The 144,179-nt window shown below is 37.6% G+C and overlaps 5 protein-coding genes across 15 annotated transcripts; 4 read left to right on the plus strand and 1 right to left on the minus strand.

The window, feature by feature from the left end:
• The first annotated feature begins 11,573 nt into the window (after positions 1–11,573).
• On the plus strand, positions 11,574–44,282 carry NMNAT3 (nicotinamide nucleotide adenylyltransferase 3). Of its 10 annotated transcripts, none has more exons than XM_056358899.1 (8): positions 11,638–11,691; positions 13,793–13,853; positions 21,106–21,172; positions 22,909–23,080; positions 23,584–23,720; positions 32,988–33,171; positions 39,099–39,208; positions 43,627–44,282. In XM_056358899.1, exons 5-8 carry the CDS (start codon positions 23,612–23,614, stop codon positions 44,034–44,036), a joined length of 813 nt encoding a protein of 270 aa, XP_056214874.1. In that variant the 5' UTR covers positions 11,638–11,691; positions 13,793–13,853; positions 21,106–21,172; positions 22,909–23,080; positions 23,584–23,611; the 3' UTR covers positions 44,037–44,282. The 10 variants fall into 10 exon arrangements, with proteins under 10 accessions (XP_056214876.1, XP_056214880.1, XP_056214881.1 ...); XM_056358902.1 differs by having other exon boundaries at positions 22,972–23,080; XM_056358900.1 differs by having other exon boundaries at positions 11,653–11,691; positions 13,797–13,853.
• A 117-nt stretch (positions 44,283–44,399) lies between these two features.
• RBP1 (retinol binding protein 1) lies at positions 44,400–62,088 on the plus strand. The gene is made up of 4 exons (XM_056358910.1): positions 44,400–45,624; positions 46,231–46,409; positions 58,554–58,655; positions 61,809–62,088. Exons 1-4 carry the CDS (start codon positions 45,552–45,554, stop codon positions 61,860–61,862), a joined length of 408 nt encoding a protein of 135 aa, XP_056214885.1. The 5' UTR covers positions 44,400–45,551; the 3' UTR covers positions 61,863–62,088.
• Positions 62,089–82,494: 20,406 nt separating this feature from the next.
• Positions 82,495–93,710, plus strand: RBP2 (retinol binding protein 2). Its single transcript, XM_056358911.1, has 4 exons — positions 82,495–82,624; positions 88,423–88,601; positions 91,611–91,712; positions 93,352–93,710. Exons 1-4 carry the CDS (start codon positions 82,552–82,554, stop codon positions 93,403–93,405), a joined length of 408 nt encoding a protein of 135 aa, XP_056214886.1. The 5' UTR covers positions 82,495–82,551; the 3' UTR covers positions 93,406–93,710.
• Positions 93,711–110,237: 16,527 nt separating this feature from the next.
• Positions 110,238–126,332, plus strand: COPB2 (COPI coat complex subunit beta 2). The gene is made up of 22 exons (XM_056358508.1): positions 110,238–110,364; positions 112,034–112,171; positions 112,796–112,882; positions 114,642–114,768; positions 115,833–115,981; positions 117,122–117,268; positions 117,814–117,913; positions 118,047–118,189; positions 118,408–118,607; positions 119,176–119,286; positions 119,573–119,661; positions 119,749–119,855; positions 120,153–120,296; positions 120,980–121,110; positions 121,414–121,621; positions 121,859–121,969; positions 122,771–122,985; positions 123,261–123,353; positions 123,434–123,614; positions 123,751–123,819; positions 125,473–125,565; positions 125,984–126,332. Exons 1-22 carry the CDS (start codon positions 110,362–110,364, stop codon positions 126,077–126,079), a joined length of 2,742 nt encoding a protein of 913 aa, XP_056214483.1. The 5' UTR covers positions 110,238–110,361; the 3' UTR covers positions 126,080–126,332.
• Positions 126,333–126,820: 488 nt separating this feature from the next.
• Positions 126,821–132,721, minus strand: MRPS22 (mitochondrial ribosomal protein S22). 2 transcript variants are annotated; one of them, XM_056358509.1, is made up of 8 exons: positions 132,582–132,721; positions 132,125–132,279; positions 131,197–131,361; positions 129,849–129,992; positions 129,284–129,367; positions 128,202–128,347; positions 127,259–127,367; positions 126,821–126,995 (listed from the first exon to the last, which is right to left on the minus strand). In XM_056358509.1, exons 1-8 carry the CDS (start codon positions 132,700–132,702, stop codon positions 126,903–126,905), a joined length of 1,017 nt encoding a protein of 338 aa, XP_056214484.1. In that variant the 5' UTR covers positions 132,703–132,721; the 3' UTR covers positions 126,821–126,902. The 2 variants fall into 2 exon arrangements, with proteins under 2 accessions (XP_056214484.1, XP_056214485.1); XM_056358510.1 differs by lacking the exon at positions 132,582–132,721 and adding an exon at positions 132,502–132,522.
• Positions 132,722–144,179: the final 11,458 nt, after the last annotated feature.

Here is a 144,179-nt window from a genome sequence, read left to right on the forward strand (position 1 = left end):
AAGGATAAATGAGCTGATGATGAAAGCCTAGCTGACTGACAGCTATAGCAAATGCCTTGACTGCAGGTGCTTGAGGCTTACTACTATTAATGGCGGTTACCACTCGGATGCCTCAGTTACAGAATCCCCAGTGGAATGAACGGTTAGTGGCAAAGATACTTCTCAGAGCTTGGTTAGAACACTGAGGTGTTGAAGGTTAAGAATTAATGGAGTGTTATATGTTGAGGATTTGGACCAGTAATTTTAACTACACTCATTTGCTAAGTTTTTGTTAAAATCTATTGTTAAAGTCAACTTCTTGAAGTTCACTCAGATGGAGTAATCACAAGATACCATGCTATTTCAGATAGCTGTTTTTAACAGCTAAGTGTGACTTAAATATTTAAGATCATGAAGAGAAACATGATACACAAGCTTTTTTTAAGCAATCATGGCATGTTCTCTTCATGTGTTTTTCTGCAGTAAAACCTCCTACCTCCATTATCCACTTGGAGATGCATTTAAACACCTTACACGGAAGTGGAGAAATGTTATCCCACCTCTTTTGCAAACTTTCCTTCTGTTTTTACATACCAAGTAACTCAACTGAGAACTTTTTGCACATAACCGTATAAAATATTCTGGTCTTTAGTGTCTCACAAAACAACAATCAGTGAGGGTCAGCACGTTTACAAGAATACCTTACAAGATTGCAGAACATCTAATCTTTTGCATTCAAATTCTAGCAGAAATGTCTGGAAGAAAAGGTATCTCAGAAAGCTAGGCATGAACAGTCTCCACTTCTGAATTTCTGCCTCTGAATTCTTCTACTTTCATACAGATAAATTAACTTGCACTTGTAATCTCATTAACCAAGAAATTCTCGCAGTATCTTACATACCATTACACATTTTTTTTCTTTTTGTTGCATATAACAATTTATACATATAAAGCCCTCCATTACACATATTCCTTGTTTAATATACACAAAAAATCACTAATAACTGAATATAGTCTCACATACTGTCCAGGTCTTTTTGGAAAATAAAGTAACAGCAACCTGCTGAATCTTGCTAAGGAGAGATTTTGTGATTTTTATTGGACCATGCAAATAACTGTGATTACTTATGCTGCAAAAAATGTTAGTAAAAAGTATTTTGAAAGTCACAAATCAGGAAATATAATCTTATAAACCATGAAAATATACATAGTAATATCTCAATTTACTACACCTGTAATTACATTTAATGCAACAGAGAATAAAATTCTACTAAAACCCACTTGAAGTCACACAGCCAGACTGACACACCTCTTTGTTGATTTAAACTGTACCTTTAAACATACTGCAATAAATCTGCAGCTTGCCTAATGTTAATAAAAAATATGCACTAAACCAATTGTCATGGTATATAATTGTAGTAAAATAATAAACAGCCACAGCCTGAATAATGTTTGTAGTTTGTTTAAGTCAACCATCAGTCAATTGTCAAACACTTTTTTTCCCTGAATAAAATCTTTACTATAGATTTAGGGGAATGAACAAGAGTTAAAACCTCATGCAGGTGACATTCGTGAGATATTTTTCTCATCATCCAGCAATAACTGATTTACTTTTTTCTTCTTCATTTTATTCAACCAAATTGCTACAACAGTTATCAGGAGTTTTACATTGTAACATTTACCTTCATGTGTGGTCCTCAAAAACTTGTTTTTTCTCCACAAAACAGAACATTGACAATTGGATAGGTTATTTCTTGAGGGCAGTGAAAATAATGTTGTTTACTGCTGTTTTTCTAGATTTGTACATATAAGGCAGCCCTGAAATTAACTCCTTGGGATGGTTAAATAAAGTAAAGTAAGCCCATTCATTGTACAGCAGAACCAATAACTCATTTTAATCCCATGTTAATATACTTTTGCCTAGATTTTTTTAGAAATAGACTGATTCTGTTCCATTCTGGTGCAAATTAGGTACCCTATGCACATTCTGAGCATGCCTTGATAACCACAGATTCCATTATGTGTTTAATAATTGACTATTCAATAGAGCATTGATGCATTTTTGTCTGGAACTAATTCACCTTTGTCTGTGTATCAGCATGAATGTACAGTGAATTACAGATAGGGTCTTGAAATGTAAAGTCCATATGCTTTATTCAGCCAAGGTTTTTTAAACTACATATTCATGACAGGCACTGCTTGGAAATTAATATCCTAACTTGTATACGCTAGTATAAATACAAAATGATTTATTAGAGCAATGATTCATTGAAAAGCACCTTGGACCTTTATCAGGAAAGCAGCACCTTCTGTAACTGGTCCGACATCGAAAACTGAATTACTCATTGCTGTATTTGCAGAGATGTGTGTGACATAGCATATCAACAAATAAAAACAGTGGTTAATGTATTTAAGTCATCAAGTTAAAAAAAAGCCACAGAGACTATTGCTATTATTCATACACGTGAATATCTTTGTGGCAGAAAAGTAAGCATAAGAAAGCCCCCACTGTTTCATGCAGACCTGTTACCCCATCATTGCCAACTCGGGGAAAAAAATGTTTGTTACAGAGCACTTATCCACAAACACAGAATGCTGTATCTCAAAAAAAAAAAAAAAAAAACCCAAAACAAAAAACCCACATCTCCATCACCTCTGTTCTTGCCAAACAAATCTAAGCAAGGTCAACCAGCCTTGATAGTTCTGAGCACAAACTTACTGATTTAGGCCACACAACCCCACTGAATTCAGTCAGTATTAGCTGAAAATGAAAAATAAGACTGAAGAAAACAATCTCTAAAATTTTCAACAAATGACATTTAATCTCAAGGAGAAAGAACAGTTATTTTTCTCCATTGGGAAAAATTATCTTTTAGTTGTACAGTAACCAAACTACTTTTTCATCTTCAGAAGCTGTATATCTAAAGGTGGGGTTGGTCTATAATATGTCTATCAAGCCAGCATCTTATAGAGCAATAAATTCATATAAAAACTGCATGTCACTTTGCCATATAATGATGCCTTTGAGTTTCCTCCAACGATAGCCAACGCCTAATGCTTCAAAAGTAACCAGCAAGCCCTGAAGTAAGGTATCAGTTAATTTTATTCTGATTTGTAGAATACAAATGTTAGATGTATTAGCCTGTTACCAGTTCTTATAAAACACCCTGCTTGCCCCAAACGCAGCAATAGGTCAGTGATATCCTACGGACAATTACAGACTATAAGAAGTCTTACTCATTTCACCTACTTATTCCAGATTTGCTGTCTTCACTTTCACTTTGGGTTGCTTCTGGTCATTAAGTAGTAATTAGTAAGTCCTTCATAGTTTTAATTCTACCAGTCAAATCTGGTGAAAGCTTGCTTCTATCTCGTAATTTCATCTGTTATGCTATCTTATAACATGTATAGGCTGACATAAATCATGTTATAATATATGGTAAACAAATTATAATATTCAATTTAGCATTTCAAGATATTTCAATTACAGAACATACTACTACTTTATCACTATTAGCAAGTATTTATTCACAGATAACTGCACAGCACGCTACTATTTCAAACATCTCTTAGCAAGTTACCTTAATTCTTACTGTCCTCCCAGCCATCCATCCCAGTTCTTTGGTTTTAACCACTTAATGTGTCCACTCTAAACCATAACAGACTTTCTTCCCTTACTTTCCAGTTATTTATTTTCCCTCAGAAGTTTTAAGGCATACTTTAGAATATAAAGTACCTTTTATTTTGCAAGATAACAAAAAGGCACTGCAAACATTTTTAACCACCAATGTGCAGCTGTATGTTGAGAAGCATTTAATTAAACCGGATCATGTTTTGCAAAAGCTATGGTAGAAACCACTATGATGATTACTCTCCAAAGTTCCTATGCAAGTGCACTGTTTCAAAAGCCTCATTCAAAAGGGCACACTATCGCAGCAGTAACTCACACTTGCAAGTTCAACATATACCCAATTGGATGCATTTTTAAATTCTATTTTATAGCTGCTACATTTTGTTCAATAAATACTTTTTGTAACCCACCTGTGGTTGTTGATGACCTAGGCGATTCCTTCAGGTATATGGAAAGAATTTAAAGTCTTGTCAGCTGCAAGCTATTGGCTCAGCTGTAGCAGTGGGACCACTGCAATTACTCCATTATCTTTTAAGTCTGGATCCCATGTTATGAAAAAAAAAAGAAAAAAAAAAAAAAAAAAGCCAACAAACCACTGAAAGGACCCGACCCAGGATTTTTAGGAATCTAGATTCATTGACTTCTAACATGTTTGCAATGTCTAAATTTTATTTCCCTGGGAGCTGCTGGTTTAACTACACAGCTATCCAAGTGTTAAGCAGCTTCATTCTTGACTGGATGGTTGTCTGCGATTGTGTCTTATCTGTTACTGGTGGAGCCCTCAACAGGAAAAGTCAATTTAGCAATTTTCTGAAGCAAATGATAATTTATAAGATTCAGACTCTATTCACGGTCCAGTTAGAGAGTTGGGGAAATCTCCCCAGTGATTTTTCCAGAAGTTTGATGTGGTCATGTTATACTTAAGAATATTTGTACTCTTTCACACCTTTCTTTGTTGAGAATACCGTTGAGAAGTACCATTGATTCCCAGTGATATATTTTGCTCCACGTTTGTTTAACAAGATAGGCTCTTTACCTATTTCTATGGTATTACAGCCCTGATATGTTGCACGTTCACACCCATACTTTTGTTTTTGTTGGGACTGTGATTACAGACACATGGACAACAAAATACTGAACATTAAGATCTTAATTACATAGCCTGTTTTTCCTTGATTTTTTTCTTCAAGACAACTGATACTCATTTATAACTCAGAAAGCTGCTCTTTTTCTGTTTGCACATAACTCTGGTAAGTTGTCACTGCATTTAGCAAAATGTGTCTTGGGAAAATGATAAAAGGGAAAATGCTTTCAATTGAAGACTTTGGGAGATAATGTAGGTTCTGCATTAGCTGGAAAATTACTGACATTTTATTGCATGAGGGATGCTGTTTTCTAAGTGGATACTTCACCTTTTAAAGGGTTTATTACAAGGTTGGCTATACACTGTACCATTAAACACAGATTTTGTCTTTCATCAACAATGGCAAGCAACAACACTGTTCTAAAGCTCTAGAGATATTTCAGCTGCTGACGGCTTTTAAGTAGTGAAAATAAACCAGCAGCTTCTCATTCCCAAGTTATTTTATGCTCTTCATAGTTGGCTCTCTTGGTTCTCTGTATGCAGTCTAAACAAGTTGTCAAATGCCCCACCCAGGACTAAAATGAAAATGCACTCAAAGATATGTAGGAAAGGAAGACTGCTATTAAAATATTCCTATTTTTAATGAAAAACAGACCAAGCACTACTTATTGTTGTTTTCTGTCTCTCTTTTAATACGCATATATTGCCAGTTGTTAGCACATCACTGTCAGCTACTCTATTTTCAAATAATAATTAACAATGACAGTTATGCAAGATTTTATAGCTCTCCTGAAGCAAAAAATCTTGACACAGCAATAATGAAAAGAAAAAAACCCTTAGGTTTGCTTTTCACAGAGCTTCATATAAAATATTCTTCTCTGCAAGGGTTTATTTCACCAGTGATCTCTGCAGGAAGAACAGAGCTAAAGATAAAGTTAGGCACTGCCATCAGATTCTGAATTGCCTGTGTACGGACAAGCCAATTAGTGACTAGCAATAAGTCATCAGGTGCAATTGAAAAGAATATGCAATCTGGCTTTCCCTTTCTCAAGAGGCACTTATCTTCTCGTCTATTGCAGCTATAACTTGAAACTCCTCTGCAGTTGCCATCTGGCATGTAAGTGTGGATCTGGGCCTAAATGAGAAACAATAAAGATGGATGAAAGCCTTGATGCTTTGCGCTGCACAATACTGCTTTGTAAAAGATCCTTTATATTAAATTATACCGAAATCAAGATTTTGAGCATTATATTTATGCCTCACCATATCATTTTAAAGTTTATATAAAACAGATTAAATAATCTTCTAGCCAAGTCATTAAAAACTAGACTGGTGGGGGCTGAGAGAGAGAGAAATCCCCTTGGTGACGAAGATAACAGAAACCAAGAAAGAGAACTATATTACAAAATGGGTAAAATGTGACATTTACATCACATTTAACTTTTATGCTGTGAAGTACGATATTGCAGGCTTTAAAAACTGTATAAATATGGACAGAAATTTATATATTTTTAATTAAAACCATACTGCACATCAATAGTCCTTGAGGGGGCTGGCAGTATTAGCTACACAGGAAAGGCAGGCATCTGAGTGACATTAAGGGGTGGCAGCTGACCATCACCTGAGTAATGCTTCCCACTGCCTGGTGACGTTGTACAGATTTCTAAGAGCATGAGTACCATCACCACGTGTGCACAGAGGGGATTCTTCTGTGGGAAAAGTGACATTGCAATAATTCCTCCAAACACAAAAAACACACAACTGACCACTTTGTATACAAAAATCCTGGTGTACTAACCATAAAATTGGTTATGAGCAGGCAAAAATTCCTTAGTTTCCTCCTGACATCAGTAGAGGAGGAGCAGAAAAGGAGGTCACATGGGGAAAAAACATTGTAACTATGGTTTGCTCCCAGAAAATAGCAACAAACTTGAGCATTTCAGCAAACCTGTGTGGCTCTGGCAGCAGGAGTCAAAGCCTGGATTAAGCCATTACTTAAGAGTGGAGAAATAATGAGCCTTTACAGCAATTCCTCTTAGATAAGCAATAATGAAATCCACATATTAGACCCATTTTTCTGTTACACAACTCCATGTTACAGAGAAGCTATTCTACAAATTACAGAGCTCCCCAAAATATGACAGTTCTGTTCCACAACAGACCTTCAAGATTTTGAAATTATTCTCTGTTCTGCACTGAAAGAACACAAAATCCTCTCAGTATCTTTGTATAACGGAATTGTGTCAGATACTCAATTTTATGAAAACCCATATGCTTTCCAGTATTAGACTTGTTTTCTTTTCTCTCTGCCCTATCTGTGCAAGAGATCAGTGAGCCCTATGCAGTCAAAACCTCATCAGAACAAATATACCACCATGGTACATTTCAGTTTTGACTAGTGCTTTATTTTAACTAAAAGTAATTTAATTAAAATTATTCCGATCATTACAGGACTGTTCCCTGCACGTTAAACAGAATCAATGCCCAAAACTTTGTTATTCCTCTCAAGTATACCAGTGTAAAGTTAGAAAGGTTCTGTTCAGGCTAAGGCGGCAAAGAAGTTACTGTCATCTATCAGCATATAAGTTTCTTTTTGATTCAATTTAATTCTTGGTAAAAGATGTAAATCTTATACTGTATTCTCATGGCAACCTTCTTTACTACTGGAGTTTCTGCTCAAGAGACTCGGCTGACTTGGCTCTCCCCACACACTGCTCTGCTCATAGCTGTGCTCCTACCGCCCTTCCCTTGCGAGGCCACTGCCCAACTCAGCACAGGAACATCTGTCCAGCCACATCAATATGCAGAGATCCAGCAAGTGCCAATATGGGATCACATCACTGAAAGAAGCTTTAACTCTGCTGGTACGTACACCCATGTGCCACAGTGGGGGGCATTATAGTACTAGTATTTTTGTCTTGGTTCTTTCCAAATTTGAACAGAACTATAACAGCAAAACAGGAATGGTTTCCCTTTGGTAACAGTATTAGTCCCACTTTCAGCTCTGCAGAACTATTAAATCTCAAACTTCCAGTGATGTGGAGGCTTTAGGTATAAAATGATGCTGTGGTTTCCAGTACAATTATTAAAAATTCCTGCAGGTAAAACTGTAGATTACAGAGGAAGAATACAATAGCTTGCTAACATCCATCAAGAGATATCCCCAAGAGCTTAAAAATGAAAAGCAAGGTGCCAAATACTTTTTAAAAATCCACTTGAAAAAAACACTGCCAAGTTTCTTGTATTAAAAAATCAATTTTCAAATGATCATACAAAGATTCTCTCGGACCGCCTATATGTTGTTGTTGTTACTTCCAGATACAACCTTGCACAATTTTTTTTAAGAGTCATTAAATTACCAAACATAACCCTAATGCTGAGATTTTATCAACCAATTATACCACTCACTATGCTGGAAAGATATGGAATGTTATCTGAAACATCAATGCAAACAAAACGAGCTATTTTAACTTCACTACAATTCAAAATACAAGCAAGTAAAATCAATGACCAAAAGGAAAAGACAAAACAATTGGAAGACAATGCTTACCAAGATAGAATCGATATATATTGACAGAATTTTACAAACAGTGGAGGATTAAGCAGAGAATAAAAAACCAAAACAAAACAATAAAAAATGCATGTGTGACAGACTCTCTAATAAAAGAAAAAAAGAAAGAAATGAATCAAACATTCCATTCTGTTCACCTATGACAAAAAGCTGCTTTGATTGTCACAGAACCTAAAACAAGTGAGAAATTTTTATCTTCTAGATAAATCTTCATCTTCCTTGCAGCCAAGTTAAAAAGTTTTATTTGTTATTTGAGGCCTTTTACATTGTTGGGGCTTTTTCTTAGCTTTCAAATAAAGCTTTGTATTCTGCCCTATCTCTACCTTTACTCATTTGTCTTCTGCAGCTTCAGAGGAATATAGCACACTGGAGCCTGCTTTGCTTTGTTTCTGTACTGCTTTTTATCCTTTCTGAGTTCTACTGCTCACCTCAGTAACAATGGATTTGCTAATGTTTGCCTTTAATTCCAATAGCAATCAAGCAACTGAATGATTTTCATTTGCAGGAAGTTAACGTTTTCTTGTCCATCCGGATTTGTAATATTTGATTTAATGTTCAAACTAACCGTAACTGCAGCATTTAAGTAATGTAAAAATAAAACCTTGTGTATTTACTTCATAGATTAAGCTGAGTGAATGATCACCTCATTGTCCAAGCCAAGACTTCAAGCTAATGCTTTCCAATTATGTTATGGAGGGTAAAGGTTAATGAAGACTTCTCTCATGTTTCTCTTCTCCATCTCCTCCCAATAGAATTTTTTTCAGATCTGAACTACGCATCAGTAAAGGGCAGATGCCAAGAACTAAAAGATTATGCTGACTTGTCATGCTGCTGTTTTGGCAGATTTTACAATTACAAGGCCTAATTCTACAGCCTTGATGTGCATAGCTTATGTAAGAACCTGGGAGCTTTGTGTCTCGAGAACTCCAGTGAATGCCAAATTTCGTACAGCAATTCATAGCATCTGGAACAACTTTGGCTTGGAATTTCATACTTGTAGTTTTACACTTTGACATGGGTATTCTAACTCATGTTTTACTTAAAAGTAATAGAAGAGTACCAGATTAGTCTTGTTGCTCCCAGCTCCCACTGAAACAAGTCCAGAATTGAAACCCATGAAAAAAAGCTACTGTGATAAAGAGAGAAGCTGGTGCAGTGGTTGCCATTATCTTTAGGTAATTGTCAAAACATGACATGACTCTGTAGTGGTAACTTTGTCTTAATTGCTGGAAGACAGGTTTTAATTAGTTCATTTTCATAATTAGCTTGGAACTTTCTGTGGTTGGTTGTTCTTCCCTTGCAGTGTGGCATCTCAGCGCTTCAGCTCTTGCACGCTTTCTTGTCTGATACTGATCTCTTCCCATATCATCTCTTTTACATCGCTGCACTTCAGGCACGATTTGCAATTTCATCCACTTTCAAGAGGGCTCAATGGAGAACACAGTTTAGGATCAGACCTACTGCTCTGTTTGGTTACCATCAGCAAATTATTCCAGCTACCGCTCAGTTCAAAAAGCATTTTATTTATTAAATAGTTTCCTAAAAACTCTAATTTGAAATGGAAAGGTTATGTTTAAAGGCAACAAGGAAGAAATACCTATTGCTACAACTATGATTCAGTTTACAACAAAAATTATGAAGGACAGAACCTCGGCTACCATAGAACTGTTCCCATTGAGGTCAGTAGAGCCACATTAATTTGTGTCAGATGCTCACCCTTGGGTTTCAAGCTTGATGCACAAGATTCAATCTTTGAATTGGTTTTCTTTTTCGTAAATGAAGCACAATGTTTCCTTTTATAGGGAATCTTATTTATTCCCAAAACACATAAAAGTAATTCAAAATCTGCAAAGAGGAGGTTTTAATTCTAGCTACTCCTTTTCAGAATAGGCTTTGTATGTTTAGTAAGCCCGGTCAGCAAAAAGAAATGATCCATTATGCACTAGGATGTCAGCTTCATAAAGTTTTTCAAAATTGTTTTTTTTTCTCTCAAAGGGAGTTAGGGGAGTTATTTTTTCTGTAATCCCTATTGTTTCTTGCAGATCTGTTGATAAGAAAGATTATTTATACATAAACATTAGTTCATTTCAAAACTGCCTATCTGGCTTTTCATCATTATACAATCCCACAGCATTTTAAAGCCTGTGCACCTATAGTCTAGGCTGCTTATATGTAAGAACTTGTTTGTGTAGTCTTTTTGCCTGTATTAAATGATAAAAAACCCACTCTACCACTAACAATACTGTTCCCCTAAAAACTTGAAACTTTGTGGGAATAGGGTACAGCAAGAAAAGACCAAGGAAATATCATGGAAAAATACATAGCCACACACAAGCAAACAACAATTTCAGTACTGCCAGCACTGCTACTTTAATCATCCTGGGGTACAGCTCCAGGGATCATTTGCTTGTGTGAGAAATTTAGCATTAGGGAGAAAGACCCAAACCCATATTTATATACACTTAAAAGCAGAAGACACAATACTTTATATACTTATCTGGATCATTTTTTTTTTCTTTTAAGCTTGTGCCTCCTCTGGGGAGCCCAGTTCATGATTTCATACTTTCTAAAGTTATGCCTAAAAAGTATCTACCCTACCCCCAGTCACAAGCCAAAGACCCAGATGCTGAAACCATTCCTTGGGCAGCCTTCAGCAAGGCCAGCCAAAGGTCTGAAGCACAGCTCATGGCCTCCATGCAGGAGTCAAGTTTTATCATTTACATGTGCATTTCACACAGTAAAGCTTAACAGTACAATCCACGACCCTATTTATTTTTTACCACAGTGTCAGACAAGAGGAATTGTTGTGCTTCCCTGTAACATTACAAAAAATAGGAAGTTTTGGGTAGATTCTAAAACTAACTGGTGACATTCTGTCATCTCAAGAAACTAGATTTTACATGCCTAAGAATTAAAAAGAACAAGCAAATGACTTAAAACTCTCCAGACTTCAGGTTTTTGCTTAGAATCTATTTAACACACATTTTATGACATTTGTTTCTTTTGCAAAATATTAAATAGCTGATGGAGCAGAAGGGGACTCTTATCCATCAGAGAAACTGAGCTTCGTTATTGCAAGCCTCTGAGAAAGCCACAAGAACGTGCAAACTCTTTTCGGCTGCAAATCGATCTCACAACCCTGGGGCCGCAGAACCCATCCTTAAAAACCGAAATAACAGCAGGATGCCAAAAGTTTAGAACGTCACATTCAGGTGAATACAGGAGTTAATGCGTTGCCTTCCCCGCTCCCTACCAAGGGGAGGCCGCCCTGCAGGGCCGGCTCAAGGGCAAGCGGCGATGCCCCAGCCGCAGGGCTGGCAGGGGCCAAGGCAGCGCGGCGCCAGCCCGGGGCGAGCGGCACCGCAGGGCCGAGGAGGGGCCAGCCCCGCTTGTCCTGCACGGCGCGACACCGGCCCGGCAGCCGCGGTAAGGACGGCGGGCAGGATGCGGCGGGCCGAGGGCAGGCGGCGGCGGGAAGGAGCCGGGGTGGTGGCGGCGGGGCCGCGGCCCTCCCGTGGTGTCGCGGCGCGGAGCTGTCCCCGCGGGGCCGCGCTCCCTGCGGCGAGGCCGGGTGCGGCCCTTCGGCAGCCGCCTTGCCGCTTCTTCGCCCCCCCCCCCCCTCCCCCCGGCAGCTGGGCCCGGGGGGAGCCCGTAGCGCGGCGGGATGGCGGCGGCGGCGCTGGGCCCGGCGCTCCGCTCCTCTCGGGCCGGCGCCGGGGCCTGGCGGCTGTGGCCGCCCCGCGGACCGGGCGAGGGAGACGAGCCGCAAACGTGGTGCGCGGCCGGGCGCCGGCTGGAGGAGCGGGCGCACGGGCACCGGGGGCCGGGGCGGCGGGGAGCGGGCCGGGGCGCCGTGCCCCTGCGTCCCCCGGGCACCCTGCGGGCTGCCGTGCGCCCCGCGTCAGCTGCGCAATAAACACAGAGCCAGGGCCATATTTACAGTAGCAAGTTAAACCTTTTTATTTTTTGCCTTTTTTTTTTTTCTTTTTCCCCCCAGAACACCCACTCAGGTGCCAGTGAGAGTTACAGAAGGCAAGAGGATTTTTGGTTATTTTTCTTTTTTAATCTATCTGCCTTTCGCTGTGTAACTTACTCATATTTCTCTTCCACGTTAAGAGGTTGTTTCCCCCCTTGTGCAACAGCTGTTGTTTAGTTTTATAAATTCTCCCTGATGTTTGTTTTCTTTACGCTTTGCAGCAATACAGCATGTGTGAGTAGTGCATTTTTCAGGCGTTAATTTTTACTAAAGTCTAGTTACATTATGTGATTCTAGCAGTAAATTAGCTTCCTGCCTTTACCTTCAGAAATGCAAATTTTAGAATTTAGCATAGCTATGATAAGCTAATTAGCGTTCAGGTGATCTGAAAGACCTTTGAGAAGCCCAGAGATGTCGGGGAGGAGGGAGGGGGGCACTGAGGACACAATAGATGGCAGTCCTGTCAAAGGGGAATTTGAGCTATTTGAGGTTCTGCCTTTTAAAATCATTTAATGAGACAAACCAGATTTCATAGCAGTGATGATTTCTAAGGTCATAAAATGTTTAAGTGGCGTAGCAGGTGAAGCTGGCTGGGTGATGTTGTTGGCCCCCAGCTTGCTGGCCTGTCTGTGGCCAGGAGGGCTGCCGGAATTTCAAAAGCCAACTTCACAGCTGTGGTTTTCCCCCCATACTGTTTGTTTAGTGCAGTGCTCCACTCAAAAAAATGCTGTAGAAGCCTCTTTACTCACCAAGCATTGTGTATTTTTCTCAACAATAACAAGAAGAAACCAAGAAATTAGCTATTGTAGGCTTACAAAGTTAACAGAGATCTTCAAACACATCAGAAATGCTGTACTGTGTCAGACTCAGCCTAGCATCCCAGGAAATGGAGAGAGGAGATCCAGTTTAGGGAAACTGACCTGGCCACATGCTGCCCCTTGTACTCCTGCCACCAGCCACAGCAGCTTAGGGACACCACACATGCACCTGGCCTCCCAGTGCACACTTCAGCCTGTTGTAAAAGTTGTGTTCACTGGCTAGCCCCTACATCTAGTATTGCAGGGAGAAGGTTTGCACTCTGTTTATCTAGTGTCTTCATCATTCTGTAAAACTCAGCTGTAGCTTCCCCAAGCTTCTCTTCTCCAAACCAAACAGTCCCAGACGTTTTTTTGCCTCTGGGATAGTGGTAGCTCCATTCATTTGACCATTTTAACTACCCTTCCTGAGCTGAGACCAGAACCGGTCACGGTAGTCAGAACGGGGGCCTGTCCAGGTTTTCTGTAGTGCTAAAACCAATACCCTGTGTAATGGTCTCAGTACTTCCCTCATGATGCCCAGCATTTTGTTGGCTTTTTGATTGTCCCCCCAAAACAGGGGAGGCACTGTCACAGTGTTGAAGATGGTAAAATTGTATGGTTATTAATATTTATTTAAATTATTATAAGAACTTACAAACATTTAGGGTGATAGTTGCAGTGTGATTGTTGTTGTAATGAGGTACATAATTTCATAGTAGTTGTTTCAGAATCTTATTTCTTTTTCTTTGGATAGCCAGAAATCCCTGTACAGGTGAGATTCTTAAAGAGCAAGCAAAACAGTTCGGATCACACAGGTTTGTATCATTTCCTTGAATTCTTTGGTTGTACAAGATGAAGCAAGTAGAATTCTAAATTGATCATTTAATTAAAATATAACTATATCAAGCAATGTGAACTCTTGAGCCTAGGAGCCATTTACTTAAACTGCCTCATTGCTATGCAAAATCCTCAGTGTTAGTAGGCAAATTCACATATTAGTGTAAGCATTATGTGCATTCCTTTCACTTTGATGGCTTAAAAATTTAATTGCAAATAGCCTTCTCACTGTTAAGTGTGCTACACTGAGGATACCTGGATGCTACTGAATTGGTGCAGGAGGGCATGTTGTTTCAAACAGCAGCTTTATATAGTCATTGCTAACCTTAGCTGTTCGTTCAGTTGAGTTTGTTGACTCTGGCAGTAACTAATAGATCAAGTTCCAAAGGAAAATGAGAAGCCCTATCCTGCATTTAGCAAACTGAGCAATGCTATATATTGCAGAATTCCTTCTTGCTTCCTGGAGGTGGTCAGGTAAACCTTGAAGCATAGAAAGATAGCTGCCTTAGTCAAGTTTTTAGTTTTAATTCTTTACTTTGATGGAAGACCTCTTCCATATAACTGTAGAGCCAGTGAGATGTTGTTTTCTAACTACATAAACAGTGTCAGGAGTTATTTATATATATACTATTATTTTGCATCTGAATGCTCTGCAGGAGTACTTTTAGGGGGTTTGTTAGTTTGCTACCTTTTAAAACCAGCTTTATAAGAACAGATTTTAGTGATTGAAGATGGTTTCTTTACCACTTAGATATCTCCTATTTGTGTGCAAGCTGTATTTCTATTACAAGATTTGCCTTAGGTTCTGCTAAATGTATTTGGCTAATTATAAGAAAATTGCAGAAGACGTTGATAGAGGAAAAATCACTCTGAATGGCTTCTCAAAAGGAACTCTTGAAGTTTTAGTACGGAGTTTGTTTGGACAGACAAGTTGGTACTTTTACTAAATCAGCAGTTTGTTTGCTTAAAAATAGCCACCCTGGGTTGCAGTTCTGCATGTATCCTTTTTTCCTAGAAATCAGTATATTGTTCTTGTGGATGACTGAGTCATACATGCCAACAGAAGGATGACTATTGGTTACTTAGAATCGTTTATGCAACTGTAGAAGAAAAAGCTTATTCATTAGTGTGATAAGGGCACAAAGAATAGGAAAGGAGCTGAGTGTTTGGTGTTGAGAAATCACTAGGGATTATTGAATAAGCAATTCTAAAGATCATACTGCAGCGAATACAAGAAGATGCCAGGAGCTGATTGTATTCTTTTGACCTTGTTGAAATGCTACACAAAGGTGCGAGACTGCTGTTGTGTAATGCAGGCTGAGATCCTGCATTACCCGGCAAACACTGAACGTTTGTCGTTTGCCAAGCCGGTCTTTTTTAACCTATTTTCTGCATAGTTCTGGGTTAGTGTAGTATCATTTGCTTTGTAACCAGACGAAACTGCTACAGAGCTCTGTGTCTAAGCATTGCTGAATGTTTTATAGGCAGTTAGAATGAAATGCCTTTTTTAGAAAATGGATGTTATTCCATGTTTTTCCCAGACAACACAGAGAAAGAATGTGAGAGTGTTATGCTGCGGCTTGTCTTTAAATTTTTACTGTTCAAGGACAACAGCTAAATCTGAATGTATATATGCATGGCAACAATATGGAAGTTCACTGTTGAGTTGCATAAATAGTGGTTTTTGAACTCCGTGTGGCTGAGTTGCTGAATTCCATGTTGCTGATCAGGCAACAGGCACCCTGTACACAGGATTATTTTGCAGGACAAAGGTCCAGAATAAGAATATTAAGGAAAATACATTCTACAGAATACTGTCATGCAAGTATCTATGGGCATCTTACTGGCTTGACTCTGGGCACCAGGCACTTTTGTGTCCCACTATGTGATTCTAGTTATAAACCTGCAACTCACAGACTTAAAAAATTGTGTTGTAGTTGGCTTGAATTCACCTGCACTATTTTGTGTGTGAATTGAGAATAATTCCTTAGCACAATGTTAAAAAAAAAAAAAATCATATTCTGCTTAAATTTTTTGCACTTGAAAATTATTTAAGGAAATACTGTGTTCATTATTAACTTGAAATTCGGTTTTAGCATGTGTTTCAGACTGTATGAGTCCTGTGGTCATTTTATTATTTATATGTTTCATACTTTGGCCCTGTGCACTTTTTATAGTCAACTTTCTTGTTTAGTGCCTTTCAATCAGTTTCTTTTTGGCAATGGAGCAGAAACGATTTGGAATGGAAATTAAAACCAGAGAACTAGTTTTTATTTGGAAGAAAAAAATCATTAAAAGTACAAAACAAGTGGAAGTCATAGTTAAGTTGATTTCAGAAATGTAACTGATGAAGAGGTCTTGTTGGCCTTCTGTGAGAGGGGATTTCCCCACTGATACAGCCTGAAATAAAGAAATTGCAAGAGTGAAGTATTGTCTCTGGAGAAGAAGAGATAATTCTGCTGAGGCTGCTTTCTCTGTTAGCCGCCAAGGCACTTGGAATTTGGGCCAGAGACATGTTGCAGTTTTCTGTGAGGTAACTTGTCCATGGGTAGCTTTTTGGTCACTACCATTTACTGGGAAAATTGCTGCCTAGACAAAGCTGAATTAGAAATGTCAAGTACCACCAAATTAAGCCAATCTTAAGCAAAAGAAGCCTATGTGTTACTAAAGACAATATTTGTTGTGCTTTGGGCCATTTTCACAGGCAGACATGAAAAAGCCTGGATGGTTTTATGAGGTTGTATAAGCTGCTGCTCTAGTGGAGACTGCAACGAGCTTGGAGGTGATTAGATTTGGGAGTTTATTTGAAGCTGATTTAGAAACTGCAACGGGACTTGCATTTTCTGACTAGAAGTCTGGTGTGGGGTTTGGAAGGGGCAACTTAATACTTCTGATGTGCTGAATCTGATAGAAAGTCATATATACTATCATACATTTTGTTAATGACTTTCCAATAAAAGAAATGAGGTACACCTGACTCACTGGAATTTAACAATAATATGATCCATCATGTGGCCCTGAAAAAGCTATTTTAGAGGATTAGAGTGTCATATTAGGCTATGTGTAGTATTTATGTGCACCTTGTAAAATTCTTCTTGGCTGGGGCGAGTAACTTTTTGATGAGCAAATAAAATATCACCCTAGATTATATATTTTTCATTTTTTCTCTCACCCAGATATTTATGTTATGTTCATTATTAAAGTGGAAGGTGGGGATATGCAGGTGAATATTTGTCACTGTTGTGGTGGATTAATTTCAGTGACAGCACATGCTGGGAGCTTACTGACTGGAGTAACTTTTGTTATGGCAGTGGCTCTCCTTAGTGACAGCATGAGAAAATCTGATACCTGGTAATATTTTTAAGGGATATTTGTGTACTGTGGTTTGCTATGATTTGGGTCAGCTACTAAAATGTATTTTATATTCTGACTTTGAAAATGTGTCTTGCAACCGTAACAACCTTAATGTCACCTGGTGTAACTCAGCTGGGCTCGGTGCAGCTACATGAATTTATACAAGGTAATGATGTGGGCCAGTAAAAGAATGAATGTGGGCAGCTTTGAACTTGTTCAAATCTAAATTTCATCTAAATTAGTCTAGATTCACCCTCACGGAAGAAGATAACACTTTCATCCTGTGCTAGGATTCAATTTATTTCTGCTCTTTGCAGAAATTTTAGCTCAAGAGTGGGTCTGGCTCAGAGCATGCACATATCGGTGTCTTGTCCTCCAGTTTACTAATTTAACAGCTCATGAATCAGACTGCACTGCTCAGCACACCATTGTGCTTCTGATAATTAATCAGATATGGCTCTAATTACTGACTTTCAGCAGTACTTAACTGTGGTCATCTGTAATGTCATCTATTATTGACATATTGTAGGAATATAGACAACAGAAAAAGAACTTGCAGGAATTTTCTAATGAAAATTAAAATGAATGTTCCATCATAAAGCCTTTTTTACATAGCTTGAGCATGGCCTCCTCATTTGAAGGTGTCTGCCCTTGTCTGTAGACAGGTGATGTACCATACTGTTGAAACCTGTTCTAAACTGCAGACACTCATGTAACTGGCGTTTATTAGAAGACCCCAGCCTGGCCAAGGCTGTGGGTGCATGTGCCCAGAGCAGAGCACACTGACGCAGAAGCGCTCACCAGAAGGAGCCATATGCAGTTATTGCATGAAATGGGATCATACTGGAACTTGTCTCCTTCAAACCTTATTTTCTTGTGTCTTTTTCATCATTAAAAACACCACCTATAATATTCCAAAGCAGCAAACCTTCACAGTCTCTGGTCAGAGCTGTGCTTTCTCTTGCTTCCATTATCTATGACTTTTGAAGACAGATGGGAAAGATGACAAAAGATGTTATCTTTTACTGATTGGAAGTACAACAAATGGCAGTGTCTGTCATGTCTGGAGGGAAGTTGCACAAACAGGACATGTATTTACAGAGTTTACTGACTTTTCTTCATGCGAAATCAAGCATGGTTGTTTCCTTATAAAACCAGAATTACGCTTAAAAAATTAAGTCAGTTATTGTACTCTTAATCATACAAATCTTACTAATACTGCTTGATAATAGTGATGTTTACTGACATATTCCTAAGGTTTCTGTCAAATGCTGGTAAACTAGTTGAAAGTAGAAGGTGCAGTCTTGCTGTACAAATATTATAGGTAATTATTAAAAATATTAATCACATCTGTCAAAAAATGCTTTTATAGCTCAATCTGGCATCTGTGTCTCTTGCTTTAACAAACTTTTTTCACAAACACACCGCAAGTATTTTCTTTAGAATTCTGAAATACAGGGTTTTTTTCTAGTGGGATTTCAGGTGCTTTGAATTTATTTGATCTTTTGAGGTACACACAAAGACACCATACTGAGGCAGCAAAGACTCGAATAGTGGAACAGACTTTGCTAAAATCTTGACATTTTTAAGCAAGGCAGTAGCAAATCACTTCAATCTTATGAAGGTAGTTTAGAGGTACAGTAGTTATGGGAGTGGTGGGACAGCCTTAGTACAAATGTAACTTTTCCATGATTTTCTCACCCTTCTCTGAAGAAACTGAGGACTTGAAACTGGTTTGCCAGGTAGTGAATACCTATCGATGTAAAATGTTACCATACAATTTACTGTTTCTGCCGCTTGAATGAGAGTTTGGCAGTTGCAGTAAATGAAGAAATGTGGGGGTTTGTCTGTTTCAGTGCCGATGTCTAAAAATTGTTGATTAGTACTAATGAGAGACTGTAAAAGAGAAAGGTTGGGTTTTTCCTATAACAAATTTGATTTGTTAATACCACCACCTTACAAACTCAATAAGGGAGTGCAGAGAAAATTATGTGAAACAAGTGCCTGTTCTCGGAAGTTTTGGTTGCATTCCTTCTCTGGAGCCTTAATCAGTGTCTAAATGCACCGGGGAAGGTACACAGTGCTGTTGGGTAGGACATAAAAGATCCTAAAATTGCATGTGCATAACAATGCATTATTCCTTGTAATGCATACAGTATTTTTATTAAAATAGAGGTGATACCAGTGTTGGAATTTCTTCCAAATAAATGCTGCCTGTATTCTGTTCCTTTCAGTTCCTGAGTAGGTGGAATATTTTGATGCAAGAATAATTTTAAGTACAAAAGGGATTCCTTTATAGAACTAATCACCCTCAGAGGATTTTTGAGATGATCATTTAATGATTATGGAGCACTTGCTTGTATGTAACTTACACGTAAAAGCAGTAGTTTGTCACAGATGTAATAGGGAGAAGAAGAGAGTATCTACACGATGAAGGTATCTACAGGTGCAGTCACTTCAGTTAAGGTATGTGTGAAGCTAAGTTCAGCTTCTGAAGTAGTTGAGGATTAGTTCTGATTTCACAGTTATGGGAGCGGAAGCACCGAGGTAAGGACCTGAATTCTGTAAGTCCTGAAAAACTGCCATCGCAGCACTCCTGAAAGTTGGGTACCAAGGAAATCCCAGAGAGGGAGTCTGCTTCTTGGTTGCAGCCCTTTTTTAGGTATCATGCTGTGTCCATTCTTCCCCTCCCAATCTATGTGTGGTGTGCATTTTTAATTATTCTTTCCTGTTGGAGATCAAGATACGTGTTTGACTTACTTGGAATTTCTTTTTACAGCCTTGCAACAAGACTGCATTAACAGTTGAATTATCCATGTGCACCTTCTTCAAAAGTACTTCGTATTTTAGCTAGACTTGGGAACAGCAACAGGAGGAAACAATTCTGTGTTTTATGGGGCGCCGTTAATGGAATATGCATTGTGTAGGAACAATTGCTAGGGAGCAAATTAATCACAGATTATTTATTTAACAAAGTACATTATTGATGTTACACTTGGTTGACTTTTTGCAAACATACAGCACCTAGTAGGTGCAAATTGGTATTAGCATATTTAAATTGATGCAAAAACTACTGCTTGCTTGGTCTGTAGACCATTTGGCAAGAGAGATGACTTACTGCAGTATTCAGGACTGGCTTAATGGCTTATTTTTATGGAACAGATGAAACAGAAATGTATTGCCCTGGCACAATGTGCACACTCAGTAAGTGCCTGATAACAGCACACTCACCTACTTGTTTGTAGTTTATATTCAGTTGGTAAAACTAGTTAGGTAGCCTGCTTCCTGTGTGTAGGTAAAATGCATACAACTTTGGACTGAATGTAGAAGTCTGTAATTGTAGGAACACTGGGATGCTGCAGCACTTTAAAAGAAGTGTGACTGCCACTGCCTCACATAAGATGAACAGGTCAAGAGGCTATCTCCTCTGTTTAAAGATCTGTGTTTAATGTTTTCTATTCTGTTTGATTTCTCAAGAGATCTTAGCTGAAAAATCAGTTAACTTTCCTTTTTTCTGTTATTTTAGGTGGTGTTATAATGATTTTAAACCTTCAGTTAATTGATACCAGCTGAGATAGTGGCTGAATCAGAAAGTTTTGTTTGAAATCTTAAAAGTTGTACTATACCTGTTGAATAAGTTTAGGATACACTATTTTGAGGATAGAAAGGATAAAAATGCTGCTGTCTTGATTTTTATTTACATACATAGATATTTTATATATAAGGTGTTTGGGAGTGAGTTTTCACCATGTATATATTTGAATAAAAATATTCAAAAAATATTTTGAAATGCTTCTACTACATGTTTACTTTTAGTACATTCTTGGTTTCCATTTTTTTTCTTTCTGTTTGTTGCTGTTGTTGTTTGCATTGAAGTTTTTCCCTAGAGACTGCGAGGTATAAATGAGTAAGAGCTGCAGTCAAACCATCCAGCATGCTTCAGGTGAGAAATAGAGAAGTCTATAGAATTAAAAGCTTCTTTAAAAAAAACAAAAACAAAACCAAAAAAAAACCCCATGCAGTTTATAACTTTCAAGATGTCAATGGAAAGATCAGCAAAGGAAATGTAAACCGCATTTCATCAGTATAGAAGAGACCGTATCAGAGCCGTCAGCTAGCAGATGTAAGAGCTAGAGCTGCTATTGATACATGGAATAGGGAAGAATGGGGGTGTGATTTTCCACCTGAACATGTATTTGTGTGAGTGAGGTGCTGACTGATCCTGCTTGGCTGTTGGGTAAAGTTATTTGACTGTGTCATTGGTTTTAGGTTGTAATATAAGATTGTGTAAGCCTGTTTGCAGGGCTGGATGCTGGTAACATCGTTGTAGTTATGCTGTAAACAGTTTCTGCTTCTAGAAAATTTGTAGTCTAGAATTAATTGATTTATCATTGAGAGTGCAGCATTGTCTAATCTGTGGCAACAGAATTTATCTAGCAAAAAGTTTGGACTATAGCAGAACACTTAGATATTCTTGATGACTTTTCACTTAATCACAGATACTAATGTTTTGCTGCCTGTTTCAAGACGAAAAGACCTTTCCCCATACAATGATGATACATTTACAGAATTGCTGACATTGAACAAAAGAACACGGAGTTTGATCTTTCTGAGTGAAGCACCTATAAAGTTTGCATACAGTTTTCATGTATGAGTTTGTTAGGTTCTACACAGGGATAGTATATCAGAGGAGAGAGAGGGTGCTGTGAAATGTGCTTCCTACAGCTGCGACAATTGTAGGCCGTAAGATTGTTGCTAACCTTTAATGGCTCTACAGCCTGCGAGTCTTTTCTCCCCCAGTATATCTCCCTTAGTATGATGGGAGATTCAAGAAATCAGTAAAATGAAAACATCTAAAAGAATTTTAGTATATATGTTCAGTACTAGATAGTCAAGCTACAGTAAGAACTTCGCAAACTCCCAACATGTCACAAGTGAAAATATTAAAACTTATTGCTAGGTGCATTGAATGCTGTTAAATGGTACAGTCCTACTCCTCAGAGTTTTAAATCCTCTGTAAATGAACTGATAGAATTGGCAGCTATAAAACACCAACTTGATATTGATTTAACCATTCTTGTTAATTTTTTTCTAAGTAAGAAAAGGGAACAAAGAATAAGGGAATATAAGGACTGGGAACAGTGCGGGTAGGCTCTGAGCTACAGTGCTTTGGTACACTGCAGATGGACAGCAGGATCTGGCTAAACAGAGCACAGAATCCATACCGGCTCCAGTCTGTTAACCCAGGACTGACTTCTGAAGTTTGGGATTCAATTGTCTTCTGCAGAAAGACTTAGACTTGATGGAGAGGGCTGGAGGCCAGGAGAAGGGACAAGAATGGTGCATGTATGATATATGGGTGTGAGCATTGTAGAGATTTCAGATCCTAGGAAAAGAGACCCCCATTTCACAGGTATATACATGGGACACAACTGTTTTTAATCATGCCAGATATATTCTGGATTCAGGGGTAAAAAGAGCTATGCAAATAAGTAGCTCCAAGCACAGTGACTAACTTAAACTGATTTCCTCTGCGTTTTATTGAGATGACTGACATTCTAACTAAATTATATAAGGGTTGTTTGTAAATGCACCTGCAATACTCCTAACAGCATTGTTCTCCCCCCATTCACCCTGTTCATTGCTTTTTAATGTCCCTGGTGTTTTTTTCTGTAACAGCTATAGTTTCTCCTCCCTGCTGTTCCCTGTTGTTGATCCACCATCATTTGTTGTGCTATCCAGCAAAGAAACTACGCAGGACATTGCTGATAACCTGGCTAGAAGTATTTGCCACCTGGCTGGCTGGCTGGCCACCAGCTGCTGCTTGCCCACCTCTAAGGAAGCCAAACGTGTAGGTTTGGGTGTTGCATGTGGGGTTTGTCATCTGTTGTAAAGGTACATTGTAAGAACTTATTTGAAAAAAACAAACAATAATCTGCTTTTGTAGCAGGCATACAGGCTCTGAAGTTATTAATAGGGGGTTGACAGAAAGACAGAACAAACCCTTGTTTTCTGACAAAAGCAGGTTAAAAATAAAAAACATGTATAAAACCTGACAGTTTTTAATAATAATCATAATACGAATTTCTAGAAATACTTTCTAGCCATCCCTGTACGTCCTGCACGTGGGGAAACAGAAGTGCTTGATGCTTTCCAAATACCAAAGAACATGTGTTTGTGAGGTAGTACCTCCTGCGTGCTGTGATGGTACAGGGGACTGATCTTCTGATACTTCTATTAGTGTTCCAGGAATGCACAGTTCTGAAAACAGTGCTCCTTTTACTTTGAGGAACAATGGACAGACTGCTCATTGTCAAGTTTGTTTTTTATTTTAATAATATTTTTTTTCTTTAGGATGGAGTTTTAATGTTTTGATGTCAGAATGAAGAGCAGGATACCTGTCATTCTTCTAGCTTGTGGCTCCTTTAACCCCATCACAAACATGCATATGCGTTTGTTTGAGCTGGCTAGAGATCACCTGCACCGAACAGGTCAGTAAGGTGGTGTTAGGATCACACGCATGTGGTGGTTTACTGTGAAAAGGAAGGATTTTTAACACTCGCTATAGATGTTGTCACTTTACAGCTGGCTTAATTTTAATATTCTTTATTGATCATTCAGTATGAGGCTTTCATGGCATATTCAATATAGAAAGTGTAGCATTACGTCTTCCTTTGGCTCAGTACATAAACAAGTATCATAATGACTGTTCATGAAAATAAAATGAAAGTTTCATCAGCAGTTTTAGGATCATATTCATGGAACAGGCTGACTCTTGTGAAAGAGTATGGTTAACAATTTTGAAACTGAGAAGAAACATTTATGTTCAGATTTCATGCTTTTATGATACATTGTGTTTTAATATGAGGAAGTGTTACAGTTAGCAGTTTTGACAGCAGTGTGAAACAGGAGTATAGAGGAAACGTTAATTATTCATTATCCATCTTCTCTAAGAGGTAGAAGTTATCTCCCCTAGCTAAATAATTTCCTCATAAAGGAGATGAGAAAAGTGAGATGTCAGCAGGCTGGAAAGTTTTGGCAACAAAAGAGAAAGGTGGGTAACATAAGGAACTTAAGCAAAAATCAGAATAGCTACTGAGAAGCGTTGAACTCTTAAGTTTAATCAACTACTTAGTTGCAGAGGCTTTTAATTTTTTTTTTCCATCTGGCAGCTAAAATATACACATATGTTTCTGGAAGAGGTTGGGAGGGAATCACAGTTTATTGGAACTATGACAATGAAGTTCCTAGGGAGGTGATTCAGTAGGAACCTGAACAGAAAATAATAGTAAAAGGAATTTTGCTGTCAAATTGTAGGATGGCGGGGAGAGAATTTGGTAACCCACTGATACCGTAGTGCAGTAAAAGCAGCAACTACACACTCACCACATACTGTAAGACTACTTTGACTTTTCTGAGGAAGAATTACAGAACTGGCTCTGAGGGCTGCCTCTACAAGTCTCTGTTGTCCTGTAACTACAATGATTTTGTTGCTCCCACAGAACAAAAAGGGTTACAAAGGAATTTGAATTGGTTTTTCTTACTGTAATTTTATAACTGCTTCTGCTGCCCAGGTGTGCAAGGAGTAGAAAGGTAATGTGAGACCAACTTGTAATTCTGTTTAAGCCGTATGTTAAAGTCCAGTAACTTATTTCTTTACTTTGAAAGATGGATTGAACTGGGAAATGAATTATGATTCTGTCTGAATCACAATTTATTGTCTGATCTGCTCCAGGGACTATGTAAGAAGGCTCCACCCCTTACTCAGAGCAGTTTACTTGAACAAGTCTAGTGAAATTCATATTAAAAATGAAATTTTGAAAGGCTGAAATGGAAGTTGTGTGTTACATTGCACTTGTCTAACATCAGTGCTTAGTTCTGGATAGGATGTGACTTGCCTTTTGACATCTTAGTTTAATGTATGGAGTATGAGTACATCATGCATTAGAGAAGGGGATTTCTTGTGTCTGGGCTGCTTACAGTGAAATCATTGCACTTTCTGAATGCTTAACCCAGGATGTCTACAAAGCAAGAATCCTCAGTTAGCTTGTGGAAGCTTTACCCATGCCAGGTAGAGGTAGCTTTAATTGAAGTAACTGTAAATGCAGATGTATGTGTTTATATGTATGGATACAGAAACCTGGTATATGGTCTTTCTTGGTATGGTGAAAAGAGTTTCTCAAACAAAAGGGGTTGGCAACATGCTATGAAAATGATCAATTCTGGATGCCTGTTTCATGTCAGAACCATTCCCACCAAGGAAATTAATTGATCATTCTCTCATGTTCTAGTCTTTTCCAGTTCTGCAGTTACCTAGGGAAGGAGGGAAGAAATCAGAGCTTACTTGCCGAGAAGAAGCACTAGTTGCAGACTGGGAGCTGATAGTGAGGCTGGAAGACAACAGTTATACATGCCTAAAGCTTGTTTGAAGTAGCGGTCTGCTACATTCACGTTAATTCCCTTCTCAGTGAGAGCAATGCACTTCTGAGATAACATACACACTGAATGCCTGAAAATCTAACTAGAATGAGTGAAGAGTTAACTAGCATGAGGGGTGATGTTTCCTAGGCTGTAAGAATTACTTACTTCTGGTGCTATTTTGGTATTTCTGCTTAATCACAAATCAGGCAGAAATGGTAAGTTGTGAAGTAGCTTGGCTGGAGTTGACTTCACAGTCAGGTTTTACTGTTATGAATGACATGACTATCCCTGATGTGCATCCTGACTGACATCTCCAGTAATTCTGTCTGCCAGCTTTTTGCACAGCACTTCAGTTTCAGATGCTGTCTAATCTTATTTTTCATACACCCTTATCTTAAATAGGGAATTATATTGAGTTTCTGATACTTTAAGCAGTTTCATTGCCACACATCAAGTAATTCATCCTTTTCCTGTTAATATCAGTCTACATGTGACTGAATAACTCTAATGATTCTCTTTATCTGGATTTTGTCTCTACTCATGTGAATTTGACTCTTTACACATCCTCATGTATAGCTAGGATTTTCTCAGATTCGATCCCTTTTTTTAAAATTGTTTCTTGAAACTTGTACTAGCTGTGGCAAATGCCTTTCCAGTCTGTTAAAACCTAATGTCAGATGCTTTTATTTCTCTTTGACTGTATTTCTCATTTGACCACAAAGGCAAAAGAAATAGTACTAGAATCAATCTATGTAAGATGTTTAAAATCTTGTTTCCCAGATATTGCCAGTAGAGGATACTTAGATCACCAAGTTTCCAGATAGGACCAAAAGGGATAGAGGACAAAGGAGGGGGTTATGAAAGATAAGCTGTTTCTGTCTGTGACAAGACGAATGCGAGGAGGAGGTGAAGGACAATGAGTAACTATCTTATGAAAACTTAGGAAAAATGTCGACACAATCAGTGGGTTGTGTCAGATGCAGCACTGGACAGAAGAGCTAAGAAGTCCAAGAAGAAATAACTAGTCACTAACCAGCCTTGGAAATTTGGAAGTTTATGTTGTTCAGGAGCTGCATCTGATTAAAATAGACTGATAATTTCAATAAAGGGAAAAGAACAGATTGGAACAGCAGCAAATCAGCATAAATGCAGACTTCAGTTTGATTTCGTGAAACAATTCTGATAAGTGGAATTTGAAAGAAAAGAAAAAAAAAACACAAAGAAAACCCAGTTTAATCCTACTGTTTTGATAGTGTGTATAGTAATACAGATACATGATTGGAATAGGATCAGATCAGCAGTAGTTACTGTATATACAGTAAATTTTGACAGACATTAGCTAAAATTAACTGAACTTAAAAAATGAAAAAGAAACAAATCTTTGATTTTTTTGTTTTTTTCACTACAAGATTTACAGCAGTGCTTGCTTAAATAGAGCAGCACTTGGTTAATTGTGTTAGGCTTTACCCTTGAAAGATGCAGGAAGAGGGATGCGTGTGTGGCTTAGCATCCAGAAAGAATTAAATCTATAGAGTGCATTTTGCAAAGGTGAAAATCAAAGCAGCAAAAGCATAAATGTTAAGACATTTCAAGACATACCATATCCCTAAAGGAAACACTTCTGTTCCATAAAACTCAATTTTCTGAATACTGTTATCAATACAAATAGTTTAGGTCCTAACCATTTTCTAAATTTAAGGTCTTCTTTTCTAAGTCAAGAAGTATAGGCATCTTTCTGTTCCACAAGTTTTATTGTCTTACACTAAAACCCAGCAGAATAAAGGGTGGGTGTCCCCTGCTTGCAGTGGTATTTTCGATTATGCTTTGTGTTTGACTTTGGAATCCTAGTCATCTGTTTTGCAGCATCTCTGAAGAGAATCATTGCTTCCCAGTCATGTTACATGGCAAAAGTCATCTTGGATGAGAGCATTTCAGAATAAGGTGTCCTGTGAGTAGAACTACAATACTTTATTATTCACATTGTTACTCTCAAGGTGGTGGTTTTACCCTTCCTTTCTGGAGGAAAGGCTCATTGTCAGAGCTGTCAGGATACTGCCTTTCCTTTTTTTTTTTGTCTAAAGCTGGTAGAAGTGAAGTTGTATTTTGGGGTCCTGATACAAAATGTTTATTATAGATGTGATGTGTGGAGATCATTCAGCAATTTTTGAGGACTGATTGTTGTGCAGGCTCAGCAACTCAGCTGTTGGAGGAATTCCTGAAGTCACAATGTATTTGAGTGGCTGTCTGACTACAGAGGTAAATCGCCATCTTCAGGCCCTGTAGTTCACTCAACCAGGTGGATATGATTTATGTTTGTCTGGGTACTCATATGTCACCTGGTGGCATCTGTCACCACGATTTTTGCACACCTCATCTAGTTCAGTGTATGCATCTTTCAAGCACTCTGAAGTGGTGAACGTAAAGTCATCCATCGTATGGAGAGCTATCCTAAAAGGTTGTCCATTACTGCTCTGATGTATTTGTTGTTTATGTTGACTTTCAATCCAATGATTGCTGAATTGTTTACCCCTTTGATTTTCCTTCTGTTGAATTCCCTTCATGGAAGGTGACTGAAGATGAAGTAAAAAAGTCTTGCCTATTTTATTTTCCTTTTTCATGCTTGGCAGTCTCTACATGCATGTCATGGGAGGGTAAGCATGGGCTGGTATTTTGATATTTAATCTAAACAAAGATTTAGATACTGCTCCCTCCACCCCAGTGTATTACAACCTATAAATCAAATTAACATTTTTGTTTAAATGGAACAATGAAAAATTGTTCTATTAGTTACCCTAGTATTAATAGGCTGAGGTTTCTGGGAGGATAACTGTTGATTTCTTGTGGGTTCAATGGAAACCATTACTATTACCATGTGATTTTAATGTGTGTATTCTCACACACAGAAGGCTGATAAAAGAAATTAAATAATCCAGTTAACTAACCATATTCATAAAAGCAAGTGTGCCAGTGGTTGTTTCAGTGAATAAATGAAAAATGAATTAGTGTAAGCTCTTATTGCATCTTAGATGATTGAACATGAGGTTGTATTGTAACTATTTTCCAACATTGTTCACTTCTGATAGCAAGTTTTAAATTGTTTTACATTTTGAAATAGCTGACACTACTCATGAAGGAGGACTTGACTCCTCAACAACCAAAGTGATTTTTGTTATTTATGTATGTCATGTATGTACTATGCAGTAAAATTTAAACTGTTCATCAGACTCACTTTGTTATATTTTAGAAGTGTAGGAAACTTTATGCTCTTAGACCAGGCTTAATAAAGCAGAGAAAATGCTTATTCCTGGACAAACCCTCCAAAATCCAAACCAAAAATTTGCAATCCTGTGTCTGGCAATTGTTCACATGAATGCACTAATTTATAGAAGTTAATCCCTTGTCCAGTGCTGATAAGGAAATTGAGGCAGTCTCCAAAAGAAAACCCAAACATGAAGCCCAGGGAATTTTCTTTGGCTTATGCTAATAAACTTTGGATTCATGGGACAGAAACCTTACACAGGCCATGAGTTAAAAACTGTCATCTTGATTAAAGTTTATTGGGTTGTGGAGAGGTTTTTTGGTGGTTGGTTTTCAGTGGGGTTTGTTTCTTTTTCATGTTTCATTTTCAGTGGGGGTGTTGCAGTGTTTGAGGTTGGTTTTTTCTTTGGTGTTTGGGCTTCAGGGTGGTTTGGGGTTTGGTTGTTTGGGTTTTTTTATGTTTAGTGTTTTTTGGTTTGGTGATTTTTCAGTTTTTTTGCTGTTTAGGTGTGGGTTTGAGAGGGGGTATTGGCTTTTCAGGGTTTTTCTGGTTAGGGTTTTTTTTTTTCCCCTGTGCATGAGCATTATATGGTCTGTAAACTAATGTCCATATCTGCAGAAAGGGAAAAATTGCATATTTGAGTTGGTGTCACAATTGATATCATAGAAGCTACCAGCAAGTCTTAACTCTGGGGTTTTTTTCTGTCATAAATGTAAGTTAGCAGAGCTGAATACTGAATGGCAAGGAGTTTCATTCTAACCTTGAGATGAGATTGGCATTTGTCTGTAATATTTTTATGTAAGCCTGTATCAGTGAAACTTTTAAAGCGTTGGAGTTTTAACAGGAAGGTACCAAACTACCTTAAAGTAAGTGTGTTGGCTTATCTGCTGTTTTCAGTTATATGTAACCATAAAAGCATGAAACACGCAACTTTTGCTACTGTCATTACTTATGGCTAATGTACATTGGTACTGGCTGTTTATAGTGATGTGCTGTAAATCTAAACTCTTACCTAGAAGAGATACTACTTGGGGTAGTTACTTTGTTATAAAGAACCAGGCTGCATAAACAGATGTGCCTAATTCTCAGTTGTCATAGAAATGCAAAAGAGGCTTACATTTTGTAGGCACTGTTCAGCAGGGAATAAAGTTTCTAAAAACTTTGTTTATGCTAAAAGAGTACTATTTCATAGTACTTACTTAACAGTATCATGGAAAAGGAGGGAAATAAAGCAGCAAAGTCCTATTGCAGCCTGCTCTGGAGGTGGCAGAACAGCAATGGGGTCATTCCTGCCCGCTGGGCAGGTTAACACCATAAAGCTGCAGAGCTTCCCAGTCTGTTGTGGATTTTCCTATGACACTGAGAGGAAGATGTGTAGTGGGCAAGAGTTAAATGTATGGAAGTATTTCTTTCGTTTGGTTTTTTTATAGTGATTATTTCCTTTTATTATTTACTTTTTGTATAGTTTCTAGTAGTAAATCCCAGACATTATTACTAGGAGAAATTAATCTTTAAAAGCCCCACCAAACTACACATAGAATTTTATATGAAACTAGCATTTGATAAATTTGCTGTAGTATTAATAACCTAATTCAGCATTACAGTTTGTGTTAGTGTTTGTGACAATTTACAGTGACCTTTATTACAGAAGAATAAATATCTGTTTTCCTTTATAATACTGTTTCAACATGTTTGAGGAAAATTTTTTGTTTCATTATTTTTTTATTCTTAGTTTTCTAAACATTTATCCTAAGCAGTTCTTAGAGAATATAAATTCATAGCAAGAGGAAATTTTTTGCTGTTTTTGATAGGATTGTTTTGAAAAGCAATGCCACTTAAGAGCCTGGAGGATTTTATACATACTTGGGACAAGCAATAATAAATACTTCATGATGAAAACAAATAGCATTCCAAAGAAATAGAATTTGAAGTTAATTCTGGACCAGGGAGGGTTTGAAACTACCTGTAATAATTTATGGGACAGAGAAGAGAATTGCGGTGGAAATTTAAAAAAAAAAACAAGGTGGCAGAATTTAATTATTTCCTGTTTGCATGCCTGCCAGAGTTAAGAAGCATATTTGAATAGGTGAACTTTTAAGTTACTGTAGAGGACAGAAGTTATTTAGAGCCAGTAATAAACTGTTCTATATTTTGAGTACTAAAGCTTGCATTTTTAGGTGGAAAGCTCTCATGTACATCATGTTTGCATAGTGCTGGGTTACTCAGTTGTTGTGAGTCATCTTGGTTATTGTATGTGATTTTAGGTACCTTAAGTGTTAGCAACCTTGATTTTTCTCTTCCAGTTGGTTTTATTTCTGCTTTGGAACAAGCTGATATGGCCTCAGAAGCTCTTATCGATATAATCCAATTTATGTGGTTCTAGGCCAGACTCTAGACTGAAATCTTTACAAATCGCAAGAATACGGCAGAGTTGCAGTCATTCTTGGCTAGCGTGATTTCATACGATTTTAATTTTTACATTTAATGTTTTCATTTAAAATATAAGGGAACAATTTATATCTAGAAACTGAAAAGAAAGGAACTGAAATTTGGAAAATAAAATTATTGTGTGAGGACAAACCTTGTAATAAGGGTAACATTAATGAGTTCAGACTGTAATGTCTTTCCCTTTAAATGAGAATGTGTTATAGCATTGTATTTTATCAAAGTACCAGAAAATAATTGTTGTTTGTAAGTCAAGTGAAATTATTTCCAATTTCAGATCAAGAGACGGGCTTAATAATATACACATATTTGCATGCTTCTGGAAAATTTTATCTTGGTCTGTTCATCATTTTGCTTATAATGAGGATGTTTTAAAACAGAGGATAGTTTGGACTGACCTTTCAACAGGAGACAGGCCTGTAAATCTCGCTGAATCTTAATGCTATTTTGTAAGTCAAACTCACTTAAGTTCTTTTGAAAATTTTACCCTATTATATCAAAACAAATATGAAGTTACTAAATTGTCATTTTAGAATATTAAATTGTCATGTGCCAGTATCAGAAATTATGAGTCCAGGTGTATCATTTCCATTACAAAGCAACAGAAGGAACTTGCTGCATTTAAGTTTCTTTGTTGAAACAACTGAATTAGGAAAAAAGAAAGAGGATTTTTCCCCCTTCAGTATCATATTTGGTGTAGTTATTTAAAATGCTTGTTACATTAGAAATCATTTTTGTTTCATTTCTGTTTATTTGAAACACCCTTTCTCCCCTTTCTGTTACTGGAGGTGTGTGGCCCATATCAGTGCTCTATTTCCCTGTTGATTTCTTAAAATGAGAGCTACAGTTCTGTTCCCTGAATTTAGGCCACAACTGCAAAGTCTAACATAAAAAAGCTTGTGTTAATGATTACATTATGTTACAGGAGTAGAAAAATATGGGCATTTTTTCAAATTTAATCAACATCATCAGCCAGATAGAAAGGGTCTTTAATAGCTTTTAAGCTGGTGTTTGGACCATAGTGCTATAAGTCTAACTTGAGATTTCATTAGCCCCATCTTTGTTCTTGAATCTTCTGATTTGTCTGAATCATATTAATCACAGCTGCTGTAATTTATATGCTGTAATTAATATGCTGTAATTTTGGCTTTAACACAATGAAAAGGCACAATGATTTTGATAAATAACAAGCATCAGATGCTTAAGAACAAAGCAGTGGTCAGTTAAGTCATGCATTGCTCTGGCTATATAACAGCTGCACTTACTGGAATATAAAACTTAGTTATATCTAGCAATTTTGATGGTTTGCATCATAAATTGTAAACTTCTCTACTTGCTTGAAAATGGTATGTTCATCCAGCTGTCCTTTTTCAATCATCTAAAACAATAAACATTGATAGTAATTGTGAGCAGTTCACAGAGGAGCAAGGCTGCTTTTTAATTTTTGTAATTGCTGTTTCTGTATTAAAAATAATACCTAAATGAAGTTGTTCATAGCCTGTTATAACTTTGATGTTAACTGTGTTTTGAAGAGGTTGGACTAGATGAACTCACAAGGTCCCATCCACCCTAAAATTTCAAGATTCTGTGAAAATGACGTATTTTTCCTTTTTTCTTTTCTTTTTTTCAAAAGGAAGGTATCAGGTGATTGAAGGTATTATGTCTCCTGTTAATGACAGCTACGGAAAGAAAGGCTTGGTTTCGGCAAGGCACCGGATAGCAATGGCTAAACTAGCACTGGAGACGTCTGATTGGATTCGAGTTGATCCATGGGAGAGTGAGCAGGAGACATGGACAGAGACAGTAAAAGTATTAAGGTAATTACTTTTTTCTCCCCTTTTCTTTATGAAGCTACTGATTGCCAGAAATCTGTCTACCAGATCAATGCACAGAAGTTGCTCCTGTTAAAACCCCCGAGCAAAGCAGAACATGTCTGTTTATGGCATCATCTGCTATGAGATAAAGTATTATATCTGTGAGCAATGAAAATTCACATCACTTTCCTTCAGAAAGGTTGTGTAGTCAGTATTCCCCATCTGGAGTCTTTCCTTTCCGAGTGCAAAGCAGATATGTTTTCCTCATGCCTATGCAATACTGTACAGTACTGCACTTTCGCCATTTAGGTAGTTAGATGCGTGTTGGAAAGCCTCTGCCAAGAAAGGGTCTTGCAAAATTATAGTTGCTGAAAGAGTTCTGCAGAAAAGTTCTTGGCTGTCATGTTATTTCTCTTGGGTATAAGCCTCTAAGCCTGTAATATAGGTATCTTAGTCAGAAAGTAAGAGAGTTTACAAACAAACCTATTCTTCAGGAGCATTCCTATTTCAGATTAGCTATGTTGGCATTATTATGCCTGCAGGTTTATCTAGTCACACATCCTTGAAAAGTTTTCATATTAACTATAATGGCAAGTTAAATGCAAGCCCATAACTGCTGATGTTTTCTTCAAAATTACTGAGTTGGCTGTGGTTTTGTGCTGGAAGATAAAATTAAAGAGTTTGTCCCAAACCTGTTAACTTGATGTAAGGACTTTGAAACGTACCTTTTTCCCATATGATTGGTCTTGGTAATAAATGCAGGCGAGGTATGAAAACACAAACTTCTTGTGCTAGCCACTCTTTTGGAAACATAGATGCTACAGCATTCAACAGATACTGTTGAAGTGAAAGAGTTCATTTATGTCTTTCAAGAAAGCAAGTGTGCTATAAGAACTATCAATGATTCTTCATTTCTATCCACATTTTCTAGGTTACTCTCTCACTCAGAACAGTTGTACATGTAGCTTAAGGCTCTAAAATGTGCCTTCCAACAACTGCCCAGAAAGCTCTTGTGGTCTTTATGAAAGCAGTTAAAAACCAGACCGGTTATTTTACAAAAACATACATCAAAATACCCTACATACTTACCAGACAATTAGTGGAGCCTTTTCAGTTCTGCTTCTGTTTGCTTCACTGACTGAACACAGATATCCAGTTGCTTATTCTGTGCCTTCCAGCCAGCCAGTAGAATAGGATCAGAGCAGAAGGAAGACTAGGCAACGCTACCCTGTCTTTGCAGAAAACCTTTCTGTTCCTTTCTCTAATCACAATTGTATATTCCAGTGTGAGAAATCACCAAAAGGTCTGTCCTGCAGTATTCGTTGGGTATGGAATTTTTCTCCTAAACTTCAGTTTTGTAAAACTATTTTCCTCCAGAGAAGCAGCTACAAACTTAAGGATCAGGTGATCCTATTTACAAAGGCACAGCCTCAACTGAAGTACTATTTTTTGGTTTGTAAACTGTAAATCCACCTCAGAGTCCTTTAGGATAAGAGGTATAGTAAATAAAACCTGTATGTATAATTTTCTGCTCAGAGAAAGTAGTATCAATGTCGTACAGACAGCCAAACTTCCTGTCTGCCTAGAAAGTTTACACAAATACATTAGAAACAAAAGGAGGGCTAAGGATAATCTTCATCCTTTATTAGATGTGACAGGGAACATTGCCAGAAAGGATGAGGAAAAGGCTGAGGTACTTAATGTTTTCTTTGCCTCAGTCTTTAATAGCAAGACCAGCTTCCCTCTGGGTACTCAGCCTCCTGAGCTGGAAGACAGGGATGAGGAGCAGAATGTAGTCCCCACAGTCCAGGAGGAAACAGTCAGTGACCTGCTGCTCCACTTGGACATGCACAAGTCTATGGGGCCAGATGGGATCCATGTGAGGGTACTGAGGGAGCTAGCGGAGGAGCTCACCAAGCCACTTTCCATCATTTATCAACAGTCCCAGCTAACTGGGGATGTCCCAGAAGACTGGAGGTCAGCCAGTGTGACATACATCTACAAGAAGGGCCAGAAGGAGGATCCGCGACACTACGGGCCTGCCAGCCTGCCCTGGGTGCCGGGGAAGGTGCCGGAGCAGACGGTGCTGAGCACCATCACCCAGCACGTGCAGGACAGCCGGGGGGTCAGGCCCGGCCAGCGCGGGGTTATGGCAGGCAGGGCCTGCCTGGCTGCCCTGATCTCCTTGTGGGACAAGGTGACCCCCCTGACGGGTGAGGGACAGGCTGCGGGTGGTGGCTGCCCGGGCTGGAGCGAAGCCTTAGGCACCGTCCCCACAGCATCTCCTGCAGCCACCGGCTGCTCCCGGCCGGACCGGGGGGGCTCTGCGCGGGGTCAGGAGCTGGGGGGCGGCCGGGCCAGGGAGCGGTGGGGAATGGAGTCACATCCCACCGGCACCGGGCACATGGGGGGGTTCCCCAGGCTCAGCACTGGGGCCTGTCCTGTTTAATACCTTTATTGATGATCTGGACAAAGGGATTGAGTGCACCGTCAGGAAGTTTGCAGATGACACCAAGTTGGGGGGAGTGTTGATATGCTTGAGGGTAGGAAGGCTCTGCAGAGGGATCTGGACGGGCTGGACCAAGGAAGGCCAATTGTACAGATTAACGAGGCTCAGTGCCAGGTCCTGCACCTGGGTCACAGCAACCCCAGGCAATGCTACAGGCTGGGGAAAGAGCAACTGGAAAGCCACCTGACGGAAAAGGGCCTGGGGGTGCTGTCTGATGGCCAGCTGAACACAAGCAGGCAGTGTGCTCATGTGACCAAGGCAGCCAACAGTGTCCTGGCTTGATCCAAAACAGTGTGGCCGGCAGGACCAGGGCAGTGATGTTCCCCCCATACTTGGCACGGGTGAGGTCACATCTCAAATCCTGGGTTCAATTTTGGGCCACTCACTTCAAGAGGGACATGGAGGTGCTGGAGCATGTTGAGAATGGCAAAGGAGCTGGTGAAGGGTCTAGAGAACAAGTCTTATGAGGAGCAGCTGAGGGAACTGGGGCTGTTCAGCCTGGAGAAAAGGAGACTCAGGGGACACCTTATCGCTCCCTACAGCTGCCTGACAGGGGCTGCAGGCAGATGGGGATCAGTCTCTTCTCCCAGGTAACAAGTGGCAGGACAAGAGGAAACAGCCTCAAGTTGTGCCAGTGGAGGTTTAGATCAGATATTAGGAAAAAATTTTCCCTGAAAGGGTGGTGAAGAATTGGAACAGGCTGCCCAGGGAAGTGGTGGAATCACCATCTCTGGAGGCATTTAAAAAACACATAGATGTGGTGCTTAGTGACATGGCTTATTGGTAGATTTGGCAGTCCTGGATTAATGGTTGGACTTGATGATCTCAGAAATCTTTTCCAGCCTAATTGATTGTATGATTCTATGAAAGTGAACCTCTAGTTTCATAAATAAATTCACAAAATGTTAAAATGTATGCCTGTTAAGGAGAGAAATGAGCTTAAATAATTTTTTTCCTAAATGATAACCTGTATTAATGAGCTGGACCAGTGCCATAATCTGATGTTGAACCCTGTCCCTTGGATGTGGGAAGTAGCATCCTGATGAAACAGTACACGTAGGTGTTTTGGCTTTGTATTTTATTTTAACTGTCATACATTGATATTAAAAAAAAAGAGGCAGCTTTAAGGCTAGAACCTTACCAAGTATAAACAGGCAATGGTTTATAGTGAAGTTGTGCTTCTTCATAGGTGTTGAAGGTTAATCTAGAGATTCTTCCCTGGTCAAGGAACCGAGAACCAATTGCTGCCTTCACTATAATCTCCCTCAGGTGGGAACTTTAGCACCAATAGAAAGAGATTTTGCTATTGCAAGGCAAAGGCAAAAAACATTATTGTACCTAAATGTCTCTTCTTATCAGTATTTTGAATTGTATGCTTAGCTGCAGTAGAACATTGTGTCCTGAGACATGAGTGGCCTTTTCCTACAGGACTTGTTTTACCTAAGCGCGGTGAAAATGTCATATTTCATCAGAATCAGTGGATTTTGCAGAGGGTCCCAAATAGTTATGACATAAAAGAATTTTAAGGAGCAAAGGTCATACCTCACTTGTGACAATGCTATTAGTTGCCTGTTACGTTTAGTGAGAATGGAAATTTTGGAGACTATCTCAAGGCTTTTTTTAGAGAGGAGGAGGGAGCATGATAGAGCTATTTCCCATGTTGTTTGTGAAAATTCTTCCTAGACAAGAAAACAGTACTGTCAGAAACCAAAGAACTATATTAATTTGTCCTGTAATGTAGATTTGATTGTGGTGTGGATATGCTATGAATTAATTTAGAGTTGGCAAAGATGTATCTTACCCAACTTTCATTAGATTGTACTTGTGATTTAATTATATAGTTATTCAAAGCTTCATGCACTGTTCGGAAAACGCTTGCTAAACTGACAGTTGGTATACCTTTAAAATAATTTAAGCCTCCCTGCCCCAGCACTTGAAACACATGCTGAACAGACCTTTTGGCAGTTAAGATTTTGCAGAGCTTGTAACATTAGTCCTGCAGCGAGCTCTTTGCCAAGAGTTCTTATTTTTGAGTCACGGCCTAAGAATTTCAGCCTATCGTACAAAGATAGTGTGCTTGACTATGCATAGCATCAGCCTGTTTACAACAAGGCAGGATTAAAAATAGAAATGTAGGAAAGTACAGGCCAAGTTACTGCTACTTACACTCTACTACTGTATGTTCCTCACCTCTTGTCTCTGCAGTTTCTTTAGCCAGTGGCTGAGCATCAAAAATTACTGGAGATTGTTATGCAGCCTGTCTAGGTGTGGATTCCTGACACTGATGCACCTTATTGCTGTGACTAGAAGTATTTGCATGATTTGGAGTGTACATTTAAATCACTAAACTGTAAATTCATTCCTTAGGCCAGACATACAAAGGGTTACCTATGGCTTTGTACATGCACTGAATTCAGACTGTACCTTGTAACTCATAATCTTTGCTTTGATACAGTTATATAAGACCTGATGCTCACTTTGGCTATATATGTACTAGACAGAGATGGGACACTGGCTTGAGCCTGTGTCTGCCTGTCCTGTTCAACCGCAAGCTTGTTTCCTGAAATGGTTTTGGCTCCTGCTCGTATGAGCAGTGCCTAAGCACAGCCCAGGATGGTGCAAGTTCAGTACTATTCCAAACAGGCAAGGCCATGCTGATTTGAAAGGAAAGGAGTTCAGGTGTTTGGATCCAAGATTAGCACTTGCTCTCATGATCAAGGAAAGGGTCACTACCATGACATAATAGTACCAGTACTGCAGTGAGGCACCAGTGACGAGGAACAGCAAAAGAATAAAAGTAATAGAAACGTGGAAAAACTGTCGAAAGGGTCCTTGCCTGCCTTCATGGATCTGAACTCGCTGAAATTAGAAGCATAGCAGATGTCAGAAGTTTTACAAGAATTGTATATTCTGGGTTTCTCAGGATTATGATTCTTTTAATTAAAATGAAAGGGAAAACCACATGGTGTGAACTCAGGGAATGTTTTTATGGAGGAGAGGATGAGAGAGAACAAGAATGTCTCCTGAAAATAGCACACATTATAGAAACATCATCATGAGGGGTTGTATTTAATCAAGGAATTCAATCTAGTGATTAAAGTGTGATTTAATCCTGTTTAAAGCAAAAACCTCCACAATGTTTTAAATGTAATGTTGCTACCAAAATTGCTGTAACGGTAGAATTTCAAAAAGGAATTAAAAACCAGAATGCCATTATGGAGATTGTTTGTGAATTCTGCGTAATGTTAACTGCATTGATACTAATCTCATGGTAGAATGAATATGCTAAATTCTTAACAAATTTTATTCAAATCCAAAGTGCATAAAGCAGACTGTGTTCTTGAATCTGAAAGTGCCAGGTAATCGCTTTGTGCATCTCTGAGAGGATTACCTCACACAGAAGCCTTTATTTTAAATGCAGGCACCATTACAATGAATCACTCAGATTGCTCCAGTCCAAGAAGGAATTCATGAAAAACAAACAGCCCATAGAAAGATCTACGGAGGATTCCCTTTCTTACCAGCACTCAGGTTGGTTCATAACTGTAAACCTGACTCTTTTGTTTAGCATTAAAACCAATACAGCTTTACCAGACTAGACTAATTGAGTAAGTTGAACACAGTAGCTGGTAAATTTTGAGAGTTGGAGCTGCCTACCAAAAACAAGCCATGCCAAATGCCAGCATGACTTCTGGTGCAGTTATTTTGCAGTAACTCCAACAGATAGGAAACTTGTTTTGGTTTTTTTATCTTGGTTTTATAAGCATCTCTTTAGCTGCGTCAGAGATGTATGTTGTGGCCCTGCTGGTTTTGCAAAGCATAGAATATATGAATAAAAACCAAAAAGTATAGGGATTATTTAGAACTGTAATTGTTAGAGTATGGGCGAAGTATATGGATACCACACCAGTGATGCTGATGCATTGATGTTTACTGCATTTCTGGACAGAAAAGCTTCTGTTGACATTAGAAGTATGGCAGGTTCTGCAAATGCTGTTCAGTTTCGGGTTTCCTATTTTATTATATTCCCTAGCCCTACAACTTGCTGGGATGCTGCTAAATTTTTGATACATTAGATTTTTCCTGAAGTATTGCAGCACTTGTTGGACATGAATAATGCATTTAAATTGTTCATGGTTATACAAAAGTTTAAAAAAGATGAGGAGTTGTATCTTTGTAGGTGGTAGTGAAAAAGAAGTCTCAAGGCATTTGGACTGCAGTGGAATCTTGTGTCTGATGGGGTTAATGATTGTTAGCAAGTGGCAAGTCAGATTATTCCACATTGCCACACTATAGTGTGAAAGTAGTAAAGAATATTTTAATTTTCCATTACAAAAAATTATTTTGGCTATTATTTCCTGTAGTTATTTCAGTATGTAAAAATGGTCAAGAAAAAAATGTTAAAACTAGTTTTTCTTTCCCAATAAAGTTTCTCAGTTTAGAATTCATCAGTCATCATCACAGGATTCCTCTATGGTCAGAAACAAAGTGCATGGCAAAAACTAGGTGAGAAGGAGGATGGGCAAGAAATGGGTTTCTCTGTCTTGTACACAGTGGCTGGATTATTTTTTAATTTATTTCTATCTGGCATCAATCCACAAAGAACAATCCTTTAGTCAGAACGGAGAAAGGCTAGTATCCTGTTGTTACGTACCTTTTCTGCCTTCAGTGCTTTGACTGACTGGGCAGTGATACACATTTGGCTATATTAAACATGCAGCCCACCCAAGAGGGAGTGGAATGACTTCTTTCCAATTCCTTTGATCACTAGCATGGTATGGCATGGGAAATGGAGAATGATCAAGAGCTACGGAGAACTCCAGAGCAAAGTAGATTTCTTTCCCTTTCTCATAAATAAATGCTGGTTAGCACAAACTTTCTGATATGCAACTGACCCAATTCCTCCTCCATGCCCCATTCCCACCCCCAAAAAAAATCCCATCCCAACAATGAACTCTGTTGACTTGGGGTTTTCTGTGAAGTTTTTAGAACAGCTCAGTCACCTAATGGAAGCTTTCACATCAGCTTGATGGCTGAATTTAGCAGTGGCAAAATTCAATAATATACTTTCTTCCTACTAAATGTGTGCCTACTAAACTGTAAGATGTCTTTGCATGGTCCTGAACCTCATGATTTTGTTCCACATGAAACAATCAGGTCACTTTAATGTATATTGCAAATAAAAAGGTTTACTGAGGACAGGTGTAAACAAATGATTGTAGTTTTAATAAACTTAGCATTGTTTACTAGTGCTAGTCATTCAGGAAGAAGATGAAAACAAGAATACAGAGTTAGTCTTCTCTGTTTTTCAGTGTCCAGGGATTTGCCATCCCTCCTTGATTCACTAAATATAGATTCATACGCAGTATTTCTTCTCCTGCTTACAAGAGATGGTTGATTGTCTTCATTTCATTTTTAATTGAATCCCCTGCACTTCTGGTCTCTCAGTTGCCTTACATGAATGACTTTGTTGTCACCTGTTGAATGCTTTTCCCTGGCATACTTTATCAGCAGTCTCCCTTAATTAGATCTTAAATCCCGCTACTTCCTTTGTGTTGATAGTTATTTCTCCTTTAGCTTACCCTCTTCCTTTTCCCTGAACACTTCAAAGAATGGAAATTCATTTTTGTCCACCATCATCAACTGAGCTACGCCAATCAAAACCAAGCAAAAATTTCCCTGATCCAGCCATACCATGGCCTGAAGTAAAGGCTATTGTACTTACTTAAAAAAGGAGCGCTGCAGCAGCCATTTGGGTTTTATGCCATTATCTATAGTGGAAGCTGAACATCATTTAGCAAAGTGCCCTTGAAAGGCCAAAGACACATTTTTCTCATTGGCACAGATGATGTGGGGATATGCAGAGATATATTTCTAAAATTGACAATATTTTTTTAAAGCCTACAATCTATTAATTTAGCTTCTGTTAACCTAGAACTGCAATGCATGTGCATGCAGAGAAAACCCATCAACACTATAAAAGCTCTGGTGTAATACTAGCTCTGATACAGCTTGGGACAGAGCACTGGTTTACTGTGGAGGTTGCTGATAAGTAAAAAGCTGTGACATGAAACCCAGGTATGACTCTGGAAAGCAGGAGACTGGAAACAGTCCTAAACATGGAATTGAGGACAGAGAACTGGACAGGAGGAGTAGAATCTGTGAGTGGGAAGACAAGGAAGATTGGAAATGGCTTGAGGAAATAGATGGGCGTAAGACAGCTTGGAAGGCATGAAGCAGAACTGATCAGCTTTGTCATGACAAAGTTTCCAGATTTCCAGAGTTGTGTGAATCTTCAGGTTCTCGATGTCTCATTGTTCATCAGCTGTCAGAAGTATCTGGGACATTCTTTCAGAGCTTCGTACTCTTGTAGCCCTGGTCACAGACAACTTTTGCAGGTACTTCTGCACTAGCTCAGGTGTCAGAGATGAGAGCATTGAATCTAAAGGTTGCAACCTTGCAGATGCAGGTATCAAAATAAAATTTACTGGGTCGTTTGTGGGGAAGGGGCTGTTACAAAAATTTCACATGCCTACCAAATGCACTAATTATAAACTCTAAAAAAAAACAGAATTACATTTTTAAATATCTGGACAGTCTATGGTGAATTGTCAGACATGAATACCATACAGTCCTCCTTCTATAGTAATGCCACATTGAGAGCACAGGAAAGTGTAGTACAGTACCCTGTCTTTGTTGTAGGGGTTGCAAGGTATGTAGTGAGGGGTGTAAGAGGAGAAGAAATGCTTGCTGTAGTTAACTCAACAGTACATACTAAATCTCTGCAAAACTGAGTGTATCTTAAGGCACTGAAGGTATGCTTTTCATGCATCACCACTGGTATGTTTCTTATTTTTCGAATTGCTGATTTAAGGTGTTTGTATAAGACTTGTAGATGTGCTGTTTACAGCCACAGATAAACGTAAAATGGAGACAATACACCCATCCTCCTTCTTCATTTCACATGAATGCAAGGCTGTGAAAATACCTAGTCAATGTTTGTAAAATACTCAGATGGTATAATGATGAGTGCTGTAGAATAGACTTTGAGGAAAGACTTCTGTACGGAGGCTTAAGCAATTCTTGGTCATTATTCAGATAGCAAATTTGGCTGTAGATCTCTTTGTACTAGAACAAATATGCCATGGCCACATGACACATTATCTGTATAATACTCTTCTGGTTCCAGTTTCTCTAAAATTAAATAAAACTTAGTAGGTCAACTAACTAGCTTATTTTACCAGTAAGCGTAGTTAGATTAAATAGTCCGTCATGTTTTAGATTATATAGGTGAACAAACCCAGGTGAAATTCTGTTGTTCTCTGGCTAATGTGACAGCATGCAAACATTGTGCCTGTGTGCCAGAGTGCCGTAGGGCAGCTGCTTCCTAAGGGATGGGGAGCCATCAGCCATCACAGTGGCAGGCAAGGGACACACTAGCTGGGGCTGGTCCCACAGTACCTGAGCAAAACAAGCAGAGCAGACTGGAGTGCAGTAGCCTGGTTCAACCAAGTCTAGTCCTTGTGCTAAAATAATTATCTTCTTTATTTGCTTCTTCCCCTTTTTGGCTTGCTTGAGTGGAGGAGTAATTTTCCTTTAACATTGTACAGATAATATTTGATACACTGAGTGATGATGAACTAGGTGATAAAGTAATTGTGACCAAACATATAAAATCCAAACTAAATTTTGCTTGCAACTTCTTGAAAGAAAACCGGAGTAAAGGTAAATGATTAAAAAAAAACAAACCACCAAAGCCAAACCAACCAACCAAACAAACAAAAAAACCCCAACCAACAAAAAAAAAAAAACCACAGAAAACAAACCAGACCAAAAAAAAAGCCAAAACAAAACCAAAAAACTTAAGAATTAAAAGCCCAGTTTTAAGTGTAAACTTCCTAGAAAACCAAACAAGTGTAGAAGTCTCTCATTTCCTTTTGTCTTTCCAGGTCTACCAGAATTAAAGCTACTCTGTGGGGCTGATTTTCTACAGACATTTAAGACCCCTAATCTCTGGAAGGAAGAACACATCAAAGAAATTGTGGAAAAGTTTGGTTTAGTCTGTATTAGCCGTGCTGGCTCTGATCCTGCTCAGCATATTAATGAATCAGACCTTCTAACTAAATTTCAGCACAATATCTTTCTGGTGAAAGAGTGGATTCAGAATGAAATCAGCGCAACACAAATACGCTATGCCTTGTGCAGAGGGTTAAGTGTAAAATATCTTATACCAGATTCTGTTATATCCTACATTGCACAGCATAATATCTACACGGAAGAGAGTGAGCGGAAGAATGAAGGTGACTTGCTTCAGCCTCTTAAGTTGTGTAACTCAACAGTAAACCCACTAAATGACTGATGTCTGTAGTGTGTGAAGTGGACAGACCTGGCATTTTTTCATATAAAGTTCTTTCAAAATTTATTTCTTGTTCATGTACATCAGTCCAAAATTTCATTAATTCCTGTGGTGTTTTAACTTCATGTTTTTGTATTTGGAAATTGGGATGTTTAGCTGTGTAGCTTAAAATATATAAAGAACAGCTTCCTTGTGAAAATAAAAGAAATAAGATCTTAACAATAAATATGACTCTCTGGTAACACTTAAGGGTCAAGCATAGTACTTTCCTGAATTGTAATTTTGTAATCCTACAGACAGCTTTAGCATGAAGATGCCTTACTGTTATGAAGCAGCAAGATAAAATTAACCATAACTTTTCTTTTTATATATATTTATTTAAATATATGACACTGCTAAACTTTGACTTTTTAGGACCCTGAATAACTTCCTGTGTTTTGGCAGTTTGGACAAGAGGTGGAAATAAATCTTTCTTTCATGCAAGCACTTAAAAATGCATGTACCATTCATGTAATTTTAAGCCTCCAGATTCACAAATGACAGACAGTCCTCATCCCCAGATTTAAAGTGGGTTTCTTTGCTTCTCTGATCCAGAGTCTTCTGTAAAAGTAAGTAATTGCTGAAGCTCTGGAGTAGATAACATATCTAAGAGGAACTTCAGCTGTACCATTTGAATATACATAGTAGAAAATAAATGAAAATAGCTAAGAGGCTGTCTCAGTATTTGAGCCCCAATGTTAGCTAGAAAAATCATTCTGTGTTGGTTGCCTAGTCTCCTGATTCAGTCTATGTTATTTTTGACAGAAGACACCTTCAAAAACTACAGAATCCATAAAGTGCTACTTCTGTGTTTCAATGTTGCTTAAATTAACTGAAAGCATACATTCAGTAGCCATATACAGGATTAACCACTGCTTCTTGACACAAGTTCCCATCTAACTGGCTCTTTTTGAGTGCTCAGGTGGCCACTGGTTCTCTAGAATTAAGGAGCTTGTGGAACAAGTGAAAGTAATGCCAGAGACAAATCGCTTTCACTGAGTCTGTATGATCGTTTTCTGAAGAGTAGGTGGCATAAAGTAGTAAGAACATATTCAAGGAAGAAAGATTTGCCATAAAAAAACACACAAGCACTTATATAGCTTTGGCTAATATCCTAATGTAAAGCTATTTAAAAGGGTTGGTTTTTTTCTGAGTGGCATGAAAAATGAAGAGTAATATGTCTAAATGTATCTCAAGATAATCGGAACCCTTATGGAAGTTATGTGGAAGGTGAATATTTCTATTTAAATCAAGTCATCCTGCTGTCATTAGAAATTGCAGAGGTTCAGCCTTGTGGAAGGGTTTAAAGGCAACACTTCAACAATAATCGGATTAGAAGGACTTGCATAGCTACATGGTCTAAAAAAGAGATAAAAGAAACCAGATTTCAAACTTGCCGCAAAGTAAGGCAGTGAACTGTGTGGTGCAGAATCAACACACTGTTCTGAGACTTTGATTTGACAATTACCTGAAGCAGGGATGCCTGCAGATTTCAATGGCTACTGGAAAATGGTCAGCAATGACAATTTTGAGGAGTATCTGAAAGCACTGGGTAAGGTTTCCTTTGTAATTCTTTAATAAATAATCAATACATGCAACCTGTCTTAGTCTTTACATTAATCTGTTTTTTCTTGTACAGCCATAAATCATTTTTGTGAGAAATATTTTTTTGGGGAATGCACTTTAAGAATTGCCTTATGCAAAATTGGTTTGTCTTAAGCAGCCTCTACTTTTTACCATCTTGAAGCTTTCATTAACAGAGATTAAACTACATAGCTTGAAGAAGTGGCAGATTTCAAACTTAAAAAAACAACCGTAATTTGAAAAAGAGTAAAATTTTAATGTGTAACAAAGACAATGGTGTACTTAATGCAATATCGTGTGTTTGCATTTGATGTAAAGTGCTAGTATTCCTATAAAAATATTGAAGGCCTTATTAACTGTCAAATATAAGTGATATTTTTTAGGATTTTGCATAATCAGAAAATCAAAACATTAACTTGCTGAAGTTAAAAGAATTAGGTTATGTACTTTTTCCTGATGACAAAGCTGGCCTGAAAGATCTGGACATTTATCTTTGTTTTAGTTCTCCGAAGAGCTACAAACTTCTTTTTGTGGTAGACTTTACTGGATTAAAATAATTCTTTTTCTTTTTCAGATGTAAATGTTGCTGTAAGAAAAATAGCAAACTTGCTAAAACCTGACAAAGAAATCCTTCAGAATGGGGATCATATGATCATTAAAACTCTAAGCACTTTTAGAAACTACATCATGGAATTTGATGTAGGAAAGGAGTTTGAGGAGGATTTAGCTGGGGTGGATGATCGCAAATGCATGGTAAGAATTAGAACTGTAACAACGGACAAAAAAAAAAAAAAGAGTATTAATAATCTGAGGCCTTTCACAGACCACATCTGTTAACCATTTTGTGTGGCTATTTCTGTACTTCTCAGTTTGCCAATATCTGCACACAATTTTTAGCGTGCCTTTACATTAAAGGAAAGCTAATTTTAATCAGGAGCACGAAACAATGAATGAATGAATAATAACTTCAGTGAAATGTTACTGAATTATACTTGGATATTTGTTAGTCAAAAAGACAATTGTGTTCAGACTTTCAGAATCTCTTCACTGAATAATGTTTTACAGTAAAGGAAATCCACAAGAATGGCCAACTGCTCAGAAATTTACTTTTCTTTCTTGTTCTTGTTCCTATGCGTGCTCCTTCCTGGCTGTATTTATTAGAGTAGATGCATTAATTGGGCTACTGGAACAAATCTTATTGCAATCAATAAGCAAACACTGAGGATTCTGCCTTATGAGCTTGCCAGAGAGACAATATTTTCTGACTTATGACTGATAAATACCAATTAACAGGGAAAAACTTGAGAATACCAAGTTCTTTCCTGTTAGTTTGAAGGCATGACACCTGTAATATCCCACAACAAAGAAGTTGATGAGCAAAAGAAAATTATCTCACGAGGGCCTGTAGAGGAGAAATCACATAAAAGAGAATTAATAGGTTTCCATTCTTAGATAGTGCCATTTAAAACCAGTACTATTCACTACCACTAGGATATGAAAATTTGCTTTTGCTCTGGTGATGGCAGGAAAGGGAAAGATCATGAAGATCAGAAAAAAAAAGAATGGCTAGCTAGCAAGTGCCTCAACTAATCTTTCTGTACTCCTTGTTACAGAGGATAGAAGCATGACAGAATGCAGAATACAATATTCACAGAAGGGAGAAGCAGTGTGTATTTGTATAGGAAGGTACGCCAATGTCATCATGCGTTTTTGACAGCTGGAGGGCTCTTAATCAGGGTAATGAAGTCTAGATCCACTGAACAGTTATGAGCCCAAAGGAGGACTTAGACTTAGGTAGCCAAATTACTGTCAGAGATAGCAATGTTCGAAACATCTGCTTAGGCACTAAAAATGTCTGAAGTCCTGAGTGTTTGCATCTGTGAATTACTGGTTTGTGTGTGTACAGAAATGTCTCCATCTAAGCATTATCTGTACTTAAATACCATTAAACTCCATATAAAGGAGGACTAAAACATCCTCTATATGGTGGAATGAAGTAATTATGCTCTGAGGCTGTCTAGCATGTACCTACAATGAGTTCTTATGAAATGTGTCAGCCAGCCACTGTGCTGAAAAATCAGCTTCAGAAGACAGGAAAATGTGGTCCTTGCCTAGTTGTGCTTTTGAAACAGTGAACAGAAGTAAGACACAACTCTTGATTTCCTGACAAACACCCTAATTATTTCATTATTTGTACAAGGCCACAATTCTCTACCCTATTTTTTTAATTTGAGTGATAAGGAAGAATTCAAAATGTTGAACCAGGGAGGTGAAATTAGAAAATTATTATTATAGTCGCTACAACAGCTATTTGTTTTGGAGTGGAACCTAGTTCATCCTACTTCCAAGGGTTGCTTAAATATTTTACCTATTGGCTGTTTAGTGCAAAATGCTTACTCAGCCTTGGAAGCAGAAGATACCAGGATCTTCTTGCCTTCTCAAAAAAAATTCCCAAAGGGTAGTCACTAACACTGACTTAGGCACATAACACCACAAAAACTTTCAGAAATCCTCCATGTCCCTTGGTGGCGTCCAACAACAGATACCAATGGCAGCTGTACAGTTAAGGTCACTGATTACTGATTCTCTATTTGCCTTGTAGCAATGTATCATACCTTATTAAAGATTTCTACCAGACCTCTGTTTTCTTAAAGACAAAACAGTACAAGAAGCTGTCTTTCTGAAGGCACTTCAGCTCAAATCTGATAACCATGATGTCAGGCAAAACTTGCAGTTATTAAGCAACAAAATAACTCCAATGTTCCAGGAGGAGTCTTGTGAGAGAAGGGTCATGGGGGTGATATAAGAGATACTGGACCACTCCCTGAGTGGTGTTATGAAGGAAACCACCATAAAAGCAAAGGTTGAATATCGTCCTTTTCTCATCTATGGCTTGAAACTGCATGCCATAAATAGCTTAATTGTTAATAATCAACCTGTGTAATGGGAGAGATTGTGAATCAATTATTGTTATTTATATTGTGGACTGAGCAGACCACTGGGCAAGTTTTATCCAAGTAGCTCAATGTATGAGAAGTACAAAGTAACATCAGTAAGACAAGTTACACATTAAACATTAATCTATATAGCAGAGCAATCATCAGGAGACTAGCAAAAATAACCTTAGAAGTAATTCATCCAATAGGTATAGATAATTTTTTCTTTTAATGAAGAATATATCAACTAACTAGACTTAACGTATCAGTAAAAATAGTATTAGCACAGGTTAAATCTTGTGTATAATTCACTGAAATTATATTCACCTTTCAGTTGTAGAACACATCTTTGATTCAGTCAGTGTAGAGTGTAGCTACAATAATTCCAAATCAATACTGTGATGAGTAAAGGCTAAAACGTTTTGCTGATACTTACTTTGGAAGTGAGTCGAAGGTTTGACAGTAGGAATTGATACTCCTGTGATAGTATAACCCCCCTCCTTCATTTCAGTTAGGATTTTTTCATCTGTGTATAGTTGGTCACTCCTGGAAGCTTGTCTGAACTTTCTGGAACAGTGACTTAATTGAGCTGGATAAACCTTAGCAGTTTCAGTTTGTCCTTTTTTTGACCTTTAACTGTTGCTTTGGTGTATGCACATGATTTTAGGTGGTTCTGTTTTCTTAAGGGGTATAGGTAACAGTAGTTGGTGATTTTAGTTCCTTTAAAGACTTTGTTTCTGTTTTAAAGTTAAAATTTGCTACTTTGGAATCTCGAGAAACTCAAAAGCCCTACTAGTTAAGTTAAAGGTGCCATTTCTCTGTTTTGTAAAACAGAAGGTTAGGCTAGTTGACCACACAGATGTGCGGACACAGGGGAGATCACTGATCACAGTGCAAGGTACTTCCAAGAAGACAGCAGATATTCAGTGTGTTCTAAGCATTGCTAAAAGCGTGTATGGAGCAAGCTGCAGCACAACCTGGTCTCTTAAGAAATGCAAACAAGACATCTGCATTCATTTAGCTCCATAATGCTATTGTGCTTCTCCTGAAGTTTTTCCCCAGGGATTTTCTCTCCTAGATAAAAATTAAAGAAGAATTTCTCTGTTTGTTTGGCAATTTCGTGAAAGATGTTTCTGCAAGCTTAATCATACTTAATATTTAGAGTTGTTAAAAATCTGGCAGTTTGGACTACAAAGGTAAAATGAATGTTTATGTATTCAGGAGCATCTTTTATTCTTCTTTGCAAATGTTACAAGGTGCATGTTAGATGGTGTATTAAGAAGTTTAGAACATTAATACTGTATTACATTATTTCTTGCATGGTGCGTAGTTTGATTCAGACCATGTGATAAAGTTCCCATTACTTTGAAGTTTGGTTTTAATTGGTAACATGCATTAGATGTATAGTGTACAAAGACAGAAATTCAAAGTTAAATGGATGACTATGGCTTTGGTATTTCCTGAACTATTTGATCCTGCTGTCTTCGTTCTCAGTAAAGCTCCAGTGTCATAAAAAAAATTCCTCAATTTTAAGGTAAATTCTATAATCTCTAGTTGCTATTAATTTGATGAGCATCTCAGGTATTGCACTAAATATAAAATCTTGTTTCATGCACATAAACTTTACTGTGGAAAAAATTTACTGTGCACAAAAGAGGCAAGACATTATTGAAACAACAATTAATTGAAAACCATCTACAAATGTGTCTCATTTATCACCAGATAATTTTGCCTTCTTTTTTCACCATCAGTAATAAACAGTGAAGCTGAGGAAGCATCTGCAATGTGAAATATGTACCAGTAAACATAAGAATGGGGCTAAAGCAGAAAAGTTAACCTTATGTGCCTTCACAGTGTATTTGCTCAGTACATCAATCAAAAGTCTTAAAAAGCTGAAAAAACTTAAAGGCTGAAACAAAGGCTGAAGTTTCATGTTCCAAGTCTTTGCAACCAGTGACTCAAAGCAGATTGAGAATGGGATAGCTCAACTGCAAAACTTACTTCCCTAAAATTTTACTTTTCTAATCATTTTGCTGCTAAAGTCAGGGAAGGTTTTTGCATTATAATTTTTATGTGCTGTTCAAGCATTTGAATGAGACTGAATTGCTTTAGCTCACGCTATCCAGAATGAATCTATCTTTTGACAGAGACTAAGAGCAAGTGATCTGATTAAAAAATCAAGGAAGATTCTATGTTCTAAATATAGAACAGGAGAATTTCTTGGATAACTGAAAATGGCATTAGTTACATTAGAATTGAGTATTTAGTTAAGCAAATGAAGGATGCTTCAGTAATTCAGAGCCTTGTGTTCTTTGGCATAGTAATTTTCTTCTTACATGGAAGCAGGAAAGGAAATGACAATGACTGGGGACTGGTAAACAGAATCTGAAACTGAAGTTGGAAAAATGTTCATGTTAATCATTTAGTTAACCAAAACAGAATAAAAGCAGAGTAGAACTAGATAAGTTATCATTTGGGTGTTCAGAGTTCTATTGTTGAAACTGATATAATTTTTAGTCATAGTTAAGAGTTGTTAGGGTGGTAGGGTAAGGAGGATTTGGGAGTTGTAGAATTCAGTCATCAGATCTGTCATAAATCTTACCATCTTCCTGAAAATATACAGTCATTTAACATTTAAGACAGCCGCATAAGGATTGTTCATAGGCACCTAACCAGTCTGTCTGTCACACAAACCAGTGCTAGTTACATGTGCTATATCCTAGTGAAAGGAGGTAAGTTCTTCGAAACTGATCATGGCTCTGTTTTAACTAATAATCATACCTAATGTGAAACTGATTCCTCTCTAGTTTGTGTTCAGGAAAAAGGCAACTGAATTTAGTTGTTCTAGTCATCATTTGATTTATACTGCTGCAAGTTCAGAATAAAGCCCTGTTGCAAAATAACATGGCTCATGAAGCTTATTTACATATTTAGGCAGTTTTAAGCAGTGTTTGTCAGTTCCACAAATGGAATTCACAGCTGTTAATCTAGTTAAGAGTAGGTGTTGGAATGAAGACTTTGCTGCCAGAAAAACAACAACCAACAAACAACATTCCAATACTTGGAATTCCAGTAGGGATCCCCCACAGGCTGAGAAAGCTCAAAATAAATTGCGCTTGTCTAGTGAGATGCAAGATCAGCAATATGTCTTTACTTGATCCCTCTGATTCAACTATTTTCTTTCTTTACCTCTTCAAATGCCATCCTTTTCTTTTTGGCTTGTAAGTGTTTTCTCATGTACTTTGTTGGAACAAGCATTGTTCTAGATTGGCTGCTGCTGGGAGGTGGTTTTCTGTCATTGCCTGTGTGTATATACTAGTCTTCTCTCAAATCCTATGCCCTCTGTCTCTGCAGTACTGTAAATTCCCCAGCTCCTTACTGGAATAATTTCCTATTGATACTTCTGACCTTTTACAAACTGCTGTCCACAAGTGAAGAACGGTCTTCCAGTCAACCCTTCTGAGGCTCCAGAGAACAGGTCCACTCTTGGATCTGCCTCAGGCTGTCTAAAACTCTAATTCATTCAGTCTCTGTGCCTTAGTAAAGAGGAGCTGTTTCCTTTTTTCTGCCTCGTTTCACACTGCATGCTCTTTTGCCATTACTGTTTATTACCTGTCAGTGATATGCTCAGCACATTTGCATGGTGATATCAAATGAGATCTCTAGAATCTTTGGCCATATAATTTAAGATGTCATTAACTTCAAATTTTGCAGTGCTGGATTCATGTGTAAAACCTGAGACTCATCAGAAGCTTTGAGCTAGTTATTCACAAAACCGCTGTGAACATATGAAGCTTTGTAGGAGAGATGGTTTTGGATGGGCTTAGCATGTCAGCTTTTTGTGAATCCTAAAAAGCTCAGAGAATTAAGAATGCAGAGTGTGCAATCAGAATCCGCTGAAAGCCTGAGAACCAGACTTAACAAATCCAATTTTTAATGACAAACCATTAATGTTATGTACAATTTCATCTTGCTAAAATTACGCAAAGGTTAAGTCAATTATACACATTAATTTAAACAGTGTCTTAGAATTGATTCTGTTTCTTGCACAAAGTGAATTGAATGTGCTGGGTTTTACTTTTTTTTTTTTTCCTGGCGTAGGATATACAAAAGTTTTCCTATTTTTGTATTTGTATACAATTTTATTTCAGTAAGAAAAAAATAAATCCACCATTCCTAAGAAATAAAAGATTATGCACTGTCCAAAATACTGCTTCTACTCTTCTTCCCACCTACATAGCCTGGAGCTTTGGCACTTACTTTCCTACTCCCTGGAACATGTCTCTAGTCATTGCTTTCCTTCCTTACTCTTACAAGCAAGCATTCAAAATAAGGAATTTGAACATTTAAGATCTGATCCTATCTGACAGCAGCTTACCCTTTGATCTAAAATTTGTCAATCCAGTTCTAAGACCCTTTGCTAGCAATGGAGATACTGACAATCATAGAAGCAAAATACTGCTTCTAGAAGTGTCTCACTTTTTGACTAAACTTCAGTACACTTATCAGTCGGGTACAGACAATAGCAGTCTGAGCGAGTTTGTAATGGTATGAACACATTTCAGAGTCACGTAGCTATAGATACCTATTATGAGACGTGGTAACTGCCAGCCCTTCAAGCAGCTGAGAGATGAGTTGTATTGTACTACCAGCTACTTCCTATGCATTAACTTTAGGAGTTCTGTTGCTGCATGGCTACAAACAGGAATGATGAGGTGGGAGATTAGATTTGTAAGTGCTCCTACAGGGTTGAACTGAAGTTAGTAAGGTAAGGAAAGGTTGGTATAGACTTTATCATTCGACCTAGCTACTGGATGGCTAAATATGTATGGCCTTTGTCCAGCAACAGTTATCTTGAGATGCAGTCCAGGAATCCTACCACTACTTTTTCTGTTGGGTTTGTTGTTGTTTTCTCAGTAGTTTATCTGTCACCAGCCTGCCAGATGCAGATTTGATGAGATAAAAGGAGTTACAGGATAGGTGACAGACCCCAGACATAGTTGTAGCCCTTGTTAACAGTGTGCAGCACGCCTTCTACAGGTCATGGGTAGTGGCTACAACATTACAGAATGCGTCTTCACAGACAAAATACAGTGTAACTGTGATACCAATATTAGTTTATTCCATCAGCACTTAACTTGATGAAAATTTCCCCTGCAGACTGCTTACCAGAAGTTTTTATATCACTTTGATACTTAGTACAGGTGAAAATGCTTGATCTTGAGAAGCTGTTCATAGAATCATAGAATGGTTTGGGTTGGAAGGGACCTTAAAGATCAGAGTTCCAACCCCCTTGCCATGGGCAGGGACACCTTCCGCTAGACCAGGTTGCTCAAAGCCCCATCCAGCCTGGCCCTGAACGCTTCCAGGGATGGGCCATCCACAGCTTCTCTGGGCAACCTGTTCCTGAATCTCACCATCCTCACAGTTAAGAATTTCTTCCTAATACCTAATCTAAATATACCCTCTTTCAGTTTAAAGCCATTCCCCTTCGTCCTATCATGACATGCCCTTGTAAAAAGTCCCTCCCCAGCTTTCTTGTAGCTTTAACTACTGGAAGGCTGCTCTAAGATCTCCCTGGAGCCTTCTTTTCTCCAGCCCCAACGCTCCCAGCCTGTCTTGACAGGAGAGGTGCTGCAGCCCTCTGATTATCCTCATTAGAATTAAAACTATTAAATATCTTGTTGGGATATATTACCATGTTTGACTAAAAATTCTGGGATATTTTCACAATACAGGGCACAGCTCAAATTGGATTTTCCTATGTCATCTGACCTAAACAATTACTTTCCATTGCTTATTCCTTCTTAAATCATAATTACAGTTGTTAAATGACTGGTCATTCTCATAAGCAGAGAATTACTCAATTGAGATGGAGCACACACACTAGGAATAGCCAACATGGGAATGAGAAACATCGTGTACAGCCAGCATCGAATGTTTTTGCACATAGACCTCACTGGGAAATGCAAAGTTCTCTGATGAAATAGTTTGATGACTCTTTCAGTAAATTACAGGTCAGCATCTCTGGCTGTGGGTCAATATGACTTGCCAATAGAAGCTGGAAGTAGTATCTGTTGTAATTCTGCAAGATTTCAGTACTGTTGCTGCTACTAGAGAAAATGCAAATGCATAGTCAACAGATTTGCTTTTACTAAATATTTCATTTAATAATTCTACCTTGACTCATAACTGAAAACAGTGACTATAATACTTTAATTATCATTTCTTCTAGCTTTAATTTTCAGGAAGATGGTGTTGCTGTGCACATGTATTTAAATCTTTGTAATACAGAGAGATAAAATCACTAACAAATGTGAATGGCCAAGTAATAAAAAGATCTCTAAGTAGTGTAAGACTACAGAAATCATATCATAAAACTAAAGAAAATGTAAACATTTTTTGTCGTCTGAAGCTTCAAAGGCTTCTTCATCTCCCAGAGAAACTCTGTCTGTTATTACACCTCAAGAGCAAAGAGTATATAATCCAAAAGATATGCAATATTGGTCGTTAGAATTTTTGAGAAAAGTGAAATTGAGGCAAGGCTCACTCTTATTTATCTCTTTGTTAACTCTTGTGCTCCTTCAGTATTTTTAATCACACTATTGACTAATCACATTAATCACTATATTCTAATGAAGTTCCCTACGGAATTATATGCATTTGAATTGAGAAGTATTCATAAATTTTAGTATGATCAGGCAGTAAGCAAGCAAAACTTAAGCTTCCTTATGACAAACTAGATTATGTACTACCTAGTTTAAAGGAATAAATGAAGTCTTCCATTTATCCTACAAGTAGTATGAGATACTCAAAAAGGCAGAAGCCTTCAGTTTTAGAGAAATACTATATTTTCATCTAGTTGGTTCTGTTGCCATCAGGAAACTGCAGCTTTCCAGTGTCCTCAGAGTTTGTCTGCTCCTTTTGCTTGTGGAGGAAGATGAAGAATAGGAACTGTCTGCCTGGGGATGCTCTGCTCACCAAACCCTGGTAAAGATTTTCAGTCATTCCAGATAGGAGACAATAGCTCAGTCTCTGTAATCAGACAAACCTTAGGTAATGCTATTACCAAAATGGTGGCAAACAAGATTAATTATAAAAGCCTACTTTTCTAAGAAGAAGTTGCATTATACAGAAGGTGAAGCATTCCTTTATCTTGATAGTAAGTGTGTGCTGGGAGAGGAAAACAGCAACTAAATGTTCATATAGAACTAGCTTACTTGTTTATTCAGCTGTTTGACTCCTAGTTATACAATGGTGATATCCTGATCCAAGTTTAAAAAATAAATCTTTGCTCTTACATAGAGATTATATTTACCAACATTTGTCCTACAGTGGTATTTTTGGAATATTATTATTATGTTCTGACTCAACTATTTGGAAATGTTCTAAGGCAAGCATTGCTATATCTCGGCTGTTGGCAAAGGGTGGAATATTAGCAGCCATAGCAACTCCAACCTCAACTAATACTCAATGTGTGTCTCAACAGACATATTTGGAATGGAAGAACTTACTTCAAACTGAGTTAGAAGAGAAGTTTCTATCTTCTGTATTAGTTATGTGTTTTATTATAAGAGACATTACAGTTTGACCTAAAGGAAAAAAAAAGTAAAAATGCTACTGGTTAATCTTGCTGTCATAAAGTGGTTGTTCCTGCTAACAAAGAGGAGGACATTATGTTCTCCTGCAATATATTCTGTCCTTTACAACATTCATAGCAAAATAGCCACACACAAAAATCTGGAACTATATGGTTTACTCCTGTCCCTTCAGTATATATATTTCTGAAAGGGAAGCAGAGGATGATAACCGAGAATATTGGCTGATAAAGCAGATAGGTTAACAGTCTGTGGTACTATAATCTGTGGTTATCACCAAATTGCCAAAAGCAATATCTAATCTTGACTGGAGAAAAAAGAAAGTCAGAGAAAAAAAGTGTGTTGTTTTCTGAGATGAAACAATTTCAGTCACCCTTGGAGGCTGAAAAAGTTAACATTTCCTTGCACTGCTACAAACATTTCTCAGTTGCCTCCAAGTGTACTAAGCTAGTGAATATTATCAAGACTAATCACTTCCAGAACTGACTTCAAACTTTAGTAGTACTAATAAAGTTGGATCTTACTTTATTTATGCCTTTGGATTCACCTATAAACCCACAAAATTTAACTATTAAGCTAGTCTAATTAAACTATGCTGAGCTAATACTCCATGGATAAAAATGAGTGTGGTTACTAAGTAAAGTTGCATATAGAGATGCTTCATTCCACAGTATCCCTCACATCTATAAGTCATTGGTAGAAATAATGTTCATTTTCTGATACATTAATTTTTAGAATCATGAGAAATTCTTAGTTATGCTAACTTAAAAATTAAACATTTTTCACTTTGACTAGTATAATTTGTTACCTTCTGTCTCCTATGGAAGAGGATTTAGGTGATGACCACATTAACTACAGCTTTACCCAAACGTGTTGGTTTTTTCCTGCATTAGCATTTTATATATTAAAAGGATATGGTTTTTTTTAAATGTTATCTACTACTCGATTTAAATACATCCTTTTATGAGAGTAAACAGAAGAACCTGTGAATGCATTTTCCAAAATGGAGAGATTTTTAGCAAGGACACATGAGCGTGTCTTTCAGAGACCCCATATGGTGCAAATAGACTATGTGGGATCAATAACAATGCCTTGCATATGATTATCTATGCTGGCACTCTTTCTAGTGATTCATTTTCCATGCTTGTTTAGTCTAAAGCATCCCAGGGGAGGAGACTGCTGGGCTGTACTCATTTAAAGATAGTGGCTACCATGGTTATCAATTAAGAATTAATTGTTTGTGACATACACAAATTAAATAAATAGGGCTGTATAGTTCTTGAATGTTGAACAGGTTTTAGTTCCCAGAATGACAAATGCAGGCTGACTTCTTTTCTTAGAAACTACACAGGATGTATCCAGTAGGTTTTCCTTTAATGATAAGTCAGAATTCATCTTCTCTCTGTATTTGACTACTTATACATGCAGTGGCTGAAGACTTTTACAAGGTAGACATTAATTCCATATTTGGTCCTCAGATTCACTTCAAGCAAGCTGGTTTAAAAGCCAGGTGCTAATATTGATGTTAAACTATCCTCATGGAGCACAAATTGTCAGTGCTCTTCCCCTTCCCTCTTTAAATATTTTAGAGTATTGCTTCTCTTTATCTTAGGGACACGTGAAAGGCAAATTGTCAGTAAAGACTAACCAGAGTAACAAGCTACATTGAAGTTTTTTTATGAATCAAGTTCTACTGAACTACTCAAGACAGCACTAATACTCACAAAAGTGCGTAGTTGAATCCTGCAACACCTTACTCACTATTTCTTAGTCTGCCAGTCCTGGTTCAAGTAGTTCTCCAGCTACAGTTACACAAAGCAGGATGCTGGCAAAGTTACCAATTTGCTGATATTTCCAAACCATTCTGCTTGATAATGGAAGGCAGATTTAAGACATGGGGAAAACCGCTCAGGATTTGAAAGCCTTGTTCATCCATAGTTGCCAGTATGTGGGTACTGTTTTCAGGTTTAGCAGCTGGGGAATCTTTCTTATGGTGGAAAAAAAACCCCGAATCTCAAGTTTTTCAGCTTCTTTTGCAAATACAGTGTTAGGCTGCACACACCTTCTGCCATTGTATTTGTCAGCAGGGAGAGAGGAGTGCACTCTTACACAATGATTTTTTTAAACATTTTTTTTTCTTTTAACAGCTTTATCTCATCCTTCCAGGTTTTGACAGGCAGCTGGCCAGCAACCTTCTGTTTAAGCTAATTAATTTTGTAATTATCCTAAGTGTTACAACACTCTACAGTTATTCTTCTTATGAGATACATTAACTATTTATTATGTTAGAAGTTTTGTTTTAAGGAAACTAATCATAATATCAGACAATACTACAGTAACACTGAACATGTCTGTTTTGTTAGACCACTGTATCTTGGGATGGAGATAAGCTTCTTTGTGTACAGAATGGAGAAAAAGAAGGTCGTGGTTGGACCCAGTGGATTGAAGGAGATGAAATGCACCTGGTAAGATCATGTAACAGTTTTTAAATGCCAATCTATTAAAATGGTTAGGTGTAATGCAGCAGGCTGTGGGCTGTTATCTTGGCTTACTTTGACATAATTATGTATTGGTGCAGCATTTAACTTGTTTCTAAAGCAACTATTTCATTTGGAGCCATTAAGCTTTTATGTCCTTTACAAAGACTGTTTGATTTCAGAGCAGTACTCTTACTGTATTAACTGTCTGTCCAGACACACCAGTTTGAAATGTTTACAATGAGGAAGACATTTAACAGAATGTCCTTCATACGGTCCGTGAAATACACAGTATGGGAGCTGGTGAAATTATGCATCCAACAATAAGCCATAAGGGGAAAATACACCATTGTTCTTTTAAAATAATTACAGGCAGACTGCATTATAGCCTAGAGAACTAAAACAGCAATTAAGTTTTTGAAATGTCATGTTCTTTCAGATCATAATTTTTATCTTTTTAAGTTAACAGGATCTGAAAGAAGATGCCTATTCTTTTCTCACATAGCTCTTCATAGCATCCTCACTGTCTCATCAGTGTGGGCAAAAGGCAGTCTTCCTGCTGAAATAATAAAATCCAACCTCCATTTCTGTTCACTGTTCAGTACTATTGTCATTCAGTAGTCTAAATGGATGTTCTCTAAATATTCAAATCAGTAGCAGTTATGAATTTTTTACAAAAGTACCCCAAACCCCTTATTACTCAACACAATTTCCATAGAATGCAGGTAGGGAGAAAGTTACTGTGTAAGTGATCACTTTATAGCTGAGGCCATCGGCTCACTGAAAATAGTGGGGGGAAGCAATAAAAATGTGACTCCAGAATTCCCTGTGTATACATATTCCTTCTATCTATACACAAACACACGACAGTACTTCCATGCTACCTCCCAGCTTGACAACAGCTGATGCCATGGAACCACGCATCAGCCCTTTCAGATTCTTTGCTGGCAAACAGGTTGCAATTAGCTGTAGAAGTCTGGCCTAGGAATTCAACTGCACTTATGTGCAAATATATGAAGCAACAGCGCTAGTTGCTTTTGGATTTCTCTGTATTGGCATCCTGGTTTCTGTCCCTTGCCAGCTCCGCTGTCATTATATCTTCCCATTTCCTGTCACCAATTTCTTTGGCCCTGATTTCTGCTATCCTTCCTCTGATTTATGCTCTAGCCATGCAACCTAGCCATGGACCTCCAGGCCAGACCACTTTCTATACCTGTCAAGAGTTTGATTTTAGAAGTATAAGTTCAGATTCAGTTGCTCAAGTGTATCTGTCTAGTGCCACTTTACATACCCCAAGGTAACCTGACTGATCTGAGCCTGCTTTTTCAGAAGGCTGTGAGGAGTCCTGTATCATACCTGCCAGCTGATGCAGTCATCCATGCTCTCATTGGCACTCACACCATTTATCACAATCTGTCTCACATGTACACAAAAGTCAGTACAAAGTTACTTCATGCAAAAGAAGTAACCAAGTTAGAGGCCAGTCCCCAATATTTCAATTTCATCACTTTTTATATTTCATGAACTTCAAAAGATGTCCTCTTTATTTCTCTGAACCCTGGTTAATGTAACTCTCCCCATTAAACATACACTAAAAGAGTCACATTTAGTATCTTGTTTTTGACCAGCTAAGATTACTAGGTTCTGTACTCTTGAGAGTCCTTTGATACAATGGGCAGTTACCTCTACAAAACTGATACTTCAATAGCTTTATGATCCTATTGAACTTTACACAATGAGCCAAGTGTTAATTTAATTTTCCACAGTTCTGTAGAAAGTAGTACTACATGCTTTAGTAGTTTATTGCCTCCTATTTTCCCCATTTCATTCTATGGTCTGTACTTTGTAGTTCTTTTTCCTCCTTAGATTCTATTTTATGTGAGTGACTTATTTGACCATTCTCCATTTCCTTTTGAGTTTTATTGCCTTTTTCTACTGTATTGATTGCTTCTGCTCTGTAGGTTTTTGTCACTGTCAGCAGATGTCTTAACCCTTATTGCACACTCCTTCTTCTGGGTTACCTATATAGAAGTGAACAAAACAGGTCCTAACGAAAGTTATTGTATCAGTCTGCTTGTTTCATCAATTCATCATGAAGCACTTTCTTTTACTAGGGATTAGCAACACATGCCAATAAGGTTATTGACTTAGTGTAAGGTTTTTTTAATATGCCATTTTATCAAAGTCTCCCATGAGAAAATGTGCATAACTTCCCAAGAAATTCTGCCTCCTGTTCGCTCAGAATATTCTGACAGCTTTATTAAAAGTCTTATCTTGAAATAGAAAGTACATCCCTTCTGATAGGCCATACATAACCTTTGTCTTTATGTCCCTTAAGAAATTCCACCCCTTTTTCTTCTTCCACCAAATCCAGGTAACACCTCCACACATACTCTGTGCGTTTCTCAGGTCTAACTTAAATAGTTTCAGGCATGGAGCAGATTAAACTGCATCTTCAGTGAGATCAGGTAAACAGCAATAGGCCTCATAAATCAGTGCCCAAGATGCTTATGCACAGTTCATGATGATCCAAGGACTAGCAAGTAGGGTTTTTTGAAAAGCTCTTATGAAACACAAAAGAACAGTAGGCAGCATCAGGCATCCAGTATGGTCAAGTTCAGTCAAAACTCCCTGCTGTGCTGTGATTTATAGATCTAGATGAAATCTTCTGTACACAATTACCTGTCCTTTTCTAGCCATGTTCGTTGTGTTGCTAGAGTGGGCTTTCAGCTGATTTCTGGTTTTGTAGGTTTGAACTACGAGTCATCAATATACAGATCCAGAACTGGTTATTCAGAGCCATCCCCAGATACCTTCTTCATGTGTCCAAAATAGAGAATGCTCATTTCAAAGACCTAAGCAGTTGAACATACTGCAAATAGAGAATAATGCACCAGGAACATGTTTGACCCTTTAAGATCCGAGATCCCAAAATAACTTCTCCTTCTCTGCCTTTCACCAGAAAACAAACCCAAACCAGCTGGTTTCTTTTAGGATTAAAAATAGGCTAAAATATGTACAAGCTATCCAATCTAATTTGATAGAAAATTGTGGATTTAAATTAAGATGGACATGCACATGAATGTATAATGCATTAATTCTATGTAAAAGTTGTATTTTTAAATTATTTTCTCTTCCTAGGAAATAAGAGTGTGTGGAGTCAAGTGTAAGCAGGTTTTTAAGAAGGTACAGTGAGCCTACTACTGATACAGAAGTGAAGAACAGTAGAATTTACAGACTTGCCACCAAATCTCCAAATGCTAGTAATGAACATCATCAGTGATGAGAGCAAATACAGAAACGAAGATCACATTAGAACTGTATAGTTAGAATAAATTATTTTTAACAGATCATTTTAAAGAAATAACCGCAAATAAAACTATTTTTAGAACTGCCAATTAAAGATACTGATTACTATAAATGTGTGTGTACTGTAATTATTAACTACACCAAAATAGGGCTGTTTGGTATAGAGCGAGATACTAGAGTTGAAGACTTTGTAAGCTAATTTTTTACTTAAAATGGAAATCACCCTTCCATAGCCTTAGCAAGGGGCTTTCAGGTAGTCTTTTCAATATTCAGTTGTAGTTGTAGGGAAATGAATGAAACCTGTAGTATCTGGCTTACACTTCAATCATGAATTCACTGAAGCCAGTGGGAGTTTTACCATCAGCTCCAATGGAGCAGTACTTCACTGAAAAGTATCCTACCAAAAATAAAAATCTGATTGCTCAAATCAAAACAAGTAAAGGTATGGATCGATAGTCTGGAAAAACAGTACTTACAGATGCATGGCCAAGGGGCAGTTCTTTTCCAACTGCTTTAGCCCGTTCTTTTTTTTTTTTTTTCTTATTCTGGAGAAAGTACTGGTAAGATCACTGCTAGAAACTGTATATAATTCTACACAGTCCACACAAAAGATTTGACTAGCATTGCTTTGTACAATATAATATGCAGATTTTTTTACAATCCATTGTAGTCCTCATGTTCTCATGCAGACTATGTGTGTAACAAAGCATTGGCCTAGCAGTTTCCAGTGCTTATTTAGTCACTGATTATAGTAACAGTAATTTGCAAACCAAATTGCCATATTTTCAGTCTATTGACACACCAGATATACAATTAACAGCACCACTTTGCATCAAGTTCAAAAAGACGCAAGGACACAGGGGCCTGGTTGGATCAAACCTTTAGCACATGACACAGTATTACAATTGTGTCCTGTAATGACCATTATTAACCATTTTCAGGGGCTTAATCAGTGGGGAAGTCACTATGGCAGAGTTTGAGGTTGCCTAAAGTAGGAACACACCTTTCCCTACTCTGCTGCCAGCTCTTGTGCATAGCATTGCTTTTGCCTTCTTTGGGAACCCAGCGCTGAGACAGAACAATTTTAGACATGTAAATGGGAACAAATGCCACCATTCTTAATGAAACAGAGGCAGTTTTAATACACGCACTATTATTAAGCCTGGTTAGAAAAACTAGCAGCCTGATCTAACATGAAGAAATGGAGGCTCAGAAACAGTCATTGTAAACTATAAAGTTTGTACAGCAGGGATGCTAAACTTCTTAACTATGGTATTTCAGCCATACTATACGTATTGTGAGTGTAGCATCAGATGTGCTGCAATGGATACCTAATTCAGTTTTGTAAAGTTTTGGGGTTTACTTTACAACAGAAAATACACAGAAAATATTATCCATGAAGACTTAAGCATCCATATGTGATAAACAAGTGAAAATAAGCCCTCTCTGTAACTTCTTATGTTACTATTGCAGCAGCTGTGGCTCATAGAATTACAGACATATGTAATGCAGTTGTTTAGGTTCCCTTGTAATTTTTTTCTTGGCAATATGCAATACACCTAAGGAAGACTCTGGAAATTATACTTTAGTCAAGCATACACATGCAGGAGCTGTTTTTCTCTCATGGAAGAGTGTGTTAGCCATTTAGGGATGTTTCCACAGCTATATGCGTATTCCTCCTGACCAATATACAGACCAGCAGTTAAAGGTGATTAAGTTTTCTCATACTTGGAGTGGGACAGGTCAAAACTGGTTGCAGTTAAATACGCTAGAAGGTTGTGAGGGAGGGAAAAGGATCAGAAATCTGTGTATCTCAGGTTAAAAATACTGCTATACTCCAAGTAAAATTGCAAATAGCTGTCTACTTAAAATGTTATTTATTGCCTTACACAAGGCTGGGGATATCCCAGTTGCCAAATCTCAGTGCATCAGTTATTTGTTTTTCTTGAAAGATTATTGGACACAGAAACTTCTTTCCTTCAAGTTTCTAAATTACTGATTTCAAAACCATGCACACCTTTCCACTCTTCAGCCCCAAGGAAAGCAAGATAACAATGGAAAATAAAGAATGAACTCCAACTTCTCATTTATAACAGATACTAGTTTTTTCAGATCACCTATATTTTCCTTCTCATGTGAAAATTGAAACTACACAATAGAGATGGTTCACACAACTATCCACAATTAAAGTTTGCATAATTACTTTTAACATTCAGCATTGACTGAGACCTTTTTTGAAATGTAGTTTTCCTTCAATAGAACTTGGCAGTTCATAACCTTTAATTCACCACGTCTTCTAATTTTTGCCTGAAGCTCCCTGCAGTCTTGTGTAACATTCACAAACTCTTTTTGCAGAAGGTTGTAAGTGGATCAATTAACATCTAGCTAAGTAAATCCAATTGTTAAAAGCTATTATTATTGTAATCAAACAGACAGCTTTTCCCCTTTGGGTCATTTGGTACAAGGGCAAATTTAGCACCGAACTAATAACTAATGGCTTATCAACCAGGAGCAATGTAACCTGCTTCTAATTATGAAGAAAAGGCAAGCTCAGGAAGTACTACCACAGTTCACATACGTAAAGTACAGAAACTTCAGAAATATTTAACTTTGAATACTTTCTCTTCAAATCATCTCAATTGCTTGTCATTATAATTGTAACCTGTTATCTCTACTGCAGCAACAATTTCACTTGGAAAAGGAAATTATGTTCGTTCATTGCTTCCATGATGATGCTCTCCAAATAGTGCATATAAAATTAGCAATGCTGTTTCCATAAACCTTTAACAACTTGTTATCATAAAATGTAATTTAAAACTTCCTCCATAAAATAGCTACTTACTGAATGTATAGCATTCAACAATTACTTGACAAACATGAGCCCCTCTGGCTACTTCCAAAGCTACTTAGTAGCCAAGACCTCCACAGTGAATTCACATCCAGATTTTCTTACTAGTCAGGAATCAAATGCATGTTACTTTTATTGATCTTCCACAGAATTTCAGCCATGGTTTTCCAATACCAACCCTGTATTTCTGCACAACTGCATTGCTTCCAGATAATGGACATTTTTAATTTTGTAAGGAAAGATCAATGCTTACTGATCTTAAAGCAGTGTGAATGGGAAGGCAAAAAGTACATGTCATCATTTCTAAAAGTTAATCCAGACCTGATATTATGCTCAGTCCAGAAAACTCTAGGTGACAAAAGATGAAGAGTAAATGAAGGCCGATGTGTTCCATAGACACAATTGTTCTCCTTCTTCAGTTCCCACAGTTTGGGCTTTCATGTTCATTTTCTAGGTGGGTATGATCTTCTGAAGGTGACTGGGAGACTCACTGCTACATTTTATATTCTGTGGCTTCTCAGTAAAGGGCACACAGAGAAAGAACACATACTTGCTGCCTTTATAGCACATGAAGGCATGTTGTGCATATGAAGTTTCGGCTTTATGGAAGAAGTAGGGAGAGAACCATGTTTTTACCAAGTGTGGTGCAACAGAGCAAAATTGAGAGCCTGAAAGTTCAGGAGGGCCAAACGTACTGTGAAAACAGAAGTAGCAATGTGTAATACAGCTGTGAGCAACCTGCTTAGCTTTCCTAAAGATACAGATAATTAAACAAACATTAGGGATAAATCAATCTAACTGAGGTATATAACAATACTATAGTGATAAGCTGATCTAAGATTTCTCAGATATTCACCTTATTTTTCCAGCGGAAAAATTAATTTTGCTTTGGTAATGTCAACTTCAACCTTCTGCAACACTGTTGAAATATTTTGTGCAGATCTTTTCATTATAAGCCCCTTATACTGAAGTTATGTCTACTTTTGAAATGCATCCATGTTTGAATTTTCATATCTCTCTTATACTTTGCATTATTGCTTCCCCATAAATTCAGTCCTTTCTTTGCAGATGGGAGTGACTACAGCTTAGAAGTAGAAATTTTTTCCAATCCTGGGTATTCAACCTGCTATTAACCTCCTGCTCCCCTAACTTTCTCCTGTTCCTCTTCCCTCTTTCCCTTCCACTCAGTATCCAACAATGTTGCATATTCTGAACAAGAAGGTTTGGAATACAACTAGGTTTCTACTGGCTCTCTTGTAATTCATTCCTTCCCCCCTTCCCCCCACCTAAATTTCACCATTGTTCCATACGTTTTTATAATTGTTTTCTCTGGCAAGTGCCTTACTGTACACAAGGTTTCCTTTTCCCCAGGGAATACTGCCAGTAATTAGATTACACTCTTTGCTGCTCTGCCCTGTCCAGCAGAGGACAGTCTGCTTGTTTGGACAATACACAAATTTGGGGCTTATCCCACCATGGACTCCCACACAGCTTCCAAAAGGAGCAGAGCGTGCCGCATTGGTGACACTCTCCATAGCACCAAGTTTCAGTGCCAGAACTGGGCAAGTAGCCTGACAGCTCTTCCTAAAGCCTACAGCTCTGGGCTAGAGGCCACTCAGACCTCAGAAAGCCCCCAAACAGGGTGCTCCATGGAGGTACTTGCTTAGAAGCACTAACCTCATTCTTTTTACAGAAGTCTTTCCTATAAAGTCAAAGCAAGGTGCATGGAGGTGTTAAAAAACAAAACCAGGATTTTGGTATAAATTTGCAAAAAGGGACTTGCTGACTTAATGACCAGCACAGTAGCTATTAAGCACAAGTTTTGAACATTCAGTTGTAGTTTAAGACAACATCAGTGCAGAAGTCTTCTTGCTTGATCTCCATTGACCATTGGTTATACACTTTCAAAATTGGACTCTGGGCAGCACAGGGGAACAGAAAACAGTCATTAAATCTTTTTATAGCAGTTGAAAATTAAAATGAAGTATCTCAAGCACTGATTTCTCAAGAATTATATTTGCTGAAGTCTCACTTTTGTGAGTGTAGTTGCAGTATTAAATTAGTATTATATTAGTATACAAAGTATTACATTACGTATTTCCACCTCTTGCCGCAAGACCTTGTTTGTTTAGCTAAAACTTCATTTTCAGTGTTCAGACCACAGAAGACAGAGAAGTTGTTTGACAGTTTTCTACTGTCCAATTCTTAGGACACTGATACAATAGTAGGAGTCCTTGAGCCACATGCCTCTTAGCAAGTACTTGAAGTATACTGTGAATTCAGAGAGGCACAGACATACACAGACACACATTTCATCAAAGCAGAAACCAAGTTTGGAAAAAGAGTCTAGTGGTACAATCATTAATGAATTTGTGGCTTAGTTTAATCTGCTATTCATTAGAAACTTTCTCAAAGCATGAGGCATAGGAGACCGCTAGTTTCCACTCTGAACATAACACTTCATGTAAAATATGTTAGGCACCAAACCTAATTACTGATTAACTAGTAATTATTATTTTACAGTTCTCCATGTTACTTAAAATTACAGTTCTAAGATCCCAGCCAATTTAGAAGTTAACGTGTTACTGCTCTAGAATACTGATGCAAAAGTGCAGTGCTTCACTGTGCATATGTTACTATGTCTGTGCAAATCAGATATAAAATGTAAGATTAGAGGAACTGCCTAACCTTGAAGTCAACAAACTTAATGCATGGCAACATACAACCCACTGTTCTAGTACTTCAGGTAGCAAATGGTAAACAACACCATCCAACATGGTATTTAAAGCCTAATGAAGAGTCCAAAGAGGATACTTGTTGAGAAACCAGCAGAAACAACTGGAATATACTGGAGGACCTAAGGAATGAACGGATTTTATGAAAATCTTTGCTAGCATTGTAGGGGGCACAAGATAATGCTGAGATGAGTCTCTTGAGATCCTCATCACATTTTCAGATTACACGTCTGTCTCTCCTACTTCACAGATACAAGTTGAAAGCTATTTCATTCACATATCGCAAAGACAATTCTTACTTTTTCAGAGATAAGAAAACTTCTAAGACCATTTTATAAAATGAAAGTTAGGAAATACCAAAATCCCTACTTTCCAGAATTATACAAACATTTATTTTAAACTTCATTGTGCTAATCCAAGTTTCCAATCACTTTAGTAATTTCTAAATACGCTTTATTAGTAGTACTAAACATTCTTACAGGTTTAAGTAGTAAAATGTCCACTGTCTCACAGTGGATGACAGATTAGGCAGATGAATAACAGTTTAAGAGGCTCCTCACAGAAAGGACACTTCTGAGTCCTGTACTTCCTTTTCACTTCATCTGTTTCTCAACCTATTTCAGCAATAAAGATTAAACATTTAGTGTGACCCTCCACTGCCTTTTTCATGGTATTTTTTATTGTTCATCTTCTGATCTACCTGTCGTTACATAAAAAAACAAGGAAAACGATTAATTCAGGTTGTGTGCTTGGAACATGCAATGATTAAGAAATAAGGCTTTCACAGAGTAGAACATGAAAGAAGTTTCAGTAGATTTGAAAAGCATAAAGTATCTGCAAATGCAAAGGGGCAGGTACAGAACTGAAACACTTTGTAGTGGTATGGCCTGTAACAAAAACAGAATGGTCTTTTAAGAGTAGAGAAGAGGGAAGAGTGAGAAAGCAAGAATTAGAATTAGCAGCACTAATGCTCTTTAACAAGTTGACTATGATCTAATAGCACAATCTGTACAGATGATATTTTCATTTGGAAAATGATTTGTTTTCTGGTTTATATGAATAATTCAAAACAAAGACATTAATTTTAGTGGGGCAAATAAGGGTATAAAACATTTTTCTCTACTTGAAGACAGGATATTTGATAGGAGTGCAAATCTAATCTAATCTATACAAAATACATGTATGTCTAAGGACTGATAATTTTTTGTTTCTGTATTCTAGAAATCCAGATTTTTTTAACAGACACTGAAATATTTTCCTGGCACAAAAGGATACAAATTAAACCAGATTCCATTACCTAAAGAGGTATTTTAATATTAATTAATATCATTAAATACATGGGTTTAATTAATCTTGTGACATGCTTTTAATGTTGCTTTAATTTTATCTTCAGATATATTCTGTAGTGCCATTTATGCAGACTGCCACCCTCAGTGATCTCCACATAACATGACTAATATTATACCACAATGCTCGCCCAGCCTTTACAGATCTGTAGCTCAAGGTAGAAGATGTTATCTCTGTATTTAATAGCCATCACCATATTTGTCTTTCATAAAACTCTCCAGTCACTTTTTGGATCAATGGAAACTTTTAACAAACACAACAGCCTTTGTCAGTTGTTTATAAAACACTTCTTGTTTCCATGAACCTGCTGCCTACTATTATAATGCAGTTCTTCCTAATTCCTGTACTGCAAAAGATACCGACCGAACAGCCATTCCTTATTCTGTCCATGCCACTCAGATTTTCTTTAACCCTAGTATCTCAGTAAGATAAGTGTTCTGACAGAATCAGAGTCACTAGGCTGATTAAAGAGTATAAACTTGACTGTTTTCATTCCTAGAGGCTTTTGTTTAAAACACCAGAAGATCATAATGTTCCCATTTCAGTCCAAAGCACTGAAATACTCCATGGAAACACATGGACTAAGTGCAGCTCTTACAATCTAATCCATGGAAAACAGAACTGAAATAAGAGTTAGGGTGGCACTCTATATTTATGCAACAGTCTAACTGTGAAAGATGGGGAAATAACTGTTTAGTGTCATCTATGTAACAGTTTTATTGCAAAATAAGCATGAGTGGACTGAATGGCAAATACCTTAAAACAAGAAGGTGCAATAGGTTCCTAAAGAGTCTCTTATGGAACTAGCAGTAGAAGGTAACAGTCTACTGGCATGGAATGAACAATGTTCTCCTTAGATACATCTACTTTCATCAGTGTCCATCATTTGGTTGACTCTACTATATTAAATTTAAGTGGACAGTAAAAAGCAAGAGTTCTTCAGTACAACATTAATAAAACTTCCCAGTATGTATCATATTGTTTTGCAGGGTTTTTTGACAGTCTCGTCTGTAATTGCATAACAGATTCATGGTTATTCATCCTTTCATCCTCTTAGTAACACATTTGTCTTGGAATACTACCGATGTGGTACTGCTATTTCTAGTTTAAAGAGGTTTTTTTAACCTCCGAGCAGATGTTTATTTAAGTAATTTACTTCTGTCTAGCAGAAGGGGGCATAAAAGTAGAGTCCCTTCACTACCCTGTGTTTTATTACCAGGGCAAGCACTTTCTCTATATTAATAGCTATACTAAGTATCCACACTGAACACTTAAGCAGAACAGCATTTCAGTTCTTCACCAGTCCCTTCAATCGAACTTCCTGAAGATTAAGTTTCTATACCATGGAGGCAAAAAAAATTTCTCTTTTTCAAGGGTCACATTCTTATTAAAGGAAGGGAGGAAAGAAGGATAAGAAATGGTCTGTGGCTATAGACTCTACAGTTATTTATGTAACAAGACACCATTTATCTCATGGTACAACAGTGTTCTAATGCTGAGCAAATTAAAAAGTCAATATTGTGACAAGAACATTTCAAATTTTAAATATTTTATTTAGATGTTCAGCTATTTGACAGTTCAGGATTAGAGCAGAAGCATGAGCGTTTAGTTATGGGTGCATAAGCTTTACAGAGCAGCTAACATTTAGAACTTGTTTGTGCATGTGCAGAAATATACAGAGCATGATTATCAGCAGTAAACTATAAAGATGTGCAGTTCTTAAAAATGCTTTTATCAACATTGAGGAATCACTTTAAGAGCTTTCCTATAACTGTTTGGCTGGCCTTTCTTTCCACTCCCGTCTTAGCTACACAGAGCAACAGTACAAAAGTGCAGAGTTGAAATACAAGAAAAGGTGAAGAAAGAGCTAATGCAAAATTGTACTGGAATTTGAAGTTACACTTAAACTGAAAGGTCTCTCTCTGTCCTGATATTTCCACTGAATTTTTCACAAGTGATAGTCAGTGCATTTACTACAAAAAGGATATATTTATAATGCAATGCAATCACCATTATAATTTGTTAGGGCTCAGAACCATAGCATATGGGGTGAGCTCACTGAAATTTAACATTCAATCAAGTGCAACAAAACTCACAGGAGTTCATTGATCCCCTTCTCTAATTCTAAATCAGCATGATTCAGTTTATTTTTTCTTACCAAGACACTGACGCTTATTATCCATAACCATTACAATTTCCAACACTTCTCTCCAGCTGGGCATGTTAAGGGCATGCAGAAGTTAACACATTTCACTAGTACTTCTCTGAAATGACTGTGTGATCTTTCCCTCATCCTGTCAAAAAACATGCTGCCATTCTTGATGCTGACATTTTCAAGTTTATTTTTGGAGAGGAAAAGTAGAGAAAAGTGCCATTTTATACATGTTACAACAACACAGCAAAGAACTTGCTTAAACACACTACCAAGCAGCTCCTCCAAACACTCATTTTTAGGTACAACAATGTAGTTCACTATAATGCAGTCAGTCCTCCCCTCTTTATCACTGATACCACTGTTCATCAGAGACTGTAACTCAGGACAATCCTTAAGGGCAATATGTGGTCTAAATGCCACTGGCTGGAAAACTAGTCATCACTACTGCTTTATTCCAACACACATGTTCCATTATTTCAAATATAAATACAGATGCTTTCTCAGTTCCTAAGAGCTGCTCACAGATTACTCTGAAATAATTCTGAAAGAATTACTTGTGAGTTTTAGACCTATTACAGCTAACAAACAGCAGAAAGCACGTAACAGACTTTCACAATGCTCTGCAGCAGTAAAACATCATACCAACTTCATATGAGATCATCTTCGACGAATCTCAGACACGGGGGCTGACTTAGGAGCTAGACAAACAAGTACTGCAAACTAGGTTTCACACTGTCCTAAATGATGCAGAAACAGATGACTCATTCCCTATCAAGCAAAACATAAAATAAGTCAAACATCAGAGTTCCATAGCAAAACAGTCTCCAAACAGTCTGGTGCCAGCTCCTTAAGGACCAAAAACCTCCAAATTTCCATTAGAAACTTTCCTTGTCATCTTTTGTGGAAGGGAACACAAGGCAAATGTTTCCCAAAAACATATGAAGGATTATTTCAGAGAATTTTTTTGCAACATATGTGCAATCCTTTATGATGTATTTTTCTTACACAACAAGTCTGCCTTATAGACATTTGAAGTACCACATTATACAAAATTCAGTTTCTGCTTCCAGCATGATAGCATATATTTTTTACTTATTTCCAAATGTATTTTGCTGACCAAAGAAACAGATAGGCACTTAAACTGCTGAAGGTCACTCAAAAACCTTACAAGGTGCTGAACTGTTTGTTAAAATTAACAGGTAACAAGTACTTAACATGCTTGAGCATCATGTGGATTTTTTTAGAAGAGCCTTTTTCCCTCTTCAGCCACACAAATGCTTTGAAAAGCTGGCCTAGTGTCATGCAGCACTTCCCACTCCAGCTTTTGTAACTTCAGGAACATCATGTTGCCTTCTCAGTCACGTATTCCCCTAAAGTGAATGGTTTTCAGTACAAAAAAACCAAATCAGTGTGGATTAATCAGATTCTTTCATCAGACTAAAGATGAAGCAGGAATGCCTAAATCTTAGTGAAGTGGAGGCAAATGTAGAGTACACCTCTAATTAAAACAAATAACATTATTCTTCTTTTAAGTCCCCCCTACACAATGAAAATAAAAAAAGCCCCACCATAACAAAATCACCAACAGCAAAATAAATACAGCTTTCAATAACAGAGCACACAAAAGGTTTACTACAGTTCATTTCTGAAGCATAAAACCTCTAGACACTGGATCATGTGCCTGAATACAGGATGGCAGACTTCATATCTTGCCTTGCAATTCCTCCCCCTAAAAGTCTGCGTAAGTCAAGAGAAAAAATAAAGGTAACAGGTATGCACAGAAAAGGGCATTTTTTTAGTATTTCTTTGTGAAGTAAAGTTCTTCCTGCTACAACTTTTCTGGAGCACACTATGCAACATGTGCATTCCAGAGGACAAAAAAAAGTGTTCATGAAACAGTCTGAGCAAAGCAAGATTTCCCTTTACTCATATCCCTTTCCTTTCTGGTACAAGTCCTCCTTATTTTTAGAAGATTCAGCCTTGTAAAGCTATACCATGCGTCATTTCGGTGCTTATTTGCTGATAATTTGATCTCTTTGCAATGAAAGTATTTGCTGAAATAAAACTTTTTTCATTATTTGTTTTCCTTGAAAGAATAGCAAAACTACCTGGACTTGCACCAAAGATTTCAAAAGTAGGTTTTTCCATGTTTAAGATGAATGCAAATATTTTTACTTGTTGTAATCAGATATCTAAATTCAATCTACTGTCTGCATTGCAAAATGGGATTCTGCAAGGCACTGAGATCTCTACCTTGATACGAAAACTTTAAACACAATGCTATGCACTGACAGAAAGCAAACAGTTATGTAGATGTGCTGGCTAGATAAAAGGCAGGTTACTCAGCAGCCTGCGTGGTCAGATGCTAGTGAAAGATGTGTTAATGGGGCTAAGGGGAACAGTTTTGGGCTGCTTTTGACAAACCTGAACTTTCAAAGCATCCCATTAGAGACTCAGTCTAAAGAGTGCTCATTTAATAGGCATATATAAAAGGTTATAACAAAGATATGATGTCTTCTTTGAAACTTTAGATATCTCTGATTGCCACGCTGTAATATAACCTTTACTCACAAGTGAAGGATATGGTGTTGAACAGAGATAGCAAATCAGCCTTCAAAGAGAACAAGCATCCTCCAGTGAATGGCAGGAATAAAGCAGTTTTACAACTGTCCATTAGTAGGGCTCATAGACCTTCCACATCATGTTGTACTTTGCCACCATCACTGTTACACCATGGTGTTATTTGAATACTTAGGACTGCTGGCTGAAGATGTAGGTATGTTAGTTACAAGGAGGAAAAGGGATTATTTTCTCCTGTCTCATGCTGAATATTGTTCTAACAGACCTTTTTTCTACCTTTAAGTGCCCGTTAGTTGTAATTTCTTAATAACAAAGCTAATTTAGGCAGCAGTCTTCTCCCCAGCAAGTTTGTCTTTGAACTGGGAAGCAATGGAGCACAATATCCTGATCACCAATACACTTTCTTTTCCCTGACAGGGTTGTCTTTTACTAGCCACAAAGGCAATGATAAACATCATTCCAGCAGATATATAGTTTACTACAAAGACTTCTGTTTATTTTTGCAAGTTAGAAGAAACTACCGAGGTATCTGGGACTTTGTTTTCCCACTGTCAGTCAGGAAGGGAGACTCCTTATAAGGAGCCTAATGGTACTGAAGAAATACTTCCCAGCTCAAGCTCTTTTTTCACTGTTGCTATCACAGGGGGCAAAGCTGATGCTTCACTTCCACTGCTTTCACACACCTGACAGTCTGTGTCTATGTTCATAAAAAGGAAATACTTGTTTCCATATTGGTTTTTTTCTCTGCTCAAACCTCAGATGATCTGGAAATTCCCATACACTCAAAATTAAGCCAAATAACTAATAACTATCACTTCAAATACAGTCTGAAAGGGGCAAGTGGGGAAAAAAAAATCTCTAGAGACCAGAGGGGTTACTTTTATTTTGCACTTACACTACATGGTTTTAGCAAGACAGACATAACATGGTTCTTCTGCCTTATTTATTCAGCTTCCTTAAGTTCTTTTTGGCAACATTCTAGGCAAGCTGTTTTACTAATTATATAGTGCATTACAGATAAAAATATACTTTTATATCCATCAATAAGGACTCTTTCTTTCTTTTTCCTTCTTTATTTCCTTTTTCCTTCCTTCCTTCCTTCCGTCCTTCTCTCCTTCGTTCCAGATTAAACCCAGTTAGTATATGAAAAAACTCACTGGCATGGTTTTTGCCATTTGTAGGAAGCTTTTAATTGCAATTTGGAAAAGTAACTTTCAAATTCTCTCTTAAAAGTAACTCTTCTATCAATTTGTTTTGACTTGCTTTTCACATATGTCTCATCATGCTCATGAGACTGAACTTCTGGGGAATCTTTTCCTAACCTGAGATTCTATTTAGTCCTGTTTTTCAATTTGGATATCTTTTCGTTCAATTCTTTTTCTCTTTTCTCTCATGCTTCTAGTGAAAGACAGTCTTCCATTCTGTTGTATATTTTATATATTTATTTATTTATTTATTTATCTATATCTACATCTATAACTTTTCTTCTAAACTACACATTTTAAGACATTTTATTTTCATTTGTATCTTCTATATAAATGTACTTATCAAAAACTGAAATTATTATATTTATCAATTCCCTATTTCAATTCAGACATCCAGTGGCAACATCAATAAATCAAATACAAATGATCCTTCTCCCTGCTTTGCATGTATGTGCATCCAGTTCCTGAAACCATAGGTATCACTGCTATGAAGAACCTATCCTGTCAGATGTCTGGGAGAATTCTTAACTTCAGCATTGTGTCCTGAATTATATTGCTTGGCTCGCCACTAATGATTCTTAGATTAACTTATTATAAACATGCTTAAAGACCATCTTACAGTGTCAAGTATGTTGCATTTGCATTTTAGTAACACAGAGTCTACCAACTAATTTACCTGCATTAGACAATATTTGCATTTTTCAAATTCCATTTTTTTAAGATGATTATATATTTCCATCTTAAATGATATTTCTATCAAATGCCAACTTAAAATGAGAAATTCACCACAAGGACAGACAGACTTCCAAACACCACTGTTACTACAACAGATTATTTTCTAATAAGTTCCAGGATGCATTAGAGAATTAAACCTTTGCTTCATTTCTCAAATAGGATATGGTAGAATGAAGTCAGAGCCTTTCCCACAGCAGGAGTGCTGTTGTGGACTTGGAGATGCAAGCAAAAAAGAATAACCATACAGCACTGTGAGAGGAATAAATTTATGAGATTTACAACACAGAGCATCCTTTAATCTACAGGAAATAGAGACTTATGCCTGTGTTTTAAGAAATATGCAACAACACAGGATGATAGCATTCAGTTACCTAGAAGATCTTGCTTCTGGGCTACAGAGCTAGTAATTTTTTCTAGCTGAAGTGGTAAAACTGATTTATGGCAAAAAGAAAGCATTCAGGAAATAGATACATATCTAGGAATTTTCATAGGACTAGGATAACTGTTCTGTAACTGCTCTGCACTGGTAGCAACATAGTGAAAGAAAACAGGCAGAATATTATTGTGGGGTTTTATCAATATATCTGGACCTAATTTACAGTCCTTCTGGGACCGTGGCCTTAGGTCCTTAAAATTATCACAAGAATGGTTTTAATCTTTTTCTAAATGACTATAGTGAATTCAAAATTGTGCACTAATTGCAACAGTTCATATCACTTTTTCTGTTCATCTGGATTCTAGAACTTTAAGCAAATCTTTCCATCACCAAACTATACCATGTATGAGGCTTGTGAAAACAAGGTCTAAGATATTTGGAAGTATCCCTATAAAGTATTGTCCAGATGAGGTAAAAGGACTATCTCTGTTTGACAAAATTGATTCTTTAAAATGTTATTCTAATGGATGAGACCCTCCATTAAAATGATATTTCAGCTTTTATGGTCAGACCTGAACAAGCTGAAGGAGATACACATTTTCTTAATTGAATTGTGCTTCTCATAGAAGCATCAAAGAAAAAAAACTCACACTGCTTTCTACAGATACTTTTAATTCAAAAAACATCAATCAGTATTCCAGTTCAATGTCTGAGTAATGCAGCCTTTATCTGATGAAGATAAGAAGTGGCAGTTGGAATTACAAAACTTTATCACAGAATAAATACAATTAAGTTATAGATTACAGTTACAGATATTAATGCATAGCTCATGTGGGAATTCAGATCCTGAAAAAAATCTTTGAAGGGAAAACTTAGGCAGCCTTAATGGCAGTGTTAAGGCAATGACAAAGCACTTAAACAGGGTTCAGGTTTCCAATCTGCATTAAAGTTAGCCCAGGAAGAAGCATGCTTTACTGGATAACATAAAGGGTTATACTGGCCAACTTGCTCTGACTAGTGGCTTATTTCATGACCTTGACCAAACCATATCACTCACAAAGTTTTTCTGATTTTACAAAGGCTAATGATTTTTACCTGCTTCCTTGAAGCCTGTAGATAAAGATCATTGAATAAGTGCTCAGGAGAATTAAGGAATTAATAAATCCAGTATACCAAATTTCTTTTGGAATTCATCATCAGCTTTGTCCATTGGCTATTATTTCTCAACAGCATTATTTTTCAGAATGCAAACCACTTTAATAAAAGCGTGTTCTTAAACAAATAGGGTCCACTGGATGATTTTTTTATTATTATCAGATTCAGTAACATGATCACTAGTGACATTATGAAGTCTGTAAGACAGGGGTCCTCCAACTTTTTAAACAGGGGGCTTTTAAACAGGATTAAGTGGCAGGAAGTCATCTGCGGCTGCTTGGTTTCCCCCCCCAACCCCCGGCGGGGGGAGTGGGGCGGGGGGGGGGGGGGGGGGCAGGGGGTGTCTGTAAATACCGGGGGCCAGATTGAGGACCCTGGGGGGCCGTGTCCGGCCCACAGGCTGTAGTTTGAGGACTCCTGCTCTAAAAGCTAAGCCAAAGTCCTTAGTTGTCCTTAGTTAAAGAGGAGAAGGGTTTCTAATTAATAAAGTGTTTGTAACACCTGCATTCAACTCCATCAGCAAAAGCAGACAAAGATAAGAACGACTGAAGATGAGACAGTCATTAATCAATAAAAAGAAAAAATATCCAATGGCAGAAAGCCAATTATTTTATTTCTAAAAGAGTAATTACGAACATATTTTTGTGCATTTTTGTTAAATTAAAGGTAAACACAAAATGTGCCAAACTGGCATAACTGCAAGATATGTGTATGTCCTGACCCTACCACAGCATTTGCAACCTGTCCCTGCTCTTCGGTCAACAAGATGTCAGACATGTTCCTCTACTGAGCTGTGAATGAAGGAATTCACATTCACAATTCCCTTCTTTTAGGTGTCAATAAAAAGTTTGTTCCTGCAGACTTCTGTTTTGGCATGATCAGCTAAGAACTGACATTAAAAACCCAGTGTTTAGCCAGCAACTATATGTGCAACCAGTCAGATTTCCATTCCTTCTCTGTAGGGTCCAGACCTGAACAAGCAAGCAAGTTTTAAGAGTCTGAAGCCAAAACCCTAACTCCAAGACACCGAGCTAGGCTTGGTTATACTTAGTTGTATCTGGCCTGGCAAGAAAATTAAAGCTAGGGATATTCAAGGTAGTTTAGTGCCATTTGATATTGGGGGAGGGCAACCATTACCATCTGGGCAATAAAACAGTTTGCTGAGCTCATTTCACAAATACCACCTTCCTGCTGTACGTCTCACCTACTGCTCCTGCCACTTCTTAGTAAATTCTCTGCCCAGTAGCTGATGACCCAGCTGAATCCCCAAGGCCTGCAAGCCATCTTACATACTGACAAGAAGCGGATTGCCTCCCTCCAACTTACTTTTAGTTGTCACAACATGACTACTAATGTTTGTGCTGAACAGAGCCCCAAGCCTGGTGAGATAGCACCTCAGACAGTTTTTGCAGTAGCAGCCATCACTGAATATATTTCAAATGATTAATTTTCTTAAAAATAAAAATGTACCTAGTGAGTATGCATGTGCTAAAAAGTTAAAAATAATAACAGGTGTCTGTGACCATGCTGCTTCTGTCTGAATCCTTCAGGGGAATTCAGTTGCTAAGAACAACTTACGCAGCTTGCCATATTTCTATGTGTTAAACAACAACCAAACAACTATAGGCAAAAGTCCCAGCTGTCAAGCAGGAGGAGTGTAGGGGCTGATTGGAGGAGTACAAGGCATTTTTTCCTGTGTCATATATGCATACTTGATAAATTTGAAATTAAAATGAAATGAGGCAAAAATAGAGTAGGAAGCATGCTACTGTCTCTTCAAAATACCATGCCCAAAGGTTTACAGAAAAAAAATGTTTGACCAGTAGCTCTGTTCTTTATACAGTGCTCCTACCAGTGCTTTACAGCATAATCTTTCCCAAGTAGAGTGCACTACCAGCTCTTCCAAATAGCAAGAAGGATGAACTTTGTTCAGCTACCCATACAGGATTTCTCTTCTGGGCAGGTCTCAGATACAGTGAGAGGAACTGGAGGCAAGGGTTAGAAGTAGCTTCCACGGATACATTAAGGCCTCGCTTTTCAATCTTGTCAGTCTCATCTCTTTTTATGAGATATTTTGTTTCAAACTGCCACTAATCAATATTGATTTGTAGGACAGTGGCAAGAAAAGCCATCTTTGTTTCTTCACACACAAATGAAGACTGACAAAGTTACTTAGGGTCTTACAAAAATCTTTTGATTTTTCATGACTTGACTTTATTTCCAAGGTCTTACTACTCAGCCATAAAACTTATGTCTGGGTTGAAACCTGACACACAAGCTATGAGCTCAGAGCTTTGGTTTTTAACATAGATATTGGAAAACCTGAAGAAGATGCTTCCCTCCCCCAGTTCCCAGGGTTCAATATGCGCTATACATGGCATCCCTAGTGATTTTACTGGTGGTCTTGCAAGGAAAGGATGCTGAGAATGAAACAGCCATGACAATTAGGAAAGGGCACCTTTTCTTCATTTTCCCAGACTCTCATGGCAGAGGAAGGAAATACTGTTTTGCCATTTTGAGAGTTTTTCTCTATGTAAGTAGTATATACACAATAAACACAGAGCAAATAGAATAATTTCTAAGATTTGAAGCGGATAAGTCATCAATATTTTAAAGCTGAAATGTGACAAGAAGCAGGTCAGTGTAACTAGAAGCACAGATGCCAGAGAATGCTGAGGCTACAGTGTATCAGTGATCTCCAGAGTTACAGTTATCCACATAGGGCTTTTTGAAAAATTGTGTTAACAGCATCTGTACTGTCTCTTGGCTCTGTATGATTTAGGCAGGCATTTGAGTGTGGTAGAAGTTTTACTGCCTATCAAGATATTGATTCATAAACTGAAAATTCTCTTTGTGGACCTGAACAGAATGTTCTTTAAAAGCTCATGAAGCATCACAGAACTCTGACAAGTCAGTATTTCATGTTTTATTAATTCCCTACTTAGGCAGTTATTTGATTAGTTAAATCTAGTGTCTGTAAACCTCCTAGTTGCATGTTTACCTGAAAAGTATCACAAGAGCTATTTCAGGCTGGTGGATAAGCATATACTTAGAGAATTTCTAATATGGAGTTTACATAATACACACACTGAAAAAAAAAGTTATTTCATCAAATAATAAGGGATGGGCATAAACAAAACAACATTGTGAAAACCTGTATAATTATATGTGTATGTTGTTAAATAATAAGGGCCTCATATGTAGAGGATTTTCTCATCTCAAAATTAATTTTCTCAGGATGTGCCTAAGCTTTGCATATACACAGCAATGGAACCATTTATTTCTTTATTAGTTCTTAATGGGCATTAATTGTTGATCATCACATGATATTCTTCAGTCACTTCCACATTTTACCAAAATTACTGTTATATAGGAAGCAAACTACCTCAGAACTAAAATCAATGAGCATATAAACTTCCTCACCATGAGCTTCTAGCATATGCTTTGATTTTAGCAGATGATTGTAGACATTCAGACTGATTCATCTCTCATAAATCCATCACTAGGCATTTGGAGAGGTAAAACACTGAGTACCCTTTAGTACATTGAATAACTTCCAGTTGGAAAAACAGTGAGGTAATGCACTTAAAGCATGTGAACAAGGAAACTGATGTTGCTTACACAGCTGATTTTGAGTGGTTCTGAGTGGTTGGCTTGGGAACAATAACCTTTCCTTTTTCTTGTTTTTATAGGATCTTTTAGTACATACATAAAACATATAGATATTAATAATTTATTTATTAGTGTTCATGTAATGGGAGGCTAAGAAAGTCACTATGCAAAGATAAGTAAAATCAGACCTATTACATACTATCACCATGGAACAAAGTTTTAAGCACAAATTTCACTTTCAACATGACATCATTCATAGTGTTTCATCTAGAAATTCTAATAGTGGAAGCAAAGACATAAGTAGATGTGTTCAGCCCAATAAATTGTGCTTGAAATGAAGCATTTTGAGAAAGACACCCTCTGCCTATTAAAAGATTTCAAACAGTGACTATTGATTTCCCTGGGTAAACTGGTCTACAGACAAACAAGATATCCTACCTTTAACAATGCAGATATCTTCCTATGTGCATTCAACATAGGAATTCGCCTAACTTCAAATTTCAGTCACTGCAGTTCCTTAAGCCTTTGTCTGATGTCTCATTGAAAACCCTCTTCATATCTCTTGTAAGTATAGATTAAGATACTTCTTTTCCTTCTTTTAAATTAACTCCTTAAGTAACATGCAAAGGCACTTTAAAAACTCAGCTCCCAGAAACTCTCAACTTCTTTTGCTGTTTTCTTTATTAATCCCTCTATAATTTTTCAGTAGTTGTGGAATTTTACATTAAACTTCAACACAGAAAAAGCATACAGAAGACATTATAAGATCAGTAACTCTTCAATTTACTTATTTCTGAGTTGGAGTTCTAGACCTTAACAATTTTCCAGTAGTATTTTTAATATTCCCATTAAAAGAAAAAAAAGTAGAAAAGAGAAACAAAAGCAAGGTGTTTTGGACTCCTGATCACTTAAATTATTCTATCTGTAGAGCCATCTGTAAGTTAACTTGACTCATTAAAGCCAGAGAATTTAAAACCTTAACTTATATTAATTTGCTTTTAGTGCTTACTTTAAATTCCAACAAAGTTCTGCAAATACTCCATTCAGATGCATTCTGAAAGTGTTTATTTGCACAACTGAAATCTGTGCTTTTCTCCACAGCAATGTAATGCTGCTAGATGAAAATTACCTAACACAAACTGCTATGTTTCCGAGTACTTAAAAAATCATTTTTAGGGTAGGATTGATACTAATTATGATTGATTTTGATCTACTTTACATTTGCTAAACTTGCTGTTAAATTAAAACAAAAATATGGAAGTGCAGTTGGTATAAGTGCAGCTATTGGTATACAGGTATTTTTAAAATCAAAGGAAAACAAATTTTTTTTCAACAGAAATATTCCCTTTTCTGCCCTGCCTTGCATTTATTGCACATTGAAAACTTCCACCAATTTTAAATGCGAGTTCTGGGTGTGTCAGCTCTGTAAGACTGGGCCTTCATTGGAAAATGTGACACATAGAAAGGAACTGAAAAAGAGAATTCACCTTGGAAACTTTAACTGGACTGTACAAGTTAACGCTGTGTTCAATGTATTTCAAAATTATCCTGTAATAGCTAGTAGTTCATTACAAAGGTCACTGTAAAATCATATCCTGTATCGCTACATATTTCAGAAAGTCTTCCTTGTCTGCCAGCAGTTCAACTGAACTTTGTTAATGAAGGAGAAGTTTTCTAGGGTTATCACTCTGAACCTTAAACTATATTATCTAGAAAACCATAAACCTTATTAAAAAAGATATGAAAAGGTTTATAAAACATTTTCTTAGCAGATCCTGTTTCCAGCTTCACCTTTTGATCTGAAGTTGGTTTTAAGCTCCTGCCACCATGCCTGCTGATTACAATGGGACGTGGGAAATGGAAGCCAATGAAAACTTTGAAAACTACATGGTCGCTTTAGGTAAATTAAAAAATATTAACTATATAGAGATAAAGATCAAGTGTTTCAGTTTAAAATCCTTCTAAAAAGTAATGACATTATTTGTATAATGTGCATTGTGGCATAAGGGTTTCTGCCAGTCACATTAAAAATCAAGTAATTGCAATGTAGTTCTAATTACAATGATCTAAGTATATAAGCAAGAGACTACTTGTAGCCAAAGATATTACTTTTTATTCAGATAAATGAAAAAACATATACAGACTGAAAGGAAAGAAAAAAAAAGCTTTCAGACACAGAAGTTCTATTTTATTCCTGGTATATACTTACTGTAACAGTCAAGGCATAATCTGGTTGGCTCTGTTAAAGAGGAGTAAGATATTATATATCACTAAAGCAACAATAGTGTTTAGTACGTAATTAGTGCTCTGAACTAGTACAAATTATACGTACCAGAGTTGCATGGTAAAGGCAATAAAAGCCTTTAAATGCATATAAAAATAAATAGGCAGGTATTTCTGACAATTTTTGTGGGATGCATCCTTATATAGCAAGTAGGTCACAGGATTTCTTAAACATATGTTTACATGGTTAACTGAGCTTAATTTCATTTGTCTACAACCATCACTCATGACAACAAAATAAGTGTACATGCAAAAAGAGATGTTCTGCTCTTTAGGCAACTTTCATTTACTAGTTTGTTAGCCTCTCTATATCTTTAGAAGCCCGATAGCTACAGTTGGTGCATCCATTGTATAGGATATTAAGCATACTCTTTGTAGATGCTAGAATACTACAACACTGTTAACAACTGTAAACTGATAATGCAAGCAATATCCTTGTCTGTTCATATCAAGATCAAGTTTATGTTTTTTGTAGATTTACTTTTTCCCCCACTGACATACTCAATTTTTGTAATGACTGGAGATAATTTTGTGAGAGAAATGTCTTCTTTTGCTGCAGATATTATTTTCAATATAAATTGTCTTTCAAGCATTTTTGTTCTTATAAAAGGCATAAATTTTTTGCTCCAGGTCATTATGATTATGCAAATAGTGTGCAGGAAATCTTTCCTCTACTTAGGTTAGCAGAGATGTAGATCTTTAATTTGCTGAAAAGAAGAAATAATAGAAGACATCAACATTTCTCAATAACGTCTTCAGAACACTCTGGATTGGCATTGAAAGAATAGTTATCACCTTTCCACCACTGCGGTAATGTAGCTGCATTCCAAAAACCACAAAAAAAAAAAAAGGAGTGGAGTTCAATTTATACATGCATGAGAAGTGTAATCTTTAGAATCGAGAATCTTCTCCTAGCTGTACTATATCACAGAAGAAGGGCATAAAGGACAGTTATTTCCTTACCATACGTGATGTCTATAAAACTTAGAGAAGAAAAGCAGTCATTAGAGTTGGTTAATTTAACTTAGATTGGAGGAGTCTGTCTGGCTCTGAATCATAAATTAGCATGTGGCAAACATCAAACGTGTATTTTATTTTTATGCTTACAATTGATAGCCCTCAGGGGCCCGACTGGGTCTATGCACTTCTCATCCCCAGATGCTTCATTGCTTTCTATCTGGTGGTCATTGATTTCTATCTTCTGTTCCGCATTTGTTCTTCTTACTTCTCTGCCTTTATACAGTAGCTGACACCACTGTAAGAGCGATGCTAATAAACAAGACTTTTTTCAGGTCAAAGTACCTTGCACTTTTCATCAGAAGACAAGATCAGACTTGTGGCTTCTTGTGCTTTCTTCAAAAGGTGTTAAGACAAGTTAATGGACATCTAAAGAACTTGATTGCTCAGATTCCAAAACATTTACTTGTAAGGATGTAGTTATAAAAATTATGCAGTGGTTCAAAATCAATGCATACACTGTATATCCATCTTTCACAAGCTAAGAAAATGTGTTTGTTAGGAAGAAAAGTCTAACACAAGGAAGGTAATCAAGTAATGAAATCTAACAATTTTCAGGTAATTCTCAATGTCTACACTAGTGACTGGTTTAAGGATAACTAACACAAAATCCTTAATTGAGATGAAAAATTTGATGCTCTTAATGATTTTCTACTAGTTTTACTCTCATCAAGGAATCTTAATGCTAATTTATTTATCTGTTCAGATCAAAAGAGAAGAAATACCCATAAACACATAAAAATAAACTCTTATCATTATTCAACAACAATGGAAAACAGTTATAATTTCCTCAAAGCTGCAACTCTTTTAAGAGAGAAAGGCAAGTTTCACTATTTGTAGTTTTTAGCCTTTGCATTTAAAGAGAAAAGCTCAGTAACTTTAGGGAAGTCTGTAAATACTATACACATACACCTGCAAGGTACAAAAAAATATTTAAAAAAATAATAATGGTTAAGACAATATAATGAATTTTAGGAGAAAGATACACACTAACTGAAGTGATTTGAGTGCTGTGGTTTGGCAATTATGCCAATAATTAATAGTTTATATGCAACTGAAATGTGATTTCAGCATTAAATATGCCAAATGCAAGGGAGCCATGGGGTCTGATGGTCTGGATGATACTTAAGTCAAATCCTGGTTGTCACAAATTGACTAGTCCAGACTGTCTTCATCTACCTTAGGCTTCTTTCACTGCCTGCCTCAGCTTCTGGTCTTACCTAAACTCTTGCCTCTTGCCTAGTTTTCTCTGCTTTGGCTCTGCATCAGTCCTGTCTCAGCTCCTTGCTCCAAGACCTGACCTTCTTTTGCAGGGTGTTATTCTAACACCAGTCATGATGGTCAGCCTACTCTAGTTCTACCTTGCTTTATAATGATAGATTTAATCATATTCGATAATTCTATTTTTAATAATTATCTTGGGAAAAATCTCTTTACTTTTCAGGTTTATTCCTTCCTTATTTTTTAGGATGCAAATTAAACACTTGTGGTGTACATATTTCCTTTCCAAAAGGATTTGTAATTACGGTGATATTTTTTCATTTGGTTGTAGTGGCCATGTCATTGTTGGTTTTTTCTTCCCTTCTAGGGTATCATTGGATGAGATTCTTATATTGTTTATTTCAGTTGAGCTGTAACATTTCACTTGCATTTGCCATAAAATTCAGGAAAAATGTCATAGAAAAGGATGTCTGCTGCTAATAACATGTATTTATTTCAGTTTTAATTTACCCACTGTAGTATTTAAACTGTGATGTTCACTCAAATTCAAAAAGAATTTAATATCTAACTGTCATAATACAAATATTATATCAGCTTTAAACTAAACTTTAATTATTATCATTCTTGTATCCTGATCCTTTTACAATCAGTAATTCATTTTCCAATTTTATATTTCTTTTTGTACCAGCTTATGCTACCATGAAATGGTCTATAGCACTTCCCCATTGCATCTTAGTGGCAATCTTTAGAACCGTTTCAGTCAGTGGATTAATTATGACTTTGTTATTATTAAATCAAGTGCATTTTTGATGCCTTTCTGATCTTATATATCCCAGTGGAAACTGGGAGAAAAATGGATGGATTCAGCCTACAATGGGGTCTGGACTATAGTCATCCAATACTGGGAAGCTTGCTTAGAAAAAGAGAGTAACAGTTCATGAGAACAAAGGAACTTGACCCACTCAATACCCTGAAACAAAGCAAGAGGAAGAATGTGTTAGAATAAGGAATGCAATACAGATGTATTTTTCCTGGGAAATACTTTGACTCATTGCCTACCCTGGGCAGACTGTATTAGAGAGGTGTTCACTGAATTTTGTGACAAAATTTTCAATCTACTTTCCCAATAAGAATGCCAGCAACAGGTTGGGATGAAGGAGCTGTTTGCACCAGCTGTCTGGATCTGGCCTTTCATGAGTACATAATGATTTTTTATGTATACATGCACATATATACTATAAGTTATATTAATTAAAAATTGCCAATGAATTAGAAAAAGAAAAAACACACCAAAAACAATGCAAAGATGCATATAGCTATAGGTGATTCTCAGAATGGAAAGAAACTACATGGAAAGGGTGAAAAGGTACTCTTCTGTTTCTCACAATTTTATATGTGATTTAAGAATTAAAGGTTCAAAGCACACTGAGGTTTTGGATTTTAAAATTCATCTATCCTTTTAACTAATGCATACACATTTCTATACTTTAATTAAAGAATAGTTTTGCCCTTTAAGCCAGAAACTTTGATTTTATCATAAACATGTTACAAAGTATTTTAATCTACTATAATAGAGCAATACATCATTTTTAGTGCTTGTATTGTTCAAAATGCAGTTATGAAAACCATGCTTTAATAAAATGTCCCCCAATTTTTCTCCAGGAGCTACAAGACTAATATATTAGTCAGAAATAGCATTTCTTTAGAAGTCTAGACATTTTTTTTTCCTCAGAGGGAACTAAATTTTATATTACCTGGCTATAAATCAGACCCAGAGTTACTTTTAATCCACCATAGCAGATAAAATATACCCAAGAAGTCTTGAATATAAATACTGACCAAGAATATTATTCCTCATGTTAAAAAGTCACAATTTTTTTCAAGCCAATCCTCTTACTCAATTCGATTAGTACTTCACGAGTAGTATAATGAAACTACCAAAAGAAAAAGGGCTCCATTAGTGTGTGGCATCGCTGAGCTGACAATGATTAACTCACATGCAAAACCACTAAAGGATGGCTAACAAACCAAACCCATTTTTCACTCTCTTGCAGAAGCATGTGAGATTATTTCATTTGCATATAGCACCATAATAAGATTCACTGCCAGCTGGTCAGAAATATTTATTGCAGATGGTAATGCAGCTGGCATTAGGTGGATTGTCTGGGGCAAACTGTCATCATAGTAATATATATTCTGCTTTTGGTAACTTTCAATGCATTCAGTTGCAAGCGGTTGTTTACATTACAATGTTAGTCTTCATCATGAACAAAATAAGGATGTTAAGGAGATCAGTACTCCATAAAATGTTGACAGAATATTAAACAGGAACTGTCAAGTGCTGTACTTTTGATACTTTTTTTGACTTTTGACTTTGAATTTGTCTCCTTTACCATTTAAAGTACTTTTTTCTTCTGTTTCTTCTGTCTAACAGTAATGGATGTCAGGCTTTTATTTGTTTCTTTTTTATTCATTAGTATAATTTTTTTTAATTAATTAATTAACCCCTAGTATACTTCCACAGATTATAGGTTCATTATAAAAGTAAGATGCCAAAATCCCCTTAGTACATACTCATCCTAATGTGCTTATTTTCTGAAGAGAAGTATTATTCTGAGATCCTGCTTTTGGGGTGGCCAGCATTTGTAATCTTGCAGGACATATACCAGTACCCTCACGCCTAAGAGCTACATGATTTACACTGCATGCTCAGCAAAGGGAATGGCTTCCAGGCATAAGATAATAACACTGCTGGCATCCCACAGCTTCCTGTGTGAGTGAGGCCAAAAAGTCAATGTCAGTATTAATAACCCCTGTTATTTCACATTCTCTACAAAGAATGAAAATTTGGGTGATTTAACACACCAGCGTCTATTCACAACTGGTTGTAAGTTGTAACTCTGCTCACAACATTCCCACAGATATCCTGTTAACAAATATATTTATAATTAGTGGAAGATCCCCAAACTGAAAGTCTACTTGCAAACACAACATTATTTTTATTTGAAATTATCTTTTTCTTTGCAAAATGTTACAGGTAAAAGCATCATTTGTGGAGCTACATTGCACACAGAATGTATTTTTTTGTTATATGTAAATATAAGTGCTGTGGGTTTTTTATTTTTGGTAAAAAATATTGGAATTTTCATTATGATGCTCTTTTTGGTTTTTTGGCAGGTATTGATTTTGCGACTCGTAAGATTGCAAAACACTTGAAACAAACAAAGGAGATTATTCAAGATGGAGATAATTTTAAAACAAAAACACTCAGTACTTTCAGAAACTATGAACTGAATTTCACTGTAGGAGTCGAGTTTGAAGAACATACCACAGGACTGGATAACCGAGTGGTAAAGGTAAAAAACTGATACCTGGTATCTGTTTATACTACAGTCAGCACAGGACTGAGCAGTTCCAAAAATTAGCTGAATACATGAAAAAAACAACCCAATATTTTGCAGATACCAGAGGATTTTTATAAAGTAGAAATAATTTGCATCTCAAGACAGTTTTCTTTCCTGCTACAAGCATTTATTATAAAAGCAAATCAGGATGGTTACTCAGATATGTGAGGACATTCATTAATTACATGGTTTTCTACTAGGGGATTTTCCCGGCTTTTCTATGATACACCTTTATGTATTTAGAAAGTGGCAAAACCATATTTTTACTTGTGTATCTTCCTTAATGAAACTGCAAAATCATCCCTTTGAATTTAGGACTTTCCCTGTGTCAACATAAATTCTCTAGTTCTGAATGGCTAGGTTCACTAGGTGTCCACTGAACCTGCCTCAGCCTCGGTTGGACATTTTAACAGCTGGACACTTAAAAATAAACCTTCACTCAGCTATTAACCTTAAGGGAGGTTTGGGAAGGGACAAGAAAAAAATGTACCACTGATCTGGGTGGCAGCCTACTGGCAGTGGTAGACAGGCAAGGAGGCCCAGAAGTACATGCTTTAATAACTTAAGGATTATAGAAGTAACCCAAGTTCAAAATTCCCCCAGAAAACTGGACATATGTTCAGACACCTTTCAGTGAGATACATGGACAAATAATGTTTGAATGAAAGACCATATTGTGTGTTAGCCCATGCCCTGCCTCCTACAACAGAGTCAACAAAGTCTTCCTGTGAGGCACTCAAACAAGGCTGTATCAGAGAAGTCAGTGAGGAAAACAATACGTACTAGCGCTAATTGAATTTACTTACTGAATTCAGCTTCAAGCTTCTGTATCAATACTGCTTCTGTTTCACTGTTCTCACCCCTAACATGCTTAAGCAAGATTTTCAAAGGTAGAAAGGCTAGTAGATCTTAAATTTCCATTGACTGTCCCCTTCAGAGTCTTGCTTATCTTGTATCACCTGCCTTTGTCATCATTCACGGAATCTACCCATATCAACTGTCAGCTCTCAGCTCTCTTGCTCTTCTCCAGACACATGCTGTCTTTCCCATCAGTATCTTCTCAATAAACAAGGTTTCAGAACTTGTTGCCAAACTCTGAGAAGCTGAGATCAAAGCTCACTGTCAACAAAACCCGTTTTGTTTTGGCAATTGACACAGGAAATTGGCAGCATAAAGGACATGTTTACATTTGAACTTACATCATCCTTCACTGGAGTGGCACAAATTTAACAGAAGACATTGTTTATTCACTATGGATCACTTTTCATTCACAAACTAACTTTGCGCAGTGTAATTCCTGTGACTTCTTCCAAATTATTTATCATTCATAGCACTGCATGCCATCAAATAACAAGACTCATTTTTTTCCCAGCATTCTGAATATCCCCGTCCCTAAATTTTCTTCCTATCACTTTCTCCAGTGAGCACTGAGTGGGACATATTCCTACGATAGATTTTATTCCTTTAAAACATTGCTCCCACATCACTTTAGATCAGTTGAAGGCATTACTAAGGATCTAAGGACTCATTAGTTGCATCACTCCTTAAATCCATGGACTAATGCTCCTCTAGCGCTCTTTACAACTATCAAAGCCATTGCCTTTCTGTGCATTTGCAGACTCTCCTCTTCATTACCAATTATTTGGAAGGAAGGAAGGAAGGAAACATAGCTTGTACAATTATAACCCTACCCGATTTAATCATTTTTGCCTAATATTATTAACAAATAATATTGTTTCTAACGAGGAGAAGGAAAAAGGAACCATGTTGTGCCATTATCCTCTGGACTGCTCTAAAAGAATTTTCCAGTCATTTTATTAACAAAACAGTGCCTCAAATACATTGAAGTTAGATGAAGGCAATAAAACTATTAGGCAACATTTAAATGTAAAGAGGGCATGGATAATTTAAAGAGCATGTAGCTTAAAAATTCTGTAAATAAGGAAGAGGTTAACTGAAATGGAATGAGTTTTGTCTCATTATTAATAGAAAGCTCCCTCATAAGAGAAATAAATCATCCAGTGCTGAACTAGAAAATGAATTAAGCTCCCAATAGTCTTGGAGCTTTTTAATAACTGAACTTCCACTGACTGTAACTGGTCTCTGATGAGGATTTGCCTATGATACATGGTTAAATGTCTCCCTAAAGTACAATGGTTCAAATCCAGAACAATTAAAACAAAGTTGCTTTGAATGTACTCAAGCATATCTGAGTAAAGAATTTAGCCTGTAAAGAGAACATTTGCTTACAGATATGGTCATGCTGCTCCTGGACAAGAATCAGCATACCCAACACCCTGTTTATTAGTGATAGACTGAATCACATCAAATCATGAAATGGTTGAGGATGGAAGGGGCCTCTTGAGATCATCTAGTCCAGCCCTCTGCTCAAGCACAATCAGCTACAGCACGTTGTCCAGCTTATGATCATATCTCTTTAAAGGTCTTTTGTGAAAGTGCATGAAAATAGTTAAATAACTTTATTGTATGATATGATATTAACATACACTTCCTCTTGTTATTTTATGCAGAGCTAGAGAAGGTGTTGGCACTGCAATAGTTGGTAAAAGCCCCCAGGTCTTCACTCATGAAACTTTACAATCTTTTTATTAGTGGCTTAAAACATCAAGAAGAGAAAAATACAGTTTGCATACATTGGCCAAGTGTCTTTTAATTCACTCAGCAATTCACTAGTTGGTATGAACACTTTATATTCATGTATGTGAAGAAATACATGGAAATTACAATAAACGACCATAAAAGCTTCACATCAAAATGCTGTTGTCATCCTGAATGCATTCGGGTTTGGGTTGAATGGATGATTTGGGGGGTTTTAGGAGGAAGATGAGGAATGATAGGAAGCAACTGTAATTGTGTCTTTTCATTGTTTGATTGAGATTATTTTCATGTATTCATAAAATTCTTATTAACATATCTGAGTTAATTATCTGATTCATGCAGACTCTAGTGACCTGGGATGGTGACAAACTGGTATGTGTTCAGAATGGTGAAAAGAAAAACAGGGGCTGGAAGCACTGGATTGAAGGAGACATACTGCATCTGGTAAGGGCTGCTAGACAAAGATAGAACACAGAGCGGAGGCCGTAACAGAGTACGATCTTCCATTTCAAAGGGTTTGTTACTTGCTCTAGTTAGAATGGTCTTTATTTAGACAGCTCTGATCTCTGAACTCTAAGGAAATCCCCCCCTCTGCTACAATTCAGGAATGCTCAATTTCTTTCCACCTGTTCCCAATTAAGTCATAACCCTGCAGTGTTTTTTTTTGCTGTGGTCCACTGCCCTCCAGCTATTAACCCTTCTTGTTACATTCCACTTCTAACATTATCTCATTCTTATATAATCACTGGTAGAAAAAAGAAGGTAGCATGGGACAGATTGCAAGAAAAATACTATTTATTGTTCTGAAAGAAGCACTGTAAAATTTTAGCATCCTATGCTGCAATACAGATCAGAAATCTCTGGATACTCAAGAGGATCCTGCAAACAACCTACACTGCAATTACTTTGTGCTAGTACAATAAAATAGTCAAAACATTCATACATCTGAGCCCAAAGCTGGAGCCCAAAGATAAACTAGGTGAGTCCAAGAAAGGCCAGCAGAGCCTGTACAGGAAACAAGCAATCAGTGAAGTCCAGAAAGATTTCAAAATAATAGATACATAATGATAATAATTCCAGAGTTCCTTGGGAGAGTGATCAAGAAATGGGTGTGATCATGTTGGATGGTGCAATAGGTGGCTACAGAAAGATTATGGAGGAGAGCTCATTGTTCTATCTCATGGTTTGCATCTAGATAACTACTCCTTCACAAGTTTACCCTGCAGATAGTTAGTATAGCCAACCACATTACATTGCCTCAAGTCTGTATGCTTGAAAGGTCAGTGATGAATTAAAAAACACTATCTGCCACTTAACTAAAAGCGAATTGCCTAGTAAATTACAAATCTATTTTAACACATATTCAAAAACTGACCTAACAAAGTTTCTGCGTGCTCACACCAGGATTGAGGCTAAGACTGGTAGAAACAAAGAGAACAGGCAGTTTCTTAGAACAGTCTCCAGAAACTCTATTGTGGGTTTGGCCAATTGCTGGCCAAAAAGGCAGCTTCAGCTCACTTCAATTTCTTATTTGGCACAGGAACACCAGTTAATCAGAAGACTTAACCAAACTGACTGTATTGCAATGTGCAGGTATCCTGACCTTTAAGAGGTTAGCTGCAACACTGGGTGAAAATGGTGTATTGTTCTGGCCTCTGAAAAATGGCTGGGTGTATCTCTGAAGCAAATGTCATCTTTTTAAAGCATCCTCCTTTTTTATTATTATTATTTCCTTGTTTCATTGCTTCTCATTAATTATGAGGTAACATGAATTATAAACTATTAGAGTATATTGTTTTAAAAACAGAGCATGAAAAAACCTTGCATTAAAGAGCAACTTTTTTGCATTTTTCATGTTTATTCTTCTTAGAGCTCAATTCAAATGCCAAAATCTAATTACTGCAACATGTGGTGTGTGCCTGCTGTTTGGTTACATATAATACACTATTCTTTTTGTTCCCTTTCTCATAAACATCCCTTTTTAATGCAGTGGCTCAGTTGTAGTAATTTCTGGTGGGATCTTCTGTGTATGCAAAATACAACTTGTACCACTGTGTACTTACTAGTTATTTTAATACTGTAGGAACTGACATGTGAAGACCAGGTGTGTCATCAGACGTTTAAGAAGAAAAAATAAATGTGACCAGAAAGCCACCCAGATCTTCATCACACTACTATGCTGTTATGTTTTGTCTAAAAAGAAGAATGAAGCTAAATTTGTAATAATTCTTTGACACTGCTATGTGAAAGTATTTTGTGCCTGTTTATGGAAATAAACACATTTTATAGAAATAACACCAGTTACAAACATCATAAATTCCTCTGCTTTTCAGCCTAGAATTAAATAAAAGTAATTGTCTTTCAAATAATGCTTTCCTACATCTTTGTAATAATTTCCAGAGGAATGTCCTTTAGCCACAAGGCTGAAAATTAACAGTCACAATTATCTCAACCACAGTATATCTCTCCATAGTGCTATAATATCATAATATATTTGGATGACTGAGTAAAATTGGACATTCATTGGACTGCTTCTATTTAATTTAGTCCTGGATCACTAAGTCCATGGTTTCAGGCAACAGAATGGCTCACTGAACACAATACATGGCATTTCACATCTAGGTTATTCATTTGAATTTGGCCCAGGTCTGCAACTGCTAGTAGTTATCACCTGATAAATGACTCATGGCCAATGTGAAATGCTGTAGCTACTTAATACAGTCCTAACATGGATCACTGACAATGCTGCTAACCTCCAGTTGGAACTGCCATCCTACTGATAATCCCAGTGGAGAAATCCACTGTTTGAAGCAAACTCTCCATTCAAGAGTTGCTCTATGATGTGAAAACTAAGGCATACTTATGGCTATAAGAGGAAAACTGGAGTATACACAGACTGCATGTACCCTGTGCAAAAAGAGAACCCAGCATGCTGCAGTCTTCACCTTATACCTGCCTTTCAGAGACTTTGAAAAGAAAAGTAATTTCCATACAACTCTTCTTAGTTTTATTTATGGTTTTTCAAAAGAATTCATGTTCTTTGCTAAAGGCAAGTTTAAGTTAACCATGGATGGTGAGCACTACTTCAGCTGAAATTATTCAACAAAATGTGTGCACACATTCCACAGAACTGAAGAAGGGCTTTTATACCAAAAGTTCATCTGTTCTTTCCCAACTATATGAATTATTCTAATAAAATATACTGTCTTTCCTACAACCTTGCCTTGCAGATATATAAACTGTCACATAAACTTTATCATTATTCAATTCCCTCTTCTCCATAGGCCCCCATCTTCTGTTCAGTATTGGAGGAGTAGAAATTCACTAAATAGATCAGTGGTAGAGAGTTAGAGAAGAGATGTGAAAAAAAACTGCAGAAATGAAGGAACATATGCTTTCTCCTCACCCCCACCTGCTGCTTAGCCTACTCACTGTCAATAGCTCAGAATAGGAAAGGAGTGAGACAGTCTCCCAGCTAAAAACAGGGTTACATCTGCAAAAACCCAAGTCTGATTAATGTGTCACTAACACTTACATGACCATGGCCATTTAAGTGCATATGTAGGAATGTTTTTATGAATTTGACTTTGTTTCTCCTGATATAAGTTGACCTGGTACCAAACTTCCTATGTACGTCAGCTAAGCAATGTTCTAATGTTAATTCGCATAGGAGAAACTGTACTTGGAGTTGGTTAACTTCTTTTTTTTTTTTCTTACTCAGCCTTGATCTGGACTTTCCAGTAGAAATATATTTAATTCGTATTTCTAATCTCTGCTAGTTACTAGGATAAGAAGTACCACAGTTCATTAAGCTTTCAAAATGTTATCAGAACAAAGTGATCACAAGGAAACAAAATATGCATGTTTTAATAAGTGACATTTCTCATAGCTGGCTCTTGCCAGGAGTAAACCTGCACAGTCCAGGGTTTCATAACTTCACATCAAATCATAAAACAAAGGAAAAGCTTTCATATATCACAAAGAATTATTGCTAATTCAAAAATTATGAGTTTGAAGATAGAAAGCAAGCATTCTTCAACTGATTTCTCATTATTCTTACTAGTTTTATCTAATGGATATGTTTGAGAAGTAAATGAAGTAGGCAATTTGGTACCTGAGTAGACTTTGATCAGGAGAAAACTAGATCTGATGCTATTTTTTTGCCAATTTTGGAAATGAAAATTTATGACATTTTAACAGGGAGTGAGAAGATGTGCAAGGTTTTTTATGCTCCAAAACAACATCTTCTTCCTGTACACACTGAAATGCAAGGATTTGCAGCATCCTTTACTACTGTATGCATGGAACTGGAGACAAAGGAGATATTCAATATTTTGCATTATAATTACTTCCAAAGGTATACTTGTTTGTATAATATGTATGATGTTAGGTTGGTCTCTGAGCTGTACAAAGTCCCTTATCTCCTGTCAGCAGATTAAATACTTGCACTGGAGGAACAGACCTCACTGGTAAATCAGAGAGTGTTCATTCACATTTTTTCAGCCCTCTGGTATGCAGTGCTGTCTCAGCTGTTTTGAAGGATTACCTTTGCATTGATTCTTTTCCTCATGGAGAATATTACTCAAATACAGCTAACAGGAAGGGAATTTACCAGCAACCCTCCAATGCAGAAAACAGAAAAGCCTGTACTATAACAAAAGCACTTCCTAGTGAGTACAGTACTGGACAAAGAGTCAGTGCCATTACCTGTGACTGGACTTTTCAAATAACAATGACAAAGGTATGTGTAAGAAATGTTTATGGTGGAATTTCTAAAAATCCTCTGCATTGAGCCAATTTTCTCCCTAAAAGTCAACTAGCATTTTCTTATCAACTGTTACAAGAAGAAGTACCACTGCAGACAAATGCTGTAGAATAATGTTGCAAATGTTCCTACCAATTATGTTCTTTGGCTAGTTCCTAAGATGCTATCTTTCTATTAAGCTCTGAAGGGTCACCTAGGTACTGTAGGCACAGAATGGCTTTCAGATTTTCCAAGAATATCCTATGCGCTTTGCTGATTTGCTGCTTGTAAAAGATGTCTACTCCACTGCCATCTGGCAAAAAGTCTGAGGTTTCTAAATCAGCATGTACTTCAAGATCTGATGAAGACAAATAAAATTTCACAAAAAAAGTTGTTTAATTACATTTATTTGTATTCTTTTTAAGCAGGGGTACATATTTTGCCTTAGTAGGGAGAGATTAACAGAAGGGATTTCTGCAGAAGATTTTTTTGCCACTAGAACACATTCTTTTCGGGTTTAATTTGTGATAGATTTGAAGGGCAAAGGTTGTAGATATTTTAATTTCAGCTTGCTGATTACACTTGTTACGCAGATGGTGAAGATTAGAAGAAATCATTTTGTGAAAATGAGATTTAAAATAAAATTAACCAGACAAGCTTTTCAATAGCTGCAAAAATTTTGTCAGTTATTCTCTAAATATCACACTTGCTTTAATTATAACTCACACTGCAGTGCTTCAGTCATCATTAAATACAAATGGAAATGCAAAGATGACAGTACATATTCCAGAGTTCCTAGAGGTGGATGAATCCATGAAAAGATTAGGATCTTTGCCTTATGTGACAGCAAACAGAGAATCCATTTGGTGTAAGAACACAAATATGAAAGGTCTCTGCTAAAGGAATGAGGGCACACTATCATCCATACCCAAAGACGGGAAAAGAAAGACAGGACAAGAAGTAACAGATTTAAATTGCAGCATGGAAACTTCAGGTGGACATTAGGCGACCCCTCTGCACTCAGAAGATAATAAAGGACTGGAAGAGGCTGGCAGATGAGGTTGTGGAGTCTCTATGGTCCAACCATAGTATCCACTTTCTTCCATCAGCAAATCAAGCTGAGTCTTTCATTGTACCTGCAGTAATAGCTGACAAAAATACTGTCTGGAAGATCTCAAAGATACTATATTCTTACTGCTTTTATGGGGTGAAAGATGGTTAGTGCAATAAGAGAAAGGCTACAGCATAAACTCATGTTTACTAAGACCCAGAAACAAGCCTTAAGAGCCACTAGGAATTCTCTTCACTTGTTTCCATGTTGCTATACTTTGGACTCCTGCTGGTTTTAGTTTAGGTAATGGTCTGTCATAGAAAGGCTTTCTGAAAATCAGATAAGCTCTTCACAAAGGCTTTTCTGGAAAGCTTAGTTACAACTTCAGAATTAAACCATGGCATGCAAGTCAGATAGAGTATTTCCCTGTGAAAGCTGGAAAAGGCATTCCTTTGAACTGTTTTTAATATGCAGTGCATTTTGCTGCCTTTCATCACTGCACCCAAAGTCAAGTATTTTCCTATAGTTTCTTGATTGTTTTTTTTTCTGTTACCTCTATTTCATTCACTTTGGGATTTATACATACGCATCTTTACACAAACATGCATTTACATGTGGGGGAGAGGAGTTCAGTAGCCTCATTTGTTAAGAAAATGAAGCATAGGTGTCCATAATATTTGTTTGGCCACACCCCTACATTTTTTGAACCAGTTGCCCAGTGTAGATTGGCCAACCAAATCTAACAAAGGATAAAGACTCCCTAAGATATAATGGTACTACAATTTTACATGAAAATTAATGACCAGATAGAATGCCTTCAGTAAAAGACAGGCTACAGGGTGAACTCATGTTTACCAAGTCCCAGAAAAATGACTCAGGATAAAAACATGATAAATGCCTGTAACCATGGAAAACCTTCAGCTGGAGTTCATATCTTGATGCCAATGAATTCAACCATGAGACAAAATCCATAGGAAACCAAGCTTCAGTAGTTCTGCTGGCCACAGTAGTACTTTTTCTATTGACTAGCTTTTAATATTAATATTTTTGCTACTTATTCAATTCTGTGGTTTTTCTTTTTCTGGCTATCTATCTCCAGTATCTGATCACTCGTTTTTTCAAAATTTGCTCATTTCTTCATACATGCATGTAGGGAAAAAGAACTTTAATAACTAAAGAATAAGTATATGTTTTTCCTGGAGGTGTCCTAAAGCCAAAGATTGCTTAAATATTCTGGTGGCCAGACTAAAGCAATGCTCTTCAAACATGCCATCCAATGCAGTAGTCCTAACACCCAGCTGAATACTTTAGTATGTCTTTTCAACACGTTCATTCATTGATTGAAAGATACCATACTCCATGTTCATACATACTGTCTTGTTCAGAGAAAGGCTATTGAGTGAATGAAGTATTAATAAAATTCAGTTGGCATGACAAGTGAGCCATTAGTATATTCTCAAAATATATAATTTTATCTTTTCTTTATATCTTTTTAATTAAATATCAACTTTTGAAATAATTATAAGGGCCTCTAACTGTAGATTGGATCTAGTTTTGCAAGTAGTTCTACTTAAGTCAGAGCCCTTCTGTGGAGTCATTTATTCTGTTCAGCCAGATCAGATTCTGAGTCAGTTCATACACATCTACTGATAACACAGACTATAGACTCTGCAGCTGCAGAATTTAATGCATTCAAAGTATCAGTGTCAGAAAAAAGGGTATTACTATTCATTGTTATTGATATCTGCTTCAAAGATTCAGCAGCAAAAGAATGCAATCAACTTCCTGAATGTTTAAAAACAGTTCAAGTTAAGCATTTTTCTTTTCACTTAGCAGTTCAAAACATGCATGTAAAAATAAAAGCATGTGACATATGGCGATTTTTTCTGTTATCTCAAAAAAATACTTGAGAATTTACATTTATCTACATAAATATATATCACATTATATTTTTTTAAATAAATCACCAACAACTTAATCTAAATTAGACTCTCATTTTCTAAACATTTTTGAGAAGCCGATATCAGTAAAACAGTCAGGAATAACACCTGGAAGATGAGCATTACTGGTTAGAGGATTAAGGCAGAGTTGAATGGCTTCCTTTGTGAAATAACAGCCTTGGTTCTCTAAAAACACAGATTGCTGTTTGCTGCTAATGGGTGCCTTGAGTAGCATTACAGCAAATTGTTTTCCTTGATGGTATAAACTGAATACACAGAAAACACGAACACTTAGTTAAAATGTTAGCACATCAAAAGTCACTAAAGGAAAATAACTGTTTTCCAGAAAAGGGCTTTGTATGATCATAATTGAACTATTTCTGTTTTAGTGAACTTGTGCCATTTAAAAAGGGAAGCAGAACCAGATTTTCTACTGACATGCTGATTGCATAGTCATTCTGCAGCAGAACAAAATGAACGTTGACTGTGACTAAATCACAGTGGCAGGAATTAATCAACTGTTGGCCGTTGGGCTGCAGGATCCAGTGTGGTCCCCAATGGAAGTCTAGAGAGCTTCAGGCCTTGCCCTGATTTGGACTTCCAGATACATCTGCTTACAGCAATAGGGTTATCAGACTGTTTTGGCTACCTCTTCCTACCTGACTCACCTCACTTCGCTTGTGTTGTACCTGCGCACTATGAGATTCTAGCAGGGCAATGCAGTACTACAAGAAGGTAATACTTATCATGAGTTAATCTCCTACCATCTGGCTGAACTCTTTCCATGGAACACATTAACTCAAAGGAATTACAGAACATATTTTAGTAGAGTAGTTTAAACCTCTGTAATGTTCCATTGACACAGCATGAAGTGCAAGGTGATAAGGATTATGGTCCTTGGGCTCAGACTTGGGTTTACTGATTTTCATAACCTGTTTTTTCACAAGGATAAATCTCTATATTCTGTTGATACAGTTTATGTTTGTCTTTTGTTTCAAAGAAGAAAGTCAATCCTTCCCAAAGTCATAAATAAAGAAAAAATCTGTTTGACTTACTGTAGATCAGATCTCAATATAAACAAACTATAAGCAAGGCTGTGCATAAAAACATATAAAGACCTCTCAGATATATGTTTTTATTTATAAAGTATATGAAAGAACTCTATGGCTATCCTAGTGAAAGTGATTTAAATAAAATGAGACCAAGAACATATTAGGAATCTTCCAAAGAAAAGTAGAAAATACTTTGGCACCTTGGAATAAGGTTAAAAAAGGGTGAATTAAAATTAAAAAATTCACCTCTCACTGCAAATTTGTTTCCTAATGGAAGTAGACACAGATCAAAATCCTTTCATCAGAATAAATCTATTGGATATAACAACTATGTAACAACATAAAAATAGGGACCTGCAAAATATTTAAAATGTATGTATTCCTTTGCCTAGATTATGAACTATAGTAATAATCAAGACTTCTAAATATATACAGTCTGGATATAATTCTGCAGTCACATATGTATATCAACTCACACAAAACAGTCAGTTTCACCTTAAGAAATTTACAGTCCAAATCATTTTCTCAAATATTAGATCAATGCTGGAGCATTTGGGGTGCATGTTTTAATTGTTTTCTGGATTCCACTTGAGCTAGAGAACAAAATATGGAAACATTTCAATCAATTGGTCTCAGATTGTTGAAAGATTACAACTTCTTTTTTCCTGACCACTCCATTAAGTTTTGGTAATGAAAACCATTACTACTCCTATCCTTTCCTGTCACCTGCATCAGCAGTAATTAATCTCCACCGACTGAAGAGCATAAAGGTAGCCTGGTGCTTTTATAACCTTTTTTTCCCCCTGTGTTATAACGATTATGTATTTAAAAAGATGCCAGAGAACATCTTTAGGAGGGAGAGGATTCAATATGAGAACTTCTGAATCTAGTTCAATGCCAGGTCTTATCTGGCAGTACTAGAGAGGGGGTAAAAAATAAATCTTGATTTATATAGCTCTCCTTAATGTGTAAGATTGTAACCACATCACTGCATGGTGAAATGAGCTGCCAAGTACAGCATGCCTGTCCTATCTAATGTATGATATAGATAAGCTTCCTTAAATACTTAATGCTAATATGCTCCATGGCCCTTTATGAAGTTACTTGAAGCCACAGAAGAATTTGCAGCATCTTCTCTGAAGACAGACGTTTTAATTTAGTGATTATTTTTAATAATTTATATAACAAAATTTTTAATAAAATAAATAATCAATAAGCATGTATTTTTTCTTATACTATCATCTTCAGCATAGAAAAATTGCCTTAAAAGTCTGGTCTACACTGCAAAGGCTTATTGCCAGAAACTTTATTTTGTCACTAAAAGTATAAATACAAATCTGGTGTAAGCAAGTAAAGCCCAGTTTTTGTCTTTTCCAAATCAAATCTAGCTTCCCAAACAACAGAATTCTTTCAGCCAACATACAATCACCAAAAATACTGTTGAAAAATAACACTGGCTCCCAGTGTTACTTTATATAAACTCCCAGCTTCTGTTTGTAGTCAGAGCCAGTCTTCTGAGTCCCATCTCTGAGAAACCCCTCAAATCCATCACTAATTTCTTTGATAACAATATTCATCAGTTGTCCTGAAACAGCTGACATAAAAAATCAGATAGCATTTTTGTTAAAGTCTATTTTTAAATAATTTGAAACTTTCAAACAGTAGATAGCATCTTCTCCAGTTACAAATCCATCTAATGAGGCTGGATTTTGTCAGCAAAACAGCCAAGTATGCACAGGAACATGGCAATGACCTATCATACAAGTTCTGTTATAGTGTTTTGTACAGGATGGCCTAGTGCAGCCTTTTGGCACACAAAAAAAAAAAGATGATCACAAAGGAAATAGTTCCTGTTGGTCATCCTGATGCCAGGAACTGCTCACGTACAACTGTCAAACCGCATATATCTACACTGAAGTACTGCTTAACCAAAAACGAGGAAATTCTCCATCTTTCATTGAAAGGGAGGCTGTTGTGATTCTCCTAAGATAAATGGCAAGAAACTACCAGGTAGAAACATGCACACAGTTTACTGTGGAGCAGCTGACCCATGTTCATTTGTTATACTGTGGTGACCTGCTGGTATATCACAGGCTACATACATGAGGAATGGGAACTACAATGCTAGCCTTGATCTCTGGTTAAATATAAGATTTAGTCTCTCTCTAGTCTGGTCCACACAGGAATTATTTATGGATATAAAGATGTCAGTACTAGGATCAGTGATAATTTTTAGAAATGTATGAGTACATATCATAAAATGGATACAGCTATGCCAGTATTAAAATGCTTTACAAAAGCACAGTGTATTCCCCCACACCCTCCTGGTAAGGAAAAATGTGTACCAAATGAATACATTTATACAAGCATTTATCCACACATGCTGAATATCTGTTAGTAAGCAGTGTAAAGGACACTATCCTGAGCTGCTTCTACTTTTAAGTTACAGTTGTGAAGCAGAGGGACATGAACACAAAAAAATTAACAAAAACTCTTTTTGAAAGGGGGCTTGTCGAAGACAAATAAATTATCAATACAATAGAAGAAAATTGCTGGGGGTGGGGGGGAGGAACCCAAAAAACAAAAACCATCCCAAAACCAGCTGGAATTAAAAGAAGCAGTGAAAATAGAAATAATTTTATTTATTTCAGTAAAAGTCCTTCAAAATTATTGTTTAAAAATATGTGAAGAGCATTCTTTCCCAGTCAGATTTTCTAAAGAAAGAATTTCAGGACTTCAGGTTCAGACATCAGCATGGAAAAAAAAAGCGATGAACAGAATCAAGGCGTCATCTAGCGGCTACTCTTTTAAACACACAGTTAAGGCGGCATCCTGTGGTTTTATTTTTCCTGTCCTCTCCACAGACTCAAAGCAAAAAAATACTGTAATTATTGTAATTTTGTATCTCCATAGTAAATTGAATAACATTCTTATACCTTTTTAAGAACAGAACTATTAAGACAATGTGTGTAGTCTAAACCACATGGCAACTTTCTAAGTGCTTTTACTTTGAGGAGATTAAATTCCAATTTCCATAGTGGCTACATATTATTAAAATTCATCAGTTTTAATTTGGATAGCCGTATAAAAATAGTACATATCCATTTTTAATAGGAGAATTCAATGTGCCTCTTCATAAAGGATATAAAGCCATGGTGACAATTGTTATTACTAATCAGTGATTGTTATTACTAATTGGAATGAGGGGGGGAGTCAACTATGTGTCAGAGAAAGGTAGCATTTTCAAGAAGAGTGATGTAAGAGGAGTTTAACCAGAAACCTCTAGGAATAAAAGCCCAAACTTTTTTAGCTTGATCCTCACTCATCCACAGATTATATACTTCATCTTTGAGAGTTAATTTGTCCAGAAGATCTGAATGCTGCAAATCCTATGTGAGGTTCCATTTATATAATACATCGACAAAGGACTGAAAAGCTAAAAGCATTAATTTCAGCAGTCTGAATTTAAAAATTTAAATGTTGGACAGGGATGGTTGTGATAACTTGCAGTCTTTAGACTAGATGAAGAGGGTACACAGCACATGCTGTTACTATCGAATTACATATATGACAGTATCTGAAAAAAATAGCAATTCAGATTCTACTAAAAACAGGAAAACAAAAGAAGCAAAGCTTATATAGGGCTTGTATATATAAATACATTGTTACATTTGCCTCTGGCAATACATTATTTATGTGTGATTATTATAAAAGAGCAAGCTTTTATCACTGTCTGCTCTCTTACACAAATAACTTGTTACTGTGTCACTGAAGAACACTGATATACATTCAGTGCTACAGAAATGCCATATAAAGTCCTGTGACTGCTAATTGTTTGAACTATAGTGCAAACTGAGAAACTATGTAACCATGCAGCTCATCACGAAGATAAAGAGGTCTTAAACTTTCCTAAAAAAAATACCCAAATATTAAAACTATTAAAAACAAATAAAAAATAAAATGAAATTTTTAAAAAGCTTCAAACCTGGTGACAGAGCCACCATTTGACTGGTATCTCTTGAGACAATTGTTCTGGGTTACGGTCACATTGTGGGTTTCTCAAAGCTTCTTCTGACACCCTGCATAAATTAGCTTGAGCTGAAAACAAAACTCAGTAGCAGGGTTTTGGTTTTTGTGTGCCTAGCACACCACAAGCCTGACCTGCATTTGAGTCCGTGGTGAAACAACTGCTACCAAACTATTAAAAAAACGGACTGCCCATAGCAAAGCATTAGGTCATGTGGCATGAGTGCCTAAGCAATAAGATCTTAGTAACAAGCACAAGTGCTACTCTAACCTCAATTTCCTTCTTTTTGTTTGTTGAGAAAATACACAACTGAAAGATAGCGTCTTATATCATCACAATCCCATAAAAGTAGTTTTAACATCATTACTGTTCCTTTGAAACAGATTCTAATGTAGCATATTTAAACATCAATACTGTTTTGTTCATTTTAGCCAAATAAAAGACATTTTGGTTCTGTATTGTTATGTACATTGTATATGCAGAGATTATATCAGAGGCTGAAACCTCATCTCTGCATCTGGAAAACACAAAACTGCCTGATCAAGAGAAAACAACTTTGTTCATTCACAACTAAAGGTCAATTATTAAAGTCTGACCACTAACCTTTCACATTGACTAAGTGTCCAGAGTACTGTTCTTGAACTCCCCTTTTTTACCACTTTGTATCTGGATAAAAAATAACTCTACATCAATCATGCCTAACATCAATAGAAAACAAACACAGTATTTTCAATCCAGAGTGCTGACAACAGATCATTCTGATGACTGGTAATACTATGCAATAAACATTTTTTGCAAGTTTATGGAAAACCCTATGCTGAATCATCTTCCATGCACACTCCAACACTGTGGTCAACAGTGATAAGGTAGTAGTATATAATGGCAATTCAAAGTGAAAAGGAATCAATAGTTTTGTCCTAAAATCATGAATATTGCTATAGAAAATTTTAAGTAGCTATTGGTCTGACATTCCTTAGATAAGAAGAAATCATTTTATAGGTTTTCTAATTCACGTTATCTCAAAACTATATTCAGGGCAAACTAAACTGCTTGCTGCATCAGATCTTAGAAACAGTTTGACAGATAGGTTTAAAGAAGAGCACAGAAAATTGAATAAGTTTATCTGGAGCCTCAAAACTCAATAAAAGAATATTAATACCAACATTCAACTATAGTGGAAGGCATTGTAAATCTGATAAAAAAAGAAATTTTATGCTCTGAACTTGGAATACCTGGGAGGATATGTACTGCTGCATTCCAAACCACTTCTGTGGTTTCAAGGCCTGCCCTTTTGCCACCAATCTTAATGGAAGTGGAACCATGTCAGAATTGTGCCTATGGCCTCCAGAAAATAAAATGCATAGAAGCAAGAATTAATAAATCAGAAATATTAGCAGGTCAATCATTCCTGCTAAATGATTACATAAGTGACATAAAGATAGCACTTACCTAATGAATCAAATGTACTCAAAAAATCTGTAGCATAAAAGGGTAGGAACTGGAATCTTTATGTCACGTACAACACTTTGTTCACTCTCAATTATAAGAATTTTTTGTCAGAGTTCCCTGGTTTTGGACATCTCTCTCCTCATTATTAGCGTGTGGGCAACTTACTGTGCTATCATGGTTAATATTTTATGTTGTATTTTCTGCTTAAATGAAGTCCATATCAGATGCTGCTAAAAATATTGATGATTATCCTGTTGATGATTTTAAGGAAGTTGGTATTTTGTGCTCCCTTAATACCTTTTTAAAGATGACTAAAACTGTCTAGTGAAACTTGAAAATACAAGCTGACATAGGTCCCTTGTCCAGATAAAAACTTCTAATACAAAAAAAAATCTAAACCCACACAGCTGAAGTTTGGCAGAATTATAAGTTGAAAAGGCAGGCCTGTAATGAAAGTGTCAGGTGATATTATTTTAGATGACTTCAAATATAAAACTTCCAATCCCTTCTTTACATACTGCAGTATCTATTTTCTCTGAATGTATCACATATGATTGTATTTGAGACAACAACCATTTTTTGAAACTATCAGTTTATGCACCATCAGGCTGCTACTGGCAGGTTGCAGGTTTTGAAGAGAATGGGATTGTTTCTTTCTAATATGAACTCTATGGTTTTGACAGTTCTGCTAAAAGTTCTAATTTCTTTACTGACATTTAATTCATCATTATCTTAGTGAGTTCAATACTTTGATCTCTGTATGCATCAGGACTGTATCCAAGGCTAGTGTGTTTCCAAGAGAGTGAGAAGAGACAAAGGCTGGGCATCTCGGACAGAGAGACAAACTGCATTCCCCAACAGCGCTGTATCCCTGATCAGCAACAAAGTGAAATACTATAGTTTCAAGGGAGCTTTTAATTCAGATTTACAGTGGGGTTTGTCTCACAGCTCTGCCACCTACATGTTAATAACACTCTTTCTTTAAACCCACTGTGTTCCATCAGTCTTTACTATCTTCCAAGTTAAGGGTGCAATGAGTTTTACTTCAGTTCACTGCACTGCAAGTATTAACTCCTGGCAATGAACAGCACTTCACATTAATTTTGCATATGAAATAAACACTTTATAATACTATAGAGGTGACCTAAATACATAAAAGCCTCTGTATATTCTAAAAGAAAGGATCTAATGAGAACAATACAGCAATTCAGGATAGAGAGAACACACAATACTTAGGGAATTAGTAAGCCATCCATAATACTACCTCAAGATAATAAAGTTAGTCAAGCTCAGAAATGCTGGCAAACTGAGCCCCAAAGTGAAATGCAGTGATCCTGGGAGGTGCCATATATCCCCATAAAGAAAATAAGCCATGGCTGAAGCCTGGAGAAACAATTTACATAACAGGGATGGCGTCCTGGGTAGAAAAATCAAGGCAAAGAAATACTGGACCCTCAGGACTGAGCTGCCTACTGCAACAAGAGCAGCACACACTATATTTATTACACCAGGTATAGATCTAAGAGCATCTGTTAGATTTTTGCCTGAACATGAATTTCCAAGCATGTAGAATGAGCCATATGGATATGGCTCTGAATTTCAGACCTCTAGTCTTTACCTCAGACAAAAAGTAAGTGGACTGATGTTTTATTGTTACCTTCCCCTTCTCTGTTGAAGTTAATTTGGTACAGTGAGGATAAATTATAGGTGCTTGTGATCGGTATCCTAGACTACTTTAACCTTTTCTTTGGAAGAACAATATTGTACTATTTTTTAAATTAAAATGCTCTATCCTGTTTCCAGGAAACTTTATATTGCATACAAATTCAAAACCTGCCAATAATTTCATAGCCAGAAGGATCTAAGCTGAAATCTCAGAAAAATAAGGTCAAATGGATTGGCTATCCAAAAAGCAAAAGCCTTGCAAAGAAGAAATTACCAGTAGGCTGAAACAGTACCATAGTTGCTTCCTCCTTACAACTGTCATATCTCTTGCTGCAGTCCCATTATAGCTGCTGTGTTTCTAACTAAATCACCAACAATAAAAATGTGTAGAATTCCTCTACTACAGACTCCAGTTCATTTTTTAGCTTTCAAAATTTAATGTGTTAGAATGCAATTTCTCCAACTACCAGCGCTTAGCTGGCCAGTTGTTTAGAACAGCCTTTTCTTGTAATAAAAAAGCTACTTTTTAATGCTTTGTGTTGAGATGTTTCAGGAGATTTAAAAGTAGCTTTGCTACTTTGCTACAGGAAATGTGTCCTGCAACACCATATTACCAGTTCCTTTATTATACACTTCATACATGTGCATAACCACACCTCACAGAAATGCTGGGTTTTTTAAGAAGGCAGTTGTAGAACAGTACTAGATACTGCATTGTAAATATTCTGTACAGCTTTATTCCGGTCTCTTAAGGAAGCAATACCTGTGATTGCACTCTACTGATCTTTAGCCATCTCATCATTTGCCCTACATCATTCTCTTCTCCCCCCTTTCCTTTAGTTTTAAACATAACAAGTAACTACAAAAGTAACAGGAGATAGACAAACCCAAATTTGTGCCCTTCATCCAAGATAAAGAAAATGCTAGATTTTTTTCAGGCCCAGGAGGAAGTAGCTAAATGCCCAGCATGCATGTATGTTGCTCCAGGTAAACTGCAGCAAGTGCTACTGCATAGTCAAGCAGGCAGCAGCATGAAAGGGGCAATGAGGAACTTAGAGAAGGGCAATACCCCCCAAGAAGCAAAGTTTCCTCTGTTCCACTACTCTGGAAGAAAACTTTGTGTTGGGTTTTTTACTTGAAAAGTATATTTCAGTAAATAGGCATAAGAATAGCTGTTGGGTCACATAAAAGAAACCAAAGTAGAGATTTTGGTCTTATTTAATGTCTGTATTGAAATTCTTCTCAGAGATTCCCCATGGTTCTACCTACTTCGTATATAACCCCCAGTGAAACAGTGGCTAGTACAGAATGTATAGCAAAGAATATGAAAGGAAAAACAAATACATAATAATATTTCCTCTGTATGCCCATTTAATTTCCAGTAATTTGTGGATCATTGTTTTCTCAACTCAGAACTGGTATCCTTGCATCTAACAACTGTGAGGGATATTTCTTAATGTCATTGCTTTATTTCATTGCTTTTCTCCTACTCTAAGGTCAGCCTTGGCTTACACCCTGTGCCTCTTTCCTACACTTTAGTTTTTCTATTATTACATTTTCCTGAGAGAGGCTAATAGCAAAGTAATTTCTTGACTAAAAAGCTCTATTCCTTCATCCTTCACTTACCTTCCTTGCTGTCTTTGATTGCCTTGTAATACCCTCATGTATGTCTGAACAGGCCCTCATTGAGTGTTTTAAGCAAAAACATATGTGTGCTGTTCATCCCCACTACCTACACTCTCTAATATGGATATCCTCCCCCTACATCTCTTCTTTCAGTGTTCTACTCTGTTTCACTTTCAGTGTTCCGCCTTAGCTGTCTAAAAACCATGAATTAGACTCAAAAGTCATAAATTTTACTCAATTACTTTTAAGCTTATCCAATTTCTACATCCTGAAAATCTGTACTCAAAATATTTTGTTATTCTACCATCATTAATATAATGAATTCAATGTGAAAAAAAAAGCCTTAAAGAAAGCTGAAAGTCAAAACTCACCGATAGTGGCTGACAACATTGTGCCCCTTTTCTTGCTTCAGGCATTTCTCTTCTCCCTTATTTTCATCAGGCTTGTCTTTTTTGGAATTTTAAGTATCTATCTGTTCTGTCCTTGCTGTCTTGGAGTGAAAATAACAAGAGTCACCCTTTTGTTTGTTTATGTCCTTCAAACTGTAAACACTACAGGAGGATGTAATCCTTCTTACTGTGTTGTAGGATAGAGCACATGGGGCTCCTAATCCCCAGGTGAACACTTGTATCAAAAGGAGTATTTTCTTTAAATAAATCCCTATGAATACAAATATTTTCTATGTTATTCCTTTCCTTTACACAATGAAATGTGGGGGTTGCAATTTTTAATTAAAGATGGGACTTCAATCTGGCCGCAGTGCTAGGAGAAATTTTCTCAACAGTGGTTCCTTGTTCTTTGGTGCTTCCCAAAGTCTCACATTCCCTGTAACTTTTCTACTGGGTGCTGTTTGGGGTTGCAGTATCTGTAGCTTTAGTTGACAAAAGGATGAAGAGAAATGTGTCACATAGCCTTTCACATCCACAAGGTCTGCAGGGCTGACCAGGCTCCTGTCTTTCTTATTGAGCCAGAGAGGCAAGCTGGGCTCCTTCCAGAGGTGTGCCTCAGGGCTGTCACCTGGCCAATGCCACCATTACACACACTGAGCAGGCAAAGGGGATGGGAGGATCCGACCCTTCTCTGGGTCACTCACAACTGGGCAAAGCCCGGTAGCTCTCCACCTCCACCATCATCACCAGCATCATTATCTGCATTATCTGCATTATCAGCATCACCATCTAACTGAGAGGCCGAAGGTCGCGCAAGGCGCTGTGGCTGAGGGCGGGAAGCGCCTCACCTCAGCTCACCTCAGCTCACCTCAGCTCAGCTCCCGCCCGCCCCGCGCGCCCCAGCGGCCACTCCCCCTCCCTGAGGCGCGCGGCAACTACAACTCGGAGCCTGCCCCGCGCCGCACCGCCCAGGCGCAGCCGACTACATATCCCGGCACGCCGCGGCGCCCCCTGCTCCCGCGAGACCCGGGAGCTCCGGTGTGGCTCTCGCGAGAGCGGCGGGCCCGGAAGTTCCACGTCGGAGGGTCGGAGGCCGTCCGGGCGCAGCGATACCTCAGCCGTCGGTGCTGCCGCGGGGCGACGCGGGGCCATGGTGAGTCCGGGGGCACCTCCACGAGCGGAGCCCGGCTGCCCGGGGAGTGCGGCGGAGCGGAGGTCTTGCCCCGGGAGCCCGGCCTGGCCCGCAGCGGGCGGCGGCCCGTTGTAAGGGGGATTGGGGGCTGCCCTGGTGGGCGCCGCGGCCGTCGGTGACCGGCAAGGCCGTGCAAGGCGGCAGTGCGAGGGGCCGGGAAGCGCCGTCCTGAGGTGTTTTCGTGCGGGCTCCCTCCGGCAGCCCAGCCCAGCCTTGCGGAGCTGCCCCCGCGGTGGCTCCCCCCGCGCCATCGGAGGGACGGCGCAGGCGTGGGGAGCGGGGGAGCGATCGGCCCGGCGGGGTGGGGGCCCGAGCAGCCCCCGGCAGCGAGACAGCGCTGGGCCTGGCCCGGGGCGCGGCGCCGGGCGGGGCCGGCCGGCGGTGGCTGGGCAGGCTCCGGGGCCGCTGTGTGCCCCGGCCTGCCCCGGCCCCCTGCTACCTGAGCACGTCGTAGTGCTGTTTTGTGCTTTCAGTTAAGTAACTTAGTAAGAAGAAAGCAGTTGTAAATCCCCTGGCATCACTGTGCCTGAAGTAACGGAGCAGATCCCTTGGGCGGTGTTACCGCTATGGTGCTCATCAAACAGACCCAGCGGTTGTCACAGCATTTTCAGTCGGGGTCACAGTTAACCTTTTCGATCAGCTGTAGTCTGGGCCTTCGTACCAGTAGGTAAGAGCAGTTCCAAGGATAAGCAGAGAAGCCCATGGAATTGTCCTGCCAACTTTTCCGGTATTTATGGCAGGAGAAATAAATCGCAAGTTCATTCTACTGTCAGATGTCACGTCTATAAATTACAGGTACTACACAATAGCTAGGTATCTCTTTCTTCTGGCAGTGTCCAACATATGTAACTGCAGCAGTTAATATTGTTCTGCTACAAAACACATGCAGCATTCTTTGATAGGATAATATTCATTAAGTTCTCGACAATTAAAACGTCAGCAGCATTAAGTGAGCTCAGTGGTCTCTGAGTATCTAAACAGATCTATAATGGCTCTGTTACTTTAAAAAATAACTCTGCTGTACTTCATGCCTTTTAAATACTCTGGCTTTACATTGCCTGTGATGAAAGCGGAAGTTCAAAGCCTTCTTCATAAGAGAAAGACTGAAAATTTTCCCTCTTCCCAGTTTTTACAATGTAGTGTTCTCGTCTAAAACTTATTATTAGAATTGTGAATGGAAATAAATTTGTAACTGTCAAATGTTGCTTGTTCCATTATAACTGGCTTTTACACTTGTTTCTTTTGAGGTGAAGTAGCGGGAAAATTCATTTTCTATGGTTGTATCAGAAGCAAATTCTTGTTGCTTTGCTTCAGTAGTTAGGGACACCAGGAATATGTGCAGCATGTTTTGGTTTTATTTTTTTACTGTGCTGGAGATACTTTTTACAGTATGAAAAAATGCTGACTTTCACAGAAGTAAATTAAATAGACCCATTGCCATTGGTGGCATTGCAATGTTTCCAGAAACCCCAAAAAAACAGATAAGCAGATGGATAGATAATAGTAGTAGTCTTCTGTTTGCCTGAAAAGCAGGATTGACTCCTTTTGTTTTAAGGTTTTAACTTCCATCATATTTCTGTGCCAGTTTCATGTTGAATAACTTGTTATTCTCAATTCTTTCCCAATCTAGCCTCTCCGACTTGATATAAAACGGAAACTAACAGCTCGGTCTGACCGAGTGAAGAGTGTAGACTTGCATCCCACAGAACCATGGATGTTGGCTAGCCTTTACAATGGTAGTGTCTGTGTTTGGAACCATGAAACACAGGTGATGCTTTTGGTTTTCCTTTATTATGAAATCTTCATAACTGATATTGTGTAGATGTATAAATTGTATTTTCAGTACTTGATGTACAAGAAGAATCTTAAATCGCTGCCACTAATTGTACTCTGTCTCGTTAAAAAGTCACTATAGTAATAGACAAGGAATATCTTTAGCTGTGACTTTAATGATGTTTCATTTCCTAGAGGTTTATTTTTCAAGAACTGTCTCCTTTGTGGATTCCTTGCAGACTAATGCCTTTCCTTCTGAAGGATTAGATGCCTCTGTCTTGCACCAACCTTCTGTATTTGTGAAGGTTGTAGGATCTTTTAGACCTCTACTTGTCTGTCAAGTATGATTGAAACTGGGCAGCAGATCCAAAAAATACTTGGAGGTGGGGCTGGGTTAAGAATGAAGGGAGAAAATAAAGGTGATATTAAAACAGCAGAACAAGCAAGTATCTCCCTCCTTGGACAGGTGTAATCTTTTTAAGAAGTGGACACGTAGTGTTGTAGGATTCTTGGGGAATTGCCAAAGGCAACATACTGGACACTTTTAAGGAAAGACAAAGACCTGATTTCAAAACTTGTATTTTCACCGCTGCTATAAACTTACTATTTTTGTCTTTAGACTCTGGTGAAGACTTTTGAAGTGTGTGACCTGCCAGTGAGAGCTGCTAAATTCGTGGCAAGAAAGAACTGGGTTGTTACAGGAGCTGTAAGCTATTGTTGTCTTGTGATTTCCATATGCAGTAGTACTTTAATTCATTTTCATGCCATTCCTTTGTGCATCGCATAATAATATGATTTTATATGAATTTGTAGAAGAGAAAGGAATACTTCTCTACAGTTTCCCAGAAATTTTCTCCTTTAAATAAAATTAAAATTTAAACTTTCTTTCAAAGGAAAGCTACCTAATGTGGTGACTAGTCCTGCATGTAGTGCAAGGTAGATCTAGATTCAACTTTTACTGTCAACTGGAGAACACTCAGCACCCAATTTCGACTATATATTCGTAGTGCTACTTTAAGATGAAACTTTTGACTATCCTAGGCAAGATGACTTACAAGTTACTTTCTACTTGTGTTCTTGGTTATATCAAAGAAGTTTTTTGGAGTTTTACTTGTCTCTAGAAAAATACTCTGCTTTTATTTAGTGAGTCTACTTTGAGAGAAATAGTTTTATTCTAATCTTAATAACATGCTTTTCTTGATGGAATGAATAGGTTTTGTTGAAATTGAGGTAATGCCTAAAATTTTTTGTCTCAAATTTTTTTTCTAGTCTGCTGCCCTATACATGGAATAAAACATTTATTATCACTTCATTGTCTTATGCTGCTGTGACCCAGTTACTTCCAAGTGTGCATAAGTTAGCTGTGTTTCCCAAGAAGTACAACACTGCCTCTTTGGCAGCACAAGAGTTCAGACAGCTGTATGGGAACTGGTGGAAATTGGTCTCAGTTTTTATTTTTATGTGCTTAATTTCACCTGGATTAGTTTCTTGATCTGATTCAGTATGCAGCTGTTTCTGTCCTAGCTTTCCCATGAGAGGCTGCAATGCAGTGGCCAGAAATGGTAAGGAAAGGGCCAGAAACAGCAAGGAAAGGGCAAGCCAACTGTTTTCTGCAACAGGGCCAAGTCTAAGTGACTATGAAAATGTAATGTTAGTCATTGCTTATTTGTGTTTCATGTTCATCATGCTGATAGACTGGTCTCAAAAGAACATAAACTTGTCTTTTTCCACCATTCTAAACAAGTGTTTTCTGTAGGTGTTGCTACTTACAGGCACGTGTTTGAAAGAGGAAAAGGCAAGAGTAGAAAAGTAAATGCTTTGGATAAAACAAGCAGTGCAGAGTTTATCACTGTTTAATTTACTCTGATGGCCTTGTAAGTTGTCACTTCTGAAAGCTTTACCTCATGTTTTATTCCTTGTCAGATAGTTCTTCAAATAACTTTTTTTTTAAGGGTTTGGAATAATGCTTTTATTAATACTTTATCTGAAATAACTGTATCACACACACACCCCCAAAAAAATAATCTCAATTCTAAAAAATAGTTGAAATCACCTATCCATTTGACTTGGAGCTACAGCTCCTTTCCTTTTGGCCCCACAGCATTAACGTCATTGTAAATTTTATGTTGGAGAGCCTTGCTTTTCATTTCATATAAAGCATTAATAATTTTAAAAGCATTTTTTCACTTAATTTTAAATCAAAAAACTATTTTTAAAATGAAATTTTAGTTGAAGCTTTTTCCATTTCATAAATGCCTTGGAATAGGGTTGGGTAATTTATAGACTTCTGAATCAAAGCAGAATCTGTATCAGTAGCAATGTACAGAAAATACATTTTCTCCTAACAACACTTTGTTGTTAGAGGCTCTTAAATGATCAAATGTTTTTTCTAGCTACCCTGCACTGAATATAAGGTGTATTATACAAAGTCCAATTTTAATTTTGCCTTTTCTTCCCTTTCATAGGATGACATGCAAATTAGAGTTTTTAATTATAATACCTTGGAAAGAGTTCACATGTTTGAAGCACATTCAGATTACATTCGTTGTATTGCTGTGCATCCCACACAGCCTTTCATACTGACAAGCAGTGGTAAGAGTTCTTTGGTATATTTTTATATTTATTAACCAGCTATTTTTAGGCTTCAATTTTCTATCTAGTGAGGGATTGCATGTTCTTTTCCTTTTTCTGCTGAAACAGGAGTCCTTGAGGTTATTTCTTTGCTGCATGCATTCATGTTTTGTAATTGAATAGCAACTGTACTTAAAATTAAAATACAGTATCTTACGTTCTTGTCAGAGAAGAGCAAAGTACGTTGTTGTTTAATATCTGCCAGAGGAAAGATTCAAATATGTGTGAATCGGCTGGTTTTTGAGTTTGACACACTGAAATTCTGTTTGTGTTTTAAAAGAAAAATGCATAATGGAGTGTTTTCAGCTGGCAATCTGACTTGAAACAGCAGATAACTTTCATGTTTTTCCAAAAATACTTCTGAGTTCTCTGTTATTTGAGGCAATCTACATTACTCAGGGTTGGAAGATCACAGTATCCCAAAGATCTTGCCCAAGGACACCTACAATGTGCCACTCAGTACCTTTCATTCCTGGAAACCTCACTAATGCAATCAGAGCTCTGCAAGAATGCAGAGAGCCTTGTGAGTCAGAAGCACCATGTCTTCTGTGTTTTGCAGTTGAAGCTAGTACACTTACACTCAAAGTAAAGGTATTAGGAAGCCAGCTTGGGTGTCTTGTTCCTATTCCATAGTGCTCATCAGAGTAGGTGCTGCAGAAGAAAACGTGGGTCCAATTCCTTAATATCTGCCCGGTATTTTAAGATTAATAATTCGATACCTTAAATCTTAATCTCCATTTTTAAGACTGATTTATTTCTTCCTTAGTTTTATCGCTTTGTCATTTTACTGGACAATCTTTTTGCGAAACTTGTACTCCTTGTGGTCCTTCTGCAGGGAAGGACTGGTGATCTTACAGATGAAAAATATCTTGAGTATTAGCAGTGCCCCCCTTCAAAGGGGGATGGATGAGTGAGCCTTTAATGTGAAGTTGTTAAGGATTATTTAGTGTCAGAAGGTAGGTATCAGAATATACTCAACTAATGGAAGCTGGCTTTTTTTGTTTCTTGGTTGTTGTTTTTTTTAGATGACATGCTCATTAAACTCTGGGACTGGGATAAAAAGTGGTCTTGTTCTCAGGTGTTTGAAGGACACACCCATTATGTCATGCAGATTGTTATAAACCCAAAAGACAATAATCAGTTTGCCAGTGCCTCTCTGGACAGGACAATCAAGGTAAAGAAACTGTATTTTGGGGTGGTTTTTGTCAGTTACGAAGTAATTACCAGAGTACAAAACCCAGTAATACTCAATGGACAATGGGTCAGAACTTTTAAAAGTAGGTGCAATAATAGAATTCTTATTGAATGAAGACCTGAATGTTAGTCGAGTTACTATGCACCTACTAAGTAAATCAGTAAATTTACAAGATTACCTGTCACCTCTAATCATTGAAGTGTGGTTGTCTAAGTGCTGCATTTCCATTTGGATTCCATTCAGAAATATTGAGGAGGAGTAATGGTTACACTATCAATGAGTAGTTTGGGAGAATTGAAACTGTATGTATATAGTGTGTAAATCTTTTAACTGTGCATTTAAAAAAGTAAAAGGATTTTTCCCATTATTTTCCTGTCCTTGGCTTTCTATCTAAAGGTATCTTCAACCTTCTCATGGTAGACCCTGATGAGTCTTATTTGCTGTGATCTACTACTAAATATCTGGGACTATTGATTTACAGTTATTTCAGCAGTGAGACTTCCTCGCATTCCCTATAAATTATAAGCATATTGGCTGTAAAAAGTCAGTTTTGATTTCCTATGTCCTCAGATGTTGAGATTAGGTGCATATGAATGTTGATTTGATGTGGTAATCATGGGAAAGTAGCAGTCCGTCTGTAACTTGATTTGATTCATTTTGAGTCCTCATTTAGCATGAGATTTGTTGTTCATTTAATGTATCTGGAAAAAGTAAAATTCAGGACACAACTGGGGCAACCCATGTATGCACAAATAGTTGACTGCTTTTCCTAGATCTAATAGTTAATTTTATAAACAGATACTACTTCATATAGTGTCTTACATGGTTTTTTTGTCCTTAAGAAAAAAAAAAGAGCTCTGTAGTTTTGAGCTGTAGAGCACAGTGTGTACAACTCTGTTATTTCTGCTTATTTGGCAGGGAGGTGAGGATTAGTAGTTTGGTAAGCAGTTCTTTACCTAAGAGAACAGCAGTGTCTCTGGAATTCCATATTGTATATCTCTGGAATTGTAAAGTAAACCTGAATGCCTACTCTGTTTGGCAAGGTTGACCTGGATGCCAAAGATGGATAACTGCATGTGGCTGGGTTTGATTGGGTTTGGGTTTTTTTTTTTCTGGCAGGTGTGGCAGCTTGGCTCTTCTTCACCCAACTTTACTTTGGAAGGGCATGAGAAAGGAGTGAACTGCATTGACTATTACAGTGGAGGAGACAAGCCATACCTCATCTCAGGTGCAGATGACCGGTTGGTTAAGATCTGGGACTACCAGGTATGTGTTCAACTCTTCATAAACGTTTGTGCAGAGTTTGTCCATAGCAAAACAGTTAGTTGTGTACATCAGTTATGTAGTCTAATCTCGGTTGTCTCAAGCGGAGTAGACTTTGTTCGTTCGCAAAGTTGTGGAAGAGTTCTTAACAAAGACAGTATTAGGTCTGTCTTCGCCTGTAACTAGATTCAGTTGTTCTGACTTTTTGCAGTGAACTCTGCTTTCTATCTTGCTTTAATCTGTTTCTGCTATATAACTCTGAGAGAGTGTATCTTCTAGGCAGAAACCCATCTGAAAATAGAGGAAAACAGCTATGTCAAGGGAAACAAATGTTTTCTTCTGTGGAGGAGAAATCAACTCTACAATTATAGTTTCTAGTATATCTAATGCTGTTGTTGCAGCATCTTGGAAATAAATGTTACTGGAAGAAATCTAGAGAAAGATGTTTTCAGGTCCATTTTGGATATGGGAAGAAATTTTATAAGAGATGAAGGTGTAAATTTAACAACCTTTTTATTATCTGTACCTGTACTTCTGACTCTTTGCAGAATAAAACTTGTGTACAGACACTGGAAGGACATGCTCAAAATGTGTCGTGTGTCAGCTTCCATCCTGAGTTGCCTATCATTATCACAGGCTCAGAAGATGGTAATTTTGTATTTTCTGATATATAAAGGACAGGGGAAAACCTTACGGGAGAACTCTTCTTGTGGTGTGGCTACACACCTCCTGCCCTTGCACGGAGAGAAGAGATGAAAGGCATGTGTTTCTTTTCCTCTAGGAACCGTGCGCATTTGGCACTCAAGCACTTACCGCCTGGAAAGTACCCTCAACTACGGTATGGAGAGAGTGTGGTGTGTGGCCAGTTTAAGAGGATCCAATAACGTGGCTTTGGGATATGATGAAGGCAGCATTATTGTTAAGGTACAATTAATAATTTGAAATGAGAAATGGTGATTCATCACTGTCCCATGTGCAGAGCAACTGATTTCTGATTCTGTGATACATAAAATACTGGAATATTTGGCATTTAACTGATGTTTTCAGACAGAGCCAGGGTATTTTACTAGGTATGTTCAACTGAAAAGAAAATCAAGAATGTATTTTCTCCATCTACTGAATTTCTATGCTACACTTTCTAGCTTGGTCGTGAAGAGCCTGCCATGTCCATGGATGCAAATGGAAAAATTATTTGGGCTAAACATTCAGAAGTCCAACAGGCTAACTTGAAAGCTATGGGAGATGCTGAAATCAAAGATGGAGAAAGATTGCCGCTGGCTGTAAAGGATATGGGGAGCTGTGAAATCTATCCTCAGACAATTCAGCACAACCCTAATGGACGGTAATAGATTTTAGAATAAGATACTTAAGCATTTCTGATTTCTTTTTTTTTTTTTTAATATTTGAAAAGTTTTTGATCAAAAAAAATTAGTAGCGTGTGTGCTGGTAGAGAACAGGTATATCAGAGCGAGGCACTGTAGTAGAGTAATAGATGGGCTGCACCTGTAAGAGCTCACAGCTTAAAGAGAAGTTGGACACTGTAAGTAGGCAAAAAAGTACACAAACAAAATGTATAAGGTAATAGCAGCAAACAGCATTCTTTGATCGCTTCTCTTGAGTTGGGTTTTGTTAACAAATAAGCTAAATTAAGAGAAAAGTTAAAGGCAGACAAGGTATAAGAGCTGCTCAGTGGAGACCAGAAGGAATAGGAAGTAGCTAACAACATGACACAGAGAAAAATTGAGTTCTGTGACATTTTTGGAATATATATGAAGCTTCTAAATTCTGTTGGATTTGCAGTCGCTATATTGGTCTAGGGGCCGTTTAACTGTTCAGATAACTTGTATCCTTGATCATGCCTATTGAACTGAACACAGGTATCTGACAGATGCATCTTTCTTATGCTCTAGGTTTGTAGTAGTGTGTGGTGATGGTGAATATATCATCTACACAGCTATGGCTTTGAGAAACAAGAGCTTTGGTTCTGCACAGGAGTTTGTATGGGCACATGATTCTTCAGAGTAAGTTTTGCAGATTTTTTTTTTTTTCTTTATGTTAACTTAAATTTGCTGATGATGATTTTCAAGCTGTACAAATAGTAAACTGGCCTGAAGATATCCACATATACTGTGTGGATAATGAACTTTGAATAACTGTCCTGCTTCAAAATTTTCCATTTATAGCACTGCTAATTTTCAAAGACAAATCATATGCAGATGTTTTGTAGTAGCTTACAATTTTAATAATCTGATACTTTGGAAGCTGAGTAATTTTATTTTTTTCTTTTACAATGCAATCTCCATTTAGATATGCAATCAGGGAAAGCAACAGTGTTGTAAAGATCTTCAAAAATTTCAAAGAGAAGAAGTCTTTCAAACCTGATTTTGGAGCAGAAGGTGAGTATTTACTTACAAAATAGATGTGTTGGCACATATTTTGTACAATGTTGAAGAAATTTTATTTCCACCTTTATTTTCTTGCAGGTATCTATGGTGGCTTCCTGTTGGGGGTCAGATCTGTTAATGGCTTGGCATTCTATGATTGGGAAAACACAGAACTGATTCGCAGAATTGAAATTCAGCCCAAACATGTAAGTGAGACTGAAGGTGTTTACCTGTCTGTGTGTACTGGTTTGTTTTTGGGTTTTTTTTTTTTTTTTGCAAGGCTGCTGATTTTCTTAAATGAAGCAAACCTGTCAATCATAAACTTAAGTTATTATTTTATCTGCCATGTAGCAGAAGGGGGGGGGGGGGGAAATCCCTGTATGTGTTGGCTTCTCAAGTCCTAAAGCTTTTTTTATATTTAGTATGTTTTAACCTTAATGTATATGTCCTCATTTCTTAACCTGGTGTCTCTAAAACTGTTGTTATTAATTCTGATGATGCAGATTTTCTGGTCTGACTCGGGTGAGCTTGTCTGCATTGCTACAGAAGAGTCATTCTTCATTCTGAAATACTTATCAGAAAAAGTTGCAGCAGCCCAAGAAACACATGAAGGTGTCACTGAAGATGGAATTGAAGATGCTTTTGAGGTACCTTCTATTTTAAAAACGGATTAGGGTTAGTGGTCATGTAAGCAAGTCTTCCCAGAGTATAGCAAACCTAATCCTTTACATAGTCCTATTAAATTTTAGTTTCCAGAACATTGAGTACCACACAGTATATGTCTGCCTGAGGAGCGCTTAATCATTCTATTTAGGTTCCCTGGGGAGAGTATCCCTGTTGAATACCAGCATGACAGACCTTGATGCCTGCATTTCTCTTCAGACGTATTTACTATTCTTAGAGTTATAGAGGTTATCTTTAAAACACACTTGTTTGTAGTATGTTTACATAGCTTCATTTCTTCTGTAAGTCAAATTTTGAAATTATTGAAGTTTGAGAAGTGAAAAAAAACCCTCATGCTGTGAAATGTCAGAAAGAAAAATTTCAGAAGGAAAGTTGTCTTTGATTATTTTGCTTAATGCTTAGATTGGTGCTTGTTTCCTAGATTTATGATTGGTTTAGTTAAGAATTAAGGCAGAGATTTCCTGTGTTACAGGATTTTTCTAATACTAAAAGCATTATTTATGTATTTCAGTCTGTATCTAAACTTATAGTTGGGCAAGTTGCAAAAATTTACTTACGTATGGAATATTGCATTTTCAAATTAAATTTAATAGTCTTACTGCTATCTAAAAGTACCTTGATATATCTACTTAAACTTAATTTGCAGGTTCTTGGTGAGATTCAGGAGATTGTGAAAACAGGCTTGTGGGTAGGAGACTGCTTTATTTACACCAGTTCTGTGAACAGACTCAACTATTATGTTGGAGGAGAAATTGTCACTATTGCCCATTTAGACAGGTAAGTTGCTGCATCAGGTTATAAGCACATGTTAAAGGTTTTTTCAGTGATGTTAGGACAAGGTGAACCTCATCACCTGCTTGCTGTGCATCACTGCTTTTTCTTAAATATCATGCTAATGTATTCTGAGGCAGTAATACAATCTTGGAGGGAATAAACAGTGTTATGTGAAAGTGTACATAGTAAAAGTAGAATTTTCTACCTGAGTATTGTTGCTACCATAAGAACTACTGTTTGGGTAGTTTTGTGTAGACTCTTTGGCAATTAATATATTCAACATGAATATTCTTTGTTTTGTTTCAGAACAATGTATCTTTTGGGGTATATCCCTAAGGACAACCGACTTTATTTGGGTGATAAAGAGCTAAACATTGTTAGCTACTCTTTGCTGGTCTCAGTGCTTGAATATCAAACTGCTGTGATGAGAAGAGATTTTGGTATGGCTGATAAAGTTCTTCCCACAATTCCGAAAGAGCAGAGAACCAGAGTTGCACATTTTCTTGAAAAACAGGCAAGAAAACTGCTTATTGGTAGTAGTATTAGTATCAAAAACTTAATTAGTTTATTCACTTCTCTAATTGAGTTGCTAAGCAAAACACAATCATCATCTGTAAGCATAAACTCTTGTTAATCATCTGTATTTATTTGAGAATACTGTGACTTCCTGTTCCAGGGGGGTTTTGTTAGAACATCTAGGATGCTGGTTGACCTGACGGATCACAGCCTTACTTTCAGATTTTTATTTTAGGGCTTCAAGCAACAAGCTCTTGCAGTATCTACAGATCCAGAGCATCGTTTTGAACTTGCCCTTCAACTTGGAGAATTAAAAATAGCATATCAGCTTGCAGTGGAAGCAGAGGTAAACACACAACTTCTGGTGATTCTTAGTATTAGCATGAATCTTAAGAGGCCCTGTAAGAAAAGACAATGGTATGTGGGGACAGCTCCCTGAACACCGTATAAATGCCTCCAGCTTCCTCGATGAGGCTCTTCTGCCCGTAAATCAAAGAAATCTAAGGTGTGGGATGGGGACAGAAGAATGTTGTCCCCTCAGAAAGCTACGGGAACTCCTGGAGAATACAAAACTTGACCCAAGAACCAAGCCTTAATCTCCAGTATTTAACAGTGAGAGGAGGAATGATAGGACTTGAAGCCTGTAAGCCTTTGTTCCAGCTTTGGCAGACTTAGACTGGTGCACTAGGAAGACTGACGGGTAGTGATGTGTCCCGTAGCTATTATGCAGACAATTGATGTCGCAGTTCCTGTTGTAAAATAATGAAGCTAGTGATGAGGAATGTTAACTTGGTTACACAGATGCCTTTCTTATATTTTGAAGGTTAATTTGGGATCTTAAGAGATGATTACTGTTTAAATTTCCAAAGTTATTTCTACCTCCTCCCTCCATGTTTAATGGAAAACTATCTATTTTATGTAATGGCATAGCTGTGTAATGATCTGCGTATAACACTGTCATGCTGTGAAGTAGCAGTAATAGTACCTCAAAGGGAAGACAAGTGTAATGATACGGTACAGTATGTTCACAAGTAAACATGTTTTCATATTGAATGCTCTGAATATCTTTAAGTGTTGTTAGAAATGTGAGGGTTATTTTTTGTGGGTGTTTTTTTCCTCTCTCCCTCTCCCCTTTTCATATGATCAGTCAGAACAGAAATGGAAGCAACTTGCCGAGCTTGCCATCAGTAAGTGCCAATTCGGCTTAGCCCAAGAGTGTCTCCACCATGCCCAAGACTACGGAGGACTACTGCTTCTGGCCACAGCCTCTGGAAATGCCAGCATGGTGAATAAGTTAGCTGAAGGAGCAGAAAAAGATGGCAAGAACAACGTTGCATTTATGAGCTACTTCCTGCAGGGAAAGTAAGTAGCAAGAGAGAGATTCAGTTGTGTTCTTTTCTGCTTTCCCAAGTGCAGAGAACCTCAGGTTCTTTAAATGGTTAACTACAGCTAACAGAACTACGGGGAGAAAGATTGTGGCAGGTACCTTTTCAGAAAAGCTGATTCTATTTTACAGTGGCTGCTACTTTTAAAACCTGAAATGAAAGCACTTTAATGGAATAAACAGGTGATCTGATATGAAATTTTGTCTTTATTTTTAAATTTACTGGCTAAAATCACACTTTAAAATCTTTTAGGCTTGATTCGTGTTTGGAGCTCCTGATTAAAACTGGGCGTCTCCCAGAAGCTGCTTTTCTTGCACGGACGTACTTGCCAAGCCAAGTTTCAAGGTAACCTCAAAGCATTTGCAGAGCATGAATAGTGTTGTCAAAATTTAGCTGTACGTAACAAATATGGTTTGCATCTCCAGGGTTGTTAAACTGTGGCGGGAGAGTCTCTCTAAAGTCAATCAAAAAGCTGCAGAGTCCCTTGCTGATCCAACAGAATATGAGAATCTTTTCCCTGGATTAAAGGAGGCTTTTGTTGCTGAAGAGTATGTTAAACAAAGTCTTGCTGACTTGCGGCCAGCCAGGGAATACCCCCTTGTCACTGTAAGTCAGAAGTGGGAGTTCTTACTGTCTCTAGAAAAAAAAAAAAAACCTATGTTGCTGTGTAAAATCAGCTTTAAGCAGATCAGTGCAACCACTTAAACATTCCGTGAACATGTTTTGGTCTTTTTACTGTTAGCCAAATGAAGAAAGAAACTTACTTGAAGAAGCAAAAGGATTTGAGCCTTCTGGAGTAATGGCATCTCAGGTGAGTGTTACTACTAAATGATAAATTCTAAGGAAGAGGCAACTCCTGCCACTGTATGGCAACATCTGCCCTGGAGAATACTGCAACAATGGACAGATCATTGCTTTTATTGGCTCGACTGTAAGCACTGCAGTGCGGAGTTCCATGTTCTTTTGCCTCGGACTCTTCTTAATCTACTTCTGTAACTAATAATGACTTACTGACTGTGAAGTTGTTTCTTTGGCGTGGTTATTGGTTAGTTTGGGTCATCTTTTGTTACTGTGAGTAGCCATAGAGTCTTACCATTTAATTCATCCTGCAGAAACCAGTTTCAGTTGCACAGACAAATAAACACTGCCTCAACTGCTGCTAGTTTTCTAAAAGCTCAGTAGTTAGAACCTGGAAACTCTTGCATATTACAATTAAAAATGCTTTCTATTCTTTGCTAGTGTGCATGGTTATGGAATAAGTATTTCATAAGTAACGGACTAGGAATCCTGCTCAGTTACTTGCTGATGTTCCAATCAGTATCTGAAGTAGCTGAAACTGAATTATTTTTTTTTTTGACCACCTCAGTTGTCCAAGTATTATGCAGAAAACACATGACTTGGTATAAGGTATGCGCATAGAGAATGAAACAAACACTTAAAATGCCTTTCGGGGCTTAAACAGAAGATGACAACTTCAGATTATTGCTTATGTCAAATACACTTTATGTTTGAACATGAAAATCAGAATGAGAGTTCCTTAAAGACAGTCACGTTGGTGCAGCTCTTAGAGGCTGTAAGCTTCTAAAAGAACTGCACTGGAAGAAACAGTGACAACTCTCCATTCTGTCCCTGTACTGTTTCCTCATAGGAGATGTACTGCAAAACTTCACTGGTAGCTTACTTTCAAGTAGCTTTAGTGACTGCTGTGTGTGTATCAAAGCAAGTATCATTAAAGCAAAATCAAACTTGTGTGCACATTTGTTGAAGATACAGAAATGACATTGCAAAAGTTACCTAACCAAGTTTGAACTCGCTTGTATTAGAAGTTGAAAACAAGACCATAAATGTTAGAAGCATATATTTGCATTCAGCTAATGATTGCATGGAAGCCCTTAAAACAATAGCTGTCTTACAGCTGAGGCTGAATAGGGCAAGTTTTGCAGGAGATAATTGTATAATTAATTTAAATATGGTTAATTGAATGGTACCATTGCTTTGGTACCAACTGATGAATTAACTGTTGCACAAGTTTTATATTTAGATAAGGGAAGGATGTTAAACCATTATAGGGTATGGAACACAAAGCCCAGCAACAGCATTTACTGACTTTGTCACAGCAGTTTCAGCAATCTCAAGTAACTTCTTTCCTGCTGGGGCCTTTGAAAATCACATACTTTCTAACAACACTTCAGTATCTCAATTGAACAAATACAATGAAAACAATCTTCAGGAAGTATCAGTTGCATCATCAACTGCTTCAAAGAAAGCAGGCAGGGAAACTGTAGTCTCCAGTGGAGGAAGGACTAGAGTGCTTACTGCCTGTGAAGGTGTGGCTCAAGAATTACTGAGGGCAACATTGAAACGGAACCACGGGGAGAGGGGGATTAGAAGTCTGCTGCTGTTGCTTACTTTTGTTGGAAATACTTAATTTCATAAGAACTTAAGGAGTTTTCTTTTTGATTAGAAAAAGACTGAAGAACCAGTTCCATCTCCTAAACAAGAAGTGATGAAAACAGTTTTGCAGAACTCTGATCTTCTTCCAATAAGAGATCAAAAGGTACTTTAATACATTCTTATGAAGGGAAATACAAGCACTAAATTTTGAATTAGACTTCAGCTAATAATGTGATTGCTGGAAAGTATCACCTTCTGTACTAATGGACCCAGACAGCTTAGGACCAGTAGTGTATGGATCCCTTCCACACTGCACAGTAATATAGACCAGTTCCTGCAGCCTTGTGGATTTACAAGGAAGGAAAGGTGAAATCCAAACACAGCTGCTCAGGCCATGGTAAAAAGTTGCAGCTCCAGGGTGCTTTCTTACCAAGAAGGTAGCTTTGCTCTACAGCTTATTTTAATATTTATGACCCACCTGACTACCTCCGCTTGGTGTTATGCAGAATATACAAATATATCACATGGAATCATGTCATAACTGTATCATGTCCCCTTGATGTAATCATGTCTTTGTCTAGACACTGCTGGACTTGGAAGATGACTTAGACAACTTGGATCTGGAGGATATTGATACCACAGATATCAATCTGGATGAAGAGATCTTAGATGAGTGAATGTACTTTTTAGATGACCACATCAATTACTCCAAACAGGAATGAAGTTCTATGGACTAGTTGTTTCAAGTTATTTTGATTTTTATACTTTGTGGACCATGTACATTTAGAAAGAGGGGTTAACCCAGCAACTGTACAAAAAAAAAAATCACCTTCCACGAGGTTGAAATTAAAGATGTAGGCCTGTTCCAGTACATACTAAAAAATGTTTTCATTTATCAAGCAGTTCAATAAACCCTCTTAAACCATTGTATTGTTCTGTTCTCCATTTACTAGCAATTCTACTGTTCTTAATTCAGTAGTGTATATTGCAAGAATTTGAAAGAAGAGCATAGTAGCTTAGGACACTGGGAAATACACAACTACATACCAAGCCCATATGCTGAGACTAATGCTGTTGGGCTTGGATCTGTTAAGCAGTAGCTGAGCTACTCTTCCAGACACCACTTTAGCTAAAAGAGCTATTAAAACAGTAATGTGTCTCAAACAATAGATGTGGTGTTATATGCTCTCCTCAGTGAAGCCGAGAAGACCCTGCTGACCCTGCCTTTATTTCAGTAAGTGAATTGTGAGTAGCTCCTTACAATCAACAGTAAAGGAATTCAACTAAGGGTATATTAGAACCTGAAAAGCTAGAAGTTGTAGTAAGTGCTGTAAGTTTCACTCACAGAACTTCTGAAAATAACAAGCAACTGTACTGATCCTGATCTGTTTTAGTAAAAAACTTTATAGAACAGTCAGTTGTTTTAAGCATTTATTGTGGAATCCTACAGAGAGAATGTTTATAAACAGACTTGAACCTTAGTTCATAATAAGCTTTATTTCATGAGCCTGTAGAAGTAGCCATTGCTTCTTCATGAGCCTGGAGGGCCAGTTGTACATAGCCTTCTTTCTGTGATTCAGTTTTCACAAATACCTACAAACATGGCAAGAGAGAGTGACGTACAGTTAAGAGCACAGTTGCATAATAAGATTTCATCATCCCAATGGTAGATGAGCCAGCTACAACTGAAATCCCAGTACAGCAAATTTATGAAAAAAAACCCCACAACTCAGCACACACAAATTCTAGGTAAATACTTGTTAAGGTAAGGAAAAATTTGATCTATTAAATAGGCTTCTGCTGGTTAAAAGCTTTCTCTTCTGTAGTTAAAGTAGCTCTAAAGTAGAAAAGCATACCTTGATCAGATCAACTCCTTGAAGTTTCTGTACTTTAGCTTCTTTTGCTGATTGACATTCAGGATGAAGCATATGATACAGTGTAATTAAACTTGTAGCATCATCCAGCCTAAATAAATCAAGCAGATGATACAGTGTAAACTTGTAGCATTACCCAGCCTAAACAAATAAAGGCCCATTTATAGCAATTACTTTCTCTTTAATACTTGGACTATTTGGAGAAAGTGTACTTTGCACACCACACTTTCATAAACATCTGCTTTCACTGAGTGTACAGTCAGAATATACAGCTAAACAGGCATCCCATCAGCTATTGCAATGGCAACCCATTCATAAGAAAAAAAGACAAGAAGCACACAAGCATCAAGGTGCACTAGGTAAAGGTATGTAAACTTATGCATACTACAGTTTAAGCCTGATGTTCAGCAGTAATAAATAATAAATGTTATATATAATATATAAACATATGTATATATAAAAAGTAATTAAAAAATTGAAGCTCTGTAAAGTAAGTGTTCAGCAGAAATCCATCCATTTAAAGTGACAGCATACCTATCTGCTCCTAAGCTACACTAGGAATTGCTCTTAAACCCAGTGTGTCAATCTTAAAAGGCAGAACTGAGCTCAGTAGTATAAAATTATTGGGCTTTAAGATTAGCACTGCCCAGAGCTGGAATTGTATTGAGAATTACATGGGGAAACAAAAATACCCAGCAACCACAAGAGGCTCATTTCTGCAGAAGCCTAATTTAATACCCTACAAGTTCACAGACTGTAGCTGATGCTTCCATTCAGCATCTATATAGCTAAAAGTTACAGCTAGCCTAAAATTTGATGAAAATGACACTTTTATACATCTTACAGAAATACTGTTTTTAATTTCAAACAGTGGTACTTGTTTTCTGATTAGACAAGCAGAATTAATGTGACAAACACCACTTACAAGTCTCTGTGGATCATATCTATTAGTAAGCCATCCGTTTTCTTTCTGTTTACTAGATACCATACCATTCCTCCGAAGTGTCTTGTTGAACGGAGCAGATCATATTTGGCATGTTTCTCAATATCATCATATGTCCGATGATGAACCTATAAACAGAAAGGGTTTCTGTTTTAGTAAATACAGCTTGGTAACAGTTTCTCCCTTCTACCTCTCACTTGAGTTTTTAACCTATTTCCAGACCTCCCTGATGTGCAGGAGTGAGCCAAAGGCTGAACCATGCTGCCTGAAAACTTTATACATGATTAATTGAGGGATAACCCAATTCTTTGTACTTACGCATATACATTTTTATGTTAACAGAAAGCTAAATACTAGTATGTACTGAAAATCTGGGGAGGAAGGGACATAATCTCTGAACCTTCATTTCACTCACTGCTGTTCAGTTGTAATCTATTCTTTAAAGAGAAAAATGCTAGAGCAAAGAGATGAAATTGTGCTTTGAACAAGAGGTACTTGAAAAATCGCATAACAGAAGTTACATTCTCAGTGACTAGAGAAATCATCACAGTTTAAAGAGAAGTAAATGTTTCAAAGGCAAGTGTAGACTACCATGTTCACCAGTAACTACAGTTACTAAATTTAAATTTCAGCTATAAGTGTATCTTTGTACCTGGGTCTTTGTCAAAAATAATACTTTATATACAGTGCTCTCAGGTGCACTTAATCAGTTATCTACCTGGTCCTTTCAAATTCTAACATAGTAGTTAGCATGACTGTAGTAGCACAACTCTGGTTGGAGCCACTTATGGGCATTATCATCAATACCTTTATAAACACTATTTTTATGTATCTGTAGTTATTTCTGTACTGTTGGAAATTTCTTAAAACAATCCTGTTTTACTTCTTGGCAAGAAAAAAGCCTATAAAACTAATCACAATGGTAACAGGTGATCTATATGGGAGGGAAAAAACACATATAAACGCCACCTTTGATCCCCATATAATACTTACATTTACAGAACAAACCCTAAAGTTCTTCACAAATTCTATTTTTTTGCTAGAAAACTGAAAAGTAAACTCACTCTGATATAGTCAGGTGAATCTGGCTCAAACTGAGCAATGCACATGTTAAGGAGATCCTCATGACGGTCTTGCCGAAATACATTCTAAAACAACAGTTCAAATTCAGGAATAGATTCTATATCACACCATTCCAACACCAAAATAAAAACAGCAGCCACATTTCTGTTCCGGGCACCACTTAACCGTGAGTATCCCCTTAATCACAAGACAAAACAAAAGTACAGTAAGTGCTGTGATAACATTAATACGGTGTTTCTTTTGTTTCTGAAAGGCCAGCTCACGTTTTCAGATCAAGCAAACATTTTCATCAATGCATAACAATTAAATGTTGATTTCTAGTATGACAGAATATTTACACCAACCCAGGACTGACCCGGCCCTAACCTGGAACTTTACTGTAAGTATTTTAACTAAGTCATAATGATAAGCAATTGTTCAAAACAGATTTCAAGCAGCTTAAAACATGCGAGCAGACTGTCTTATTTAGACCCACTCTGTCCAAATCGCATTATCAGAGCCCAATTCAGTAAAAATGATCGGTTTTCAAAACCAGGAAAACCTTACCGGAAGGTGTTCATCCTTGAATATCACTGGGGGAATAACTCTGCGCCCTTCTTTCGGGAAGAATATTTGTATCATCCTGTCTCGTTCATCCCAGGTTGCTTTGCGTAATACACCATTTGGTTCTCTAACTACAATGAAACGTTCCTGGAAAGAAGGTAAAAAAAGAGTATTATGTCCCAAAGGGTTCTCTCTTCATAGCCAGAACCACCATATAAGAGATGGTTACTTAGCAAAGTCCTTCTACACCTGAACTCACACTAACAGTAGCAACAATCAATTAGAAGCTGGTATGTGCTAGATTCATCCTTTCTCCCTTCGTACCCGCTAATTAAGTGCTACATTTACACCTTAATTTTACTGTATGACACAACTGCATGCGCCTACACTGAAAGCTACAGCTCTGTGAAGTTTAGACAAATAACTAATACCCAGAGAAAGGAGTTAGCATTGCTGCTGGCCTGACTTTATGCATCTAATAACACATACTAAATGAAGAATGCAAGTGTCTTGAACTTTTTTATTTCAGAGGTAGGTGCTAGAATCAAGTAAGGGCAAGTGCAAAAGAAAAAATACAACAGATAAAACAAGATAATTAAACAATATACTCAGATCTGTTCACAGGCATAGTTGATTTGAGGTGGCAGACAGGAAAGCTTGATGGGATGAGGAAGTTTTTAATACATTGAGGCAGAATAATAAATAGCAGGTTCCTGGAGAAAGCTCTCAGACAGTGTAACAGGTGGAAGACTGGGCGTTTCATTGCACAGGATCATCACTATATGCATATTTGAACCATGAAGACTTCTTAGAATCATGAATATTTGTCAAGATTTTTTCCAGCCTCTTACTACTGATACTTGAGACAATCTAGATGTTTCATTATACAAAGAAATCTTTATCCCTATACTCCACAATTCTATTTGACAACCGTTTATTCAGGTTTTTTATTAATTCATTTATCATTTCCTCAGCTTTCTACCAGATCTTTACCGCTGTGGAAGAGCTCCATCTTTTGGTCTATGCACAGTACTAAGTAATCCAATTCCACATAAAGCTTCTAAGAAGTAATGAACCCAGCACTCCTAGCACATCACAAGCATCTGCTTTTAAAACAATTATCTCACAGCTTACACACACACCTGCTTTTGAGTACTGGAATGTCATTTATTGTTATCAGTCAGAAGCAAACATTTAGAAATAAGTGTCAGGCTGGTACAAGTAGTACAAAGAATCTACAGCTCCTCTGCCTTTTTACAAACTGGTATAACTACATTTTATTAAAACCTAAAGATTATTTTAAAATTAAGAATTAAAAACTCTTAAAATAAATTAACGCATTGTTACTTACACGATGTGGAACAGAGTAAGTTAAATCTGTAAACACATATTTTGTAGTTTCAGTTCCTTCAAGGAATTTATCTTCTGCTAACACATCATCAATTGGCTCTCGTTCATTCAAAACAGGGGGCATGACTAGTTTTTCTTTAGCTTCCTCAATGGCTTTTCTTGTGGCCTTGGGGAAAAAAATAGTTTAATTCTACAATTTTTAAAAAAGTCATCCTATTGGAAAGCTAACATACAATTTGGGGACAAATATTTTCATTTGGACAGACATTTTTTGAAATCTTTTTTTCTCCTTTTGCAGTTGAGAAGTGAAACACTAATTCAATCTCCAGATAAATGAATTGCATGCAAACAATATACCACTACTGTAACTTGGGCAAATTGCTGGAGGAAGCTCCAAAACTAAAGTTGACATATGCTACTGCAAACACCAAGTTTTATTTCAGGTATTTTTCCACCATACGTTTCCCCCAAAAGCATAAACCACAAGCAAAGTGTATCTATAGCTGCGACTGTGGTTACAGAAGAACAGGCTTAGGGCCCCTTCATCATCCTGAACCACGGCTAGACAATAGGAAAAAAAAATAGTAGTCAAAAGGATTCCCAGGGCTATAATTTAAATACCAGATGAAGGCATTTAACACAATTAGGAAGCATAAGGAAAGGGGATATTAAAGAAAAGCTATCACTACAGAAAAAGAAAAGCAAACAATTTCCTTCCATATTTCATAAAAATAGAGAAACACTGGATAAATAAATCTGGCTCTTTAAAATGAAGAAACACTAATTTACACTAATTTAGGAAATTACCTGAAACAAAGTAAATAAACCGAAGTGTTTCCAACAGCAGCATTAAAGGAAGCGGAAAACGGCCTGTTACAGGCTGTTTGCTAAAACCAAAACTTGACTCAAAGCGAAGCAGAGAAGCCTACCTCTTTCAGCTGAGCTTCTGTCATCAGCTTGTACTTGGGCGGTTTAAGCTCCATTTTCACCGGCCTAAACACCTTTTGCAGGTTGAGCCCCGTCATTTTGCAGAGCAGGCTTTGAACTGCTTCATCCGTAAAGGCGGGCCTGCCGCCTTCCCCTCCTGCGGGGGCACCACACCGCCGTCAGCCGCCCTGCCTGGGCCGGGGGGGGCCGCCCGCGGCCGAGCCGCCCCCTGCCCTCACGCCAAGGCCCCGCGGCAGCCCCGACCCCACTCACGCCAAGGCCCCGCGGCAGCCCCCTCCCCCCGGCCTCCCCCCGCCCTGCCGGCCCCCCCCCCGCGCCAGCACATCGCCCCCCATCCCGCCTCCCCCGCTCGGCCCACCATGAAGGGCACGGGTGGCCCAGCGGGCGCTCCCAGTCCCTACGGCGATGCCGGGTGTGGGGGCGCCCCCCCTCGCGTACCGCCCACGGCTCCCGCCTCCTGCCCGAGGCCCCGCCGCGCGCGCCAGCCCCACAGCGTTCGCGCCACACGCCGGAGCCGCGCGAGCCCCGCAGCGGAGCCGCCTGCGCCGAGCGCCGCCATCTTACGCCCTGGCGCCCGCCCCTCCCGCCGCCGCGCGCGCCGGGCCGCGCCCCGAGGCACGCCGGGAAATGGAGTCTCCCCCTCAGCGGCCCGTCGGCAGGCGGGGGGGCCGGCTCAGTCAGAAAGAACCGCGGTGCCCCGGGCCTTTTCCCCAAGGGAATAAAGCGCAAAACCGCTCCCAGCGCGTTTGCGTTATTAAAGTGCTGCTGAGGCGGAGGTGAGGGCCAGGTTAGGGCGGGAACCCGTCCCTGTGCTCCAGTCAGAGCTGGCGGCGGGAGGGAGGTGGCAAGGGTAGAGGGGATAGAGCAGGGCTTTTAGTGCGGCGAGATGCTATTAGGAAAAGAGGTACTGAGGCCACCGTGCACGCTTACCGCTGGTAAACTGCAACTGCTTGTAGACGAGGAAGGGTGTGAGGTGGAGGCGGGTGCACCGTACTGGCAGCTGCCTGGCGGGATGCCCCTCCAGCCTGCTGCCTGCCCTGGCTCTTGGGCAGGCTGCCTGAGAGGGAGAAATACAATGGTAATCTGTAAAAATTCAAAACCTCACGTGTCTCTGTCTGCTGCTTTGGCACTTGTGTGGTGACTGAAAGGACAGTCTCGTTGTCGGGTGGCAGGTTTTCTGTCTGGCCCATAATCTGGGGGAACACCAAAGGATACAGCAAGTATTCCTGGCTCAAAGTACTACCCCTGGCCTCCTCAGTCTGGTAAAAACAATCACTGCCTTTGGTGGTGGTGAGTTCAGTCTTCTCATGTTCAGGTTTTTGTAGAGGAGGGAAAAGACATAATGCTATTCAAGCCTAAAACCAAAATTAGATCTTCTATCCAATAGATAGAGAGAGCAGATCTAATAGCTGTGAAGAGGGAGCGTGCAGTTGAAATGTGTATGTCATTTCGTTAAAATACCTGACTTCTTACAACTTAAGTATTTCAAGGGGTTGGAAGTTTATTATTACTTGAAGTTTATTTTCTGTAGCTGGTCTGTACCTTCTATTTTGAATTTCAGTCTTACAAACTGTGGTTAGGGGTGTGCAGAAAGGAAGCTTATTGTCAGCTGGCAAGCCTCTGTACAGGGACCCTGAATGCTTTGAATTTTAAAATGTTCAAAGCCACACATTGATGCAAGCTGGCTGATTTCTTCCTGTTGAAACAGTAAATATTTCATCTCCAGGAGGGAAGGTATGGAAACACAAGCAATGAGCTTAAATCCTGTAAATTTCCAATTGTTTTAAAGCTTAGTGGGTTGTTCATTGCTTTGCCAAATCAAAGTCTAAATTATGTTAGTTTTGAAAATGGAGATCTGGAGAAAAGGAAGACTATAGCATAGATTGGTTTTCATTAGAACAAAGTTAAGCATCAGCTGAAAATTATATTTGTTTCTAATAATAGATCTTCATTGTATTGGGGAGTATTCCCATTTTCCTCAGCCTTATTCAATATCCAATCCCTGTGCTGGATTGAATTTTATATTCAAGCTTTTCAATATCGTGGCCTTTGCATTGTCATAAAAGCTGCATGAGGGCATACTCTTCTCATATTTGTATTGGTACAATTAAGTTGAAGTCACTGAGAACTGAAGAGTGGAAATGAACCCTTAATATTATTTTCATGTAATTTTGTGCATAATTTATTTAAATAATGCTAAAAAAATGAAAAATATTTTTTAGGAAATGGAGAAGATGTTGTTTTTCAATTCTTGCTTGGAAGATCTCTGGAGTGAGAGCTATACCCTATAAGGGAATTGGGAAGTTATTTGGCGACTTGCCTAAAAGCCACTTCAGACCTGTTCATGAGTTTGGATGGCAAGCCAACATCCATTTTAATTCACAGAAGTGCTTAGAAAAACAACAGAATTTATTGGGCTGTATCCAGGAGAGGTTAAATTCACATTCATTCTGTACTGGAGTAGTAACAGCTGCTGTGAGGATTAGCCTTTTGGCTGGTGGGATGAAAGGAAATACTAACTAACTATACTGTAGATGGTAGTATAGCAGGTCAACATAATTTATAAAATAATATCAATTTATCTATGATATATATATCAATAATTGATTGTATTTTATTTATGGTTTATATTTTTACTGAGGTAACAGTTTTAAGTAGGTTGTTTTATATTGGTATACTTAGAAATACACCAGCTTGAGGAATCAGTGGTGTAAAAATTGATAATGAAATAAAGAATATTTCTTAGCTTTTGTTACTATTTTGAATCCTGCATCCCAGGACAGTTGCTGTTGGAAAATTACAACCATCTGATGATGGGTGGATGTCCCCTGTGAAACACATTGGTGGTCTAAGTCTGGATTCTATTGGAAAAGTGTCAATACGAAATCACCTCCACAGTTGGCATTAATTTCCTTTTTGTTGGTAGTTTCAAGAGAGCAAAAAGATCAGATGGCTGCTGTGAGCGAACCAGTTTGGTTAACATCTCAGGGAAAGTGAAGGCAAATGGGGAGCTTAGGAGCTTGCATTGTTGCTTTACCTATTTAATTGATGAATTAAGGGCCTGTAGTTTACGAGTTTTTCTGAATAATAAATATGTCAAATTAGTAGCAAGAACTAGAATTAATAGTGGAAGTAGTAAGAAGGAAGAATTCTTTCTTGGGAAAAATACAGTGAAAATGCAAAATGTAAAGTTTGGTAACTGTGCATCCAGCTGCTGTAAGAAGAAACAGAGTGAACCCAGTCAGGCTGTGTACGTATCCACAGTCGATGACATGAACTTTTTAAAATTAATGGTTGGTTCTGTTGTTCTCTAAGAAAGAATCTGGCAATCCTGTGGAACATTTTTCTGAGGAACACAATGGACCAGGTTGGAAGCTTTTTTTATTGAACCTGCATGAATTAGTCTGAAGAGAAATTCTTTTTCACAGAGAAGGCAGAGAATGCTGAAGTAAGAGAGATGACACAACCTTATTGTATCATCAAATTAGTCTTTAAAAAAATAATATATTCCATATGGTTGGGTTTGTTTCCCCATGTACATAGATGAAGCGGGTATTTTTTTGCTAAAATTATTGGAATGATAATTTGCAATATGATTACCTATTTTCAGGCATCTTACTTGCAAGTATCTTATTTGCCAGATTCTTTTGTTTAAGGGAGAGAGTATTATTTTCTCTGGAATTGTTTTTTAAGGTTTGTAGCCATGGATTTGCATTGCCATCCAGAGTCCTGGGCAGCTATTTTGATGATGGTGGTGATGACGGTGTATGAGCCTTTACTAATATAATACATTAAAGTGGCTATTTTCTATTGTAAAGACCATATAGATGTGTGAAACTGTTTTATTTTCAAATATCACTTTGATACTTGACAGCAGAGGCTGATCAGTGTGGCTGTAGAAATCTATCCCAAGCTGCTGGGCCAAACTTACCTGAGGCAGAGTTATGGGTAGTTCTGCTGTACAAAGATCATTTTTACAAATAATATCTGAGATACCCGCTGAAAGCTAAAGTAATTAAGCTCAACTGTAGCCATTATTATCCTGCATGAACAGCTGTCTTCTGTTGCCTATATAAATACCTTTAGTGAGAAAGAATGAGTGAAATATTATACAAAAGTCTTCTGAGTTTTTTTGGTGTGGTCAGTTTTAGCAAGTGCTAATAGTAAGCATAGGTTGAAGAGCAAATGTCTCTCTAGATTTTATTTTTGCCTCGACTATTTGACATTTGTCTTTCAAATTTGAAGGAAAAATGACAAAACGAGAAGGATTATACGTGCTTTTTATTTTTAATTTTCAGGCTAGTTTTAGACTTCTACTGGGCACGTGTGCAATATTCCTACGGGCCACGGGGGGGCAAGATTGAGATTTTAAACATGAAGAATGAAAGTGCCTGAGTAGTTATAGCGGATAATGTAAATGAGCTGTTTTCATTAATGACCCAGATTTGCCTCTGTCTCACATAAAGCTGCCATAATCTCACTTTAATAATGATAAATTAGATATATCCAAATACTGTCTCCAGTAATTGAGATTACATACATTATTTATAGTACAGATATAAATCCCACTTCGGTTTATATTGTTTTCTTTGCTACACTACAAGGGCTTGAGCCAAAGCCCATTAAAGCCACTTGAAGTCCTTCCCTGACTTCAGCAGGCTCTGAATTAAGAGTCCATATTTTTTAAATTTTATTGTTCCTTTCTGCTTTTGTAATACTTACCTTTTTAAAAATGAATTGTCAGGGGAAAAATAGTAGTAAATATTCAGTATTATTCAAAGTAAGGTAGGATTTGAGTAATTGTTGTTTTCCTCTTTCTTAATAATTTTTTAACCTTCTTCTCATTCCGTCACTATTTAAAGTCCTGTCCATCTGAACCCAAATACTCGCTAGGGCATTGTGAACTAAATCTGGTGTCCAGCACAAATTGTTACATGTGGGCAGAATGGGATGTATCTAATACCTTTATTTCCACAGTAGAAGGACAGAGCAAGGATCCTGGCAGATTTCTTTATTTGTTTCGTTCTCTGAGGACAGGAATGTTTGGAGGAGATGGCACCCTCCAATTCAAATGTTAATTGTAATTTTTCCCTTTCCTGTTGCTAAAACAAGCAGTCAATACCTTTCTCCCATAATTGTACTTTTATCTGTTTTTTGCTGAAACATGACACCTGACAGAATATTCTGAAACCTAGACTGTCAGGATTAAACCTAGATATGTAGTATGCATATTGCCTGGCCTGCTGTCAAAGGCTTCATAAAAATGCAAATCAGATGTGTCAACTTGTTGCACTTTGTCAAATTTTGTCACTCTGCCGAAGTAGCCTGGAGATAGGATTTTCCTGCTTTATTTATTCAAGTTTCATCAGGACTATTGTATCATTTTATGTTTTTTCATTTAATCATTTTATCAATTAATTTACCTGACACAGAAGCATATCCTCCTAGTTATAAACTGTTCTAATACCTTTTCAATGGTAACTGCAAAATTTTGTTCCTTCGAACGTACATGACGGGGCCAACTTTTTTTAACCTATTTCTTAACCACACCAGACTAAAGAATTTTTTTACACTTTTTAAAATAAAATCCTCTCTCTTTTAAAGGTGGCACTGGAGGGCAGTGGAGGGGTGTGTGTGTTTTGTTCTGGTGGGCGGGGGTTTTTTCTTGCCTTTGGATCCAGAATGTAATAGAAATTAAATTTGCTTAGGCAAACCCACTGTGCATTTAAAAAAGTCATTATAAAGACAGCATTCTAGGGATCTGACAGAAAAGCCAAAACAGCTGTGCTCTCCAGTACAAACAACACATAAATTTACAGTATCTTCTCTTCATGATCAAATAGGTGAAAGAAAAGGCTCAGAAAGTAGGAGATATTTTTATCTCACATAAGCAGAGCTAAAAGAATTTAGTGTCAGTTTAGATCTCAGCCATTTTTGTTAGGCTGTTAAAAATCTAACATTTTGTCATTTTTTTTAAGCAGAAGTATTTTGATTTGCCAGCCAAACAACTCTATTTGCCCATTTAATATGAAGGTTGTCTTTAGGTTCAAGGTTAAATGGTTATTCAGCTCTTTAGTGAAGAGCGTACCTCAAAAGAACAGTTTCCAGTTGTGTTTATTCTTCTACTTTCTTTCCATCCAAGCAAATCAAGAAAATCCTAGAAACAAAAATAGACATAGAATTAATTTTGTCAAATAGTTATCAGATTGTTTTCCCCATTTATTTCCAAGTAAACCTCTTGACATTTATTAGGTTACCCGCTAGAGTTAATAGGAAAACTCCCATCCATTTTTGAACAAACTGTTTGAGTACGAGATGTCGCTAGATGATTTCCAGAACAACATGGACAAAAATTGATTCAGATGGTTCTGTATCTGCTTAATCTGGGGTAAAATAAGTATGTATATTCTTTACAAACTGTTGTAAAAATGTGCACTGAATGAGTAACTGCATTTATGCCTCTTTTGGTTATCAGAGTATGTATATGGGTAGAAGCCTGTACACTGTGTTACCGCAGCTCTTTCTCTTGTGTACCCATAATCCCTGTATGCTTAGCCATGCCATTTTGCAATACATGATATGATCATTAACATATGTCAATGTTTGTACATTTGGACTAGAATAAGTGCTTGGATCTTTATGAAGGCATATATTACATATCTAAATAAATAACGTAGCCGGGCAGCTGGAGAGATCTAGTAGTGGCTTTATAAAATATTTCAATGGAAAAAAACCAGCAGATGGCCCAGCATGCCTGGAGAAATATTAGTGACAGAAACATAAAAAGCACAGGCCTAACTGTGCCCCACGCACTGTATGCAATGTGCCCCCATTCATCAGCGGGAGGAGTGTGTGAGTCACAAAGTGTGGAATTCTTGCCTTGTTGGGGAAGGGGATGAAAAACAACCATACAGCAAGCAAGTAGACTGAAAATTAAGATGAAAAGCTAAAAGTGTTAGAAGTCCAAATGTTTGTATCTGGTTAGATTATTTTTTTGTTTTGTTGGGGGTTTTTTGGTGTTTTGTTTTGGGGGGTTGTTTTGGTTTTTTTCTTTGACAACTGCACAGCAAAGGGGGAATATCTTGGTCCTCCCTTTTATTCACCCTGTTCTGGGCTGCCTGCTTCTGATTCCTTCCCTTACACCCACTCCATACACACACATCATAGCTTTTCATAAACAGTCTCAGCTTATTATCCCAAGTGGAAACAATAATTTTCTTTTAGCTTATTAAGCTGAATCAAGTCACAGGGGGTCTAATGAGTGCCAGAGCCTCTGATGGAGAAAGAATGGAAGCAGGATCTTCTCATTGCATTAGCAGCAAGCCTCCAGATTGTGTCACAGCATTTCAGGTAACTATAGCCTCAAGATGCGGTTTTATAACTGGCCAAAATTGATCTAAGGCCATCCTGCCCCTTTGTTCAAGCCCTCGCTTGGGCTGTTTAGCTTGCTGGAAACATTTTGGCCTTCATGACAGTCAGTAAACAGAGTCAATAATTTTCTTCTGAATTTTGATTAAAAGCACAATAGTTCACGCCACATACAAATTCAGGAGCTGACTCTGAAAGGAAGCTTATATGCTGCATGGAAAAGCTAATCAGATTCTATTCCCTTTGCGTCTCTGCAACAGCACAAAGATTTCCTAAACCTTACAAGGTATTATTGAGATGCAGCCAATCCACATGATATTTTACAGTAGAATTTTGCAGCACTGAGATCATTTGTCCTGTGTGCTCCAATGCAGCAGAATTACTTCCAACCCAAGTCCCATTTACTTTGTAAGTAGGCAGTGAAATTCTTGATTGATACTTACAAATTAAGTAGGCTTTTTCTTGGAGGGATTTAGTTTAGATCCAAAACCTTAAAGGGCAATTTGAGTGCTGAGGCAGCAGAAAATTAGGTCTGATCCTGTGAGCAGGATCAGTATTGTATAGTTTGGGGTAACTGTGTCTGAAATTAACTGTGCATTTGCTGTGCATATTCATCCCTAAAGACTGAATATTTGCCCTTAAAACAAGGCATCAGTTTAATTAGTTATTCGCTCTTTCTCCCTCTCCTCTCATCTCTTTATTTATGGTATACCCACTCAAACCTCTAAATGCTGGTGCAATATGTGATTCTGTGAAGTATACTATATGCTCTAAATACGATTATATCTCCTACTGATGACATTTAGATGATGCTTTACTTTATAGTTACACTTTTTTGCTTTCTCCTAGTAATTTCCACAGTGCTACTTAAAAAAAAAAAAAAAAAAAAAAAAAAGGTAGTCCATTACAACATCGGCTTTGTCAACTATTAGATGTGATTATTTTATCACATAGTACTGTATTTCTGAAAAACAAACCTAATCCATGTTTATTATTGTGAAATAATTTGAAATATCCTTTCCAAGTTCTTAACGTGGCTCCGTGCGTGGCCACAGAACACTAGATGGCACTGTCTGGCTGTGTGTCACACACAGCAATGACAGTAGCAGAAGTCTCTCCAACACGTGAAAGAATCCTCATCTTTCAAAAATATTTGTAATATTGCCTTTTTATTATGAAAACAAAACGTGTAAATGCTCTGTTTTTACACTCTAAAAGCATTGCAAACCTTTTTCCTGCATTATGATCACATGGGGAACATTTCTTAATAAGGTAGATTGTTGAGTACAATATTTGCTCCTTTTTTTGGTCTACTGTAAAGCTCTCCAATCGATTATCTACCAAAAGGGAGAATTTTCAGTTCCTGATACCATCGGCATGCTCCTTACCATAGAACAGGAAGGAAGGAATGACAGCTAATGTGTTGCTCTCTTATACCTCCTCAAATAACCTTTTACTCAGTGCCATGGAATTGATGAGAATGGACATTTTAAAAATTAAGAAAAAGCAAAGGGTGTTAGGTAGCAACAGCAACCTTATACCCTTATTTTGAGTTGGGGTCATCTTGAAGACAACCAGTGCAACAGTTGTTACTTTGTCACAACTTTATGTATACCAGGTATTTGATTGGTTTTGCATGACTTCAAAACAAGTGGTTTCAAAAGCACTTATTGTACACAGCTGACCTGTTACTCAAAAGGGCACGATCCTGCATAGGCTCTTTAAGAAAAAGATTGATTGTGTTTTTGTAATGTAGTTAAATCACATGTAGTGATTTCCATGTCATATCCTACCTGTGTGTCACTGCTTTGGATCTCTGTCTTCCCCAGTCTGTGTGGGTCACTTTTTATCAAGATAAAAACAGTTCCTAGCAAAGAGCTTGGTTGGGTTCTGTTGAAAACTGCCACAGACGTCTTGGTGACTCGGGGTCAGTCACTTTCCCATTTGGTGTTTCTTTATTCCCTTGGCTTTAAAATAAAGACTGATTGGGTGGATAGTAAAAATGAATTATTTTTGTATGTATTTCTACTTTCAGTTAGGCCTAATGAAATGTATTCATTTAAAAAAATGGTTAACATATTTCATGAGTAGCTGTCATGTAAGTTTGAGGGCTTTTGACCAGGTATTATTTTAACTTCTAGTAGAATTTTGCAATAACCGTGCAATGTCTTTTCAATTTTTCCAAACAGACTCACTTTTAAAAATGCTTCCTCTTTATCCAGCAAGTCTCACTCTGACCTATGTTTGGCAAAGTTAATTATCTCACTCTACAGGCATGTAGGCAGAAATACTTTTTAGAAGAAAGAGATGACAATGTAACTTCAGTTTTGCACACAGTGTATTATTGCTGTAGAAACAAGAGGGAGATTTTTAATGGTGAAGATCCACCAAGAATATTACAGATGGACATTATGCCTAAGACACCACAGAATTCATTCCATCTGCCCACTGGTGTATTCTCAGTGGGGCAGGAAGGCTGTGCATCTGCCTCTTGGGACAGGGGGATTAAAAAGCTGCTTCATGTTCTACTCCAATGAAACTGATTGACTGTCCATGGCTTGTAGTTCCTATTGGATCGTAGGACTCCATGATAGTAGGATGAATACAATGCTGTTTCATTTTTTCTCTTATTATAGGCAATGCTGCTTTCTATGCTGAAAAGGAAAGACATAGTATAGAGCAGCCATTTTATTTCCAGTTCCTCTGCTTGCCTTTTCCATCCTACTGCAGCATCCAATGCTGTCTTGTGGCAAACACCAGCAGTCATTCTGTTTTGGAAACCTGGCTAACTGAGGAGGGAGAATATGGGGGACGGGAAGCCTGCATGGGAAAAATAAGATGTTTAGGGCCTTTATTAATGACCCTTCTCCACCCCCAGTTTCTTTTTTATGTTGGGTGCTCTGCTCCATGTTCCCCACTGGTGCTTTATTTTGACATTTTTGACCTCTCATGCACTTCCTTTTTTCCACCCATTGTCCCTTTCTCTCCTCTTCTTTTCCTGGTAGAAGAGCATACCCCTGTGGCATATAGTTCTGTCTGGGTGATACCAGTCCCCACCAAAACCATTTTTTTTTATATACTCCTCTTGTAATCACTGTGCATAAGTGTGAACTGTTACCTCTGGTAACTACAAACCTTTCTTGCCAAATGAGGGACACAAACAAGGAAAGCCCTTGCTCAGCACAGATGAGATTTGGGACTTTCTGCAGTTTGCAGACTGATCAGCTGTGAAATTAAAACTCAACATTTTGGAGAGCAGTACTAAAGTGAAATAAATATCACCTATCAGTCATGAATGAATTTTCCTGAGGTTTGAACTTATTGGGTATTTTTCAGTATTTCAAAATAAAATTAAAATCCAAACTAGCCACAGAGCTGCCTCCATCCTCTTACAAAGCAACCAGTCTTTTAAAACAATATATATTATGAGCAGATGCTAACCCCAAATTATGTCCCCAATCCTTTAGAAGCCAAGGATCTCTTTCTTCCCTCTGAAGGGGAGGAGTATGCATATCCCTTGCTGGGTTAGAGGGAGATGAGGCCCACCTGCTTGGTGGACCAAGGCACTCAGAAGTGCTGCTGCTTTCTGCAGCCAGCCAGGTCAGGGGAGGAGCTCAGCCCAACCGCTCTGCCAGAGCACCACTGCCAGTAGCCCACAGGGCCTGGCTGGGCTGTGTTATGGGTTGGATTGAAAGACAACCAGGGACACAGATATTGCTTGGGAACAACAGCTGTGTTTGGAGATTATCTCAATGACCAGACTGTATCCCATCCTTACAGAATGATTTTTTTCCCTTGTCCTTCCCATTGACAACACCAGAACAGAGGATACTGAACTAAATGTGCTGTGTCTTAGGAGGTGTTTGTGCCTCAGGATTCCCAGCTGGTGCGGAAAAAAACTTCCAAATACCCTTTCCAAATCAGTTTGGTTTAATAGCAGCAATATTAAATGCTTTCAAGTCTCCTACTGACGTTTTCAATGAGAAAATGGCCAAGCAATAACCCAAGTCCTTCGCAGAAACAGGACATCCTGAGCCGTGGCAGATGGGCTTCCTTTACAAAATTTTAATGAAAGTTTTCAACAATAGCTCTGTGTATGTGCTTGTGGGGGTTAGCATGTGTATACACTTTTATACACTGTGCAATGCTACGCAAGCTTTTTAAAGCAATATACAAAATGCTATGGGATGTGTATGTTTTGTGGGAAGAAACGTATTTTGTAAAAAAATAAAAGAATATTTACTGTGTTATGGCATAAGGCAGGATTACGTTGAGAGAAAATTTCAGTATGTGGGTGGCCACAGTTGAAGGTCTTACAATAAGTGTTCAGTAAAATATCCTTGGAACACAGAATTAAAATAAATGAAGAATAAACTTAACCAATGCATCAGTGAACATAAACACATCTTGATGCTAAATAAATATTCAGAGGAAGCTAACGTACAATAATTAGAAAGGGATAATTATGCTTTCTCTTCTTCCTAGAAGAGAGAGATTTTTTTTGGATTTCCTAAATACAAAGCAAAAATAGCTAGCATAAGATGCTCGTGAAAGGTGACAAACTTCTGTTGAAGTCTCTGGTGTACAGTTACTGCTGTAATTTAGACAGGAATGGTGGTAAAGTATATTATCATTATTGATTAAGTTGTCTTCAACTCATAGCTTTTC

The sequence above is a fragment of the Falco biarmicus genome, chromosome 13 (assembly GCF_023638135.1).
Source record: "Falco biarmicus isolate bFalBia1 chromosome 13, bFalBia1.pri, whole genome shotgun sequence".
Lineage (NCBI taxonomy): Eukaryota > Metazoa > Chordata > Aves > Falconiformes > Falconidae > Falco > Falco biarmicus.

Excerpts from the sequence above, each read along its gene's own strand:
- MRPS22 (XM_056358509.1), bottom strand. The coding sequence starts at position 132,702 with ATGGCGGCGCTCGGCGCAGGCGGCTCCGCTGCGGGGCTCGCGCGGCTC. Across the intron at positions 129,368-129,848 it reads TCAAGGATGAACACCTTCCG|AATGTATTTCGGCAAGACCG; the intron begins GTAAGGTTTTCC and ends CTGTTGTTTTAG. Across the intron at positions 128,348-129,283 it reads ATTCACCTGACTATATCAGA|GTTCATCATCGGACATATGA; the intron begins GTGAGTTTACTT and ends TTCTGTTTATAG.
- RBP2 (XM_056358911.1), top strand. The coding sequence starts at position 82,552 with ATGCCTGCTGATTACAATGGGACGTGGGAAATGGAAGCCAATGAAAAC. Across the intron at positions 82,625-88,422 it reads AAACTACATGGTCGCTTTAG|GTATTGATTTTGCGACTCGT; the intron begins GTAAATTAAAAA and ends GTTTTTTGGCAG. Across the intron at positions 91,713-93,351 it reads AAGGAGACATACTGCATCTG|GAACTGACATGTGAAGACCA; the intron begins GTAAGGGCTGCT and ends TTAATACTGTAG.
- RBP1 (XM_056358910.1), top strand. The coding sequence starts at position 45,552 with ATGCCTGCAGATTTCAATGGCTACTGGAAAATGGTCAGCAATGACAAT. Across the intron at positions 45,625-46,230 it reads GGAGTATCTGAAAGCACTGG|ATGTAAATGTTGCTGTAAGA; the intron begins GTAAGGTTTCCT and ends TTTCTTTTTCAG. Across the intron at positions 46,410-58,553 it reads TGGATGATCGCAAATGCATG|ACCACTGTATCTTGGGATGG; the intron begins GTAAGAATTAGA and ends CTGTTTTGTTAG.
- COPB2 (XM_056358508.1), top strand. Across the intron at positions 117,914-118,046 it reads TATCACAGGCTCAGAAGATG|GAACCGTGCGCATTTGGCAC; the intron begins GTAATTTTGTAT and ends CTTTTCCTCTAG. Across the intron at positions 125,566-125,983 it reads TTCCAATAAGAGATCAAAAG|ACACTGCTGGACTTGGAAGA; the intron begins GTACTTTAATAC and ends GTCTTTGTCTAG.
- NMNAT3 (XM_056358901.1), top strand. The coding sequence starts at position 23,612 with ATGAAGAGCAGGATACCTGTCATTCTTCTAGCTTGTGGCTCCTTTAAC. Across the intron at positions 33,172-39,098 it reads GAGACAGTAAAAGTATTAAG|GCACCATTACAATGAATCAC; the intron begins GTAATTACTTTT and ends TTTTAAATGCAG. Across the intron at positions 39,209-43,626 it reads CCTTTCTTACCAGCACTCAG|GTCTACCAGAATTAAAGCTA; the intron begins GTTGGTTCATAA and ends TTGTCTTTCCAG.